Here is a 144179-nt window from a genome sequence, read left to right as displayed (position 1 = left end):
CTTAATTAATTAAATCATCAATTAAAATTAAAATAATTTTCTCTATTGTCTGTGTATTATGACGCTCTGAATTGAGTTATTTTCCTCAAATCTCGAAAATTTATTTTAAAATGGTCACAAATTTAAGCTGAATCTACGGACAGTTTATAAATAAAATACTAAAATAGACAATGCATCGAACTTAACGGCCTTTTTATTTAATTGCAAATATTTTTTTTTTAGATCAAAGAAATTTTTCATCGTCCAAAATTTTAATTTATCAGCCTCTCACTGTGTACATGTACAAAATACATCATTTCTAAAGACTGCTTTTCAAAACTTAGTCTCTTAGAGGAATTTATTTAAAGAAATAAAGAACCAAGTCCCTACTTTATTCTGATGTTTGAATATAGACATGGGACAATTGGGTCGTAAGTTAATTAGATTATAAACAGGGCCATTCTATGGGGTTAATGAATTACCTCTTTTAGATACTTTTCACTATGTAAACATGGCGCACAGGCTTGTTTATTTGAGATTCTTATACACAAGAAGATCATTCACGTTGGTGCAGTCGGTAGAGTGCTTGCTTCGTGATCGGATGGTCGTGAATTCGAATCTAGGCCGCGACCGACCTAAGTAGATAAAAAAAATGGGCAGCAACTGTTCCTCCGCTATGCGCTTGGCACTTGAAATGAAAGTTGCTGATCCTTTTGGTGAGACCTTGAAAACTGAGGTCCCGTGTCACGGCAGACGTTGACACGATAAAGATCCTTCACTGCTCAAAGGCTTTGAGTACCGAGTAAAGGTCCAAATTTGAAGCCCTTCACCGGCATACGGCGACGTGTCGATTTGAGTGAAAAGTTCTCGAGAGGGACAACATACAATCAACATACACTATACACAAGAATAATCTGATACTAGTGAAGAAAAAATTGTTAATTTAGTAGAGAGGCAAGCATGCACTTTCTGTTTTGTTAAAAACAAAATGTGCTATAAATTTGATGAAAATTTGCATATAAACATTGACCCCCCCTCTTACATATACCCCAATGACATATATTTCTAATTGTGTTTTCACCTTCTTAGGCAAGATAGAAAAATAAATTACAATGGGTGATATGATATATTGTATGATATAGTTTATGAACCTACATGTTCATAAGTGAAATTATGAATCATATATAGATATTGATATTTAACATGCTTGATTTCAGTTCTTTTTTATAAACTGACAACTTTTGTCTCCCAAATTACCCTATTCACCTGTCCCTTAACGTACATCTTAGGGAAAATTGTAGCTAATCAATAAAGAATACTTACATATAAGGAACCTCTAATCCATGAAAAAATAAAGCAGATAAAAAAATTGACCAAGTATTCACATATATAATGATACACTTGAATGACGCGCTTGATAGACGTCCATAGAAATTGATGGCATTCAAATATAAAGATGTGCATTGAAAAGGTAGTAGCTGTATTCTGTCCTTTTAAGGGGATACTTCTTGGTAAAGTGATGGCTGGTTGTTTTATTATAAAAGGGATGGAATTTTAAGTCATTATCTTCGCTTAAATGTTTCATTCCAATCATTTTTAAGCATCAAATTTTAGTAACTTAATATATAACTTCTATTGTTTGCATATATTTGAATGAGCTGGGGATAAATTTAGCAAATATGCACAATACTGTATGGACTGCTTATCAATAAAGAAACTTTAAAGAGCTAAATGTATTAAAGTAAGGTGACTTCAACACACATCTAAATATTTGTCTTATTACGTATACAAACTAGAATTGTTATTTCTTCTGGGGTTAGTAATTTTTAGCGGTAATATCACTTCCTGTGTACTGTAAAATCAAATATTTTCGTGGGGTCAAATTTTCGTGGTTTGAGGAAAAAATGTTGGTTCATGGGGATTTGATTTCGTGGATGAAGAACTTTTTAGTAGTTGTGCATATGAAAATTTACATTTTGTGGTGGACATAAATTCGTGGGTATCTTCATACCACGAAAACAACGAAAATTAACCCCCCAAGAAAATTAGTGATTTCACAGTATTTAATGGTCTCATTCCTGTTCCGATTTAACATTCGAAATGTAACCCTGACTTCGTGAAGTCCTGAAAATGTAATGCTTCATTATCATCCTGTCATCAATTTAATGATATGCTGATATAAAAACAGTTTAGAAAAAGAATACATATTTTTCTTGGTATTTTCAATAAGAGGTTTTTGTTTTACAAACAAGGAGTTTGTCAAAGTCGTTGACTTGTGCAATACAATTAATACTATGTAGTCGGTGTTTCATTTGTATTTCCTTACAGCCCGGTGAAACGTTTCCTTAGTCTATGGAAGCTTTTCAAGGGGTTAAACTATAAAATGTTCTAGAGAGAAAACCCTCACCTTTTTCTAGTTATTTTCAATCACTAATTGTTTGGATATTCATTATAAAATCAACTTAAAATTAATACAACTTACTGAATGATATTTAAATTGCGGAACGATTGTATTGTACCAGAAGACCGAATGACGGGATTCTTGGATGACAAATGTCTATATCAAAGGATGTTTTCTAAGTTCACTTAGATAGACCTAAAAACGTTGATCGCCTGGAAATACAGTTCAGGGAACTAATTTTATTACATAAATTTGTATCAGCAAAAGCAAAGTAAGCATCAGTATCCAGCTAGCATCAGGATCAGCGTCCAAAAACAACAGCATTACCAGGATCAGCATCCGCAAGAAAAAATATAAAAGTAGCATTGACCTATTTACATCAACATTTATCTACGAGCATCAGAGTATAAATGAAGTTTATTCAGTAAAAGAAAATAGAGAAAAGAATTATTTAAAGCATTCCGATTATAAATACATAGTCAGATATTATGATCCAAAAATTATGTAAGGCACTTTAAAGTCCTTTAATGGTAATGATGAAATTCAATTATCTACTTCAGGTATCATGATGCTATTTTTTGGTAGCATTGACCTAATTATAAAACAGCATCAGGATAAGGATTAATGGCATTAAATCAGCAAGCAAAGGAAGCATTCAAATCAGCATCGATGCTGTAACAAATTGTTTATGAAAACCATGTGGCTTTTGTAAATAATACATGCTTCGCCGTAGGTCTCTCTTTAATTTTCATTCGAAAGAATATTAATCAAGTTGAATTTTCTGGTTGTTGTTTTTTGGCTCATTTTTAAGTTACAAACAAAATAATTTATTTTCTCAACGACACAGTGATATGTAATCATTTCATATTTTATCTTCCAGAATGGAACTTGTTTCCTCAATTATGTTTATGCAGAAAGGTATAAATATATGTGACACATTGCAACTTGAGAATATGATTTAAACTTCAAATTTGCAAAGTAACTGAGGTTGAACAATAAGATAAGTAATAACAGCTTCACCTGACATCTTAAATTTACAAGAGTCAATGTATTCTACTGAAATAGGTCAATTTAAAGTTATCAGAAAGACACAGCACGAAAACGTCAGTCAACTAGAAAAGAATGTTTATTTTTACATTCTTTTTCTATTCTGTTAATATTATGTAAATGTAAAATGATTCACAATCTGTTAAAAGTTGTGCAGTATTTTTTTTGTTAAGGTTATTAGATTGATTGATTGTATGTGTTTTACGTTCAATTTGAGAATTTCTCACCTATATAAACACTTTACCATATACCAATGACGGCCTTCAAATTTTGACTTTTACTCGGCACGTGGGGCTATTGTAAAGTAAGGGTCTTTAATCATTATCGTATTTACTTGTTGTGAAATTTGGCTTCGGTTTTTAAGGTTTCATCCAAAGGACAAGCAACTTTCACTATCACACATGGCGAATAAACTACCCAATTTTTATCGACTTAGGTCAGTTGCAACCGAGACTTGAACTAAGGACCTCCCGATCACGTAGCGAGTACCCTACAGACTTAGCTACTATGAACGGTATAAAGTTACACAAAATAATCTTAACATTCAACTAGAACGTGTTTTAGATAAAGCTTTTAAAAAAAGTAGATATGCCCCTTGTAATTTCTTGTTTTGAACAAAAGAAAATGATGCATTTTTTTTTAAGTCTCCGAGGAGGCGAAATTTATAAATTTGTAACTTTCAACCATTTTTATGGAAGTTTAAGTGCTACATTTGATTCTTTGAAAACTTGATTTTTTTAGGTCACCTGAGTAAACTCAGGTGACCTATTGCTATCTGTTTTCGTCTGTCGTCGTGCGTCGTCCGTCGTCCGTCGTGTGTTAACATTTGAACATTTTCAGCTTCATCTCTGCAACCACTGAACCAATTTCAACCAATTTAGGCAAAAAGCCTGTACTGGTGAAGGGAAACACAATTTATGAATTTGATGGTCCCTGCCCCCCTGGGGCCGGAGGGATGGGGCCAAAACTGCTAAAATTAATCCAATCTTTAAAAATCTTCTTCTTTACTCCTGGACATCAAGCAGTCAAACTGTTTGCATGATTGTAATCAGCATTGAGTCCTCTACCAAAATTGTGAAATTCATGACCCTGGGGTCAGGGGTTCTAGTGCTAGGGCGGGGTTAAATAAGTATATAGTGAAAATGCATTATTTCTTTGAAAATCTTCTTCTCTGCTCCTGGGTATTAAATAAACCAACTAAGTGCATAGTTATGATGAGCAAGAGTGCCTCTATCAAAATTGTGAATTTTATGGCCCCAGGGTCAGGGGTTCTGGTGTTAGGGTGGGGCTCTATTGATTATATATAGTGAAAATACATCATTTCTTTGAAAATCTTCTCCTCTGGCCTTTGGTATTAAATAAACTAACTAAGTACATTGTTATGATGAGCAAGAGTGCTTTTACCAAAATTGTGAATTTTGTGGCCCCAGGGTCAAGGGTTCTGGTGTCAGGGGGGGGGGGGCTCTATTGATTATGTAGTGAAAATACATGAATTCTTTGATAATCTTATTCTCTGCTCCTAGGTATTAAATAAACAAACTAAGTGCATATTTATGATGAGCAAGGGCCCTAGTCATGCAGAATTGTGAATTCAAGGCCCCAGGGTCAGGGGTGGGGGGGGGGGCTCTACTTATATACTGAAAATGAATTAATTATTTGAAATCTGCTCTTTTGTATTTATAAAACATTTATTTATTTTTTGATAGGCAGTTTTAAGTGTGCCTTTTTAAAATTTGTGCAATGTGTGGACCTAGGGTCAGGGGTTTATGTCACAGTGTTAGGGGCACTACTGATTATTGTTGAATATTATAGATTAGTTGGAATGAAATTTTGTTCCCTACCCTGCGTATGGATATTTAGTACCCAAGCTAAGCAACTGCTAAGTGTATTGTTAAGATGATCAATGGTGCCTCTTTCAAAATTGTGAATGCCATAGCATCTGGCTTAAAACATGAATCAAATTCAGTAACTGGAAAGTTGTTGCATAATGCTCAGGTGACCTATAAGGCCCGTTGGCCTCTTGTTTAATTATTGCTTAAAACATTTTTTGAATAATTGTGGTAATTTTTATACAAATGTTAGTGCGGGAAAAGATACAGTGAAGTTGACTTCACCTGAAAATGGTTGCCTAACAAATGCTCTAAGGAATTATGAAATGATTACCCTTTGATGAGTTTTCCCCTAATGTATGGAGTATGCGCATTGCAAAATTAATATGATTAGAATTTAAATAAGATACTAAGACGTAAGGAAATTCATTGACATTGTTCATACAATAAGCTAATTATAAACGACGTTTCTCTGCACGATATAATTATTGGAGGAAGTTAATTAAAAAAAAACCATTGCCAGAATAAGGACCAGTGTTTGACAATAAAGGTTCTTGTCGAATACAGGCTCTTGTATAACGGAATATAATAATTCCTAATTAACACGTCTAATGCTCAAATCAACTGAGAAGGATATGGAAATAACGAACAGTATTCAATCTCCATCCATCTCAACATCCATTTAACAAATATACAAAACAAGAGCAGAGCAAACACGGACCTCCGAAGTATCAGAGGTGGGATCAGGTGCCATGGAGGAGTGAGCATCCCCTGCTGACCGGTCACACCCGCCGTGTGCTCGTTGTCATAATCAGGAAATAACAAAAAAAAATCCGTGGTCAATTCAGTGTATAAATAATGGACTAATAGTTGGTATGAAAAACGTCAGTCAGCATGTCATTCAATGATAAATTGTATTTGCTGACAAGGTCATTGTATCGACCATAGAATTTACGAAATGATGACTTTAAACGAGACTGTTGATATTCTTGTTTCATCAACTTGCTTGTCAATAATTTACCTCTTTTAAGAAATTGTTCATACGTAGAGCATGCTCTTGCGTATCGAATCAACTGAGATATAAATACTCCGTATGCAGGTGATGAAGGTATATTGCTGCATAAGTAAGGGAAGTTGACGATAGAAAAGTTAAAGTCATCACGTTTATCATATAGCTTGGTTGTTAGATTACCATTTGTGTCTTTTTCAAGTAAAATATCCAAGTATGAAGCAGAAGTGTCGGACTCTGTGGTATCTTTTATCTCAAGTTCACAAGGATATATCGTGTCGACGTAGGAATGGAAATTATCATTATTAATTGACAATACGTCGTCGATATATCTAAATGTCGAGTTGAAGGCGAAAGCAAGTGTTTTTTTTTCTTTTCACGCAAAAGATTTTGCATAAATTCTGCTTCATATTAATATAAAAATAAGTCTGCTAATAACGGAGCGCAATTTGTACCCATGGGAATTCCAATAGATTGTTGGAATACCTGGTCTCCAAAAACCACATAGATATTGTCAATCAGAAACTCAAGCATCTTCTTGATGTCAACTTCAGAGTACTTGTGTGTGCAATCAGAATCTGTTTTAACAAAATAATTTTTCAAATGACCAATGACGAGGTAAGTAAACTTACGAGTTCCATTTTTGTTGAAGAAGCAGCTGTCAATGATATCAAAAAGCCTGGATTTTAATTTGTCGTGCAGAATTGTTGTGTATAAAGTTGAAAAGTCGTAAGTTTTTATGCTGTTGATTTTTGTAAAGTCTTGTGATTTCAAATAGTCCAAAAGTTCTTTAGAATTTTTAAGTATCCACATCTGATTTACACCACTTCTTGAATATATAGTTGTACAGTACTCTTGAAGTTTTTCTTTCACTACTGTCAATATTTTAGTGAGAAGTAACGAAAGAGGCTTGGTGGAACATTTACTGGAACCTGCAATGTATCTTTGTTTGTAAGGATTCTTATGAAGTTTCGGAAATAAACCCCGTATGCAGGTGATGAAGGTATATCGTGCATAAGTTAGGGACGTTGACGATTGAAAAATTAAATTCATCACGTTCATAACAAACTTTGGTTATTTAATTACCATAAACGTTTTTTTTTAGGTAAATATCCAAATATGAAAGATATGTGTCGGACTCTGTGGTATTTTTTTATCTCAGCTCACGTTCTTTGGGATGTATTGTACCAAAATAAGAATAGAAATAATCAGTGTTAATCGACGATACAAGACGAAATTACGTTGTCGAGATATCTTAAGGTCGAGCTGAGGGATACAGAAGCTGTAAACAATCGCAATATTTCTTTCAATAAAAAAACTGCTTAAATAGGTCAAATGTAAATGTGAAAGACACAGTACTGAACATCTGTCATCATTTCTCCGCTAATTTCTGAGCTTGTGTCTGCTCTAGATTCGCGGTGTAAGGAGTTGATTCATATATCACAGGTTCAAATCCCACTGTGCGACGTGGAGACCGGTCCTTCCGATAAGTCAGACCGTATTAACCGAGGTCCATGTTGCATTAGGGTCTAGCATTAGGAAGATCCCTCACTGCTCAATTGCCATAAGCTCCGAATATACGATGAAAAATTCAGTTCACCACCAGCAAATGCACACCCCTGAAAAACCTTTATTTTCTTATCAATATAATTACTAGTTAATTCATTATTATTTAATTTCACTTGATTCAAGCAATTTGATTGGCTGAATCATTCAGAAGAACATATAATATTTTAGATAACATAACTTGCCTACGTCACAATGAGTTACGTTAAAAATATATTACTCCGCTTGACGTTACTTTTAAAAGAATGCTCAATTTGAAGTCTTTTTCCGGAGGAAATATTGTCTCATTGTCTACACTGGAATTAAATTATAAGGAATGAAGCTAATTTCAACTTATGTTATCCGATATAACAAAACTTGGGTCAGTTTACGCTTTTTTATAAACCGCTTTGCGGTTTATAAAGCGTAAACAGCCTCAAGTTATGTTATATCGGATAACATAAGTTGAAATTAGCTTCATTCTTTAAGTAAAAAAAATCTATTTGAATAGATATACATGCAAACCTAGTTATTAAAATGAGATATCTTTTAAAGCTTGATATGGGCAATCCATACATATATAAGTTGTTTCAATTTTATTGCTCAATAAACGATTTTTTTTTCATACTGCAGATTTACTTTATTCTTCGATTTTGTTGTGTATTAGTTTTAAGAATTCGTCTTTGTTCTTTTGTTAATTATCATTCTAAAGATTCTTCCTAAAGTTGAATGTTCTGGTATTTTTTTCTCGGTTAAGAATAAGGACACAGACGAAATATTTTTTTTATTACGATGCGGTGAAATGAAATCCTTACACAAAGGATCTCTATGTGTCATTAATAGAAATAGTACGAATGTCCTCGATAATATTTATGCAGAAACATCTAAAAAACTGTGTCACTCTGCAACTTGAGTGAAATTTAAACTTCAGATCATTCTTGCATAGTCATAGCATGGTTCAACAACATAGTAAACTATAAAAGCTAAACCAGGTGTCTAAAATTTGAAAGGTTTAGAAAAACTGCTGTAATAGGTCAAATGTAAATGTGAAAGACACAATACTAAATATCTGTCATCTAAAAAAGAATTTTTACTTTATTTTTTTGTCAAAATATATGTTCATTTATCATGAAATATAAAAATGTGGAATGATCAGCAATATGTCAATAAGATATATTATAGATGTATAGTTTAAGATTGCTTAGATAAAACATTCTTAAAGTTCAAGAAAAGCGTTCAACAAAAGTATATCTTAAAACAAAATTAATACATGCCCATTGTTGTTTCAAGTTTAAACAAAAGAAAATAATACTGCTTAGAGAAAACTGTGATAACTGGAGTATATGTCTCAAGAAAAAGAAAATAAATATATATTTGTAATTTTAATGATATCTTAAGAGTGTTAGGTGCTGTATATTATTTCTTGATAGCTTTTTTTTTCTTTCTATGGTTGTATTAAAATAATTGAAATCAATTTAAAATATTTTATGAAATTTTTGAGAATTGAATTTACGAAGAAGATAAATAAATTGTTTTCATCAGATTTTTTTAGAAATGCATAATGTTTTAAATGTGTAGCATAGAAGAAACAATTTAAGTTGAAAAAAATGATTCCTTTCACAGTATATAACTTCGTGAAAAGTGCTAGAAACCTATAAATTCCACTATTATTATCATTTTTCACACCTGAGTTACCTGTCCTCAATGCACAACATCGTTCAAGTTGACGTTTTAATGAGTTCAGTAAAGTTTTCATAAGTTATTATCTCTTTCTCTCTTTGAAATGTTTTACTATATGTGCAACTTGAAAAATCAGTTGAAAGGCTTACTGTTAACCACCGTTGAGTAAAGGTATTGACCAATTGAAGCCGTAGTTTTAAAACAAAACTTACAGAGTGCTCGTCGTGATCAACATCGACAGTAAAATCTCAAACTCCTATCCAAAGTTTTGAAGTTCTACCGGTATTCCAATGTGATTTAGCCTTGGTTTCTCATTGGATTTATATTTTAGCTGAACTTGAGAATTTTTATTCAACAAGGTTGACTGTCCAAAACAAAACTGTTAAGGAATTTCCGTTCAGACGATTCTCAGAAGTAAGGGTGATTTGACACTAATTATAATTACGTGTTTGCTGAATGAGCGGTTTCCCCTCGAGTTGTTTCTATTCTATCTTTAATATGATAGGTTATTAAAGGTATATTATGTTTCTGCACGTGTAGTATAAGTATATAATAGTTTGGTGTATATGGCAAATGGTTTATTCGATGGTGAATTGTTTTTTGAGTGTATATGAGATGGGAAATATTTTCGATCTTTCCAAATTAAATGATCTACTTCAGTGATACAGTATACTGTAAGATAAATTTTAGTAAAATATTGAGATCCTATTTGTTTAAATTATTCATTTTAATTCTACAAATATATTAACTTAAGTGTATTTCAGTGATTTCTGCTTTAATGATCATCCATCCTTATGATTTTTTTTTTCTAACACGGAATTATTTTTTTTGGTATTAATCAATTTAATGATTGCAAACTATAATCTACTTAAATTAAAATTCTCATTAAAAATGTAAATCTAAACACTAATTGTTAAAAAATAAATATTTCTATAACATTTTATTAAATGTGTATGAAAAAAAAACCACAATAGACGAAACCACAGAGGGCGAACAGCAAACAGGGCGAAAAGATTTAGAGTTCAGAGGATTGGTTTGTCGTCAAGAAAGCGTAGTCCAGAGTTTTAAATGAATTGATCTTTGTCATTGTACACAATTCTATATATACCTCATTTCTGTATACAACAGCTATAAATACTTTCCACAATGATCACGCCCACTACAGGAAAACCCTTGAGTTCGTGTTACAAACATCTAGAAGATCGATGGTATTCGCATATTGGAAACAGAATGAAAATTCAAAATTGTCAGCTGAGAATTTTTTAAAAACATTATTCCTGTTTTGCTTCTATGAATTTGTTTATTTATATCCATTTTTTCTGTTTATTTGTTTTTTTTTTTAAGTTTATTAATATATTTATTCTAATCTTTCTGTTCATTTATTCATTTGATTAATTCATTTTTGATTAAAATAACAGAAGTTCACTGGTTGTCCTACATACATTAATGTTCCAGAAGGCCGCAGGATCTTTAACTTAATATAGATATGAGATATTCTCCTTATACAAAAGATTTCTAATTATATAAACAAATGGTAATATTTACATTAACTACCATTTCCTGTGCAAGAGGCGAAAATCTTTACAGATTTAATTACATGTTATACATGTACATTCGTGGATGACTATTTGATGCTTGTTTTTTTAGTGTGGGGGTTTGGGGTGGGGGAGGATGCCATTTTTTAAAATACATAATGTTTTTGTTTTTAAAAATGTGTATACATTAATACGTTTTCCTTTTTGTATAGTAACGGATTTGGATTTAAAATTTAGTAACATTTTAATTAATCTAAAGTTTATTTCATATTCCTAACAAAAGGTTTAGATAGGTAGATAATGCACGTTGTATAACTGCATCATAAAGAATGACATGGATTTTGCGAGGGTAAATATACATCATTGAGTTTTCATTTGTGATGTCCATTTTACGCTTTAAGGAACAAGAAAATATATACATTCTTTTCATAGTATTATTCTACAGATTCCTTGTTTAGTGATCAGGTTTGATTGTTTTTCTGTGCAGGAGGGTCTAACTTTCCATTCATAAGCTTAATTGGTTATTTCATTTAGAACCGCTTCAAGTATGTTACTACTGGTATGTAGTGAAAAAAACTTATATTCAAATTAACACAAAATCCACTCAATCTATTTATACATGTATGTATCACTTGTCATATTACACCCTGAGCATTTCAAACTTTACTAAAATTCATTTTAAAAAAGTCGATGAGGTCGCTCGATATGATCTGAAACGGAATTAAAAGCCTGTAAAATTTAAAAAAAAGGATCGATGAATCATACAACATTCGGTCATTCTAAATTGAAAAGATGATTTTGGGCATTGTAACCTGATATATTTCAATTCAAGATTGAAAACTTTTATTAGCATATATGCGAAATCCAGCTGAAATTAAAATATTTACATTCGTTGTGTTTTTCTAGTAAGCTTACTGTGAAATTGATTTGAAAATCATTGTCGTGTATACTCACTCATAGAAATATACAAGGAAAAACGTGCGTTAACGTGACGTCACAATGAGGCTGCAGCGACGTTAGTAAAAGTGCAACGATATAGGGCAGCGAGAAAATCAAATATTTAGCATATTTTAGTTGCTTCCAAACATGTAAAATGTAAATATAAGGATTGTTTTTCAGTTAAGTGTGAATTATTGGTGTGTGAATCCCATAGACTAGCACGTAGGCGTATTTGTCATGAAGCGCTAGCCTACGTGACAAGTCTGTGTGATTCACACACCAATAACTCACACAAAACTGAAAAACATTCCTTAAATGTACGATTACGAAAATTTGCTTAAAACCAAAGAAGATAAATATAATTTTATGTTTATCAATATTTATAAAAAGGAGATAGCCATAACATATGGTTTTAATTGGATCTCTTTTTTGTTAAAGAGGCAGACATATAAAGTCTTTTTAGGCAAAAAAGACAAAAAATGTAATTTTTCAATTCTAAACATTTGCAAAAAAAAAGAAAAAGAAATCAACATTCAGAACACAATATAATTCAATTCCCTGTGTATATACATGAGCCTGAACTTTAAGTTTTTCTAATTTATGTATTTTTGACATTTTAGGAGATATCAGTGAAGTATCCTCTTCGTGACGGTGATGTCCAAGACATACCCATGTACTGCAGAAAATATTCAATTAAAGTCTGCCCCCTGCACGTCGTGTTGTAGTATACAATAAGTCAGATCAGTGAAATGTAGTATGTTATTTAGTAATTATTTGCCGATTATGAAAAGGAGCATGCGTTTGGTTGGGCTGGAATTCAGGGGATGCTCACGCTTCCACCATCCATGGTATCCCACCTCTCATGTTTTGCAGATCCGTGTTTGCTCTGCTCCTATTGTTTTATGGCATTTGAATACTGTTCGTTTTCTCTATATGCTAAACGTTATGATAACGTTATTATCATACATGTTAAAATACATGTACTTGTTCAAATAGTATACCAAACATGAAACAAATGAAGATAACAAAAAGTATTCAAGGTCAAAATAATGACTTTAAACGATGTTGCTGATTTTGTTTTTTCCCAAACCTTTTTTGTCAGTAATTTACCTCCTTTAAAAATATTTATATGTAACTCAACTGAAAGATATAAACTCGGTACGCAGATGATAAAGGTATACTGCTAAAGTAAGGACAGATTATGCAAATAAGTGATCTTATCGCACTGGTTCATTAGAGGGGTATGAAAAAAGTTACCTCCTTTAAAAATATTTATATGTAACTCAACTGAAAGAACTAAACTCGGTACGCAGATGATAAAGGTATACTGCTAAAGTAAGGACAGATTATGCAAATAAGTGATCTTATCGCACTGGTTCATTAGAGGGGTATGAAAAAAGTTCTACCAATATATTTCTGTGGATGTTTCTGTATCTATTCATCAACCATGTCTTTGATATTTACAAGTTTGACAAATATGCCCATATATTTATTTTTTTGTAAAATTTTGATTCCCTTTTGTGGCCCCACTGTTACCAAAATGCAATTTCAGGGAGATTATTTTAATTCAACTTTTAAAAGTGTCAAACTTTTTCTTGAAATGTTATTTCAATGACACTTTAGGTTACAATTCCTTGACTAAGGAAAAGGTTAATATGTTTACTCCTCTCGAGACACGGTGACTTGGTTGTGAAGTTCTCATCCGAAGGACCAAACCTTTCACATCAAAGTGCCGAGCGCTTTACAAAGGAACAGTTTCTACCAATTAATTTATCTACTTAAGTATAAGTCACATTATCCAACGATGGGGTATACGATGAGAAACCGATGCGTTTTTTTTAAGAAAATGGCGTTGTTGCCGGCCGGGCACCACTAGTGATCGGATGGTGACTGAGTCTTTTTTGCAAATCGGTGGGGTCATCGATAGGAAATAATTCGTTGTTAAAAATCAGCGATGTCACTAACGATGCCTCACATTGCTCCTCATCGGCAACCCATCATTAACACATCTTTCAAGGATCGGCCGATGTATGGCCGAGCATCATCCAATATCCATTGAATCTGAGGTCATCGGGGGGGGGGGTGAGTGTTGTTCAACAGATAACGACCGATCATCGGTCGATGTTCGACCAAACATTGGCCCGTAGTCGACCGATGTACGAACGATGTTCACTTATTTATAAGCGATGTAATATACATCGGCCAATTATCCTGGAACATCGTTTTATGCTTAGCTTACCTTTGTAAGTCCGGCCGGCAACCACGCCATTTTTCTCATAAAACGGATTGGTTGCCAATCGTATGAATATCGCTGGATAATGTGATTGATACTTTAAGGACTACTGGGCCGATGTGGACCGATGTTGGGGCATCGTTAACACTAGGGATTACTACCGATTACCACCGGTTAACGGCTAACGGCCGGGAAATGTGACCTAGGCAGTAGGTGGACCTTTTGATCATGAAACGAGCGGTCTACGGTTACCTCTCAAAGACATATTTTCATACCTATTGCAAATCCATTATTTATACAATGACTTGACGAGAGATTTTTCCGTTATTTCCCAATCATGACAAGGAGCATACGGCGAGTGTGACCGGTCGGCAGGGAATGCTCATTCTATAATGATTCCACATCTAACGATTTGGTGGTCCGTATTTGTTCTAATGATGTTTTATAGACTTGAGTATCTTGAAAACTGTTCATTATCTTCATATGTTACACAACAATAAAAATTAAAAATGAAGAAGTCAATTTATTATTACAAAGGAAAAAATGGAGTACATTAAGATATAAATACAACAAGCAAATTCAAAGAATTGTGGTCCCTTGCTTTCGGTATCTTTGTGGGCAAGATATCATTTTTAGGATCAAGGTCAATAGGTCAACGTTTTTGATATCCAATGAAAGGTCTCGCCATAAAGAATACATATATTTAAAATATGAAAGTCCTAGTTTCTACCGTTCAAAATTTGTGACCAAGGCTAAATTTTTAAAAGTAGTTTAAACTCCAAGGTCAAGGTCAAAAGGTCAAAGTTCTTGGCATGCAATGAAAGGTCTTCTCACAAGGATTACAAACGTGAAGTACGAAAGCCATCGCCCTTACCGTTTAAAAGTTATGGTCAAGGTTATAGTTTTTCAGAAGTACATAAATCTCCAAGGTCAAGGTCCTTAGGTCAAAGTTGTTGGTATCCAATAAAAGGTGGTTCCTCAAAAAATACATGTGTAAAACATAAAAGTCCTTGTATCTACCGTTCAAAAGTTGTGACCAAGGTTATAATTTTTAAAAAGTAGTTCAAACGCCAAGGTCAAGGTCAAAAGGTCAAAGTTCTTGGTATCCAATGAAAGGTCTTCTTACAAGAATAAAATATGTGAAGTATAAAAGCCGTAGCTCTTACATGTTCAAAAATAATGGTCTAGAATATAGTTTTTTCATAAGTACGTAAATTTCCAAGGTCAAGGTCAAAAGGTCAAAGTTGATGGTATTTAATGAAAGGTCTTGTCATAAAGAATAAATATATGAAATATGAAAGTCTTAGTATCTACCATTCAAAAGTTATGGCCAAAGTAAAAGTTTGGAATTTTTTAGTAAAAGTAGTTGAAACTCCAAGGTCAAGGTGAAAAGATCAAATTTGGTGGTAGCCAAAGAAAGGTCTTATCACAAGGAATGCACATATGAAATATGAATATTATAGCTCCATTAAATCGAAAGTTTTGGGCAAGGTTAAAGTTTTTGTGACGGACCGACGGACATACAGACGGACCAACGGAGAGACGAATGAGATTTAATGTCCCCTCGTTTTTGCGAAAGCGGGGGACAATAATTCCGTCACAAAAGTATGGATGTGCATAAATTCGGTGCATAAAGATATATACTTTTGTATGTATGGTACATAAAGATATATCTCATTAAATCAGTATACAAAACTATAAATATACACAACATTCATTAACAAGATAATCTTAAGGATATATTAAAATTAATATCTTCTTGCATTAAAAAAGAAGTCATATACTTATCACTTTTCAGGGAGAAAAAGTACTTTGGTTTTTTTATGCCTGTTTTTTTTTCCAATAAAACAGCATATAATAGATGTAGAAATTGGTATATTTTTTACAGTGAAAATGGAATTAAAGTTTATTTAACCAAAATGTACATTATATATGTGCAAATGTACGATATATGGTGACTTTATGATTCAATAAGGACTTTAATCTGATGAACTGTATTTATCTTGTTAGAACAAATTGAGGTTGCTGTTGTTACAATGACACACACTTATGATTATTTTTTTTTTGTGATGGACCAATCAACCCTATCGATACTAAGAACGGTCCTTGAAAAGATCTACTTTCCCATTTTTCTGTTCATTTAGCGTTCATTCACTGTTCTTTCAGCTTTAGTTCACCGTTTGCTCGCCATTCACAGTGTTGCGTTCACCGTTCACCGTGCGCTGGGGTTCACTGTTCACAAAACTTTAGCCGTTCTTCGTTCCGTTTACTTTACGTTCACCTTGCGTTTACCTTTCACTGAACATTCAGTCTTCATTGTCACTCGGAACTCCGAAGTAAAAGGACTTATCTTTTTGATGGTGAGGATTTACACGTTTTTAGATTGATTATATACTGTTTAACGTCCCTCTCCAGAATATTTCACTGATATGGAGACGTCAACATTGCCGGTGAAGGGCTGCAAATTTAGGCCAATGCTCGGCACTCAGGGCCTTTTAGCAGGGAGGGATCTTTATCGTGCCACACCTGCTGTGACACGGGGCCTCGGTTTTTACGGTCTCATCCGAGGGACCGCCCCATTTAGTCGCCGTTAACAACAAGCAAGGGATACTGAGGATTTATTCTGACCCGAATCCCCAAGGGGAACACGTTTTTTAATTAAATAACTTAGATATCGTGTTTGAAGAATAATTATGTCATTGCAGAAATAATTTATGAAATTTTTACATTTTTTTAATTTCTTTTATCATAACTCAGCTGTTACTTTAAGTTTGTTCATATCATGACCCCCTGGGGTAGGGTGGGGCCGAAATGGCCGATCAAAGTTTTAAATAGGAAATGTAGGAAACATCTTTTAAAATCTTCTTCTCAAGAACCACTTGGCGAGGAAAGATGAAACTCTTGTGGAATTATCCTCAGATATATAAAGTGTAGATTGAAGTTTGTTCAAATCATGACCCCCGGGGGTAGGATGGGGCCAAAATGGTCGATCAAAGTTTTACCAAGGAATAATTTAATTTCACTTGCTGAATCATTCAGAGGAACATATAATATTTTGTATAACATAACTTGCCTACGTCACAATGAATTACGTCAAAAATGCATTACTCCGCTTAACGTTATTTTTAAAATAATGCTCAATTTGAAGCCTTTTCCCGGAGGAAATATTGTCTCATTGTCTACACTGAAATTAAATTATTAGGAATGAAGCAAGTTTCAACTTATGTTATCCGATATTACAAAACTTTGGACAGTTTACGCTTCGCGGTTTATAAAGCGTAAACTGCCCCAAGTTATGTTATATCGGATAACATAAGTTGAAATAAGCTTCATTCCTTAAATATATAGAAAATTTTTTTTAAGATCTTCTTTTCAAGAACCACTGGGCCAGGAAAGATGATACTCATGTGGAATCATCCTCAGATAGTGTAGATTCAAGTTTGTTCTAATCATGACCCCCGGGGGGGGGCGAAATGGCCGATCAAAGTTTTACATAGGAAATGTAGGAAACATCTTTTAAAATCTTCTTCTCAAGAACCACTTGGCGAGGAAAGATGAAACTCTTGTGGAATTATCCTCAGATATATAAAGTGTAGATTGAAGTTTGTTCAAATCATGACCCCCGGGGGTAGGATGGGGCCAAAATGGTCGATCAAAGTTTTACCAAGGAATAATTTAATTTCACTTGCTGAATCATTCAGAGGAACATATAATATTTTGTATAACATAACTTGCCTACGTCACAATGAATTACGTCAAAAATGCATTACTCCGCTTAACGTTATTTTTAAAATAATGCTCAATTTGAAGCCTTTTCCCGGAGGAAATATTGTCTCATTGTCTACACTGAAATTAAATTATTAGGAATGAAGCAAGTTTCAACTTATGTTATCCGATATAACAAAACTTTGGACAGTTTACGCTTCGTGGTTTATAAAGCGTAAACTGCCCCAAGTTATGTTATATCGGATAACATAAGTTGAAATAAGCTTCATTCCTTAAATATATAGAAAATTTTTTTTAAGATCTTCTTTTCAAGAACCACTGGGCCAGGAAAGATGATACTCATGTGGAATCATCCTCAGATAGTGTAGATTCAAGTTTGTTCTAATCATGACCCCCGGGGGGGGGGGGGCGAAATGGCCGATCAAAGTTTTACATAGGAAATGTAGGAAACATCTTTTAAAATCTTCTTCTCAAGAACCACTTGGCCAGGAAAGATGAAACTCTTGTGAAATCATCCTCTGGTAGATTAAATTCAAGTTTATTCAAATCATGACCCCCGGGGGTAGGATGGGGCCAAAATGGTCGATCAAAGTTTTACCAAGGAATAATTTAATTTCACTTGCTGAATCATTCAGAGGAACATATAATATTTTGTATAACATAACTTGCCTACGTCACAATGAATTACGTCAAAAACGTATTACTCCGCTTAACGTTATTTTTAAAATAATGCTCAATTTGAAGCCTTTTCCCGGAGGAAATATTGTCTCATTGTCTACACTGAAATTAAATTATAAGGAATGAAGCAAGTTTCAACTTATGTTATCCGATATAACAAAACTTTGGATAGTTTACGCTTTCTTATAAACCGCTTCGCGGTTTATAAAGCGTAAACTGCCCCAAGTTATGTTATATCGGATAACATAAGTTGAAATAAGCTTCATTCCTTAAATATATAGAAATTTTTTTTTTAAATCTTCTTTTCAAGAACCACTGGGCCAGGAAAGATGATACTCATGTGGAATCATCCTCAGATAGTGTAGATTCAAGTTTATTCTAATCATGACCCCCGGGGGGAGGATGGGGCCAAAGTTTCCGATCAAAATTTTACCTAGGAGCTTTAAAAATTTTCTTCTCAAGAACCACAGGGTCAGGAAAGATGAAACTCATATGGGATCATCCTCAGGTAGTGTACATTCAAGTTTGTTCAAATCATGACCCTTGGGGGTAGGGTGGGGCCAAAATGGCTGATCAAAGTTTTACATAGAAATAAATAGGAAAACTCTTGAAAAAAATTCTTCTCAAGATCCACTGAGCCAGGAAAGATGAAACTCATATGGATTCATCTTCAGATAGTGTAGATTCAAGTTTGTTCAATCATGATCCCCTGGGATAGGGTGGGGCCAAAATGGCTGATCAAAGTTTTACCTAGGAGTATATTGGAAAAATCAGTGAAAAAAATTCTTCTTAAGAACCATTGAGACAGGAAAAATGAAACTCATGTGAAGTTATCCTCAGGTAGTATTGGTTCAAATCATGACCCCCGGGGGTAGGGTGGGGCCAAAATGGCCGACCAAATATTAATTCTCATAGGAATATAAAGGGAAACCTTTTAAAATCTTTTTTCAAGTACTTCAAAGCCATGATTAGTAATATTTATGTAGAATTATTCTCAGGTAGTGTAGATTCTAGTTCGTCAAAATCATGATATGTGCTTTTTCCAAGCTGATATGCTCAGGTGAGCGCTATGGCCCCTGGGCCTCTTGTTTGTAATTGTTTTTGTTTGTCAAACAGAAGATATGGATCTATTTTGAATGATATTTTTCATTTGTGCTTGCAGTCCAAGCAAGTTTATTAACAAGTATCCAATGTATGTATATTTGGTCGAATGAGAGAACAATCTGAATCTCCATAGTATCAACTGAAAAATGACATCCCGTTCTATAACGAAGCAGATGACGTTGCTTTGTTGGAAGTGAATTGGACTGAGCTACCAAAGCCATTTAAGTTGGACAAATCGGATGTACAACCAGAAAACGTTAACATTCACATTGGTCACCCAGGTTCCCTTGGAAATGTACAAATATTAGATAGCAAATGCGCTTTGATTTCTATGAATGACGCTAATAAAACCCATAACCCATTCTGAAGCAGTAAAAAGGTGGAAGGAAAATTGTCCTGAGTTAGGCGGTGAAAGAATTGAAAAGTCCTCTGATGATATGATCAATAAGAAAAAAAAATCTTTTCCACTGCCCACAATCTACAACTCATGGGGCTTCTGGTAGCCCAGGTATCATTGATTTGAACAAAGGGTCCCCAAAAGTTTAGTTAATGCTTCAAGAAGGCTTCCATGCATCCTGGTTTTGCTCATAGTGATATGAAGGAAAAACTGATTAGTACAACCATTTTGGTCCCACCCTATCACAGGGGGTCATGATTGAACAAATTTGAATATCCACTATCTGAAGATGAATCCATATGAGTTTCATCTTTCCTGGCTCAGTGGATCTAGAGAAGAAGTTTTTTTTAAAAGATTTTTCCTATTTATTCCTATGTAAATTATACCACTATATACCGTTATAGAACGGGATGCCAGTTTTCAGTAGATACTATGGAGATTCAGATTGTTCTTTCATTTGACCAAAATATACATACATTGGATGCATGTTGATAAACTTGCTTGGACTGCAAGTACAAATGAAAAATATCATTCAAAATAGATCTATATCTTGACCTGAGGATAATTCTACATAAATATTACTAATCATGGCTTTGAAGTACTTAAAAAAGATTTTAAAAGGTTTTCCTTTATATTCCTATGAGAATTAAATTTTGAAATTAAATTTGATCGACCATTTTGGCCCCATCCTACCCCCGAGGGTCAAGATTTGAACAAACTTCGATCTACACTATCTGAGGATAATTCCACAAGAGTTTCATATATCCTGGCCAAGTGGTTCTTGAGAAGAATATTTTTAAAGATTTTTCCATTTCCTTAGTAAAACTTTGATCGGCCATTTTTAACCCACCCTACCCCAGGGGTCATGATATGAACAAACTTGAATCTACAATATCTGAGGATAAATTCACATGGGTTTCATATTTCTCGGTTCAGTCGTTTTTGAGAAGAAGGTTTTTTTTTAAAAATGGCATTTCTCAAATTCATAATTATCTCCCTTGGAAAGGGCATGGCCCTTCATTTGAATAAATTTGAAACCTGCTGTACCCAAGGATACTTTGTAGCAAGTTTGGTTGAAATCGGTTCAGTGGTTCTTGAGAAGAAAATGAAAATGTGAAAAGTTTACGAGGACAACAACGACAACGCCGACAGACAACGGACAAATTTTGATCAGAAAAGCTCACGTGAGCCTTCGGCTCAGATGAGCTAAAATGACAGCATTCAAGGAGACTTTATCAATACACGCTAAAATACTGTAAATGTATTAATTTTGACGATGTGCAAATTTTGACTTTATTGATGATTTTTATTTTTTCGTCAAAATTTGCACTCTTCAAACTTCTTATGTATATACATAGCGTCACAACAGACATTGACCATAGTACAACTTTAGCGCTAAATTTTCAAGACTTTTTTTCCTTTTACAACTTGATCAAAGTCACTGTTAATTTTTTTTTAATTAGATATGAAAACACAGTGATATTTTATAATCACTTTTTTTAAAATCATTGAATCTAAATTAGTGTATCAAATACTGAATGCGTAATATAGCGTAATGTTCACGTCGTAATTATCCTAGTAAGTCACCTGATAGGCAATTGACCGCTTATAATGAAATCAAACTACAAGAGAGCAATTTATTTAATCAAATCTTACACACGTAGATAGTTTTTACAAAAGCTAAAATTTAGTAATTTCGACGCTGCTTTTTTATCACCGTGAATTCAAGGATTTAAATCAATTGATTAAATATTCGGCAAACTTAACACTCGTCAATTTTGATAAACACAAAATCGTCACTTTTTCAACTCGTCGATATAACCACGCTTACAGTATACAAATCAACTCAGTGCCTTCTTAAATAAGCTGAGGGTGATATATCACATTACTCACTTTAAAATACATGTATTTCATAGAGAAAAAAAATCCTCAACACGATTTTTAATATATTCAACGGGCCTCGGGGACAATAATATATTCAAGTATTTTTTTTTTGTTTCATGAGCTTAATAGCTATATGGTGTATTTTAAGCTCTTCTAATCTAAAGGATCAAAGAGCTAATGCTATGGCCATTTATGCGGTGTTTCTGTGTACATAAACTTTTAAGAATATGGGACATATCTCAAGAACCTCTTGGCAAATCAGTACCAAATCTGTCACAGGGTATCCCTGGTTCAGGGGCTACCATTTATCTTTAAAATAAGGGTTTGGACCCATGAAAAGGGGGAAATAATCAGGAAAACAAAACCAAAAGTACTGGATGCTAAAAAATCTTTTACTTCATAGCCACCCAGCAGATTTTCACCAAACTTACATATAAGGATCAGGATATGTCGAAGATTGAAATTGGGTCACTTCAAAGTTGACCTTAATTTACAATTAATAAAAACGAATATATTTTGCTTACTATAAGGACTAGGATCATCAAATCTTGTACGTTGATGCATCGTTTGACTTAACATCATATTAACTCAAAAGTAGGTCACGGTGACCAACTTTTGAAATTTTGAGGAGATTTGTTTTCAAATTGATAAAAAGACATATTTTGGAAACTTTAAGGCCTATGAACATCAAACTTTGTCAGTTGATGCATCTTGGGTCTTTGATCAATGCCAACTTAAAAGTAGGTCACCGTGACTTTTTTTTTTAACTTTATGACATATCCTTTTAAAAACACTAAATCCCATTATTTCAGTTACTAGGAGGTTTAGAATCTTGTACTTTGATGCATCTTAAAACATAATTATAAAAAAAGTAGGTTACACTGACCTACTTTTGAAATGTTGTAGACATTTGTTTTCAAATTTGTTTAAAACGCATAGTTTGATTACTTTCAGACCTACGATCATCAAAATTGATCAGTAGATGCATGTTGGGTCTTTAAAAAATGTCGACTTAAATGTAGGTCACGATAACCTACTTTCGACATTTTATGGCTATTAAAGTATCAAAGGTATTTATTGGCTTAGAATCATTTAACTTTGAGAGTCGATGCATATTTGGTTTTTGGAGAAAGACGAACAAAAAGTAGGTCACGGTGACCTACTTTTGACATTTTGTGGCCATAATTAAGTATATCTGGTACTTATTAATCTTAAATCACCTAACTTTGTCAATGCAGGCATCTTGGATTTTCGGAGATTGTCGATCAAAGAGAAGATCAAGGTCACAGTGACCTACTTTTGACATTTTATTGCTATATTTTAGTATCTCAGGCACTTAAAGACTAAGAATCACCAATGTTTGTCAGTTAAAGCATCCTGTGGTTTCGGAGAATGTCGACCAAAATGAAGTCAAGGTGACCTACTTTTGAATATTTCTGGTATGTATTAGCGTAGAATCATCAAACGTTGTCAGTTTAGGAACTTTGGGTTTTCGGAGAACGTCAAACAAAAAGTAGGTCATGGTATTTCGACACTAGATGGCTATATTTAATTATATCTGGTACTAATCGGCTTAGAATTGTCAAATTAAGTAATATGATGTATCTTTGGTTTTCCAAGAATGTTGACCATAAAGTAGGTGTTGGTGACCTTCTTTTGAATATCTCATGTATTTATTTAATTAAAATCATCAGTCTTTGTCAATTACCGTATCTTTAGTTCTCAGAAAATTTCAATAAAAAGGTAGGTCACTGTGACCTACAAATGGTATTTAATAATTATAATATATTCAGTCTTAAACGGCTAAATATTATCAAACTTTGTCAGTTAATGCAATTTTTGTCTCATGATACTCATCGAGTTGGAGGCTTCTAATAGAAGTGATAGATTGTACAATTTATCAGAAGAGCGATCCAAGGCCCTTGGGCCTCTTGCAAAGATACAATTTAGCAATGTTCAGGCGTTTTAAAGGATTTGTCTGCTTCAGTGCTTGCGAAAATTCTACTCTCAATTATAATTAAGAAATAAAGTCTGCAATTTCATGAATGTTCATTCATCGGTGTTTATACTGCCAAAGACTATACATTGATGATGTCTAAAAAGTATTTAATTCTACGACCATACAATTGAATTGTTAAGGTTTGATGCGTGTATCTCAATGAATTTCTTTTTTTATAATTTATGTAAAATTACAAATCCCGGACAAAATTCGCCAAAGTCCGACTCGTTCCGTGAAAGTCGTATTTAAAAGAACGATAACTCTAAAAATTGCAAAATCATAAATTTCAGGTTATTCCCCTTTGATGATGTAAAATATGACGGGGTATTTTTATCACAACATAATAACAATCGGTATAATTAAAAAAAAATCCAATTTTCGTCTTTAAGACAGAAACGAATAAATACACAGAACTCTTTAAGTTGAAAGAGGGTTTATTGCCTAAAGTTGTCCAAAGTAAGGTATGTGTCCGATGGATGGTGAACTCATCCTATTTATATATAAATTTTCATGTCACCCCTATCAGCTTTTACAAGGGAAGCAAATTTTAATGTCCAAATAATTGTCCCAAGTCCGTTTGACGCGCCTGACGTGACGTAACATATCTGTTCAGCACTGGTTTAGATTACAAATCCGTGTTTGCCCTGCTCTTATTTTGTATATTTGTTTAATGGACGTTGAAATTGAATACTGTTCGTTATTTCCATATCCTTCTAACACTTGTCCCCTACCTCATCTTATTTAATTCTAAAACTTTGTCATGAAACAGATTATATATATTTTTTCTAAGAAAAAGATAAGATAAGATAATATTTATTTAAAGTCGGGTACATTAACAAAGAACATTTAGTTAGCTATGAAGATCTATTTTCCGATTACATAATAATGTTAAATAAAGTACAACATAATCAATCATACATAATTACCGGTAACAAGAAACAGTTTTTTTTCTTCAAAATTACATCAAAATACTAAAATATCACTGTTTCTCAGCGGTGCTTTAGAATGACATAGTATTCACCACATTAAAGCTGACAACCGAATTATAACTGAAACCCTGTTTTTACTAGTTTCTAAAAATAATATTAGTGCCATGCACAGCAATTACAACAATTACTGTACCAGCTATTTTTGTTAAATTTAAACTGGTTAAAATTAGTAATATTTCTACAAGATGCTGGGCAGTACAGTTAAGGTGTGCAATGGAAATATCGACTAAATTTTGTATTTAAATATGTATTCGTAATCGGGATGGCGATTATTTTTAGAACATAATTTATATCGAATAATTGTAACTCTAATTAATAACTACATATCGAGGACGATTATATTTTATAGTTAGAGTAGTCACGTGATGCGGTAGTCACGCGATTTTAGCACATGGACTTGAAGTATTGATGTTACATATAAATACCACTAGTGCAAGGGCATAACCGAGTTAAATTTCCAAGTTTAGTATATAAATATTTTCAATACGCATTGTAGTTTCTAAAAAGTGCTGAGATCCTGTCTAAATTCTGCAATTTCATTGTTAAAATTATACTTGTATGACCGAATGCTATATTTTTTGCTGGTCAGCGGCATGAAATATTGATATAAATAAATTGTTTTAAGATTTCATCAGGATCGCAGCACTTTTCAGATACCTCAATAGTTCTATAGTTTAAATGTAAAAGCTTACTTTGATCCATAGAGTGTATGCCCTTGCACTAGATCGATTTATTAAGACCCCTCACCCCACACATTACCCTCCGATGTATTTGCATACAAATATACGGCAGTGTCAATTAAATATGTAATGTACAGAAAATATATTAATAAAATAGTGAAGAAGATATTAATTTTTAAATTCAAGTTATTGGCCTATAGAATATCTGTAAATAATATTTTATTTGCTTGTTTAAAATCTTAAAACATTCTATGGCCGTTGTTTTAATACGCCTGAGTTTGAGGCATGGTCATTTTGATTTGTCCAGAACATAACTATATGAATTTTTTAGTCATCATAAAAAAAATCGCAGTGCTCTTTCCTGTATTTTTTTTTACATTTTTTTTGTCTCTCGTTCACCACAAAAATGCAAAACTAATGAACAGTAGTTGAAGTTTGACATGATAAATGTATGATAAATGGTTAAGTTTTCCTAATTTGGTCAGGTGTACCCCTATTCTTTCAAGTACATTTGATTGTTGTGAAGCTTTTTTACAAATGTTTGAAAAAAATTGAAAATATTGCATACTTCATCTTGATCAGACACAAGAATTTCGTTTTCTGAGAGAATAATATTTTTTTCTGACATGTGTACCTTTGTTGGTTAAAAATGGTTTTATAGTTGGCCAAAAATCTTTACTTTTTTGTCCACCTGCACACCTTTCAATGAAGTATTGGTAGACAGACTGACGCTTTACTTTTATTACATAATTTCTTTGTTTTCTAAAATCATTTGAAATTGCAATCGTCCTCCAGGATAGTGAAATATAGGGACAATATACATGTTCATGTTTCGAAAATTGACATAGACGACGTAACATACAAGTAAATGTACCAAAGACGAGACATTACAGTTACATGTATCCTCATCCAATGTCAAACTCTGACATAGAACAGGCACTTATAAGAACTGAATGAAAAATACATATATTTTACATCTAAAGCAGACAATGACATTTTTAAAGCGTGGGTCTTTTAGAATTGAAATAGGCGTTGCTTTGTGATTACGTTAAGTTACATTGCAATCTTCCTGCATGTACAAAAGCCGTAATATATTCCATTCTTTACATGTAGTTATTAATAATTTAGGAGGTTAAAGTAGCAATAAGTACATATTGTAGTAAAAAGTAGGGATATCAATTTTACTCGGATACATGTAATCTTGTAGTATACCTTGCGATTCTGTATTAATGTAAATTAAAATAATTTTTTTAACTCCATAAATAATTTCTTCTACGGACGATTTTGTCGTGTTTGATAATTTAAAAAAATGTTGTAAAAAAGCTTGTCGCAAAGTATTATCTTTCAAAACAGTTTTGACTTATTCGGGAATGACTTATTTAAAAATATACTTATAATATTTTTCTAAATGGGCACTTTACTTTGCTTTCCAAGTCAAAAGGAAATGTAGTAATGAATATCTGCGTCTTTGATACAAAGAATAGAAACATTAGATATTGGTAATTTATGCAGATATATTAAGGATAATATAAATACAATAAAATATTATACAAATATGGACTCAATGTAGGTCAATATGCATTTACAATGACCCAGGATGACAGATATTGACCGGAGATACATGTAGTATATCGACCGAGGGCGCTAGCCCAAGGTCGATATACTTCATGTATCTTCGGTCAATATCTGTCATCCTGGGTCATTATAAATGCATATTGACCGTGCATTGAGTCCATATTTATTATATTATATAAGTAATAATTTCCCAAATTTATTAGTGCAATGTATATCATCCTATTATTTACAGAGATAGTATTAACCATAAATAAGTTGAATGTAAATGTTTCAGAATTCACTGAATATTACTCAGAGGAAATTGTTTCGGCATAAATTTCCCATATCATAATAATGACGCAAGATATCTATCTCCGAATAACACAGAGTACCCCCTCCCCCAGATTGAGAATCGGTCTCGTTTACACTTGCAGACGAAATGCACTGACAAAATATAAATACCTATGCCTTCGAAGAATAGATACAATCTTACATTGCATATCTTGTCTATATTTTCTTTAGTCTCCGTAACCGCGTAAACAGCGTCAAAACTCTGCTCGCTGAGTGGAAAGGTCGAACTCAACCATGAAATGGTTTGTGCTAATTATTCCCGAAAAATATTCACAAATATCCTAGTAATTGGTTTGTATTATCAGTCTCAGAGTTCTTCACTATATGTTTTAAATTTTCCTCACCTTCAACTTGCGAACTTCCATGTTTGTCTAAAGCGAAAGTGAAAACGAGGCAACTCGTGCGAGTCATTATTCGCTTTCAGCGGTCGTTATTAAAAAATAAGTACTTCGTATTGACCAATCAGATTACCGGATTTCACAAAGTTATATAATATAATAAAATAAAATACTTAATTCATTGACTCTTATTTCCACAGCGTTTCGGTCTAGCTCTATTTTTCCTTGGTAGAACTATGGAAAAAGTTCTTTCAATATTTATCAAAATAAATAAAATATTGCTTAAAAATAAAACTATTGCATAAATATACATCACAAGATTTTTAGAACATATAATTTGTTCATCACAAGATTAGAGAACATGCATCGTGAGATTTTGAACATATAAAACAAGATTATGAAACACATTTCAATATTTCTGCATATACATCACAAGATTTTGCATATACATCACATGATTATTGCAAATACATCACAAAATTTTGAATATACATCACACGATATTGAAAATACATCACAAGATATTGAACATACATGACAAGATTTTGAACACACATCACAAAATTTTGAAAATATACATCACAAAATATTTTTTTTAACAATTTTAATAATGTTGTGATATGTGTATTATTTCATTATGTATATAATTAGTAACATTCAGTTTCTTGAACATTCCAGAGTGGTCAACATGTTCGGTCATTTTATCTAGAACATTCTTAAATTTTGTGTATGTCCAGATTGTTCCAGTAATATCATGTTTTAATAATTTCTAGAATATTCTAGATTTATATTACTGTATAAATACCCTGTCAAATCGATGCATAGAAATACTTTGTCGTATAAGCACTATTGAGATATAACTGGGATATATATTTTCACTGGGACATTGTGTGCAGCAACGGACACTCTGATGTATGTATTTTTTAGATTCTTACTAAGTTTGTACTTTATGTTTGATATATTTATTATATATTACTGTAAATAAATTATTGTTAAGTTTAAATTGTGTTATTGATCTTTGCTGGCATTTCGGGTAATTCTGACCCATAACAGAATTGGGGGCTCGTCCGGGATAAAGAATTTCTTGCACTTTTGCAGTTTATTGTCAAAATTTTGTTAATTGAACCGTTTAATTTGATTATAAGCCAGCAGAAATCAACATGGTATTTTCGGTCACAGACTTTCTTAATTCGCCAAGTGTTCAGGTTTTTGATACATTAAAAAAGGATGACTTGATCGCGTTAGGTTTGCATCTTGGGTTAGAGGTTAAATCTTCACAAAGAAAGCAAGACATTAGAATAAAGGTTGCAAACAAACTAGTTGAAGAAAACATCTTTGGAAAATATGATCTTCCAGATTATACACTTAAATCAGAATCTTATGATATGTCAGAATTTCAGTATCAAGTAGAGTTGGAAAAAATGAGATTTGAAGAACGAGAGCGTGAACGGAAATTTGAATTAGACAAATTAGAAAGAGAAAGAGAAGAGCGAGAAAGAGAAAGAGAAGAGCGAGAAAGAGAAAGATAAGAGCGAGAAAGAGAGCGTGAAATGAACTTTGAATTAGAGAAATTAAAATTACAGAACCAATCAGGACCGTCAGTTGTCAAAACTGAATTTGACGCAGCAAAAAATATCAGATTAGTTCCAAAATTTCAAGAAAAATCTGTAGACAAATATTTTCCCCAATTCGAAAAAGTCGCAGAGAATCTTAAATGGCCACGAAATGTTTGGTCAACGATGTTACAAAGTGTACTGGTTGGAAAAGCGGCTGAGGTATACTCTGCACTAGGGGTAGTTGAGAGTTCAGACTATGAGAAGGTCAAAGCAGCAATATTAAAAGCCTATGAATTAGTACCTGAAGCGTATAGACAAAAGTTCAGAAAGTATAGAAAGTTTGATAATCAAACATTTGTTGAATTTTCACGAGAGAAGGAAGATTTATTCGATCACTGGTTTAGATCTAAGAAACTTGATAAAACTTTTGCTAATTTGCGACAAGTCATCCTGGTAGAAGAGTTTAAGGAATGTGTTCCTCAAGATCTGAAAACACATTTAGAAGATAAGATTGTGAAAAATCTTGAAGAGGCAGCAGTCATATCTGATACTTATGCTCTGTCTCATAAAAAGAATTTTGTTTCAAGATCTCAGACTAGCAGTAATTCTACCAATTCAGACACATATAAAAAGAGTGGTTCAGGGTCTCAGTCTTTCACAAGTTCCCAGTCTCCATCCCAAGGTGGTTTTAAGTCCGGTCCAGGACGTGTTGAAGGATCGTCTGGAATAGGGTTGCTTCCTACTTGTAGTTATTGTAAGAAAAAGGGTCATCTGATCAGTGAATGCTTTAAACTTAAGAGAAAAAATGATTTTGATAAAACTCAACCACATGCTTGTGCGGCAGTTAGAGGTGATAAAGAAGCCTTAGTTTCGATTTGTTCTGACACTCCTGATGTCCAGGGTTCACAGTCCAGTTCTATTGATTCTATGGAGGATTATAAGCCCTTTATGTCTCAGGGATTTGTTTCACTCGGTGACTCTAGCGAAATAAAACCTGTCCAGATTTTGAGAGATACTGGTGCTGCACAGACGTTATTGTTAGAGGGCGTGCTTCCTTTGTCTGAGCAGACTTCTACTGGTGGGTCAGTTTTATTACAGGGTGTGGAGCTAGGCGTCATTGATGTTCCCCTGCATAGAATTAGTTTGAAGTCAGATTTAGTTACTGGACCGTTACTTCCCGTTCCAGGCATTTCTTTGTTGTTAGGCAACGATCTAGCTGGTGGAAAAGTTGTACCAGATCCTATAGTTTGTGAGAAGATCACTCCAGATGTCATGTATAATGATGAAGATGATGACATTTATCCAGCCTGTGCTGTTACTAGAGCGATGGCCAGAAGACGAGAAATGGAGGCAGACCATACTCAAGCCTTTGACGAGACGAATTCCTCTGTTGATATTGATTTGAATGACACTTTCTTATCTGACCTTAATGGCACTCAAACAAACATGGAACCACACAATATCAAGAAGCAAGAGAAGAAAGAACTGTTATCAAAATTTGGTGGTGAGGATGATGAGTTACATCCACTAGTTAGCAAAGGCAAGGACATCCTCAGCCGAGAACGTTTACTCTCTGAACAACATAAAAACCCAGATATCATTCAACTTAGTAAGAGGGCACTTCCACCAGAAGAGGCTACTAAAGTTGGAGAATGCTTCTATATGAAAGATGGCATCCTTATGCGAAAATGGCGACCACCTGATGCTTCTCCAGATGAAGTGTGGCGTGTTGTTCACCAGATAGTGGTCCCAGCTGCTTATCGTCGAGATGTCATGAGTTTAGCTCACGATACACCTATGGCAGGTCATTTAGGTGTCAATAAGACTTATAATAGGATTTTGAGTCATTTTTATTGGCCTAAGCTTAGAAAGGATGTTTCGAAGTTTTGCAAGTCATGTCATGTTTGTCAGATGGTAGGTAAACCGAATCAGAAGATACCATCCGCCCCTCTCCAACCAATTCCAGCTTTTGAAGAACCGTTTAGTCGAGTGTTGGTGGATTGTGTAGGACCTTTGCCTAGGACCAGATCTGGAAACCAGTATTTACTTACCATTATGTGTACATCCACTCGATTTCCTGAAGCCATACCTCTAAGGAATATAAAGGCAAAGAGCATAGTTAAGGCCCTAACCAAGTTTTTCAGTTTTGTAGGAGCACCCAAGGCAATTCAGTCGGATCAAGGCTCAAATTTTATGTCGGGGTTGTTCCAGCAAGTCATGCATGAGTTGGGTATAAGGCAATATAGATCAACTGCTTATCATCCTGAGTCCCAGAGAGCGCTAGAACGTTTTCATCAAACCCTAAAAACAATGCTGAAGACCTATTGTTACCAATATGAAAAAGACTGGGACGAAGGGGTTCATCTTGTGCTATTTGCTGCACGAGAAGCAGTCCAAGAGTCTCTTGGGTTCAGTCCCTTTGAATTGGTGTTCGGACATACAGTTAGAGGTCCTTTGAAATTGTTGAAGGAAAAGTGGCTGACTGAGACTAGTGATCTTAATCTTTTAGATTATGTGTCTGATTTCAAAGAAAAACTTTACAATGCTTGTAAATTAGCACAAGAAAATTTCAAGAATTTTCAGATGAAAATGAAAATGTGGTATGACAAAGATGCCAGAAATAGGGTGTTTAAGCCAGGTGATAAGGTTCTTGTATTTTTACCTATTCCTGGTCATCCTTTACAGGCCAGATTTTATGGCCCTTATGAAATTGAAAGCAAGATCAGTGATGTAAACTATGTAGTTAAGACACCAGGTCGACGTAAAGAGAAACGGGTTTGTCACATTAACATGTTAAAAGAGTATTTTGAAAGGTGTGACCGAAATTCTGTAAAACCAGTTTCCACTTTAGCCAATGCTAAGACTGTTCAAAATTGTATTGAAAGTGATATGAGTGTAGAAATGAATGAGAAAGATTGTAATCAGAGTGTTCGCTTGAAAAACTCAGAAATTTTGGCTGATTTTGATGCCAAACTTGGACATTTGAACATTCACCAAAAAGAACAAGTTAAAAACTTGATGAATGAGTATCATCAAATCTTTTCGGATGTTCCAAAGAAAACTAATGCAGCTTGTCATGATGTTATAGTTGGCGACGCTCTGCCTATCAAACAACATCCGTACCGTCTGAATCCAATAAAATTGCAGTACCTAAGAAGGGAAGTGCAGTACATGTTGGACAATGACATTGTTGAACCTAGTAAAAGTGATTGGAGCTCACCGTGTATTCTTGTACCAAAACAGGACGGTTCTTACCGATTATGTACAGACTTTAGAAAGGTGAATTCTGTTACCAAAACTGATTCATATCCAATACCTAGAATCGATGACTGTATTGACAACATTGGAAATGCGAAATTTGTCAGTAAATTTGACCTGTTGAAAGGCTACTGGCAAGTACCGTTAACACAAAGAGCAAAAGAAATATCTCCATTTGCTACACCAGATGGACTTTACCAGTATAAAGTAATGCCTTTTGGCATGAAAAACGGACCGGCTACATTCCAAAGGATGATTCACTCCCTTCTCCATGATCTTGAGGGATGCGAGGCCTACATTGATGATGTCGTCATATACAGCAACACATGAGATGAACATCTCCGAATCATGCGTGCTTTATTTGACATTTTAGCTAAAGCAAATTTAACTGTGAACCTTGAAAAGAGTGAATTTTGTCATGCTTATGTAGAGTATTTAGGTCATAAAGTAGGTCAAGGTTATGTTACACCCATAATGGCTAAAGTGGAAGCTATTTCAAAGTTCCCGATTCCTACAAACAAGAAAGAATTAATGAGGTTTTTGGGCATGGCTGGGTTTTACAGAAAATTTTGTCCAAATTTTTCCTCAGTAGTTAATCCACTTACAAATTTTTTACAAAAGAGGGTTAACTTTGAATGGACAAAGGACTGTGAAAAATCCTTTCATAAAATCAAATCTATCCTGATGAGCAACCCAGTTCTGTCAACTCCAGATTTTTCTAAGCAATTTAAGCTTATGTTGACGCTAGTGATGTTGAAATCGGAGCAGCTTTGTTTCAAGAACATAGTGATAATGTAGATAGAGTTGTTTCTTATTTTTCAAAGAAACTTACAAATGTCAACGAAATTATTCTACTATTGAAAAAGAATGCCTTGCTTTGTTGTTAGCTTTACAGCATTTTGATGTTTATTTGAATGTTACTTTGCATCCAATTCTTGTGTATACTGATCACAACCCCCTGACATTTTTGCATAAATTGTCAAACAAGAATCAAAGACTGACTAGATGGAGTTTGTTGTTACAAGAATACAGCTTAACAATTAAGCATATCAAAGGCAAAGACAATGTTATTGCAGACGCCTTGTCAAGAATATCGTAAACATGCTAGATTTTGTATTAATGTACATGTTTTACAATATAAGTTTTCATTGACATTCAAACTTTTTAAGGGGGGAGGTGTTGTGATATGTGTATTATTTCATTATGTATATAATTAGTAACATTCAGTTTCTTGAACATTCCAGAGTGGTCAACATGTTCGGTCATTTTATCTAGAACATTCTTAAATTTTGTGTATGTCCAGATTGTTCCAGTAATATCATGTTTTAAAAATTTCTAGAATATTCTAGATTTATATTACTGTATAAATACCCTGTCAAATCGATGCATAGAAATACTTTGTCGAATACGCACTATTGAGATATAACTGGGATATATATTTTCACTGGGACATTGTGTGCAGCAACGGACACTCTGATGTATGTATTTTTTAGATTCTTACTAAGTTTGTACTTTATGTTTGATATATTTATTATATATTACTGTAAATAAATTATTGTTAAGTTTAAATTGTGTTATTGATCTTTGCTGGCATTTCGGGTAATTCTGACCCATAACAATAAAGACATACTATAAGTTCAGAAATCTTTTTTTACTAAAAAGTAGTAAAACGTTTCCTACATGTGTATGCAACAATTTCAAAGGTCCATTAATTCTTGGTGAAAAACCTTCATGTTCACATTTAACAATCTAAGAATAGGTTCGATTGGAGTAACAACAGTTGAATGAAAAGAAGTTCCACCAACTACCATTCCAATGCAATACAGATGATCGTCTTCCTCTTCACTGTTTGGAGGATCTATTTGAAAAACAAGAGCTCCCGAATCTCCGGCAGCGGCAAACTGCTGTAATGGCGTCCCCATAATTTCGAGTTGTGAGAGATAGTCACACGGTCTCCCTGTTGGTGGATTTGTTAGATGCAGATCTACACCTCGACATCTGGCAGCCATTCCACTCAACTTCAAGGTACCTTTTGTTAGTCCACTTCTTGCCCCAATTTTAATACAACTGTTTGTGCGTTTACTTTGCGGTTTGAGATAATCACGTGTTGCTCCTGTTGAGTATTCTGGAGTTCTTTCTTTTCTGAACCCTAATCAAAAATAATATCAAATTAATTGATATTTTAAGGGTGTAAGTTCATTGATAAAAAGTTTAAATGAAACTAAGAATAAATAAATGCCCCGCCGAGTGTATATTATCAATGCAACATGAAAATTTGTATAAGGATACGAAATTTGATCTGAATAGTACTGCATTTGAATTGCTTACATCAGCTTCAATCATCATATGAAGTTTGATACTAATTTCTTTGAAGTGAAGTCAAGGTAAAAAATGCCAAGGTCAAAAAATGTTGATGCAGTTGAAAAGCTCTTAATAGTTTGTAACAGCATATGAAGTTGAATTATTATAAATGGTTTCTTTCAGTTGAATTACACCAATTTGATAAAGTGATGTCAAGGTCAAATGAAAGGTCAAGGTCAAAAATTTAAAAACAGTTAAAACGCTTACAATAATATGTCAATATATGAAGTTTGACAATAATTTAATTATGTTAGGTTAGGGTCAAAGCAAAGATCAATGTCAAAAATGTCGATGCAGTTGCATATCTTTCATCAATATGTGTCAGCACATAAAGTTTGATAAAAAAAATCTTGAATGATTTTTTTAAAACGCACAATTTGAAGGTCAAGGTCAACAATGTTGATGTAGGTGAATTGCTTACATCAGTTTGTATCAGCATAAGAAGTTTAACACTAATTTAGGAAAGTTAGGTCAAAGTTAAAGGAAAGATCGAGGTCAAGCATGTTGATGCAGTTGAATACCTCTCATAAGTATTTATCAGCATATGAAGTTTGATGAAAATATCTGAGAAGGTTTCTCAAAAAATGAGATAAACACTTATTTAAGAAATGTTGATGCAGTATAATTGCTCCTTCCAGTATAGATCAGAATATGTAGTTTAAAATATGCTATCTTGAATGGCATCTTTAAAACTGAGCTAAATTCTAATTAAAGAAAATTGAGATCAAGGTCAAAGGAAATGTCAAGTTCAAAAATGGTGAAGCAGTTGAATAGTTCTCATCAGTATGTGTACACATGTGAAGTTTGATAGCACCATCTTGAATGGTATGGTTAAAACTGAGCTAAACACTAATTTAACTAGTGAGGTCATGGTCAAAGGAAATGTCAAGGTAAAAAAAATACTAATGTTGTTTCATAGCTCTCATCGATATCTATGAGTCTTTAAAGACTGATGAAAATATCTTTGATAGTTTCTATGAAATTGATCTTTGAATAAAGCTTAACGCAAAGAGTGACGGAAGGATAGAAGGACGGAAGGACGGAAGATGTATATGACAAACACTACATGCCCCGGCCATATTCATGGCTGGGCGTACAAATGAAAAAAATAATATCCTCATGATAATTTCAAACTTTAGATTGTAGCTAAACATGTAATCATTTCTGGGAAAAATTACCAGTTTCCAATAAGTCATTAACCGTCAATTCTGAAAAAAGTCCACGCTGGGGAACACGGTCCTTCAGTTTTACAAGGGATGCATCTACTGTAACTTCTTGATAATTTTGAAATATGGATTTTACATGTTCACCACAAACTTCATTTGTATTTCTGTAAGCGTAAGACGGTTGTACGACTTCAAAGGGTATTATCGGTGGCAGATTGCTTGTGGAAAAATCATGAAAAACATGGGCACAGGTAATAAATCCTATTTCCCCTGTTCCTGAAGTGACGAAACCACCAAGAGTTCCCATTTTGTTTTCATCTGAAACAAATATTCAAACATTATTTATTCATTTGAAGGAAGTCTGTTACTTTTAGCTTCCCAGAGATCAATCCTGCATATAGAAACTTGAAAATACACTGTTTTGATTCATGAAAAATTGAGATAAAAAACAGTATTCAGGTCAAAAGTTAATTTTAAACAATACGAATCAGAGCAGAGCAACGGACCTCTTACAAACCAAATGTGGGTCCAGGTGTCATGGAGGAGTAAACACCTGCCTTGATTATCAAGAAAAAGAAGAATAGAATGTCACAATCAAAGTTGATTTTGTTACATGTATATTTATTCTCTATTTTAGCATTGCCCTGTATTGACCTTTATTTGTATTTAGTGTTTATCCTGCAATGAGTTCTATTGCGACGCTCAGGTGATTTATATATTCAGCCAGTCGCTATATAAGGTGATGTCAGGTTTGTCTTGTGTAGCGCACGTTTTTCTTGACCAGTGAAAGTAGTTTCACATGTCCATGGAGCGTTAGATGTTTTTATTCGTGGTGACTGAATCTCCTATCAGGATAAGTGCAATTAACTAACATTTATTATATTGAAAATTAATGTAGTGTTATATAAATAAAGCTTATTTTATTTTTATCCACGAGAGAAAGTGTTTGAATTGTATTCGGGAAATATTACCACGTGCACATGCTGTGAGTTTTTAGCGTAAAGTAATAATATAGGTTATTACTCAGAGTATAACGTTATATTGTACATTATTTTGCTTCGCCGTACGAAACGGTGTGATACATATTAGTTAAAGCTGTATGTGTGAACAATTATATGTGTGAACATCTATGATTTCTTTTATGTTTGGGGTCAAGCTGTTATATATATCTACGCATATTTGTTGAAGGTTCCTATACATATTTATTCATGCGTGTAACCTAGGCGACAACACGAGTGTGTGGTACGCTAGGCCGGGGCTATGTGTTCAGAAACGTGGTTTTATGTGTTTAGTCAGCACTGTGGACGCTTAATACGCTTTGGATTGGCGTGGGACATCGAGGACGCCGTGACATTCAGTGCAAGGGCGTGGTACCCGTAACAAGGATTGAACGTGGACGGCTACAGGAGTGTGGTCCTAGACTAATAATAGACATTTTGAAATTCTTAAATTTTTCATTTTGTATATTTGTACATATTTGTTTTAATATAAAATTGTAAATAGAACAACAATCTTGTTATCACTTATCAAGCATAGGCTGTCGTGACATAGAATAATTATAAGTAAGGGAATCTGGCGATTGAAGAGTTAAAGTCATCGCGTTTATCATAGAGCTTGGTTGTTAGATTACCATTAACATCTTTTTAAGTAAAATACAGGTGTATCAGACTTAGTGATATCTTTTATTTTATGCCCCCTAGAATATATTTATTTGTATGTGATTCTTAATATTCTTAATATTCTTAATATTCTTAATATGTCAATTGTCGGGCTATCTTTAATATATTAGCTTCATCTTCAGTACAGATCCCTGTGTTGGAATATTTTTTATATTACATCTGTTTTTTTTTCTAGATAACACAAGAATGCATTTTTTTTTACTTTTGAAATTATATTTTGTTTACCTTTCCTCCCTATGCTTGCTCCCATCATTAATGGATTAAGCACCTCAGACGCTCTTTTAAAATATTCGTCGTTCGGAAATAAGTAAAAGAAGCCTTCTCTCACGTCTGTTTTTATTCCATCAATTTCTTTAGGAAATTCCTTTTCCTCATACGGTACAACTCCTTTACATGAGCAATACAGTACAATACTAGGTTCAAAAGAAATGTTTTCTCCATTCTTCTTTGAATTATTTGCCGAGCCACTTATTATTTCTAGGTTTGAGTGCTCCTCGAAAAGGGAACGCGAATTCGTTCTCAAACACTGTTCTATTTTTGATAAATCAGCATTGTTTATTTTATGTTGATGGTCATGTTCAAACTTGGAAACAGACATGCATTCAGGAGAGGTATTCTTCCATAGTTTGCAGTTAATGGCAAAACTTTCTCCAAAATATTCGAATTCTCTTTCATCAATAATGTTAACTTCATCAATGACCAAGACAAAAGCATCTTTCAAACCATCGTGTAACATCTGTTTTCCCATGTAGAGATGAACGATTTTCATGAGCGGGTACCTTACACGAAACCATCTTAAGAATTCTTTGAGTACTACATTTTTGTCCTGTGCGCATTCTGAAATAGATTATTAATTAGCATTAGTGAACTACTTGTATGTACAAAATAACACACGAGTTCTTGCATGTCTGAAACACACATTAAGCATATCAGGCATCTCAATACCAATAGTGCAAAACGCAAAACGAAATATTTTATCGCATTTACAGTAAAAATGCATTAGGATCACGTAAGCAATTATGAAAAAGTACACATAATGCTGCAAAGCTCAATTTCATCACATTTAGGACATATTTTCTCTCAGATGTTTTATTCAGTGAACTCTCAGCCTAACTTAAATACTTACACTAAATATGAGCTATTCTATGGGGAAACAGAAAATATTAACGTATTTTATATATTAATTACGTATGGTTAAATTGTATTCATGAGGAGAGAATCATAAATAATGTTAACATGATGTAATAATAAAAATATCTAATTATTGTGTTGTATAGTTATATCGACTTCGTGTCAGTAGCATTGTATTGTTAACATATTAAATCATTGGAAAATATAACATAAATTAAAATCTTAACCTCATCTCGTTCATTTTTGCACATTGAAAGATCAAAGCAAGGAAATAACAATTATATGAACACTCCTGTCATTATAATCAAGAGCTTTCAATGCTCCTAAGTTTGTGTGTTTTTTTCGACAGGTGGTATGGTATAAGAATTTTCTGTCTTTTTGTTTGCTAAAATAGCGCTTTTCTGATGTTCATATAGACATGTATATTAATAATAATGATAATAATAACTAGATGAGCAACGGGTAGGTCTTTCGTTGAAATTCTCGATAAGATGAGATGTGATTTTGACTGAGATATTCGTTAAAAGAGAATGACATAAAGTTTTTCTTCATTTCTTCATGTTTCTCATTTTTATCACGATATTCTGAACATCTTTTGTTCAATAAGGCTTTAAAAAATATTCACCCTTTTCGAGAAAAGATAAAAAATATAGCATTTTGGTCCCATGCGACCCCTAATTACGTAACATATGATCAAAATATTATCATATATTGTTGCAAATAGTTAAGATGAACACTTTTACGCAAGGAATGTATAACAATATATTGATCATTAGAGAGTTATAGATAAAAGAATTTTGGCCCCTCTGAGCCCCTTATTTGAGGGGTCAGTCCCTTTTTCTTGATATCATATGAAAGGTCTTGTGATTTTGAAGTTTTTTTGTTCAACACTTATTCAGAGATTTCTTTTGGTTGTGGAGATATGCCGAATGGAAATATTATGGGGCCGCCCCTACAAGTCTGTAATAGGGTCGTTTTACGAAAATTCAAAGTATACATATTGTTTAGAATATTATTCTGACCATCTTTTGTTCAATATTGCTTATCAAAATAATTCCTCTTTTCAAGATATGAAGCGTCAAAGATTTAGACCCCTTATTACGTAAGATATGCTTAGATATTATAAAAGTTTATAATATATAGTTGCAAATTGTCTAAAATTAAAAAAATATCGAAAAATCGAGCAGAAAAAGTAATAAATTTTTTGGACACACGGGGGATTGAACCAGGGTCGACCGCGTGACAATCCAACGCCCTAACCATTCGGCCATTGGAATCGCCGCTTCGAGTTTTCAAATGCAAATATCTCAAGATTGACTTTTTCAATTATCAAACTAATTACATATTTCGCTTCTGCAAAAGAGTCCCTACTCAATTCTAAAACAAAAATATTAAAAACGAAAACGAAAAGTTGAAAAATTGCGTTTTTTGAATTCGCTTCCGGTATCGACCGGAAGTATTGACGACGCACAAAAAGGCGAATTTGCAACGCTATTAATCATGAACTATCCTCTCCAATTAATCTTCAATACATATCCTAAGCAGTTTTCGCTACTAAATCAAGAAAAAATTGTATTTTAAAATCAGAAAATCAGAAAATTGTCCATATCTCACGAGTGGAAGTGACAGCGTCAACGAAAAAAAATTCCAGTAAGATTCAGTTCAGTACCTATCAGATGTGAAAGTTTCATGAGAATTGGCCCAGTAGTTTACGAGAAATTGCGTGCAAAAAATCGGTAAGAATAATAATAACAACTAGATGAGATCTCGTTGCGAGTATTTTTCGACAGCTGGTATGGTATAAGAATTTTCTGTCGTTTTGTTTGCTTAATTAGCGTTTTTCTGATGTTCATATAGACATGTATATTAATTATAATAATAATAATAATAATAATAATAATAACTAGATGAGCAACGAGTAGGTCTTCCGTTGATTTTCTCGATAAGATGAGATGTGATTTTGACTGAGATATTCGTTAAAAGAGAGTGGCATTAAAGTATCCTAAAAAATAGTCCTCCTTTTTGAGACATAAAGCATAAAATATATAGCATTTTACCCCCTTGTGACCCCTAATTCCGTAGCATTGGATCCAAATTTTATCAAATACTGTTGCAAATCGTTAAGATGAATACTTTTGCTTCAGTAATGTATTACAAAATATTGAACATTAGAGAGTTATAGATTAAAGACATTTGGCCCCTCTGAGCCCCTAATTTGAGGAGTCGGCCCCTTTCTCTTGATACTAAAGGAAAGGTCTTGTGATTTTAAAGATTTTTTGTTCAACTCTTATTCAGAGATTTCTTTTCGTTTTGGAGATATGCTTAATGAAAATATTTAAGGGCCACCACAACAAGTCCCTAATGGGCCGTTCGACAAAAATTCAACGTATGCATATTTTTAAAACATTATTTTGACTATCTTTTTTTCAATATTGCTTATCAAAATATCCCCCATTTCGAGATATAAAGCATAAAAGATTTGACATTCTGGCCCCTTGTGACCCCTTATTGCGTAAAAAAATATGAAAGACTTTTGACCCTTTTTCTTGATACCAAATGAAATATCATGTGATTTTAAAGAATTTATGTTCAACCCTTATTCAGAGATTTCTTTTCGTTTTGGAGATACGATGAATGGAAAAATTTAGGGGCCATCCCTACAAGTCCTTAATTGTGCCGTTTTACAAAAATTGATGGTTCTGACCATCTTTTGTTAAATATTGCTTATTAAAATATTTCCCCTTTTTGAAATATAAAGCGTCAAAGATTTGACATTTTGGCCCCTTGTGAACCCTAATTACGTAACATATGATCAAAATTTCATATAATGTTGGAAATTGTTAAGATGAATACTTTTTGCTTCAGTAATGTATAACAAATTATTGATCATCAAAGAGTTAAAGATGAAACAATTTTGGTCCCTCTGAGCCCCATATTTGAGGAGTCAGCCCTTTTTTTATATTAAATAAAAGGCCTTGTGATTTCAAAGACTATTTATTCAACACCTATTCAGAGATTTCTGAGTTTTTGAGATATGATGAATGGAAATATTTAGGGACCACCCCTACAAGTCCTTAATGGGGCCATTTCACAAAAATTCAAAGTATGCATAGTGTTAAAAGCATTATTCTGACCATCTTTTGTTCAATATTGCTTAACAAAATGTTCCCCCTTTTCGAGGTATGAAGCGTCAAAGATTTAGCATTATGGCCCCTTGTGACCTCTAATTACGTAGCATATGATCAACATTTTATAATATATTGTTGCAAAGCGTTTATATGAACATCTTTGCTTCTGTATTGTATCAAAAAATATTGATCATTAAAGAGTTTATGATGAAAGACTTCTGGCCCCTGTGAGCCCCTAATTTGAGGGGCCAGCCCTTTTTTCTTGATATCAAACGAAAGGACTTGTGATTTCAAAGACTTTTTATATTCAACACCTATTCAGAGATTTCTTTTTGTTGTTGAGATATGGTTAATATAAATATTTAGGGGCCACCCTTTCAAGTCCTTAATGGGGCCATTATACAAAAATTCAAAATAAGCATATTGTTTAGAACATTATTTTAGCCATCTTTTGTTCAATATTGATTTACAAAATATCCCCCATTTTCGAGATATGAAGCGTCAACGATTTGGCATTCTGGCCCCTTTTGTCCCCTAATTACGTAGCATACGATCAAAATCTTATAATATATTGTAGGAAAGTGTTCTCTTTCCTAGTGGGCTGTTGACAAGGCCAAGCTTACTTTGTATTTTTGTATGATGGAGATTATGTGTTTGTTACCTTGAAGGGTTTTTTGCATGTTTTTTGTTGTTTTTTTTAGTTATAGTTGATTATGTAATCGTATATCATAGTTTTGGATTTTACATGTATGTATTTACATGTTTTATAATTTTAAAAAATTTTATCTCAATTTGAGTAAAATTTTTCGCAATACAGCCTGGTGTTGTGTCTTTTCGCTACTTCAATACAGGGTAAATGAGCATTTACTGAGCAAAACATTTCAGTCATGATGAAAGACGAAGGCATATAATATATTGTTGCAAATCGTTAATATGAACATCTTTGCTTCTGTAATGAATCACAAAATATTGATCATTAAAGAGTTAAAGATGAAAGACTTCTGGCCCCTATAAGCCCCTAATTTGAGGGGTCAGCCCCGTTTTTCTTCATATCATGTGATACTTCTTTTCATTCTGCATAACTTTTGTTCAATATGTCTTTACAAATTAAGAAGAGATGAGAAGATATGAAACAAAAGTTGTAAAATTTTGTGAGATGTTTATGAGACATTTTTTCGAGCCTCGGTGCCTTTTGCACTAGAAAGATTCGGAAATCAGCCCGCAACTCTACAATTCTGCCCTTACTTTCACTGAAAATCTTAATTCAATATCTTAAGTCGTTTCGGAGGAGTTTCGGCCATTGTGGCCCCGCGCCCTACAAGCGGGGGTCTTGATTTGAACTTCAATATTTTTGGCGAAAAAGCGAGCTGGAATATCAGCCATGCATTTTCTAATTGCAAAATGATCTATAAATATATTTTAGCTTTAAAAAACGATAGGTATACAGGACCTGTATCGTTATTCTTTACACGATACACGATACGATAGGATACACGCTCGATACGATAGGATAAACGCAAAACACGATACACGCAAAACACGATAAATGCAAAACACAATAGACCTGATAAACGGTTTTCACGATAGGATAAACGCAAAACCTGATAGGATTGTTTCAAAATGCAGAATGTTTTCTGACAAGACGAAAAAATTATTTTGTTTGGTTGCTGCGATATTTTAATTAGATATTTGCAAAGCTTCAAATATAAATTATAAAGTACAATTAATTATTATAATAAAAAATGTTGTTTATTTAAATACATTTTTATACAATGATTAAATGGATTATTATGAAATGGAGACTGTAATTTTTAAAATTTCTACTCAAGGGTGTGAATTTAAGATTATGTAGTAAATGTTGAATTTCTCATCTTTAGGTTGAACTATGACTCGTTTAATAATGGCTATTTCAACATACATGTATTTGTTGCACAAAAATCCCTTACATAATTATGTGCCGTTTCTCATGGGTGCTATTATAAATTTATGAAACTCTTTAACTAGACTTATTATTTATGGAAAAAAAAACAAATGTATACATTTGTACCTAATATATTTATCCACAAGTACTAAGTTATTTCACGGAAGAAATTTGCGCAATAAATTAAATATTTGCATTTAATGTCTAAAGCTTACAATCTGAGGTGTATGCAAAATTCGCAATTAAATATTAAAATATTAGGGAAAAAATACATGTAGAAGACCGGCCGAAAGAAAGGTCTAAAGAAATCGTCTTCAAAGAAATATAAGATGGCCGTTCAAAAATTACGCAGACTTGTTGCACAGAGAAAATATTTGACGACATAATCAGGCAAAATGTCACACATATTATAAAAGAATCTTTAATTTTATGGTCTTCAAAATTTCATATCAAAATTTTGTAACTTGGTATGAATTTTGAGTGATTTTTCAGGACATATCATTAACTCACGGAGCAGGAAAATCTTAATTCGACGTCACAGGCATTATGAAAAATTGTGATTGAGCTTTCATTTTCTCAACATTTTCCCAAGAGTACCTGTACAATTTGAGTTACCTTATATACTCAACATCCAAACACCATTTCTTGTCAAGCTTAAAATCTACTAGACAAGTAAAGAATATTCTTTTTTTTAAATCAAAAACTGCAGGTATTTACGAGATATAGTGTAGATATAGTTGATGTACCCGACTTTAAATAAATATTATCTTATCTTATCTTATCTTATCTTATCTTATAGTGTGATATTGGTGACTCTTAATCACGTTCTTTACAGTCCGGATAAATCTTTCCTCCATAATCTTCTTCCCATCCTCGCGTATAGCCTTTATATAGGTCTAAGATTTCAATTTGCTATTTGTGGACGAATGTCACAAATACCCTAGTTTACTTCATGTTTTATTATGCATAATTTTGATCTATGTTGGCGATATCTCGAGCATTACACATAATTTAACAAAAGTGTGGTGCGCCGTTAATTCAGGAGACGTCATTTTCACAGTCGTTTTCATGGGAATCACATCAGAAAAAAATTACTATATTTCTGTTAGTACTTAAGATATCACGTCAGAAATCTAAATACATGATAATAGAACAATTTAAAGATACATTTTAGAAAATTGTCGAAAAATATCGCGAATTATAGAAAATGAATGAGTTAAATTTTGGGTTTCGCATGCTTTTGCTTCAAATTTTTAGTCGTACTCTATACCTCTCCATCAGCGATATCAACACAACGATAATTTTAGATGATTTTTTTTTTTAAATACAGAAATTTTGTCCAAAATTTATTGGACCCTTTAAGATACATATTTCTATGAGATATCATAACTATATGACGTCTATAAGAGTTAATAATAGCAGAGTTCGCGTAATTTTTGAACGGCCCTCGTATAGTTAAAAGCAAATTAATTTCCTGAGTAGAAATCTAAATAATTGTTAATATAATGACGCTCTGCATTAATACATGTAAACTGTGTCAACGGAATATGAATCTGCTACAACTGCACATGTACATGTACGTTTACGCTAAGCTCTCACTTATGTATATGTAAACATTTATATATCAGACACTTCAAAGCTCGTATTAATTAACGAACATTGAATGATAAAGTACTTTTTTTACTTCAAAATACAATACACAGAAATTTATAAACAAATATTAAAAGAGTGAAATGCGACTTTTCCGACCACATAATTATAAATCATTGCTATTAAACTTTGTGTGTACTGTTTCTAATGCATTTATTAATTATTAATCCCTGAAAATTATTTAAGACTTACCCGGTAATCTTATATAAGGCATATTCGAAGGGCGGGATGTTGAAAGTCCGTAACCAATTGAAAATTAGGTAAACATGATTTAACAAAATAGCCAAAAACAATATTGACTTCTTAAATAAAGTTATAAACGTATATGGAATGAAATCGATAAATACTATAAATTGATTCAGTGCAATACATTTATTCGTTTTGCATGGACAAGGCGCTATCAGACTTCTTTTCTTTATTTATAGTAAAATACTGTAAAAAAAAAATTAACGCGAGCAAATTTTCATAGTTAAGAATGTTAGAATTATTTCAATCTTTTCTACGGTCAAAGAGATTGTTTCCTAGAATTAATTCTGTCTGTAACCTGATGAAAACCCGGTGATCCGATAGAAAACCCGATGATGCGAAAGTTCATGTACCAAAAGTGCAGTACATTTTTTTTAAGTTTATTAAAAGACTTATTTACATAATCATTAGGGTAACGTCGTACAAAATAAAATAAATCAGAGGATTGAGTTACGAGATTTTGTTTCATTAAATTGATTTTTATTATTATTATTTTTTTTTAATTCAAGCAAGGAAATGCTTTTTTAAAAACCGTTAATTGTAAAATTATTAAATTGATTTAGAAACAATTTTTAATGAGTGTAGTTCACACAAGGTATGAACAGAATCCCGAAAATAGATACGGTTTGGCACAAGGTGAGAGAGCAGTTCAGGTATGTTGTTGGTGAACACACACGGGCCGAGGTGTCATTTAGGGGGAAAGACGAGAAGGGGGAGGGCGTGTTGATCGCACAGGAAGGCGGTGTGTTGATTAGAGAGGAGCAAATAAGTGTCAGTTTTCTGGTAGGGAAGGCTCTTCGATTTGACACTCAGGTACATTATATTTTCAGTTTATTTCCACGCCGAAAGGGTAAGCTATGAAAAGTCATCGTGTTTTTCCTGTTTATTATTTTTAAATTATCTAATGCCAGATAAAATTAGTGAGAAACTTCTATTTTATAGTAACTGCCACGGTGTGATAAATCCGGTAGAGCACTTTCATGCATTACATTTTATAATTTTGATTTTTTTAAATTTAGACATATTAAGGAATTTAACTAATTAGATAAAATAAATTTAAAAAATTGCGCCTATACGGACAAAACCAGTGTTAAAGTTATCTGGATCAATATCTTAATTAAATGCTTCGTTATTATTTTTCTTAAATCAAGATAATTGTGCATACATGCAGGTCAGAGGCGAAAACAAATTCCTACTATTACCAGATGATTGATCGGGAGAAAATAGATATTGCATTGAAAAAAGATACACATCATTACTTTCTATTTCCACTAAGGAAGAATTATACTTAATGTGCACTCTTGTGAAGAAGTCAGACAATGTACAAAGCTTGCAATATTTTGGGGACAGACGTAGACAGAACCCTTTTTATCGTTGATATCATGTTGTCCCTCCGACCCAGTTTAACGATAGAATTTGTTACCTAAATGTATTTAGCATTGTAGCAAAATGCACACGTACGATAGCTCGAATTCAGTGCATTTACGACGAACAATCTAGAAAGTTCCAAATTTGAACATGGCGTGAAGATATGAAGCAAGAAAATGTTGAAAGAATAGCTAAATTTTTGTCTATACATGGATTATACATGGATTTTTTTTAGGGGGGGGGGGTTATCACAGTCGTCAGTTGTAGTTTAAATATGTAAATTTTCATTTGGAAGCAGCATGTCCATTCCCTCCTTTTTTGTTTTTCGATCATACATGGGCAACTTCAAGCTTTTTAAATAAAAAAAACCCAGTTTTATAACATCACTAATTTCTTTCGACTTGCGTGTCATGTCGAAAAACATTGATGGATAAGAAAAAGCAGACGAAAACATTAATTCGCCCTCAAATTAGGTTTTAGGTCATTAAAGATGTTACAAATATATTAGATATATAACTATAAATAAATAACTCAACAATTGATGAATTTTAACATGAATGTCGTTTTTATTTGATACTTAAAAAAATCGCCATGTTGTTTTTTTGCGAATATTTTTTGAGGAATAATGTACCTTCGAACGGTGAAGAGGCTAGAGGCTAATGTAGAGGCACAAGGATAAGATGCGTTCGGAGAAAAAGATAGCGGACAAGTATACTCAACACAGTAAAGGCTCCAAAAAGGAGGCAGGTCTTAATTAAATCGTGAAAACTAATCTTTTTTTTAATCTAATCTAACAATCTCACAAAGCTACAAGTAGCATACCAACTTAAATGTAATGCAGATATTCATATCATTGGTTTAATTGGTGTAACCATATTTATGCAATTAACAATTAGAAAGGAAATCGGCACAACAGAAATACATGTTCGTATCTTACGTCGGTCTTTATCTGTAGAAAGCATGAATCCTTCTTTACCAACTGCATTCTCTGATGCCACTACAAGCTGATAAAAACCTTCATCATCTCCTGAGAAATTTTGTATCTGTATTGATAGCATATTCCTTGTTCTTTTTATCACTGTCTTGTTTGGAGTATCTTCCAAAATGATGAATTGTCCATTCGGCCCAATACCTTTTAGCCACATGACAAAAGAAATGTCAACATCCACACTGGCCTCTACTATCACTTTAGTACCGTATTCAACATCATTTACCTTGAGTGATATGAGAGGAATATCTATCAAAATAAATAGATAAAATAAATATAAATCATGTACATGTTTAGGAAGGGCAGATGATATAATGTTTTCTTTGGAGGTGGCTTAAAATTATGTCAGAGTTTAAAAAGGTGATAATTCTTTTCTATGATAGTGAAAAATATTTGAAAATAGTAGTAACTGTTAATATTACATGTAGTTTAGTTAATACTTCAATAGAATTACAAATGAGCCTCGTCGGATAGAAATCGACCTTATCGTATGCAACGTCATAATGAGAAATAAACGAATAAAGTTAAGAAAGATTTCCCGATATTTTTACTACACATGGTTTTCACATTAAGAAATGTTTTAGACATCGTTTACTGCAGTTCACAGATTTTGTCTTTACAAATCGGATCATTTTAGATATGTACTAATAAAATAAGCAAATTTTAAATGTATTTCCCTTCGTAGAGCCTTAACTTCTTTATCGTTACCATGGATCAATGTAAAGAAAAACACCGAGTCCGATCTACATATTTTTTTTTTCAAACAGCAGACGACGTGAGGTTTCAATACAGTCTGCGTAATCAATTGTTTTGTTGTGAGGTGTGTTGTATTTGTATTGTTTCATCATGTCTATTATTAGTAACATTAAGTTTCTTGAACATTCCAGAGTGGTCAACATGTTCGGTCATTGTTTCTAGAACATTCCTGAACTTTGTGTATGTCCAGAACTTTCCAGTAATATCATGTACTTACAACTTCTAGAATATTCTAGATTTATAATACTGTATAAATACCCTGTCAATTCGATGCATAGAGACTTTTGGTCGTATAAGCATCATTGAGGTATTACTGGGATATAATTTAACTGGGACATTGTGTGCAGCAACGGACACTCTGATGTATGTATTTTTAGATTTTTGCTAAGTTTGTACTTAATGATTTGTATATTACTGTAAATAAATTATTGTTAAGGTTAAACTGTGTGATTGATCTTTGCTGGCATTTAGGGTTATTCTGACCCATAACAGAATTGGGGGCTCGTCCGGGATAAAGAATTTCTTGCACTTTTGCAGTTTATTGTCAAAATTTTGTTTATTGAACTGTTAAATTTGACTATAAGCCAGCAAAAATCAACATGGTATTTTCGGTCACAGACTTTCTTAGTTCACCAAGTGTTCAGGTTTTTGATACGTTAAAAAAGGATGACTTGATCGCGTTAGGTTTGCATCTTGGGTTAGAGGTTAAATCTTCACAGAGAAAGCAAGACATTAGAATAAAGGTTGCAAACAAACTAGTTGAAGAAAACATCTTTGGAAAATATGATCTTCCAGATTATACACTTAAATCAGAATCTTATAATATGTCAGAATTTCAGTATCAAGTAGAGTTGGAAAAAATGAGATTTGAAGAACGAGAGCGTGAACGGAAATTTGAATTAGACAAATTAGATAGAGAAAGAGAAGAGCGAGAAAGAGAAAGACAAGAGCGAGAAAGAGAGCGTGAAATGAACTTTGAATTAGAGAAATTAAAATTACAAAACCAACCAGAACCGTCATTTGTCAAGAATGAATTTGACGCAGCAAAAAATATTAGATTAGTTCCAAAATTTCAAGAAAAATCTGTAGACAAATATTTTCCCCAATTCGAGAAAGTCGCAGAGAATCTTAAATGGCCACAACACGTTTGGTCAACAATGTTACAAAGTGTACTGGTTGGCAAAGCAGCGGAGGTATACTCTGCACTAGGGGTAGCTGAAAGTTTAGACTATGAGAAGGTCAAAGCAGCAATATTAAAAGCCTATGAATTAGTACCTGAAGCGTATAGACAAAAGTTCAGAAAGTATAGAAAGTTTGATAATCAAACATTTGTTGAATTTTCACGAGAGAAAGAAGATTTATTCGATCATTGGTTTAGATCTAAGAAACTTGATAAAACCTTTGCTAATTTGCGCCAAGTCATCCTGGTAGAAGAGTTTAAGGAATGTGTTCCTCAAGATTTGAAAACACATTTAGAAGATAAGAATGTGAAAACTCTTGAAGAGGCAGCAGTCATATCTGATACTTATGCTCTGTCTCATAAAAAGAATTTTGTATCAAGATCTCAGACTAGTAGTAATTCTACCAATTCAGACACATATAAAAAGAGTGGTTCAGGGTCTCGGTCTTCCACAAGTCTCCAGTCTCCATCACAAGGTGGTTCTAAGTCCGGTGCAGGACGTTTTGAAGGATCTTCTGGAATAGGGTCGCTTCCTACTTGTAGTTATTGTAAGAAAAAAGGTCATCTGATCAGTGAATGCTTTAAACTTAAGAGAAAAAATGACTTTGATAAAACTCAACCACATGCTTGTGCGGCAGTTAGAGGTGATAGAGAAGCCTTAGTTTCGATTTGTTCTGACACTCCTGATGTCCAGGATTCACAGTCCAGTTCTATTGATTCTATGGAGGATTATAAGCCCTTTATGTCTCAGGGATTTGTTTCACTCGGTGACTCTAGCGAAATTAAACCTGTCAAGATTTTGAGAGATACTGGTGCTGCACAGACGTTATTGTTAGAGGGCGTGCTTCCTTTGTCTGAGCAGACTTCTACTGGTGGGACAGTTTTATTACAGGGTGTGGAGCTAGGTGTCATTGATGTTCCCCTGCATAGAATTAGTTTGAAGTCAGATTTAGTTACTGGACCTGTTATCGTAGGTGTTCGACCTACTCTTCCCGTTCCAGGCATTTCTTTGTTGCTAGGCAACGATTTAGCTGGTGGAAAAGTTGTACCAGATCCTATAGTTTGTGAGAAAATCACTTCCAATGTCATGTGCGATGATGAAGATGATGACATTTATCCAGCCTGTGCTGTTACTAGAGCGATGGCCAGAAGACGAGAAATGGAGGCAGACCATACTCAAGCCTTTGACGAAACGAATTCCTCTGTTGATATTGATTTGAATGACACTTTCTTATCTGACCTTGATGGCACTCAAACAAGCATGGAACCACACAATATCAAGAAGCAAGAGAAGAAAGAACTTTTACCAAAATTTGGTGGTGAGGATGATGAGTTGCATCCACTAGTTAGCCAAGGCAAGGACATCCTCAGCCGAGAACGTTTACTCTCTGAACAACATAAAGACCCAGATATCATTCAACTTAGTAAGAGGGCACTGCCACCAGAAGAGGCTACTAAAGTTGGAGAATGCTTCTATATGAAAGTTGGCATCCTTATGCGAAAATGGCGACCACCTGACGCTTCCCCAGATGAAGTGTGGCGTGTTGTTCACCAGATAGTGGTCCCAGCTGCTTATCGTCGAGATGTCATGAGTTTAGCTCACGATACACCTATGGCTGGTCATTTAGGTATCAATAAGACTTATAACAGGATTTTGAGTCATTTTTATTGGCCTAAGCTAAGAAAGGATGTTTCGAAGTTTTGCAAGTCATGCCATGTCTGTCAGATGGTAGGTAAACCAAATCAGAAGATACCATCTGCTCCTCTCCAACCCATTCCAGCTTTTGAAGAACCGTTTAGTCGAGTGTTAGTGGATTGTGTAGGACCTTTGCCTAGGACTAGATCTGGAAACCAGTATTTACTTACCATTATGTGTACATCCACTCGGTTTCCTGAAGCCATACCTCTTAGGAATATAAAGGCAAAGAGCATAGTTAAGGCCCTAACCAAGTTTTTCAGTTTTGTAGGAGCACCCAAGGCAATTCAGTCGGACCAAGGCTCAAATTTTATGTCGGGGTTGTTCCAGCAAGTCATGCATGAGTTGGGTATTAGGCAGTATAGATCAACTGCTTATCATCCTGAGTCCCAGGGAGCGCTAGAACGTTTTCATCAAACCCTAAAAACAATGCTGAAGACCTATTGTTACCAGTATGAAAAAGAATGGGACGAAGGTGTTCATCTTGTGCTGTTTGCTGCACGAGAAGCAGTCCAGGAGTCTCTTGGGTTCAGTCCTTTTGAATTGGTGTTCGGTCATACAGTTAGAGGTCCTTTGAAATTGTTGAAGGAAAAGTGGCTGACTGAGACTAGTGATCTTAATCTTTTAGATTATGTGTCTGATTTCAAAGAAAAACTTTACAATGCTTGTAAATTAGCACAAGAAAATTTGAAGAGTTCTCAGATGAAAATGAAAATGTGGTATGACAAAGATGCCAGAAATAGGGTGTTTAAGCCAGGTGATAAGGTTCTTGTATTTTTACCTATTCCTGGTCATCCCTTACAGGCCAGATTTTATGGCCCTTATGAAATTGAAAGCAAGATCAGTGATGTAAACTATGTAGTTAAGACACCAGGTCGACGTAAAGAGAAACGGGTTTGTCACATTAACATGTTAAAAGAGTATTTTGAAAGGTGTGACCGAAATTCTGTAAAACCAGTTTCCACTTTAGCCAATGCTAAGACTGTTCAAAATTGTATTGAAAGTGATACGAGTGTAGAAATGAATGAGAAAGATTGTAATCAGAGTGTCCGCTTGAAAAACTCAGAAATTTTGGCTGATTTTGATGCCAAACTTGGACATTTGAACATTCACCAAAAAGAACAAGTTAAAAACTTGATGAATGAGTATCATCAAATCTTTTCGGATGTTCCAAAGAAAACTAATGCAGCTTGTCATGATGTCATAGTTGGCGACGCTCTGCCTATCAAACAACATCCGTACCGTCTCAATCCAATAAAATTGCAGTACCTAAGAAGGGAAGTGCAGTACATGTTGGACAATGACATTGTTGAAGCTAGTAAAAGTAATTGGAGCTCACCATGTATTCTTGTACCAAAACAGGACGGTACCTACCGATTATGTACAGACTTTAGAAAGGTGAATTCTGTTACCAAAACTGATTCATATCCAATACCTAGAATTGATGACTGTATTGACAGCATTGGAAACACCAAATTTGTCAGTAAATTTGACCTGTTGAAAGGCTACTGGCAAGTGCCGTTAACAGAAAGAGCAAAAGAAATATCTGCTTTTGCTACACCAGATGGACTTTATCAGTATAAAGTAATGCCTTTTGGCATGAAAAACGCACCGGCTACATTCCAAAGGATGATTCACTCCCTTCTTCAAGACCTTGAGGGATGCGAGGCCTACATTGATGATGTCATCATATACAGTGACACATGGGACGAACATCTTCGAATCATGCGTGCTTTATTTGACATTTTAGCTAAAGCAAATTTAACTGTGAATCTTGAGAAGAGCGAATTTTGTCATGCTTATGTAGAGTATTTAGGTCATAAAGTAGGTCAAGGTTATGTTACACCCATAATGGCTAAAGTGGAAGCTATTGCAAAGTTCCCGATTCCTACAAACAAGAAAGAATTAATGAGGTTTTTGGGCATGGCTGGGTTTTACAGAAAATTTTGTCCAAATTTTTCCTCAGTAGTTAGTCCACTTACAAATCTTTTACAAAAGAGGGTTAACTTTGAATGGACAAAGGACTGTGAAAAATCCTTTCATAAAATCAAATCTGTCCTTATGAGCAACCCAGTTCTGTCAACTCCAGATTTTTCTAAGCAATTTAAGCTTACTGTTGATGCTAGTGATGTTGGAATCGGGGCAGCTTTGTTTCAAGAACATAGTGATAAGGTAGATAGAGTTGTTTCTTATTTTTCAAAGAAACTTACAAAATGTCAACGAAATTATTCTACTATTGAAAAAGAATGCCTTGCTTTGTTGTTAGCTTTACAGCATTTTGATGTTTATTTGAATGTTACTTTGCATCCAATTCTTGTATATACTGATCACAACCCCCTGACATTTTTGCATAAATTGTCAAACAAGAATCAAAGACTGACTAGATGGAGTTTGCTGTTACAAGAATACAACATAACAATTAAGCATATCAAAGGCAAAGACAATGTTATTGCAGATGCCTTGTCCAGAGTATCATAAACAAATTAGATTTTTGTATTAATGTACATATGTTTTACAATTTAAGTTTTTCATTGACATTCAAACTTTTTAAGGGGGGAGGTGTTGTGAGGTGTGTTGTATTTGTATTGTTTCATCATGTCTATTATTAGTAACATTAAGTTTCTTGAACATTCCAGAGTGGTCAACATGTTCGGTCATTGTTTCTAGAACATTCCTGAACTTTGTGTATGTCCAGAACTTTCCAGTAATATCATGTACTTACAACTTCTAGAATATTCTAGATTTATAATACTGTATAAATACCCTGTCAATTCGATGCATAGAGACTTTTGGTCGTATAAGCATCATTGAGGTATTACTGGGATATAATTTAACTGGGACATTGTGTGCAGCAACGGACACTCTGATGTATGTATTTTTAGATTTTTGCTAAGTTTGTACTTAATGATTTGTATATTACTGTAAATAAATTATTGTTAAGGTTAAACTGTGTGATTGATCTTTGCTGGCATTTAGGGTTATTCTGACCCATAACAGTTTATTTTAAACATTCAGTTCGTTTGCAGTAATTGAGTTATAAAAGAAAGAAAATGTGCCACATGGTTTTATATCGTAATTCAATATAGCCTGTGTTTTCGTTTTTCTTTCCCTCAATATATTTCTAATACTCCAGTTAATAAAGAAATTATAATTTTTGCATTTCTGAAGTTCATATTAATCTCTTCATTTTTTTCTGTTGATCTAAGATATTTGGAAAATTTATGTTAATTCTCTTTTTTCAAATGCATTGTTATCACCCGGTGATGAGAAAAAATGAGATCACCCTTGGGTATCCGATGTGTTAAACTATATATACTGTAAAAAAAAAAAACATCCGACTTCCGCCTAAAACGTCAGAATGAAGCGATTATTTAAAGAATACGCACAAATCGTCCAAATATAATGCATGCATATTTATTAAATGAAGAATTTCGGCCAATATGTATACATGTTTATGTATACATGTTTCTCGTGACTTTTCGCTACATGTAAATATAAATGATAATCTTTTAAAATGGATTTTTAAGATTATTTTTGGTACATCATGAGATATTTTGTTGATGAACACAGTCAGAAAACTTTTTAAATGGTTTACATATTTTTTTTTTGATTTACCATCAGATGGAACGTTAAATAGTTCCCTATGTCAAGGTTTACAACTTTATGTCCATGTATTTTGCATGCAACAGATATAGATTACCCGCCGATAATGGCTGAAATCTTGCCGACCCAGCGTTAAGCAAAAATCAATCAATCAATCAATGATCTGTATACTGCTTAAAATGATATTCTATTAATTTTACATATTTATTTTTGTACATTATGGATAATAGAAATTTGGTAAAAAAAAAAAAAACCCGGGGTTTTATTGGGAAGTGTGGGGGGTTGATAATGAAGGCAGAGTAGAATGTGGCTGCAGTAGAAACAGTTTTATGAATAATTATTATTAAATACATTGTCATTAAATACAAATTGATGTGATTTTTTTTTCAATTTAATTCATGAATAATTATCATAGCATGATTTTAGTTGTGATTTTATTGGCTGCATGGTTCATGTATTTTCTGTAAGAAACGAGTTATTTCTGAGATCGACCCCCTGTAAATTTGGACTCGATCGCATTGGTTTCTCTTTCCTTTACATGGGGATTACATAAAATCAAACAAAGTGTGTTAACCAACTTGCATGCTTTGAGGATACAGGCTTTATCAAACGTAAAATCAGCATACATGTAGATCTATATTTTGTTAATTGAAAGTTTAGACAGTTGACGAATTTGTCGTTATGAAAAAATCTTCTTTTTTTAGGGGGGGGGACCAAGGGCGGATCCAGAGGGGGGGTCCAGGGGGTCCGGACCCCCCTTTTTCGCGGACCAAAAAAATGTATACACCCCCTCCCCCCCAAAAAAAAAAAATTAGAAATATAAATCAAGAAAAAAAGGAAAGAAAGAAAAAAAGAAAAGAAATAGAAAGTTGACGAGATTTTACCGGAAACATCAGCGCTGTACGTTTACAGTTTTGTTTAGAATAACTCTGAAGCTGCTTCCGGTAAGGCATGAAGATTAAACTGTCCATAATTCATAAATATTATGGTAAGCTTTTACTTTTTTTGTTAAGACTTGTTTATATTGAACTAGGCTACTAGCCAAATGTTTGATTCTTAGGCTGAGTCATACACGACGATTTTGAAAAAGGTCGTTTCACGTGTAACACAAATACATGTGGAAGTCTGGTTGTTACAATGTATCATGAATATTGGCTAACATATACAGTAATATATTGACGGTGTGACAGTTGTAGCGAGCGCAGCTATATAGTACAAACTTTATGCTCTGAGTTCAAACACAAAACGGGGGGGGGGCTTTTCTTTGTAATTCTCAAGCCATGAATAGATATATAACATACAGATTGAGTACAAAAATTTATAAGAAGTCCTCGATCTGAACAAACTTTGTTTATCAAATATTCAGTTCATGAAAGGGTTAAGCAGTAGAACAAGCACTGCAGCTATTTCAGTTTTTTGCATATTTTTTATGAAACACATAGGGGCCTATTCTATCACGATACTATATTTATCACATAAACGTCACGTTTCAAAACTACACGTGGGGGTGGTTATGTACGTGATTATCATTTTTCATTAATGTGATACAAATACCCGAAACTATGCTTATAAACTCTCAATTTTGTGAACGGCACGGTGTAGGGGAGGGGTCTACCGTTGTGTTTTATCTTCAGAGAGAGTCAGCTATTAATATTCCTTTTAAAAGGGGGAGTCCAATTTTACTTTTTTTCTTTCTTTTTTTTACAATTTGTAGGTAAAAAAATAAACAGGTTGGGGTGGTTCCCTATAACCTTCCCCATGTAATGTACATGTATATTTTTAAAGTAAAATAAGTTCTAGATAGGCTTTCATGTGCGGATACCCCTTCCCCCATTTTTTTGGTTATGTGTGCCTACGAAATAAAAACATGTATATCCTTGTAGCAAAGAGAGAATTATAACTGAAAATTAATGTTAGTAGTATGCCTCTGCTGGTGGACTTTTAGTCCCGAAGGTATTCATAAGCCCAGTTTCGTCTAGTACTCCAGTGCTAGCATGAAACGGATATAAAAATTTTAATGTGATAAATTTTAGAAATAAAGGACGTATCTCCCTCAGGCATAGCTCTGGTCCTTGTTCAGATTTTGGCTCATGTTCGGCACTTTCGATCCATGCTCGTAGCTCTTTATCTTTTTTAAGATTTCCAATAGTTTTGGTATGAGCATCACTAAAGAGACATTATTTGTCGAAATGCGCATCTGGTGCATCAAAGTTCATACCGTTCATTTCTTATGATAAATATAGAGTTTTACGATATTTCTGTTAGATCTGTCACTCCAGTATAATTGACCAGAATAGTAAATGTCTAAAGTTAATAGAGCAATTCGCTATAGATATTTGGGACTCTAGGTCTGATCAGAACAGTGTGATATTGGATTAATATCAAACACTTGTTTTGTATAATTAGTCTCCCTTTGTCGCTTTGCTGAGAAGAGGGAGGGGTGCTAGTTTACTCTCGGTCCATCTATCCACCTGTCTGTCCTTCCGATTGCGATTTTCTGGATTTTTCTTTGCACTGTGCCTTGAATACTCACAGAACAAGTATATTCATAACGCTTGACATACTTTTGACTGAATTATATTACCGTAAGTGGACTTTATTTTGCTAGTTTTGGGGGAAAAAGTTATTAATTTTATCATATAGACTCTTACTTACCATGATTGCCTGTTCTACTTTCCCGTCTACAATTTATTTGATGATATTTGAAAATGTAAATGTAGTATATCTCCGTTTACCGCTAAATATATCAAGTTTAAAAATTTTGTCCGCAGGATGGATCTAGGCAGTGGGGTGAAAATTGGGAGCGGTAGATGTTGCAAACAGTACCTAATACAGTGTACTACTAAACTACTAAACACTATATATGTACATAGTTACATGTTGAATTGGAAATTTATATCAACACTATTAAAGAAATCTGGACCGCTATGAAATACGTCTGGTTTATCGGGGTATACTCAGGTGAAGTGCGATTTACATAATTGAACGAATTAATTTTGCTAATTAATCACGACATTTAGTAAATCGTACATTGTTTCATTCTCTCAAAATGGCGTAACTATACTTGACAAAGAATAATCAGAAAAATATAATATACAAGGGATATTTTAACATATGAATTGTGATCTATTATAAATTTTGAAATGTTTAAGGACTAATTATTGGGAAAAAATAATTCAAAAAGGCGTAAGCAATACATAGTTATGTGGGTTGTTCGAGAGTTGGTAATGCAAACTAATTGTAGAGTTACTAACACTAAATTGAAAAGAACTTATATACAGTGTAATTTTTTTTTTAGAAAATGTCCAGTAAATATTTATTACGAACTTTAACTTTTAATGTGTAGCTACTATAAATGAAATCTAAATATATATATGTACAAAAGGTTACATGTAATTTATAGATGCGATATCATAATTCACGTGTTAAGGTCAAGATCTAGTAAATGGAAGGTGCCTACAGATTTTTCAAATTTAAGAAATTAATTCCTTTAATGATGCCTCATAAAATTAGCATGGTCAAAATAGGTTTTTCGGGGCAAAATTTATAGGAAAACAAGATGAAAAACCATATTTTAAACTGTCATTTTCAATGAAAAATTAAGAAAACCAGTCAGGAATATGGGAGTTTTTTTCATATCATACTAAGAAAATGTAGCCACATTGCCTACAGTCTTTCAGAAAACGGTAATTTGTATCTTCTGAAACTCTTCTTTAAGATAATGTCAAATCTAATATAGGTATCCGGACTACTTTTCATGTAATTTCAAATTGAATTCCATGAAAATACTTGTTTTCTACATAATTCTATTAGAGCCGTAAAGTACGGGAAAAAGAAAGTTGAAAGTGATTATGACGTCATAATGGATGTATTACCACAAAATTAGTCTGAAGTCATTTACTAGATCTTGACCTTAAGGTAATTACCCATACCACGTGAAATAACGCTATATGACGTTATTCTCGTCAGTGACGTTATTACGTCAAACGCGCCCGACGCTTATTCTATCAAAAATGCCTGACGTCGATTTCACTTACCGTAAAAAAAAGGTACATTAATTTCCAAATAAAAGGCATAATAATACGATGTTCAGTTATTTTCCGGGATGCATGATCGAAGGAGAGTTTAAATTTAGATGATTCGTCAAACCGAAGGTACAACAAAGATGGCATGGAAGATTGTCTCGAGTACAAGATAACTAAAAGACTTCGCCAATCGGGTCGTTTTTTGTCTCTGTAAGTTGAAGAAATACAGAGTAACAAATAAATGGTTCTCTTGTCGAAAGTCATTATCGTTTGCTTACATGTATATGTTTGTACATAGGCCTAGTACATAACCATTTTCGAACCACGTACGGCTCAAGTATTCAAGTACCTAACTACTTTGCTTCAATATTCCGATTTTAAAAGTCGTTTTTCTCTTCTTGATTGTTTGAATTAAAATATCGTCCTCTGGGGATTGACTCAGATTAAAAAAAAATTATGGAAAACTTTTTTTTACAATGTATATATCATACATAAAACAGTTACTGCACAAATATAAATGTTCTGTTATTTGGTATATCCTTGCACTGAAACATAAAATAATTATTGATATAAAAAAGCAAAAATATTTCATTTAAGTAGGACAGATGCTGAAAATTTAGAAAAAGTTGTTTTATAGCTAGTGCACAATAACCTTTAGCTACCATTTGTAGTGCTTTGGGTAGTGTATTGGTGCATCTGTCATTAGACTGACAGGTGTCCTGGGTTCGATTCTCTGTAAGTTGAAATTACAGAGTAACAAATAAATGGTTCTCTTGTCGAAAATCATTATCATTTGCTTATATGCTTGTACATAGTACATAACCATTTTCGAACCTTTTGGGCCTCTTGTTATAATATGTTTGCTAAAGCCAATTTCCAAATTGATGATAAAATCACAAATTTGTCATCTACAAATTTGTCATCTACGGTATATACAATATGTATAATAAATGAGAAAAACATACGTCGAACAGACCCAGGGGTCTATATCAGATGGGGAAGGGGATATTTCTGTCTTCAAGCACCCATGAATAGTATAGCAATAGACATCAGTAGCTAATAAGATAATGTGGATCCCCAGTGTACTTTTCTAGATCACAATTTTATGCATTACCATGATTACTGTAATGATGATTGGACTTAAGCCCACAAATAGCAACATGACAGTAACAAAGAAGCAATCTGATTAAAATCAGATCCTTTGATCCGCTCACATGGATCGCTACACAAGGATCATATCCTTGTGTAGCCATCTATGTGAGCGGATCAAAGGATCTGATTTTAATCAGATTGACAAAGAAGGGAATACAGGTATAAGATGATAAATAGGAATGCCTATGAGGGTGATATAAAAAGGAATAAGGAAAAGGATAAAATTTCAATCAGACAATTCACAAAATCAACTCTGTTTGTTAAGCCGAGTGCTTACAAAAATATAATTATATAATTAGGTTTTTTGTGCATGGTTTAATCATGCATTAATCATTAAAAACAAAGATACCCAGTTTCAATTTAGATTTTATGAATTTATGTCAAGATTGTGGCTTTTTATTTGAATGAAAAATTATTAATACTGTCTCATAAAAGTTATGACAATGTTTTGTTTTTCAAAAACAAATCAATTTTTCAACATACAGAATTTATAGCATAATTACCTTGACCCTTTGATCACAAAATCAGTAAGGGCTAAGGGTCTCCCTCGAGCCACAGATAGTTGCTGTGTAAAATTTCAATGCAAAAGCTCAAAGCCTTCTTGAAAGTGTTACAGACAGACAGAAAGACACACGGACAGATGCACAGACCTAAATTTAGTATCCCCACTTTCAGTGAAGAGGGGGGAGAATTATATCAGTTTTTTTGTTGATGTTAAACTTGGTTTATCAAGATACTTGAAAAAGAATATAGCATAACTTTCCCAGTGATTATTCAGTTCTTTCTTTTCCTACATAAATAGTTTTTGATATCATATTGAGCTAAATAAAATATACACCTACACATTTATCTATTTTAACATCAATATGCACTAAGCAACACAGTTCCAAAAAGCCAGATAATGTATTGGACCAGCATGCAAAACTCATATAAAACCATTTTCCCCCAAATAAATGAAGAGTCCTTCCCAAACTTATGAGTTAGGACTTTGTGCTGTGTCATGTAGCATGATAAAAAGCTAAAGAAAAAAAAATATTTCATTAGAATACAATTTTGAAGAAGTATAATTAAACTACCTAAACTCCAGTACAAGTCAAATTGAACCATCTTTGATGTCTTGATTAAATGTTCTTATTTTAGGCACAGAGCAACAGAAAGAGTTTTTTTTTAACTAGACCATGTTCATAATGCATGTATCATTTCTCAGGTACCGTATCTTTAATATACAAGTATACATACAAATGAAATATTCAGTACTTATAATGATGTTCATCAGCTCAGACAATTACAGGTTCGAGAGTCTGTGTCAAAACTCATGGAACAAATGCTCACTGGATCCATATCAAAATATCACTTTAACATAGAACATTCTATTTACTCAGGGAGTTGTTGACTTTTAAAGCATCATACCAATGACTTTTCATACCAATTTTGCATAGATCAGTTTTTCCAAGGAGGGGTCCTGCCATCCAAGGTCACTTTTAGTACAATTCATTGTTATCTTTGGACTTTCAGTAAGCGGGATATTCTTGATGTTATATAATTAGCCTCTAAAATTTACACAGCTTTTATTCATTGTTGAAATATATGTGACCGGGATAGAAATTCAGGACATATAATATTATTAGAATATCAAGCAGCAATTTATTTTTACTAGTAATGAACTTTATAATTTTGAGCTAAATCTGTTTAATTCGCCCTATAAAGTAATATTAGGTGGATCAGCAGATTAAAAAAATAATTAAACCATTGAACAAGCATATTTTCTCTATAATTCATATGTTAAAACAATTCTTTTGCTTTTAATTTTAGAAAGCTAGCATAGATATCTTAATTGCTGCATTTCCGTAATTTCACGAGACAATGTCTATTTTTAGTAACAATCCTTTCAAAAGGAGGCCCGGTTGACCGCAAAATTTACACTGATCTGGAAAAGACAAATACTCAGTTAAGATTCTGAAAAGTTTCAACAAAATCGGTAGTTCCGTTATTTCTATAGGATGGTATGGATCTTTACCTTAAGCAAACATTTACACTACAATTTAGCAAAACGTAAGGAATAACAAATGTATTTTTAAACTATATAAAGTATGAATTTAAAAGGTATTTAGTTTAGATTTCATTCTTCAGTTTCACTTGTACTCTGAAAATCAATTCAACACTCTTTTTTTTCCTCTTCTTTTTTTGTTTTCTCGTTATAACTTAGGAAAAATAAATGCCCTGTAACCCGCTGTTAAATTAGTTTGAATTTCTCGAGATCGAGAGATCAAGGAAATCAATTATTCATGTACATGTAAATCTACATGTACCTGTCTACGTCGAATGTACAGTTGAATTTTAGAAAATTTATCAATGTTCTCCATTATATCGCTGTTTACATGTACAGTGTACATGTCCGCATCGTCTCATAAATAACAATGATCGATTCGCAATACCATTACTGTGCTGGAATATACAAGGGGCGGGGCTAACTGGCGGTGACATTAAAGCGGGGTCCGCTTCACGCACCAGTGCGTAAAGCGGTCCCAGGAAGCGAACGCCGGGTTCGCTCTAGCGGACCCAGAGCTGACCCGGAGCGAACCCGGAGCGGACCCAAAGCGCACCCGGAGCGGTCCCAAAATTTCTGAAAGCGAACCCGAAGCGGACCCCTAGCGAACCCGGGAAGCGAACCCGGGGTCTGCTCCGGGTTCGCTCTGGTGTTAGGTTGTGTGCGGTAGGTACTGCAGTGCTAGTTGTTTTTGGTTTCTCCTTTTCTTTTGTTCTTACATGTATGACTTTTTAACTTTTTTTCTTTGTCCTGAGGAAGGGACAGAGCGTCTCGAAAACTGTTGGTCATTTTAGTGCTTTACATCTTCCTGTACATATATTTTTTGAAAAAAAAAATTGCTGCAGCAGGCTTATAGAAAACAATTTGAAAACAGTATTGGGAGGACGATTCATAGAAATTTAAGTGAAAGTCATCAGGTTTTATGATTAAAATCAAATCTAATGATGAGAGTTAACAGTTATGATCTCTCTCTCTCTTTCTCTCTCGTCTTGATGTTTCCTGTATCTATTTATATTTAAATATTGGGTACAATAATATTCCTGAACTGTATTTCTTTTCTCCTCTTTTTGTAAGTAAGAATTGTACTATCAATTGATTTCTAATTTAATGCATTGACTGATGTATTTACTCAATTTATTTACCAAATTGACTTTAAATACTGGTAAAAAAATAAATAAAATATAAGCGTAAATATTCATGTATAATTCTACTTGGAAAATCAAAACATATAATTAATTAATTGCTTTAATAAAAAAAAAGAAAATAAAGATATGAATATAAAATATAACCCTGAGAATTAAAATAAATAAATATTAAATAATATTTTAATTATCATAATAGATTTACACAGCACATTCACATGTCTTGCTTGTATGTTCAGTGTTTAGATTTATCAATTAAATCAACACGTTCGATCTTATATCCCAATCGACAGTTCAATATGCTATTTTGATTGGTTGATGCGCTGATTGGTTAATCGCTAATCCTGATTGACAACAGCTCTGTAAAGAAATACCGAACCCGCGTTTGCTCTCTAGGACCGCTACTGAATTTGGGGCTCGCTCTCTGGGTCCGCTTCGGGTTCGCTCGGGGTCCGCTACGGGTTCGCTTTGGGTCCGCTCGGGGTCAGCCCTAGCGGACCCCGAGCGAACCCGGAGCGGACCCAGAGAGCGAACCCGGGGTCCACTCCGGGTTCGCTTTCTGTTAGGTTGTGACCGGTCGGTACTGTAGGTCAAAATGTTGGACCCCCCTTTTACAACTTCCTGGATCCGCCTATGGGGGTATTCGGTTTTTAAAGGATCTTAAATACAGTTAACACAGTTTGTAGCTTGTAGATTATGATCTACTATTTTTTCTCATTAATTAAGTATTTTGTTTAATTTAGACAAGGTGACAACTTGGATTGTTAAGCGATGACAAGTGCCCCACCTGTACATCTGAAAATAAACCATGACGTCACAATTGAATCTTGAAAAATCTACGATATGCTCAGAGTTAATATTTCAGACATACCAATTTAAAAATGCAATAACTTTGTTATAAATGCAGATATTTTTATTCTGTTTTCAGTTTTTGTCGTGATTTTACATGGACCACTAAAATACACAACAATCTCAAATTCGATAAATTTTGCCATAAGGTCGCTTTCTATCCGACGAGGCTCAAATATGGACAAACACACTCACCATTGATTTACAGATGAAAACAATTTTCAGAATGTGTTTGTTTTTCTCTGAGAGTTTAATATAATCTTTAGAAAAATATACCAAACCAGGTAATTTTTATGAGGAAAAAAAAATCGTAAAAAATTGCATATGTGTTCTCCTATTTCTTTATTACCATTTTTTTCCTTTTCCTCATTAAATTCACATGGCATGGTATATTTTTCTTAGGGTTATAGTACACATTCGGCACCAAGCTTACATATTCTGAAATTTGTTTTCGCTTCTAAATCTTTACTGAGTGTAATTTGTTTTTATTTTTAATTTATTCAAGATTTAACTTATATTTTTCAAATCCCAGATCTTGGCTAAAACAGTCTCACCGAACACATTGTTGCCTACCCCCTGCATGGGGATTTGAACCCGAGAGAGAATGAAAGAGAAAGAGATGACTACCTTTCAGTTTTTCCAAGGTATTTTTATCTTCATCACCTGTCCAGAGAAAGAACATATCTCTTCTTATATTCTCATGTTCACCTCTAAGCGTCAAATATATCTGCAATGAAATTTTGAGATTGGAAATGTCTAGAATTCCAAAAATTAATTTCTTTACTGATTCAAGAAGGCATTAAAACAATTTTTAAACAAATTTCTATTATCCTTCATGTCCAAACTGAACCTCGGTTAAGAGAGGTGGTAATATTCTCAACAAACTTAAATCTGTACTATTATAGGCTGTTTGCATATTATTATTTTCACATTTTCAAACCTTTTCTTAAATTGGAAAAGTTTTTGGTCTATCATTTGAGTTAACTTTAGTTGTTTATGTATAGATATATAAGGGCCAAGTCTGATTGACAGTTACATATAGGGAAATGATAAGAAAAATCTTCAACAAGAGGCCAAGGGGCCACATCGCTCACCTGAGCAATTGGCTAGCAAAATGCACATATCAGATCAATACTGAAAGTTTACTGAAGGGGTTATGATTTGAACAAACTAGAATCTACACTACCTGAGGATGATTCCCTATAAATATCACTAAGCATTGCTTTGAAGTACTTGAAAAGAAGATTTTAAAAGGTTTCCCTATATATTCCTATGTAAAATTTTCATTGGCCATTTTGGCCCCACCCTATCCCCGGGGGTCATGATTTGAACAAACTTGAATCTACACTACCTGAGGATGATTCCACATGAGTTTCAACTTTCCTGTCTCAATTGTTCTTGAAAAAAAAGATTTTTTCCTATATATTACTTTGTAAAACTTCAATCGGCCATTTTGGTTCCACCCTACCCCTGGGGGTCTTTATGTGACCAAACTTGAATCTACACCACCTGAGGATGATTCCACATGAGTTTCATCTTTCCTAGCCCATTGGTTCTTGAGAAGGAGATTTTTAAAGATTTTTCATGCAGTATTCCTATGTTAAACTTTGATCGGTCATTTTGGCCCAACCCTACCCCTTGGGGTCATGGTTTAAATAAACTTGAATCTACACTACCTGAGGATGATTCCACACGAGTTTCATCTTTCCTGGCCCAGTGGTTCTTGAGAAGACGATTTTTAAGCATTTTTCCTATATATCCCTATGTAAAACTTTGATCGGCCATTTCGGCCTCACCTTTCCCCTGAGGTCATGATTTGAACAAACTTGAATCCACACTACCTAAGGATGATCCACACGAGTTTTATATTTCCTGGCCCTGTGGTTTTTGAGAAGATTTTTTAAAAATGCCATTAAGTTTTCTCTAATTAATAATTATCTCCCCTTGGAAAAGGGCGTGGCCCCTCATTTGAACAAACTTGATTTCTTCTACCCAAAGATACTTTGTGGCAAGTTTGGTTGAAATTGGCCAAGTGGTTCTTGAAAAGATTGATTGATTGATTGTATATTGTTTAACGTCCCTCTTGAGAATTTTTCACTCATATGGAGACGTCACCGATGCCGGTGAAGGGCTTCAAATTTAGACCTATACTCGGCACTCAGGGCCATTGAGCAGTGAGGGTTCTTTATCATGCCAACGCCTACCGTGACACGGGACCTACGTTTTTAAGGTCATATCCGAAAGACCCGTGACTTTCATCTCTAGTGCCGAGCGCTTGGCGAAGGAACAGTCACTACCTATGTTTACGTCTTAGGTATGACGCGGCGCCGCGATCGAGAATCGAACCCGGGCCTCCCGATCACGAAGCGAACGCTCTACCACTAGGCTACCGTAACCGGTGTTCTTGAAAAGAAGAAGAAAATGTAAAAAGTTGTAAAAACAAGAGGCCCACGGGCCTTATAGGTCACCTGAGAATTGTGTAACAACTTTCAAACAATTAAATTTGGTTTGTGTTTTAAACCAGAGGCCATGAAATTCACAATTCACAATTTTGAAAAAGGCAACATTTGCTCATCATAATTATTAACTTAGTATGCTTACTCTTTTTAGTTAATACCCAGAGGTAGAGCAGAGTAACAAAGAGAAAATGCACTTCCACTTTAAACCCAGTTGTGCACCTCACCCCAGAGGAACCACTGACCTCATATTTCAATTTTTTTTTCAAATTTTATCAATTTGATTAATACCAAAGGGCAGATTTCAAAGCATTAATTTATTTTCAGACCATATAACCCCCCCCCCTCTGATGTAGGGGGCATAAAAAACCACTTTGCTAAATAAATGGACCTTTCTTCAACATCAATATATATACTTGAATCATTGGCATAAAACCCAGAAGCAAAGGAAAATAATTTCAAAGAATTAATGTATTTTTACTATATAATCAATACAGCTCCGCCCTTACACAAGAACCCCTTACCCTGGGGCCATAAAATTCCCAACTTTAGAAGAGGCACTCTTGCTCATCATAACTATGTACTTAGTTAGTTCATTTAATACCAAGAAGCAGAGAAGACAGTTTTCAAAGAATAAATGTATTTTCACTATATAATCCATAGAGCCCCACCCTAACACCAGAACCCCTGACCCTGGGGCCATAAAATTCACAAATCTGGAAGAGGCACTCTTGTTCATCATAACTGTGTACTTAGTTAGGTTAAATAATACCCAGAAGCAGATGAGAAGATTTTCAAAGAATAAATGCAATTTCACTATATAATCAATAGAGCACAGCCCTAACACCAGAACCCCTGACCCTGGGGCCATGAAATTCACAATTTTGAAAAAGGCATTCTTGCCCATCATAACTATGTGCTTAGTTAGTTTATTTGATACTCAGAAGCAGAGAAGAAGATTTTCAAAGAATAAATGCATTTTCAATATATAATCAATACAGCCCCGCCCTAACACCCTGGAGCCATGAATTTCACAATTTTTGTAGAGGGCTCAATGCTGATTACAATCATACCAATAGTTTGACTCCTTGATGTTCGTGAGTAAAGAAGAATATTTTTAAAGATTCCACTAATTTTAGTGGTTTTTGCCACACCCCAATTACACAATGTTTAAATGTTAACGCACGACGCACGACGCATGACAGACGACGAACGACAGACGACGGACGACGATGGACAAAAACAGATAACAATAGGTCACCTGAGTTTACTTAGGTGACCTAAAAACATATATTTAAGATTTTTATTTTTTTCATATTTATTTATTTTCATTTCTTCATACAAACAAACAGTGAAATATATATAACAGACAAATAACATTACAAACAATATGACAATATTACCTTCAGACAATTTTATGCAAAATTTTTAAAACGTTTGTAGCCAAGTGATTTCAGATTTTTCAGAATGGAAGCATAGAAAAAAAAATTGAAGATTTAACGTGATTAAAGATGTTATAACTAGTTTCATCTAAGGAATTTATCTTATATCTTATATTACATTTGATATTTATAAATTCTATAGGCAACATAAGAGATGAGAACGTTGAGTGATACAATTTTTCTACTGCGCTCAGAGCTAAATCCAATTATTACATGTTTCCATTTGATATCTTTTTTCAGGTACAAACTACATCTGTTCCATTTTTCAATAACATTTCTACATTCAAAAAAGAGATGTTTTGAAGTTTCATTCACGTGGCATAATTTACAATGACTACTCGTTTTTTTTTTTTTCCATTTACTGAGATAGAAGTTATTACAAAGAATATTGTTTAAAAGTTTATAGTTGATTCTGTAAGTTGTTTATCGGGTATGTCATATAATTTAAATTGATATATATTTTTCCATTCTGAGGGTTCAACACTGAATTCTTTGCTTAAAACTATTTGAGAACATGCTTCACAAAATTTTCTGTGTACAGGATTGTCATAGAAAAAGTTACATCTTTGATCTATGATATTAACATATCCTGTGTAGAAAAGAAAATAATTTCTGTATCTTATGTTAACAAACTTACAATTTGAAAAATCATACTTTAGTAGCAAAGGTTTGAAAACAGAAGTAAGAATTTTAAATTCACACAACCAGTTTGACTTGTTTTTATACAATTAGAATAATCTAACAATGATTTAAAATTACCATCATCGTCAACTAAGTCGTTAACATGTAAAATCCCACTGGCTGTCCAGTTTTTAAAAAACAATGTATTTCCCCTATAAACGAAGTTACAATTGTTCCATATAGGCTGTCGAAGAGCATTATCGGAAGACAATTTGTTCAAAGAACAGGGCTTACATTCATAAAAGCAACAAAATATTTGTTGATAAAATTCAGGTAATTTCTTTATTTTTTCAATATTTTCTATTTTTCTATCAGAAAAACACATAAAGAACATCAAAATTTGATTTTTTACAATAGCCATCAACAATGTTGTACAAAATACCTATAAGCGTGTTTCTTTTAGTTCGTTCATTTTTATCCAAAAGAAGTTATAAATTAGACGTTGCAATTTTTTTGTGAAAGCAATATCAGGAAGACTAAGTATTGAGGCAACATATGTAAGTTTAGATATAGCAATATCGTGATATATTTTCATCCAGTTTTTAGTGTAACATTCTTCTTTATCATGCCCAATGAATATTCCCAAGCATCTTACTGCTTTATTCGTAATTTTTGTACCCTAGAGTTCATTATATAAATTTTTTAGTTCCCCTAGTAGAATGCATTCTGTCTTATGCGTGTTTACTTTTATTCCTGCATGTTCACAAAATTATTGTAATTTATCCAGAGTTCGCTTCATTGATATTTCGTCTTCTAAAGCTACAGTCAAATCGTTCGCATGTTGGATGTTTTTAATTTCATGATTATTAATTGTAATGTCTTTTATATCAGTATCACATTTTATTTTAATAGCTAAAATTTCTGCGATGAATAGGTACAAGAGAGCGGAAATAAGACAGCCTTGCTTAATTCCTCGTATCATTTCGCTGGTTTTAGAAGGCCAGCCGTTGTTTTTCATTTTAAACATTGAATTTGTATATAAAATTTTGCCCACTTTATAAAATTATTGCAAATATTAAATTTTTGTAACACTTGGAAATGAAAATTCCATTCAACCGAGTCAAAGGCTTTTTCAAAGTCTAAGAAAAGTAAAATACCATCTGCATTTTCTCTTTCACAGTATTCAAAACCGTCAAGTACTAATCTAGCATTTTCAGCAATATATCTCCCTTTTATGTATGCAGTTTGATTTTCGTTAATCAACTTATAAAGTATATTTTGTAATCTTTTTGCAAAGACAAAGGCAATGATTTTATAATCTGTGTTTGTTGAACTTATCGGTCTATAGTTTTTTAAATTATCTTTTTCACCCTTTTTGTGAATCAGTGATATAATAGAAAGTTTCTGTTTGTAAGACAATTCACCTTTATCAAAAATATCATTAAGTGCTTTATAAAAGAAGGGCCCAAATTTTTCCCCAAAACATTGATAAAATTCACTAGGAAGGCCATCTAGTCCAGGTGATTTTTCTTTTCTCATGCTATCAACAGCTTCCTTACACTCTTCATATGTTGGAAATTTTTCTATCAGTATCTTATCTTCTTCATTTAATTTAGGAATATCGTCTATCTTATATAAATATTTTTCTATTTTTACGTTTGAAATGTCTTTACTCGTATATAGATCGCTATAGAAAGAATGCATTTAAACTAAAATGGCATTAGTTTTACTGATTTTGTTTCCTTCTTGTTTTTATTTCTTTAATTACGTTTGATGATTGATTGCGCTTTTCTTAATAACAAAAATGAATTTTTCTCTTCTCCTTTATCCATTTAATTTTAGATCTTATCTGCGCACCTTTAGATTTTTTGTCGTAAATATAGTCAAGTTCCGCTTCTAAAGTTTTTAGTCTTTTGTACTAAAAATTTTCTACGTTTCCTTCCTCCATATCTTCTATTTCGCGTTCTATTGCTCTTATCTTTTGTTTAATTGATTTTTGTTTATTTTTTGCGAAATAAATAGAAAAATTTTTAACCTTTCTTTTAATTACTCCCATGTCATTATAGGACTTAAAGAGGAATCTATACTATGAATAATGAAAATACTTTTCTTTATATTTTTCATTATCGAGATAGGAAACGATAAGTTTCCAATATCCGTGACCTTTTTTCGTTTTATCGATATCAAAGCTAAATTTTAAGTATCTATGGTCAATCATTCGACTCCCGTTTGAATGGGTGCCTGGAATTTTTCTTACCTTGATATCTGCTATGCTATAATAAAAAGAATCATTTATAAAAACATAATCTATTCGACTTTTAGGATCATTTTTTGCATCACACCAAGTGAAACCTGACATACCTGGATTTTGTTTTTTTCCAAATATCATCCATGTTATAATGCCTTATCATATCTTTTAAATTTACACTTTTATCTACATTATTAACATTGTTTATCTGGCAAGTAAAGTCTCCACATAGTATAATATTTTCATTGACACAACTTTTTGAAATAAAGGTCTTAAGTTTCTTGAAAAATTCACACCTCTTCTTAATTTCATTAGGTGCATATATATTTACTACATGTATTGTAAAAATATTACCCCCCCCCCCCCACTTCAAGATTTATCAGAATTTTCCTACCATCAATAGACTTTTTGGCATTTATTATGTTTACATCTATTTTTTCGTTAAATAAAACAAACACGCCTCTACTGAATGCAGAGTCGCTATATGCATGAAATGTTTTTACCTCTCCAGTTTAAATTATATACAGATTCATTTTTTTCCAAAAAAATGTGTTTCTTGCAACAAAATGATATCTATGTTACATTCTTTCATCCATGTAAAAATATTTTGTCTTTTTTCGGGGGTATTTAAACCCCTTACATTAACTGAGATAAATTCTAACTTTTTCATACGAATTAATCTTAAAATGCATATATTTGATATAGAAAAAAATACCGTAACATTTCATTCCAGTCAGCTGATCGAGAATCAAAGTCCTGTGACGTTCGAGCATTACACAGTTTTGAGTTATTTGTCCTTCTTAGACGGGTCGTCTGAATCAGAGTCCGATGATTCATCAAAACCTGACATGGATTCGGAATCCTGTTGATTCCTTAAAGCATGTAACATCTGTGCAATGTCCATTTGTTTGGTGTTAACTTTTTGTTTTTGTTTGCTCCACTGATCACTTTTTTTTCGTTTCCGTATTTTTTTGCCGATTTTACTGATAATTTTCCGAAGTAGGTTTTTTCCAGACCATGAATCAATTTTGGTGTTCTCCGTACCCTTTTTATCCAAACTAGTGCCCCATATGTCGCTGTAGGTTGATTCGGCGAATATAATGTCCTTCTTTACCGATCTTAAATTTTCCCGAAACATTTGGACTTGCACGCATTTATTTTCGATTATTTCTGTCATAACCGCTTCCCTGGTCTCGAACCATTGATCGTTGGGTTTGACCTTGTCGCCAAACCTTTTGGCAGACAGGGCATCTCTGGCCTCCTGGACCAGTTTGGCTGACTCGAGATCGCCACATCTCACGGCCTTTGTGTACTGGAAGGCGTGTTCCGCTGATTTGTGGGATATCCCATAAATATTTATTTCACAGGGGAAAAAATTAGATAGCACGTCGTCTTCGCCGTTAAGGCAATTACGTTTTCTTGGACTTAATAACACGTACACTTTTCATCCCCTGACTGGTGCCCTTCCTGTTTACACACTTTACAACGTGGAGCGTTATTACAGTACCTCCTGGTATGATCTGTGGCCCAGCATTTATTACATGTGAGTTTCCTCTGTGATTTAGGCTGGTTGTAATGGAATATCTGACAGCGCAGGCCCGCACGGTAGTTGATCCTGGGAAGATACTTTTCTTCGGGTAAAGGCTCTATGTAAATAAACCGATTCCCGTTTAGTACACTTGTCATCCTATTTGTAACCGGGTGGCGAATTTTCTCATAGAGAATGTTACTTTTACGCTTGACTTCGAGTTTTTCTAGTAATTCGTGAACAGCAGAATCGTCTACAGAATCAGATAGGGGAAGGCCACACAATCTGATTTTCAAAGTTTTCTCTGTGGTACTATGGCTACCTGACGAGTAAGGATTTGTGTCAAAGAAAGAAATAGAAATGTTTTGAATGTGTATTCCCTCTGTTAAGAGCTTTTCTCTACTGGCACTATCACTGAGGTAAACTCTCCACAGATTCCGGTCAAGTTGTAGACAATGTAAGGAATTTCCAATCACTTTCCTAATACAGTCTATTGAATCGAAGTCCGTTATTTTCAGAGCATTGAATTTCTGGGTCTTTTAAATATAGCGGTTTGATCGTACGTTCCTCTGCCCGATCACCCATGACGGAGTTTAAACCTCACTGTGTAATACAAGCGATCAGGGGTGAAGAGTGTTCACCAAGATATCAGATAATTCACAAAAAAGATCACAAAAAACAAACATAATATCCAAATCCAAATGAAATGAAAATATATACACAGGCCAAAAACTTTCCTACGCCACTTCCAACAGTTTTTAAGTGTGTAGAAATAGATATTTTGGCAAAAATTGTCAGGAAAACACAAGAACAGAAAAAAGCGACCACACTGTTCCGTGTCACGTGACTGATTTTTATTTACATGATTCGGTCTTTCATATAGCTCTTCATTGTTTGAAATTAAACTTGTCCTGTATTAAACTGAAGTATTTTAATGCAGTTTTCATCCAATATATTTTGAATAATAGGACTCTTACTGTTTACGAATGAAATGTACTAAATCTTGCCTCTGACTTGATTCTGTGCGTATTTTTTCATTTTAATTCAACTTCGGCGCCCCAAAACTCACTACTGCTTTTGACTTTTGAATCCATAAATAAATATAAGTTACACAGACATGTAAAATGTTATTTATTTTCCATGCATTAAAATTTGCGAATATGTGGAGGTACGGTGGGGATATAACTGCGCTGCCGCCATTTTGATTTTACGAGAAAATGTCTGGCACACTAAACTTAACTTCGTTTGATTCTTAATCGATCCAACAAATATGGTTGAAAGACATGACGAATTTATGCCATCAAATTTTCATGCGATCGTCTATTTCTCTTTGATTGTCAACTTTGTTTTTTTTCCTCACAGTTAGGTATTTTTTACGCAATAGTTTCAGCGAGATTCGACAAAAACATGCTAAGTTTGACACTCGCTAAAACCATCTCTGAAATAAAACACCATATGATAGTTTATTGTCTATGTTATCATTCCACCAACTTGTATTTGCTTCCGTTAGCTTACGTCCGAGTAATGAGCAAAAGTTGTCTTGAAAATTTTAATTTAATCAAATTGTTCTTTTTGTTACGTCATTTTTACGGTCAGTATGCTAATCAGTCTACATGTATAATGTGACGTCATTTTCGGAGTTATTACGTCATAAAAATTATAAAGTGACGTCATAATCTTTGCGTATTTTTTTAATCTTTCCAGTGATATCAATCTCAATATTTTCCGTAAAACGGTTAATTTGTTATTAACCAGTTGTCAGAACTTTTGAAATGCCCATCGTATTTCCGTAAGTACATGTACCCAAACTCTTTCACCATACGCGGACAATGCTCCACGTTTCTCATCTATGTTAAGGACCGATATGGAAAATGTGCCCTTTGCACCGTTTTAATATGTATTACTGTAAAACGAGAAAATTTGGCGCATACATATTTTAGCGCAAACGCAAGTGGGAATGCATTAGCGCAAATAAATTTTAGCGCTTGCACTTGTCAGTAAAATATATAAAATTTTAATTTGATATTTTTTTTATCCACATCTGTATTTGACCTTTTGGTTAGTCAAGCACGGAAACACATTAGTACTCCCGTATATCAGTAAACCTTCGTTAACTTTACCCCGGCACCTGCTGCTATCGCATGGACGTGGCACAATGTTAAATATTAATTTTATTTCTATTTTCTATGAAAAGAAATTGAATACATGTATTTACTCATTTAAAATCATATTAAAACAATGCATGCATCGAGAGAAATTTATTTCGATAAAACGGTAATCCTAATCATTGTGCAAGCTCAATCGCCATGCTTGATTGCATTGTTTACCTCGAGGCGATAGATGATTGACACGCCGAGAAACCAAACTTTGAAAGTGCTAATGATAACTAGGGCTAATTGTAACGGGGACCGTTACAGATGTTCCCCAAACGCTCCCCATGTCCCTTATCGTGCCTTATTCCTCTAAGACCTTTTATAAATATGCTAAGTATCCCAAGATTTCATTTAAGAATATAAAAGTTACAATGATATCAACTATCAACGATATATTGTTTAACGTTTTGCATGCGCGCACACGTACATGTACATGCATATGCAAGATGATTATGGCATGATGATTAAGCGATTAACATATCTTTCTATCCCGCGAATCAAAGAAAAAAATACATATATAAATTTACCATTTTTCAAGCATATGTCATATTTTTAATATATCGATTCACATTTTATTTCTCTACTTATTTTAACCTCGGGCTCAAAGTTGGTTTTATTCCGACGACAAGGCAGGGTTAAAGTCGACTAAGGGTATCACGTCAATCCTAACCAATCAAAATGAACTTATTCAATAGTAGTTCCATACATGGAAAAGGGATTTTCCTTTTCTGTTCAGAATTTTTTAAATATTTCCTCTCAGGCCATTTTGACAACTCTGATACCTGTGCCTGGAAAATTTTATATACTTTGTAAATAAATATATAAAGGTTTTTTGACCGGAACTATTCATTTTTTCCATTTTTTCTATTTCTGGGGATTGCGTAATTCTAAAAAAAATTCAAATAAATTTCAAAGGTAAATTAAACAAAGGATGCTTGGTATTAAAATATTATTTCAAATCAGTAGAATCGAATGCTATTAACGACATCTGAATAAATAGGCTATAAAAGGCTTATATGCCAACTTTAGTCATCTGCACTTTAATTTTAAACACGACAGAATTTGTAATTTTTTCTGTATAAATTAATAATTTCTATATACTTTGGAAACTCAAATGAAATATTTTAATACACTTTCCTCGAGCTCTTTTCTGCAGTTTTCCTGAAATTTTATTTGGGTCCGAGGTGTTATTTGAGTTTAACAGTGATTCTCTACGTTGCCATTAATTTGATTTGTTTGTGTGTGTGTGTGTGGGGGGGGGGGTTATTCTTAACCTATTTAACGTTGGAGTTGAATCTTGTATCTTATTCCAAGAACTTAAGATTGATTGTGACATTTGGATGAAAGGTCAAGGTCATTAAAAACCACCACCTCTTTAACTTCTAACCTGTCAACCGAAATAAACTCTGAAAGGTGTTTCTAGATACATGTACATGTACTTCATCTTTCTTTTTACCCTTGGGTCAAGGACAAAGGTTAAGGTCGATTTCAAGTTCATAGGTCAAGGTGATTTTGGTTAATAGTTAATATCAACATTTTATTCAGGTTACCAGTGACCTTGACCTAAGTTTCAAGGTCAAGGGTAAAAAGATCTGCATGCTTCAGTATGTTACATGTCTTGACATTTAGAAGTTCTTAATTCTGCATGAACATCAAACACTCAAGTATACTGTCTTTTAATACATTGTGTGCGGTCGCATGTGCATGCACGTCCATGTATTTACTTTTGATAGTAGTATAATGTAGGCAATCATTATATCTATTCATATTTGAAATTTCACCCTGTATTATTGAGAACCAAGAAAGTTGTAGGCATTTAAAGTTTTAGCCAATCAGATTGCAGCACACGTGCATGTGCGTGAGTTCATGATTATTCTTATATATCATGCTGTAGATCTTCATAATGTAAGACTATGTTCAAAATTTCAAAGGATTTTGTCAGAAAACAAAATAGATATTTAGACTTTAAGTTTCAGCCAATCGCAGCGAAGGGCACCTGCATGCGCGTGAGATCTTGCTATTTTGACCATGTCATCATGTCTATACTACTATTATATCCTTATATTATGAGTTTCAAAGCATTTCATCCAATATTTAAAAAGTTACGGCTAAGTCTATTATATTGGTCATTTCACGTGTTACACGTGCGCGCACCTGCACGCACGTGCGCGCAAAATGACCTTCGTTCCGCACATCTACATAACATACCTAGTGACCCTAAAAAGGTTTCACCTAGATCGGATGAGTAGTTTACGAGAACACTCGCGGACAAAAAAGTACCGGAGAACAAAGAAAAGATTCAGAAAAAGTAAAAACAATATGTTCCCAAACTTCGTTTGGGGAACATAATAATCGTGTAACAACTACTGGGGTACAATAGTTTAATTAAATTATAATTTGGCAGGAATTTCTCGTTCGATCCTACCATGTACAATGCTAGTGTGTATATAAAATTCAACGGCCCTTCGACATTACGTAATCGCGTGTTCCGGTTTACATGTACTTATGTAAAAGCTTTGAACACACACAAAAATGATATTTAGAAATCCTTTAGCGCACAATAAATTTTAGCGCTCAGGGGCTCTTGCGCCAAAGGCGCTAAAATTAGTAGTGCGCCAAATATTCTCGTTTTACAGTATTTCTTTTTAAATATTGTAACAAAGCAACTGAATACTGGAAGAAAATGTAATATAGCCATCAATAATGGATAGGACTGGGCCGTAGTTATTACCAGTTATATCGTACGTATCCGCTGTGTGTCACGTGAATTATATAAAAATAGAATTGTTAAGCAGAATGTAGGAAATGTAGATAGTGCAAGGGCAAGCGCTTATTTTTCAAGAAAAGAAATTGATACACATTAAAAATGGTTTATTTGTTCGACCATAAAAGTGCTCGGAGCTAGTCAGTGCTTTTTGCGAATTGCTTAAAATTTTGCCGAAAATGCTTATAATAGCTAAAAAATTTCAACTTCGCTTGAATTCTGTTATAAATAAAAATAATATTATGCACACCAGGATCAGGTCCCAGCACTTTTCAAAATATACACAATATAACCATTAAATATTCTAAATTTCAGCTCAAACAAAATAGTCTATGCCCTTGCACTTTTGATGTTAATTACGAATACGCTCATCGTTTTAGCGATATTCTCTACATTCCTTATCCCTATGCAACTTCATTGTTACAAGATAAATTCATATTCTATACAAATTGTATTTAATAAATTATTTTCTTTTAGTTTTAATGATTAGGCTTGAAAATTAGCAATGGTATCATATTTATTTAAGCATTCCTGTAATTATAAACCGGTGATTCTAGTCCTCTGGATCAACTGTGTTGCGTCATGTCAATGCTGATGACGTCATATTTGACAAAAGGCTTTCTTCTATTACTCGATTTTATTGTTATTAAGTACTGCAATTTTAGAAGATTTTATAAATAATCGATATAATAAATGAATTTAACTTGTTATTTACGCGTGATCATGTTGTTAATTAATGTTTGTGGCTTGTTAAATTTCAATGACGTCACAATTCAACTTCCAATACGATGTAAAAGGAATGTGAACTCTGACCTTCCTTAACATAGTTCTCTTAAATCTTTCCTGTTTGCTACACAAAGCAATAAACATAAATATTGTTTTAGTTATATAAACAGAAAATACAGGTAATGGGTATATATAATGCTACTTAAAAGAATGTGTATCACGGCAGTGTATATTACGCCTTGTGAAAACCAGCTCCGTCATCTGGCCCCTCTACAATATCAACGTGGTAAATACAATCCCCCCAAGTAAACTGTTTTGTCCTTCTTCTTTCTTAAAGGACAATACTCAATTAGGTTTATCAAAGGCCTTTAAGTTAAATTTTATCATTCAATATAATCTTTATTATTTGTCATTATTTTAAATTGTCAGGTAATAGATATACACAGCATACGAAGCTGCATGTTGAAGTTTTGGTCCTTTGATTTTCATGAATATCAAAAGAAATCACTGACAGGTACGCAATTTAAAGCTTTCGTAAACACCTAGCACAGGTTTGTTCAGGATCGAGTTTGATATATATATATATATATATATATATATATATATATATATATATATATATATATATATATATATATATATATATATATATATATATATATATATATATAAAAAATAACAGAACGCCGATTAAAACTCTACCGGTTTCAATTGTATCATCAGGAGTTTTGACATATTGCTATAGATACAAACATTTCAAAGTATATTATGACGTCATGTAACGTCAAAAGTGTTGCGCTTTAGTACAGTTCATTGTGACGTCATTATGTTACGTTATAACGTTAACAATTAGACAAATAATGCGGGAAAATTGTAAATTGTCTATTATGATAGGGCATTTAGCTTTGGTTTAAACAATGAAATAAAATGTTTTCATTGTTTAAACCAAAGCTAAATGCCCTGTCATAATAGACAATTAATTTACAATTTTCCCGCATTATTTGTCCAATTTTTAACGTAATAACGTAATATAATGACATAATGAACTGTACTAAAGCTGAACACTTTTTACGTTACATGACGTCGCAATATAATTTGAAATGTTTGTATCTATAGCAATATGTCAAAACTCACGATGATACAATTGAAACCGTTTTAATCGGCGTCCTGTTATTTTTTACTATTTAAATACTTGTGTGGATTTTTTTTCAAACTTTTGGATTATATATATATATATATATATATATATATATATATATATATATATATATATATATATATATATATATATATATATATATATATATATATATATATATATATATATATATATATATATATATATATATATATATCCAAAAATGAAAAGAAATATCACTGTGTCCGGTAATTAATATAAGAAAAAATGACAAGGCAACAATGTTAGTAAAACGTAAGCGCTTTCTTCATTATTTCTTCAGACGTTTTACATTTCAAAAATGTGACGTAATAACGTTACCTGACAGGTAACGTTATTACGTCACATTTTTGAAATGTTTTGAAATGTAAAACGTCTGAAGAAATAATGAAGAAAGCGCTTACGTTTTACTAACATTGTTGCCTTGTCATTTTTTCTTATATATATATATATATATATATATATATATATATATATATATATATATATATATATATATATATATATATATATATATATATATATATATATATATAGTGTGTATCATAGATGTCTTAAGGTTGAGTAAAAATAAATTTCTTGAACAATCTCGTACTCTATGATTTCTATTTAAAACTATTGTGAATTTGAACCTCTTCGTCGTCTTCATTAACATGCGATTAACCTCTTTATGATATGTTTCGAATAATAACAAACCCGTTGATTTGTATCGTTACAGATAAACGGCTGCAGTACAAACGTGCTTCTTAGCTCCAAGTTTTTTTAACGATCAGAATGGACTAGTTTGATTTATCTTATTATACTGTTTCATTGACAGTTTTTTTTTGACAATAAAATATTGTATTTGTAGTTGATTGTGAATCTTGAACATAAAATATATAATTTGTCTTTGAAAGAAAAATAGCACAAATGAAGAATATTCGTTTTATAGTATCTAATCTAAAATATGATCAGTTTAGATTCCATTTTTTAGATACTTGCTGCTGATGATGCAAATTTTGGGCATTGAAATGTGTAATGCTGGTTCTAAAATATCGAAATACTTCTATGAATTCTATCAATAAATTTTGACAAATAAAGTCAATATATTCGATAAGTCCGGGAAAAAATTAAGGCAATTTTATAATAAACTTAAAAGTTTTTAAACAGTTTTTAAACTAAAAATATTCATCGTAGACCCTCACCTTTGATTTTCTTTTCTGAATATATCAGATATATTTGCTCAATCTGCATAAATTCAGCAAAAGTTTCAGACTTAAAACAAAAAAATTCGAATTTTTGCTTGTTTTATTTTAAAAGCCCGAAAAAATTACATTTTATGAGTGCACAAAGGTAAAATAATATGCAAATCAATTTGATTTTTTTGTTACAATTTTAACGTGTCTTTTTTAAGAGAAATGATATCATACTTTGTCGCTTGATTCATTTAGAGGGAAAATGTCAAATATGTTATTTTTGAAAAAAAGACTAGCTGCAGATCTGTAGCGTTATGTTTTTATATTATATTATATTTATTTGTCTTGGGCCAAACGCTACAGATCTCGTTAGGCAAAAAAGGTACAATTTACGGCGCAGTATTTTTTGCACCCTTTTAGGGAGAATTTCTCCACTTTCTTGCAGTGGTCAATTAACTACCTTTTACTCCCTAATTATAGACGCATTCTGTAGCAAATATATGTGTATCTTATTCACCTCCCAACCATTTATAGTTTCAGGCAATAAACTTGCTTGAAGTGAATATTCAGCAATCTAACATATAAATTTCATCAAGCGAATTAATCACTTGTAGAGACGACTACACGTATAAAGGGTAGGTACATGTACATGCTGTTGGATAAAATATACAGAGTAGTTGAATAATATGACAAGAATTAGGGAGTGAAAAGTAGTTATTTTACCGATGCTGGAAAGTTGATAAATTCTCCCTAAAAGTGCACAAAATAAATTGCTCCGTAAATTGCACGTTTTTTTGCATTACGGGATCTGTAGCATTATGGTCAAAAATACATAAAACCATAACGCTACAGATACTGAAGCTAGAAAAAGACATACATTTCAGTGCAAAAAACGTCATTTGAAATGTACTGAGGCGCCAAAAGAAGAATATTGACCCTTTTTTTGTTTATATTTAAATAAATCTACATAAAACAGGGTTAATTTTTTGTTTTATTTAGGCTACATATATATCAGCAATAGCTTACAGTTATTGGGGAAAATGGCAAATTTTTGGTTCCCTCCCTATTTCCTGAGTTCCCATTCAATAACTGTTTTATTATACTAAAAACAATCAAAGGCAATTTATTAAACCGTATATTCATTTTAAACATTTTTTAAAGATATTAAGGCATTCGAAATATTCACAAACGCATGTGGTTCCAAAGATGGTACATGTAAGATAACTTATGCATCGTTACCTATGACAAAATTATTTCTTAAATATAAATGATTTTACTGATATATTTTGTAGCATTTTGCTAGAAATCAAATATGATTTTTGACATTGCATGTCAAAATCCTTAGACTTCATAGTAACATTGATGCGTCACAGTAAGAGAGTTCTTGCCCACTTTTCATTTCCATTGCTTAAAAATGTAATTAAATATCCATGAGGGAAGAGTCCCAGATGAGGAAAATAGTCTCTTCACAGAGATGTAGGCAGTTTGAGGGTATCAAATTTATATAGAGAAATGACAGTAAAGGTATAAAGGAAGAATAACGTTAATATAACGGCTTTGGTATAATTGATTGATTGGTTGTATGTTGTACGTCCCTCTCGAGACTTTTTCACTCATATGGAGACGCCACCACTTGCCGGTTGAGGGCTACAAATTTTGTCCTATGCTCGGCACTCAGAGCCTTTCAGCAGGGAGGGATCTTTTTCGTGCCAACACCTACTGCGACACGGGGCATCGGTTTATACGGTCTTATGCGAAAGACAGGTCACCACGTCCCACAGTGGGATTCGAACCCGCGACGTAAGGATTGACTCCTTACTTCGCGACTCTAGAGCAGACGCTCTAACCACTGCGCCACGCGGGCGACCAGATTTGGTACGTTATATCATCGTTGTAGCCTCCAACGTGTTATGCATTAATACAAATGTAGACCGACAACATAAAATATTTTAGCCATATTTAAAATAGTATGTCATATTAAATCTTTAGCATACACCTTCATTACATGGTTGCCATTTGCAAATTAGTTTGTTGACGCACATGTTGGAGATACCCATGGATAAACGCAAGAACATTTTTATGCATTCTTGAAATTGACAAATATAATATCTCAGTATTTCATTTTGCATACTCAGTATGCAAAAAATGACGTAATAATCACATTTGTTAACACATAGAACGGAGTTTCCCGAGTGTGACGACGCTATGGTAATGATGGAGTTAGGGTGTTTGACGATATGCTATGAAATCGTTTGAAAACTGTACAAAAATAGTTTGGTGTTGATTTTATACAGACAATCGGGCAGGAAGAACAATAATGCTGAGCCTGATTTAATTTCAATTTATACTTGTTATGTTCCCCAAACGAAGTTGGGGAACATATTGTTTTTACTCTGTTTCTTATTATTATTATTTTTCTTCTTCCTGGGCACTTTTTTGTCCGCGAATGATCTCGTAAACTACACATCCGACTAAGGTGAAATGTTTTTAGGGTCAGTAGACATGTTATGTAGATTTGTGGAACGAAGGTCATTTTGCGCGCACGTGCTTGCAAGAGCGCGCACGTGCAACACCAGAAATGATCAATATAATGAATGTAAGCGTAACCTTTTACATTTTTGATGAAATGCTTTGAAACTCATAACATTAGGATATATTAGTAGCACAGACAATATGACATGGTCAAAATAGCAAGATCTCACGCGCATGCACGTGCGCTTGGCTCTGATTGGCTGAAACTAAAGTCTCAATATCTTTCTTGTTTTTTGACAAAATCCTTTGAAATTTTGAACTTTGCCATGCAATAAGATATTCTACAACATGATATATAGCAATTTTCATAAAAACACGTGCATGCACGTGCGCTGCAATCTGATTGGCTCAAACTTTAAATAGCTATAACTCACTTGGTTTTCGACCAAACAGGATGGGATTTGGAACATAGATAGATATAATGGACTTCTACAAGAAGGTATGGTCACCATGCACATGCATACACGTGCGTGTACTTGGGCTGCAATCTGATTGGCTGAAACTTAAAACAGCTATAACTTCCTTGGTTTTCAACCAAACGGGGTGGGATTTAGAACATAGATAGATGTAATGAACTTCTACAATAAGGTATGGTCACCATGCTCATGTATGCCCGTACATGCACGTGAAATGAGTACATTCAAAAATACACTTGAATGAGCGTATTTTTAATACTTTTTGATTAAATACTTTAATATTTAGTATATTGAAATATATAGATTGTGTAGACTAGATGATATGATCATTATGCACATGCATTCACATGCGCACGCGTGCAATGCTAAAATTTGATTGAACTTGGTACACTTCTGGGTAAAAGTTGTTAAAGTCTCAAATGCAGAGTTTGTCTTATTTAATGAAGCTTACAGGAAATATGGCACCAAAAGGGATTTGGGGAGCGTTTGGGGAACATCTGTAACGGTCCCCGTTACAATTAGCACTAGTTTTTAAATTGATATATTCGTACCTTTTTTAGATCCTCTGCTATATGCTCAATTTCTTTTTCATGTTGTATGTTTTGCGATTTTGAATGAACGACTTCTTGCATTTTCTTCAGTCTTTGTCCAACCTCAATTAATCTATCAAGTCTTTTCATGTCAGCTTCGATATTGTGTTCGGATACGTTTGGCAAGATTTCCCACTGTGATGAGCAATCATATGGCATCTGGTTTTTTAGCATATTTATGAAGAAATTTCCAAAACCTATAAGCAATACACATGCATAGACTCAATTTCATTTAACGAACAATTATTTTTTAATAAATTTGACAAAATTATAGGACCTGTTTTTGGAAAACTTTTTATTTTTCCCTTTTCCATGCATTCTAACCCCCCCCCCTTTTTTTGCCATAAACATGTAGCATTATAGCATTGGGAAAAGAACTGTAGGCTAAATGTTTTATATTTTTTCCCACACAAAAGTTATTTAGATAAATATTCAGTGCTTTGAAGTCCACAGATAACCCCCTGTTTTGAACATAATTATATTTTAATTATCTTCGTCAAAGTTTGATTTTGTCGGCAAATATTGGTCATTACCGAATAAAGTCTTTGGTAAATATAGGTCGTGATCTTGGTGCCGATGAGGAATTCAAGATTGGCAAATATATCCTAATGATAACCCCATCTGTGTCTTCAACGTTGTTTTTAAGACAAATAAATGTTTGAATAAATCTTAATGCTTATACATTGTACTTGTATATCTGCATGGCAAATATTCGTCACACTTGTGTATTTTTTCTATAATATACATAAGAATCCCGACAGAATCATTAGACCCATTTTATGGATTGGAAAATAAGACTTTAATCAGAAAATTAAAACTTTAGCAGTTGTGTGTTTGTGACAGAAATACCTTCGTTTGTGCTTTTCTCTGGTTTAAGATGATCGGAGAATTTATATAAAACTTCCATATACACACGACAACATCGAGTTATCAACTGTGTTTCTGATGATCTTGGGCTTTCCACTTCAGACTCCTGAAAGTTACATGAAACAATTACAACAGATGGCAATCGGCATTATAGGTAACCTAAGTGCCATGCAGTAACTTACCAACGTTTGATTCTGGTTCGTGTTTTAAACAAGAGACCATGATATTCACAATTTTGAATATGGACATAATTGCTCATCATAACTTAAAACTTAGCATGCTTACTTTGATTACATAATACCCTAAGGCAGATCAGAATAACAAAGAACAATGCATTTCAACTAGATAATCAAGTGTGTCCAACCCCATAACAACCTGCAACCGAGGGGCGATATGTTTCATAATTTGTTAAAAGGCAACTTTACCCATCATAAATGATTGATACTGAAATCATTGATTCATTTCCATTATATGATCTTTAGAGCCTATCTTATCGTTCTCCCTAAGTCAATGGACATGAAACTCATCATTTGAAAAAGAATCCTTTAATCATTACAACTTTGCACTTATCTCATCTACATGATTCACCAGACCAAAAAACAGGTTCCAAAGTAAAAATGCATTTTCACTACATAACTAGTATGAGGAGGGTATGGGGATAACGAACAGTATTCAATCTTAAAGTCCATAAAACAATACAAAATAGGAGCAGAGTAAACACGGACCTCAGAAACATCAGAGGTGGATCAGGTGCTATGGAGGAGTGAGCATCCACTTCTGACCGGTCACACCCGCCGTGTGTTCATTGTCATGATTAGGAAATAATTGGAAAATCTATGGTCAATTTAGTGTATAAATAATGGACTAACTATTAGTATGATAAACGTCAGTCAGCATTTTTCTCAATGGTAATTTGGATTTGCTGACAAAGTCATTGTATCGACCATAAAACTTACGAAATGAAGACTTTAAACAAGACTGCTGATACTCTTGTTTCATCATCATATAATAGATAATAAAACGGAACCGCTAAACCAGGGAACTCGATTTTGAGAGATGCACCCTTCCTCTACATAAATATCTACATGTTTTTTTTCTTTTAAATCAGGACCAGAGTAGTCATTTTTTTAAGAATTAATGCATTTTAATCATTTAATCAATAGTAAGACTAGTCCTCGCCAGACCAGACCAGACCAGCAAATGAGATAATGCATTTTCACAATACATTATAGCCATTCAAGTCCCACCCTAACACTATGACCCCTGACTCATGGGCCTTGATATTCACAATTTTAAAAGAGTTACTCTTCCTCTTGATATTTTTTTTTTGCTTAACACAATGGATGAGATTTTTTTTAAAATAATGCACTTTCTCTAAGCATTCATCGAAGGCCCGCCCTAGCATCAGAACTCCTGACCTTGAGATTATAAATTCTAGAATTTTGGAAGCTCAATACTCTTATTCCGATCATAGAAAATGTTCCTATCTTACATGTAAGGAACAATGTACGACCACAGACGGTCGATGACAAAGAAAAACGTATAGCAAATGACCCAAGTGACCTAAAAATGCAAAAATGCATGGTTACTTAAGAAAAAAAAATTCCGTGTTTTCCTGGATGTTGCAGGATATCCCCCGAGGTCGAGAAACGTTGTTTGAAAGATAAAATCCGTGTTGATATAGCCTAGGCTTTTATATTTCAAACAATAGTTCTCGACCTCCTCATCATCCTACATCATCCACGACAACACGGTCTTAAACTCTACTCTACTAAGAGCCCTTAAATAAGCCTGATCCTCTCCACTATAGACAAACAAATTAAGCCACCCTGATCTGAATACACTGTTTCAATCAACATTAGCGGGTATATTGTCCCCCGCTTGAAAAGTGGGGGATATTAACTTGGGTCTGTCCGTCCGTCCGTCCGTCCGTCCATCCGTCTTTCTGTCTGTCTGTAACGCTTTCGTTTCCACACGATATCTCGAGAACCCTTTGAGCTTTTACAATGAACATTTGCATAGCAACTCCCTATGGACTAAAGAAGACCCTTATTGATTTTGATGTCAAAAGGTCAAAGGTCAAGGACATAAATTCGCAAATTCTGTCTGTTTAAACACTTTCGTTTCCGCACGATATCTCGAGAACCCTTTGAGATTTTACAATGAAATTTTACATAACAACTTCCACTTCAGCCACCTGTGGCTTAAGGAAGACCCCTATTGATTTTGAGGTCAAAAGGTCAAACTTCAAGGTCATAAATGTATACATTCTGTTTGAGTGTAACAATATCGTTTTCGGGCAATACGAGGACTATTCATTAAATAATGACACTACATGTTCTCCTTTTAAATTTTACACCTGATTGAATGAAAACACATGATAAAATGTTTATTGTCTTCCATACTATTGATTTGACACCTAGTCACAAACTTTCTACAAAGCGATTTTCAATGAGAGTATCTTTTTCGGACCCACCCTGCGGACACTGTTAACATGAAAACAGATCGAAAGTCCCGAAAGGTCATTTTGAACATCAGGTCGTATACCAAATATTGTTTTCTAATAAATATAACGTAATAATAAATTTTCAAACAACTCTTGTCACTATATGAAAATTCTAGTATCTATGAAAACCGTTTATCAGATGATAAAGCATTTCAAACTTGGTAGGGATGCAGATGAAAATATTAAACATTCAGGAAGGATCAAATCAGTTATCAATGAAAAATCAGTCACAGTAGTAAATGTGTTATCGACAGAGAGGGCAGAGTAACCGCAAATCATATCGCCAAGAAGCTGAACATTTCATCGGGTAACTTTTGTACGATTTTAAAAGATAGTTTAGGAGTCAGGAAAGTATCTTCGAGGTGGATCCCACATATTTTAAATTACAGGCTAAAAGGATGCTATTGCACAATTCTCAAAAACTTTTAAAATTTATCGGAAAATGGGATAAAATACGTCGACCTGAAATTGTTACAGGAGATAAAACTTGGCTACATTTCTATGAACCTGAAAGGAAAACTGAAAACAAAAATATGGCTGACAAACAATGAAAACGACCTACCATTGCAAAACGCGGCAAAACAGCTAAGAAGGTTTTGTATGCAATCCTTTTCTATTCTAACGAGGTATTCGCTCAGATTCAATTAAAAATAGGCAAAATTGTTACTAAAAAAAATGTTTACGCGAAAAATAAAATACCTGAGGTACAAAATCATTACAAAAACAGAAGACCCAAAGCTTGAATGAGGGGGGGAATCAATCTCTTGCATTATAATGTTCCAGCACACACTACAAAGTACACACAAGATTTCTCTTGTAGAAATATAATACAGCAGCTAAATCGCCCGCTTTGTTTTTAGATTTATCCCCATGCGACTTTTCTTAGTCCCTTAATTAAAAAAATGCTATGTGGACGTAGTTTCCATTTTCGTTCTCCATAAAGTTCAGCTGCGTGTCAGTGTCTAAAAAGTATACCGCTTTCGAAGTACAGAGCCGTGTACCAAAGCTTGATAAAACGACTTCAAAGATGTTATTAAGTAAAGGGGAATTATTTTGAAGGAATGTTACTAAAATAGAAAAGAATAAAAGGCTATATCTGATTTTACTGAAAAAGTCTCACTATTTAATGAATAGCCCTTGTATTTCAAGAGGATGTTGAGCTTTTGCAATGTAATTTATACAAAAGTCCCTAGGACCTCTTTTACCCCTCTCAAAGTGCCCCGCCCCATTTGTTTTATAAGTATTGATTGTATTACATGTCACTATTTTTAGCACAGGGACATGAAGAGTTCTTACGTATAAAACAGAATAAAACTTTATATTCTTATTACATCCCTTAGTGTAGAAATGTTTAACAAGAGGCCCACGGGCTTATAGGTCACCTGAGTATCATGTAACAACTTTCCACCAATTGTATTTGGTTCGTGTTTTAATCTAAAAGCCATGAAATTCACAAATTTTGAAGGAGGCACCATTGCTTAGCAAAGGGTAGATTTCAAAGCATTAATTTATTTTTAGTCAAAGCACCCTCCTGGTACCCCTGACCCAGCGGCCCTGAAATTATCTATTTTGAAAGAGGCCCCTTTCTTCATTATAAGGCCAGCATTTTTTTTATGTTTAGGTTTAGGAAAATAATTTACAGACAGGATACTTTTGAAACGAATACATAATTATCTCACCAGCATGTCATTGTGCAACAAAGTCGTCAGCATTTTATTTGTCCTTTGAACAGGTGAAACGTTTTGAATGGCACTCGTATCAATAAATTTTACACTTGTTAAACCAAGCTATCTAGCTTTATTTACCTGCCGTTTCATCGTAAAACCGGAAGTGTGAGTTCGTAAATTTGAAATCTTGATCCCGACTCAAATTTGACATCGGAAAGAAAAAAATGTTTTTATTTTTTTCTGAAAATTCAAAACCTTGAGCGGAGGGTTTGTAAAACTGAAAATAAAATAAATCCTGGCCTTAAATATGTAATTAGATCATTAGTATATTAACCAGGAGCACAGGATAAGATGTTCAAAGAATTCATGCATTTCACTATATAATCATTAGAGCCCCACCCTAAAACAAGAACCCCTGACCCTGGGGCCACAAAATTCACAATTTTGGTAGAGGCACTCTTGCTCATCATAATTATGTACTTAGTTAGTTTATTTAATACCCAGGAGCAGAGAAGAAGATTTTCAAAGAATTCCTGTATTTTCACTATATAATCAATAGAGCCCCGCCCTAACACCAGAACCCCTGACCCTGGGGCCATACAATTCACAATTTTGGTAGAGGTACTCTTGCTTATCATAACTATGTACTTAGTTGGTTTATTTAATAACCAGGAGCAGAGAAGAAGATTTTCAAAGAAATAATGCATTTTCACTACCTACTTATTTAGCCCCGCCCTAGCACTAGTACCCCTGACCCCAGGGCCATGAATTTCACAATTTTGGTAGAGGACTCATCGCTGATTACAATCATGCAAACAGTTTGACTGCTTGATGTTCAGGAGTAAAGAAGAAGATTTTTAAAGATTGCATTAATTTTAGTGGTTTTGGTCCCACTCCTCAGGCCCCAGGGCAGCAGGGATCATGAAATTCACAATTTTTGTTCCCCTTTACCTATAGATGCTTTGTGCCAAATTTGGTTGAAATTGGTTCAGTGGTTGCAGAGAAGAAGCTGAAAACGTTCAAATGTTAACACTCGATGGACGACGGACGACGCACGACGCACGACGACGGACGAAAATGGATAGCAATAGGTCACCCGAGTTTACTCAGGTGACCTAATAAAAGCTAAATTATACGCTATTCATTGTGTAAACTGTTGACAGTAGTAAACTTAGTACCATCAAATAAAGGTAAGGTATGTTGGAGTATGTGCATATAATTTCCTTCGCAACTGATGCAGCGCTTCAGAGGTGAAGAGGTATGTCGTTCGCTTCAAATGCATGAGGTACCGAGTTCGAGTACCGGATGTTCCGTGCTGTTTTTTTTTTTTTTTCAAATGCTTTTTCTCATATCTAGGCCTATATACTAGGCATTTATACACATGTATTCTACATTAAAAATTCCTTTATACACATTGTAAAGAATAGACAATCGAATCTTTATATCAATACATGTATAAGCATTTTTATTTGCTACAATATGCATGTATATATTCATTTCTACAAATTCATTGGGGGAGGTGTTCTGACACTACACCCCCAAACTGCACATACTCCTCTTTTTTCCATAAGTGGGGGACATAAATTCTCTGAATTAGCTTGTTTGTGTTTACTTGCGAACGGAAGTCAGACGGTTTGAGCTGTTGCTGCTTTAAAAAACATTTATTTATCATAAAATTTGTTTGTGTCATAAATTGTTAAGTTTTTTAAACACAATGAAAAAATCAGTTTTTAATTTGCTTTATCACTATAATAATTGAGTTAAAATATGATGTAGTGAGGTTCGCGGAACTGCCCCGCTTATAGCTATAACCAGACGTCTCTGTCGAGGCTGTAGCTCTACTGGTTTATACTTAAAACAAAGGAAGATAAAAGTAACGGTTGCGACTTGAAACTTTAAAACAGTAATAAATAGAAAAATGGTCATTACCAAAGCAAAAACCGATGCAGAGAATTATGTATCTTAGTGTAGTCTACTTGTGTGCCAAGTTATATTGAAATTAGACCAAAACTATAGGAGTAGTAGCATTTTCATAGAATTTAAAAAAAATTCTATTTTAAGTAACCATGGCAACACCGTTCATTGAAATCAAAAATTTATGTTTCTTAGTGTAGTCTACTTGTGTGCCAAGTTATATTGAAATCGAACCAAAACTTTGGGAGGAGTAGCATTTTGAAAGAATTTCAAAGAAATTTCTATTTTTAGTAACCATGGCATCAGCGCTCATCGAAATCAAAAACCGATCCACAGAATTATGTATCCTAGTATAGTCTACTTGTGTGCCAAGTTATATTGAAATCGAACCAAATCTGTAGGAGGAGTAGCATTTTTAAAGAATTTCACAGAAATTTCTATTTTTTTAGTAACCATGGCAACGCCGTTCATCGAAATCAAAAACCGATGCACAGAATTATGTATCTTAGTGTAGTCTACTTGTGTGTCAAGTTATATTGAAATCAAACCAAATCTGTAGGAGGAGTAGCATTTTGAAAAATTGTTTACAGACAGACAGACAGCTAGACAGACGGACGGACGACGGACGCATTACTATCACATAAGCTCTTCTGGTATCTGACCAGTAGAGCTAAACACCTACATTCATCAGCTAATTTTTGCAATATAAAGTGTTCAGGCGATCCATCGATGTGGTCTAAATAAGTATTTCATTTTGGAGTCAAATATTCATTTTAGTTGCACAAATATGATACGTGTTTCTGTTAATTTTTTGATGACGTTCGTGATATATTGGAGATTGATTGATTGATTGTATATTGTTTAACGTCCCTCTCGAGAATTCTTCACTCATATGGAGACGCCACCACTTGCCGGTGGAGGGCTAAAAATTTTGTCCTATACTCGGCACTCAGGGCCATTGAGCAGTGAGGGATCTTTTTCGTGCCAACATCTACAGAGACACGGGGCCTCGGTTTATACGGTCTCATCCGAAGGACCGGTCTCCACGTCCCGCAGTGGGATTCGAACCCGCGACGTAAGGATTAACTCCTTACTTCGCGACTCCAGAGCAGACGCTCTAACCACTGCGCCACGCGGGCGACGATATATTGGAGAAAAATGTCCACAGCATTTCCTTGATCTCAGCAATAATCGTTGTAGAATTAATTTTAACTATAGAACTTTATCTAAAAATTCTTTTTTTCATTTTATCAGTCTTTAATATAAGTCCCTACATGTAACTATGATAACTTTAAATGCTCAGATATGAAACATTGAAAACATAATACTCCTAAGTGTAAATGTTCATCCTATCCTCTATAACTATGGTCTGATTGGACACTTCATCATTTCACTACTGGACGAAAAAAGTGCTGAGAATCCCAAATTTTACTAATAAAGTTTGATAATTACTGATAATGTGCTGTTGTTGCTGATAAATACTGATATTTACTGTTATTATTACTGTTGTTGCTGATATTTTTTGTTGTTTCTGATAAATACTGATAATTACTGTTGCCTTTTACTGTTGAGTCTGATAAATACTGATAAATACTGTTGAGGTACTGTCGTTGCTGAGAATTGCTGATAATTACTGTTGAGGTACTGTCGATGCTGAGATTTACTGATAATTACTGTGGTCATTGTTTTTAACCTGGTAGTTGGTTTAAAATAAAACAGAGGGCTATAAAAACCTTCAATTATTACTTTCTTTTACTTGAATTATCATGGCAAAATTTTCATATTTTTTTTAAATGTTCTGCTTATGGCAAAATTACATGACTGTATGTATGTATGCTGATCTCAATTTCTACATTACGTTAACTTTGTGAAAATTTTGACAATAATCAAATGAATTATTAATAGAATGAATATATAGAAATAGAATTAATAAACAAAATTAACGGCAGAAAAAAAATGGAATTTTACTTTCGCATAAGATCTTATTGAAAAATAAACTGTAAATAAAAGAAAATTATGCTATCTTAAAAAAGATCCATCGCCGCCTTTCCCGACTCCAAAAAATTATGTAGGGAGATCGGTGATCTTTTTTTTCAGTAATAAGAAAAAAGTTCGTAATGGATGGGGAAAAAATCGGGATTAAAAAAGTTTCCTGCAGGCTAGAAAAGTTGGATTTGTTCCGTTTTCACTAGGTCAACTGGTCGAGTTTGGACAACATTTTGTTTTTGAAGGCCTTTTTTTCTCGAAAACAATTATATTCATTTTGTTAAATGTTCGGTTTTCTGGTCTCTTTTTGTCGAAATATTTGAAAAATTTGCTAGGAAATTAGAAATTTTATCCCTTTTCAAAAGTAACTAAGAGGTGAAAACAGGTTTGAATATGTTCAATCTGTGGGCACTGATTTTAATAAATTTATTTATTTATTCATTTATTTTAATGTTATGTAGACGTTTGTAGATCGTCCAAAAATTAAACTCCTCCACATGTACATATGTACAAGTACACACTGTATGCATGTGCAACCGGCAAATGGGGCGAGGTGATTAAAAATTAGATGTTAAGAATCCCTGGTAGAAAGGTACATGTATTTAGTTTGTCTTAAAATTTAAATACAAAATCATTTTTTATTTAATCAGTTTTGAAATCTCATTGATTTTTTTTATTTGATTTTATGGAATGGGAAATAAATGAAATGAAACTTAATGTAATATGTTACTATTAGTATATGATCAAATTAATCGATTTTAATTTTGCATGGTAAAAAGTTGAAAGGAAAACACCTTTTAATTGATTTCAATTGATCAGAAATCGGTGATCGACCTGTGATTTTGCTGTATTGTTTACAAGTCTTCAGCCCCGGGGTAGAACGGGGTACAACTTGTATATTCCATGCAAATTGTAGTGGTCAGCGTAACAATGGGCACTAATTACCTATTGTTCTTCGTCTGCGGCTACCGGTGTTATCAATGAACAAACTACCTGTAGACACTGTACATGTACTCGCTACTTTGGAACAATCTTAAAGATTATGGTCGCACGAAAAAAAAAACCGTAATATTGAATTTGATGACGAATATAAAATTGATAGAAAAAATATTTAGAATAGAACACTTTGGTACTATAATGAAAAAAAAGATATATGCATGTACGAGGGCCGTTCAAAAATTACGCGGACTTGTTGCACAGAAGAAATATTTGACATATAATCGGGCAAAATTTCACAAATAATATAAAAGAATCTTTACTTATATGGTCTTCAAAATTTCATATAAAAATGTTGTAAATTGGTATTGATTTTGAGTGATTTTTCAGGACATACCATTAAGTCACGGCGCAGCAAAATCTTCGACGTCACAAGCATTATAAAAAATATGGAATTGAGCTTTCATTTTCTTAACATTTTCCCTTGAGTACCTGTATAGTTTGAGTTACCTTATCTACTCAACATCCAAACACCATTTCTTGTCAAGCTTAAAATCTATAAAACAAGTAAAGAATATTCTTTTTTGTTTTAAAACCAAAAACTACTTATGAGATATAGTGTGATATTGGTGACTCTCAATCACGTTCTTTACAGTCCGGATAAAGTTAACTTTTCGTCTATAATCTTCTTCCCGTCCTCCCGTATAGCCTTTTTACAGAGGTCTAACTGTCTAAAATTTCAATTTGCTATTTGTGGGCAAATGTCATGAGTAGCCTAGTTTACTACATGTTTTATTATGCATATTTTGGATCTATGCTGCCGATATCTCGAGCATTACACATATTTTAACAAAAGTTTGGTGCGCCGTCAATTCAGGAAACGTCATTTTCACAGTCGTTTTTACGGGAATCGCATCAGAGAAAAATCACTATATTTCTGTTAGTACTTCAAATATTACGTCCAAAATCTTAATACATAATAATAGAACAATTTAAAGGTACATTTGAGAAAATTGTTGAAAAATATCGCGAATTTTAGAAAATCATTGAGTTAAATTTTTGAATCCGCATGCTTTTGCTTCAATTTTTTTGTCGTGCGCCTTACCTCTCCATCAACGACATCAACATACCGATAATTTTAGTAGAATTTTTTTAAAATACAGAAATTTTGCCCGAAATTTATTGGAATCATTAAGATACATATTACTGTGAAATTTTATAGCTATATGACGTCTGTAAGCGTAAATAATAGCACAGTCCGCGTAATTTTTGAACGGCCCTCGTACATCATGTACGTTGTACAGACTTATTTTCATTATTATTTCAATTCTCAAAGATCTATCTTCTTCAGTATTTAATTTCATTTTTTAGTTTTACGCATATTTCTTCAATCAATCAATCATTTAAATATGAATCTTTTTACCATTTTACTTTAGTATACATAGACCACAAAAACATATAAAATGTATGTGATTTTATACATAACAGTAGGTCTAAAAGGCATGCGTGAATAAGAAACTAAATAAAAAAAAATTTCGTAGGTTGCTATAAATGCGAAGTAAGGGAATTTAGGCCGGGGAGTATATTTTGTTTATCAGATAAAAGAATATTCCGGGGGAGGTGGTCACATGTATTTTCAATTCTGAATCGCTGCTAATGATTGTTTGGGACCGATAAATACGTAGACGAGAAATTAACTTCACTTTTAATAAAAAAAAAAGTGTGCAAAATATACAATCATATAGATATAAAGAGAAAGATTGTTTAGTGAAGCACTTTTTTGAATTAATATTAGCATGAATTGTTCCCAATGCAGGGAAACTCCACTTCGCTTAATCCGAGAAAAAAAACTCTTAAATGTATGGATTTTGAATGTCAGAAACATGCATGACGTTGTGTATCGCACTCATGAATAAATGTTATAATTACTTCAGTTCTGAAATGTGTATGGTTCATTGCAATTGATTCTCTAAAAAAAATTTATTCATGCATATAAAAAAAACCGATAAGTATATTATCATAACTTGCATGACTTTTAAAACACACAACAAAAGAACAGACCTTGCCCTATCGGCTATCACTTAATTGTAAACAGTATTTCACCCCCTCCTTTTTGTGCTACAATCAAGTAAAATCATATAAATAAGCACCAAGTCTGTACTTTTCGTTTATACAAAGGTCTCGGAGAAAAATGGAATTAAAAAATAATTATAATCACTGCACAAAATTCTAATTTTACAAAAACGCAAGCCGTAACGATATCCCTATGTCAGAATGTACTAATAATTGACCCGATTCTAAAACGAAAGTAGAACTTTTACACGTGGTTGACATGTATGTTCAATAACAACAAGCACAAAGTTTGCATTAATGGAAAAAGTTTATTCAAGTAAATGATTTATTTTATTTAGTTTTTTAATTGACTGACCGCATATAACATGTTTAAGGAGTGGCGCATAATATTAGAAGCCATATGCCCATGCATAGACTTAAAAGTGTATACAATAAAAAAAGAATTAGCCTAAAGAAAGACGTATATTTCATTGACTGAAAATCACTCTGCATAAGATTTATGTCATGTAGTGTATAATCCTTAAGCCTTAACAAATAAATTAAAAGAGATTGAGAGAGAGAGAAAGCTAGAAAGCGACACGATATAAAATTCGCAGGGAGGACATCGGAGAACTAGAGCGCGCTGTCTACATAATCTATAAAAAAAATAAATAAAGATGCTTCAATTTAATTATTTAACCCTGTCACATTCTTCTATAAAATAACAAAGTTTACGCTTCAAGACTGGATTTTATGAAAAATATTTAATACTGTCTTGTTAAAAATGAGAGCTTAATTTAAAAGTAATTGGAAAAGGGGGGGGGGGTTCAACTTAATATGCTCATGCATTTTCAGTTCTCCACACGGTAAAATAAATTAAAATTTGAAACCATTGACTGTATTGAAGTATTTAAGAAATCCACAAAAAGCTTTTGATGACAGTACACATACATGTGAGAAAAAATATGAGATGAGATTTTTTTGAACAAAAATTAAACTTTTTAAAAAAGTACTTGGGAAGAAAAACCACTGCAAATACAACAGAATAATTTTCCTCAGATAATGTCATCTACGTGTAAGGAGAAATTTAAAGAAAAAACATAAACATTTATGAAAGCTTATGTTAACATTATGGTCAAAAATTATTATAATGAAATTAATATATGAAAACTGAAAGCAAATTAATAAAATGTTACTTTTTTATTTAGAATAATTTATTTTGTAATTGACTCTAATGAATTTGTTAAAATGCTTAAAAAAAAAAAACAAATAATCATTTCTTAGGCTATTTTAATCCATTCCCAGGTTAAAAACAATGACCACAGTAATTATCAGTAAATCTCAGCATCGACAGTACCTCAACAGTAATTATCAGCAATTCTCAGCAGCGACAGTACCTCAACAGTATTTATCAGAATCCACAGTAAAAGACGACAGTAATTATCAGTATTTATCAGCAACAACTAAAATTATCAGCAACAACAGTAATAATAACAGTAAATATCAGTAATTATCAGCAAGAACAGCACCGTATCAGTAATTATCAGACATTATCAGTAAAATTTGGGATTCTCAGCACTTTTTTCGTCCAGTAGTGTTTGTGACGTTAATTTAGTAGAACTGAGGACCTTAAATAACTCATTGTCAAGGATCAATGTTTAGGGAACCCCGATCTTTCATATGGAGAATGAATTTCATAAATACTACAAATCCTTTCAAAGATGAAACTAGACGGGGGACTAAGGATTTCAAAGAAGACCTTGACACTTAGAGTGAGTGACTGATTAGTCATATATTGTTTTGGTATTATTGGTAGTCCTATTTGGTAACCAGGGCCATTGATTAGTGAGGGGATCTCATAAAAGTGTCGGTGCCTCCCGAAACGAAGCTCCAAATGTTTAGGTTCCCCCTCTAAAAATGGACAGCTTTCGTCATACATTTCTTTTTATATTAGTATTCCCAACAAAAAGATTAATTCTAATTATAATTTCATTCATTTACGAATGTCAACGCTGTATTTTGATTTAAAGTCAGCCATTCGGATATGTAAGGTCTGTTCAATGATGACTTAATATTTAATGCAATTTATCGTACAATGTACGTTAAATGCCTGGGTTGTTTGACAGTGGATGGTTATTCATCTATGACGTCTGGTCCCATTGACACAACTTACACTTTTTTTTTATAAATACACAGTATCTGCCAATTCATGATGCAAAGAAGATTTTTGTATCTTAAACAATGATCTGATTTGACCTTGCTTTATAAGAAAAATGAACATATGTACTGCCAGAACTGTAGAGTGACTTAAATACACCTTAACCACCTTACTTCATTCCCCATGTGCTTAAAAAGGACACGAGAGTTCAAAATAAAAGAATGACCTAGCTTAGAAATGCTTAATATTTATAGTGCAAATTACATGTAGTGAAAACAAAATAATCACTAAATTTAATTGCAAAGTACGACTTGTAAAATGTAAATAAATTGTATTTTAAAAATCCCTACCTTTTCACTATCTTGTCCCCAAAACTCTTTAGCTTTCTCTATCTCTGTTTCGAAAACACTCTCACATGACTTGCAATATGCATTGTTTTTTTCTGTTATAATGCAATGTTCATGGGAATTCTTTTCATAGCCATTTTTATTATTGCACAAATATCCGATTTTATGTTTTGTTAAAGATTTATAAAAAGTTTTTAAAAATTGCTCAAAAATCAAATCTAATTCTGTAATGATTGCGCGTCCATATTTTGTCGAATCTTCTTTCCGTCCGATGATTTGAACAGTGATAACCTTTTCCGATGTAAAGAGGTACACCTGCACTCCTTTTTCCTGTGCTCCATAACGCATATATGCACCGGTTTTGTACAGATGTCCTCCATATGGTGTCCAATGTTTAGTACTCAAACACTTCACAATCAATCTACCAAATAGATCATACGGCAGATACTGTTCAAATAGAAAACATAGAATTGGGGACGCCTCGCTGTCAGTCTTCAGCTTTTCTTTTGGACTGAACTTTACAGTATTCACACATGGCACATACCAACCACTTAAGTTTTCGTTATCTATTACAAAATTGTCTATGTGAAACATCATTCCTAACTTATTCTGATATTCACCTAATATTCGTTGATGTTCCATATTTAGACTTGGGTTTTTTTCCCGTATCAAAGTTTGATAGAGTTCATCCTCCAGGAAACCTTTTTCTAAATACCATTTCCATTTTCGTTCAACCGTTGATTTGACTTCCCTATGATCTTCTTGCAAATGTTCGGGGTGGGAAACAATATGCTTAAAGCATTTTACAAACCACGGAACATTCAAAATTACAATTTCTCTTAATTTTTCTACACTGAAATAAAGGATTTTCCCACGGCGATGAAAAAATTCAAGCATATCGCCGATTTCAATATCTCCGATTTCAAAGTTAAGACGGTCTATGATTTTTAAAATTTCAGTCGTACTGAGTACTGGTGTATCATCTTTTAAAGCCTCCAAGATGTATCCATATCTTATCCACTTTGCTGGTATCTTTAAAGGTGTTTCACTCTTTGCTGTTGTAACAGTTTTGCTAATATACGTTTTGATTTGCTCGAGGCGATCTATGTCCACTTTGTCCATATCTCTCAGCTCTATTTTTGTCTGAAGCCAAGTTTTGTCGTTTGCACATTCATGGTATAGTTCTGAGAAATTAGTCGTTAAACTACAATTAAAATTGAAATACTTAGAGTTAAGAATTGCACTACATGTGTACCTGAAATTTTAACACTGTCTTTGGAATTTTCTTTTTAATCCGCTAATATTTTATTTTTTATCTTTTTATTACTACTTTCTTTTCAAAATTACTTATAATACAATTAAAGTGAAGGAAAAGGTATGTAATCGGCTATTCCTACCCTTTATTTGATGTAGAAATCAGAAAACAGCTAAAGAATGAATGCACTGAAGTACGTTTTATGGAACCTTTTTGGCTACCCATTTTAAGAATAGCATTACAATATATCGCTAATTTAATCTATGATTAATGTGCAAGCATTTGCTTTTGATATTTATGTCTAGATTTTTTTGTCATACATATTTCTATAATTACAGACAATGTGATTGAAAGGGCATGTAAAAGCCTTACATTCCGGAAATTTGAACGGGACCACTTTCGAATCTAGGGTATCCGCAAATAGGCGAAGAGATTTAAATCTCATGGTTGTGGAATGCAAACATTAACATATACATATATGATGTTTTTGCACTACAAATCTAAATGGAGAAGAAAGAGAGTGATCATGTTGATTTTATGGTGCACAATTAATAAATGATTCTAATGTTTAGGATGGGAACGATGTCTCGCTCTGCAGACCATAATGCAGAGGTGACATAAGCCTATACATGTACTTACTAATGACACCGTCAATACCAGAATTCTTTCAAAACAGCCCTAATGAAAAGCATGAAGTCTAAAAAAGGGACATTTTATCTTCAAACTTTATTAAAATTTGTACAAAAATTTGGTATTCAATGTATAACGACCATATAGTGTACCTAATAAAAGGATGACCAAGTATCGTTGATCATGGTAGTATTTTAAAGATGTTATCAAATAAAAATGCTACACCAAAGGAATTTACTAAATCTTTATTATTGTCTAATTAATTTCACATTGAATTTTACATTGAAGTTTATGGGCAGCATACGTTTTTTTAAAGATATTGTAAAGAGTACATCTGTGATTTGAATTACAAATAAATCTCTTGGTGAAAATATGCATACTCTCTCACTTTTTATTAAATTTGAAATTAAATGAATTATTTACCGCAGAAATTTTGTAAAATCAAAAATGTTCTTCTTTATTTCAAAGGCATATAACTCTTCAAAATCTTTTAATGAGCAAAATGACGGTCTCCGTACATGTTATCAGTTTTGTGAATTTGATTAATGTCTTTTTTATATAGTTATCTAATTATCCTACTTCACCAGTTTAAAATTATTTATAATAGATCGCGGATTGCTGACGTCACAATAGGATTTGACGTAAAAAGCTTACCGCGTTCAGATTAGCAAGCGGAAAATATCTCCAGAAGTACTATATGCAGTAAAAGGTGAAATATCTATTAAAGGTTGTTTGGTGTATTTAATTTTTTTGTATATGTACATGTAATTGAGAATAAATGATGGTTTCATTAAGTTTGTCTTTTACATTTTAAGTAGTTTTAGGCGCTGATATCTACATTTTGTGTGTACGTACCTCTAGAAAAGGTCATGCTATTGCTTAATTGTTAATACAATACAAAAACAGATCATCTATAGATACCACCGGTGGGTATGACGCTTGCCCTGCAGTTTTTTTTTCTGTTGCAAGGTGAATTTACCCAAGGCTCATACAGCTATACTAGCTGTACCTGTTGATATAACTTTGACCATTTACTCACTTGCTAGTTGCTTCACTTTGTGTTGAGATGATAATGGACTTATTCAAGCATTTTAAACCAATATCTCAATGAAATGAATATAAATGAGACTAGATTGATTTAAATGTACGTGAATTAATCCTTAAAGTTTATTCTTTAGATCAATTATTGACTCAACCAAATGGCCAAATTTTTCTGTCCGAGTTCTTGCATCTCTGTTGCAAGAATGCATAAAAGAATGTATTATTTTACTACGATTACAAAGCGCAGTTGAGATCTCTAGGATTTACAGTCAACTCGTACATAAACCAAGTCGAACTTAAGGTATAGTTTTCTTCACTGTAAAATAATTGAGGGGTCAACTTCTACACAAAGGTTTTTCTTTATGCCTCTATACCATTATGCGCAGATTGTCTTTGCTTTTCCCGGTGTAATTAAATCTGAGGCATCAACTCCTAAATATTTTAATATTGTAAAGTTAATATATTTTATATTTTAGACAACTATCAATTTGATTTCTAATTGTTAAACATCACTGCAACAAGATTTGTATGTAAATTTTACATTTTAACATAGTCTTCTTTTTGTAAATTAATGCAAGTAATATATGTGGATATAAATGTAACTTGATATAATGCAGATAAGAAAGTTATCTTATAAAATATTTCAACAACAACAACAACAAAAAAATTATTCCAAATTGGCTAAATATCATTGACAATAAAGAAGAAAAAGAAATGGTCATTAAAAGGCAGAGAATTTCTACCTGGTGGTATTTTTATTCCAGTTGAGGGAGGGGCTAATTTTGTACAGGTGTGATTGCCTTGGTGCTAGCAGTCTACCTAAATGGATACACAGAGAAATACCCTATGTGTCAATCTTTATACCTGTGGTAGGGAATTTGAGACAATTTTGAATAATTAGTAGAAAAGTTTCTCAAGTATTAAAATATTGAATTATTTTTTAATGTTTAAAAACACCCCTATCCATTAAAAAAGTTATTATATAATATAAACTGACTTTATGGGAACTCACCAGTACGACTGTTTGAGCATGACATGATGATGGATTCTCCCTATGAAATTTTCGGTCCTTTAATATTTACAAATTATAGTTTCAGATTTAGAAAGTTCATGCTTTTAAAAGAAAACAAAAATCCTTACTAATGCCAAATTTCATTGAAAAATGAAAAAGTTTTGACCATTTAAGAGAACTGAAAACACCGGTACGACTGACTGAATATAACATGGTGATGGAATCTCCCTATGTAAATTTCAGATCTCTAACAATTTATCATGTAAGATTTACAAAGTTTATTCCATTGCAAAGAAAAGAAACACATGCTTGCCAAATTTCATTGAAAGAGAAAAAACCATTTAAGAGAACTGAACACACCGGTACGACTAACTGAATATAACCCTGTGACGGAATCTCTTTATGTATATTTCAGATCTCATACAATTTATGTTGTACGATTTACAAAGTTTATGCCATTGCAAGAAAAATAAAACCATACTTACCAACTTTCATTGAAAAAGGAAAAAGTTATGACCATTTTAGAGAACTGAACACACAAGTACGACTGACTGAATATATAACCTGGTGATGGATTCTCCCTATGTAAATTTCAGTTCTGTTACAATTCATTATACTTATGTGAGATTTACAAAGTTTATGCCATTGTAAGAAAAATAAAACCATACTTGCCAAATATCATTGAAAGAGAAAAAAGTTATGACCATTCAAGAGAACACACGAGTACGACTGACTGAATATAACCTGGTGATGGATTCTCCCTATGTAAATTTCAGATCTCATACAATTTATGATGTAAGATTTACAAAGTTAATGCCATTGCAAGAAAAATAAAACCATACTTGCCAAATTTCATTGAAAAAGAAAAAAAGTTATGACCATTTAAGAGAACTGAACACACCGGTACGACTGACTGAATATATAACCTGGTGATGGATTCTGTTATATGATATGAAAAAAACTGAAAAATATTTTATTCATGTAGGAATTCTAATCATGGTTATTGAAATAAGTTGCAACAGATTTTTGAATGAGTCTTACATCAAAGACATAAATAACAGATATTATGTTTCTGCTCACATCAAAATATGTTGAATTTTTTTTCATTCAATAGATATCAATGACTGTTTTCATTGGTAATAACACAATAATTATCAATTAATAAAATTTCAACAAATAGTATCTATTAATAAGAATAATCAATATGTTTTGTATGATCATAAATCAACACTTTGAAATGTGATTTTTATTAGGAAAACTTTTAAAAATAATTTTTAGAGTAGTTATTCTGAAACAAGCTATGTAATATACACAATTGGATAATAAGCAGGAAATGGCATGTGTAATGATCAGTCAGTGTGGGGATGAATTCTGGAATATATGTGTATATAATCGTATAGACTTAAATTCTGAAAGGTGTGAGATTACCTTCCTTCGGGCAAAATTTCAATATATATTCAAAGGTGTGAAATTTAAGGTGTGCAATTCACTGATTTCAGTTTGATTGCTCTTTTACAAAGTTAAAAAGATTTTTAGAATTAATTAATTGAAAATCCATCTGCAAATCATCTCTTTCATGACAACACTAATAAAAGGGATTTTAATTAAGACTGTTTTTCAAGATTCAACACTCCTGCAATTAAATCATAATAATCAAACAATCGGGTACTGCTTTGCATATAAGCATTCAGTGGTCAGGTCATCAATGGCTTCCTCTTTCTCTCTCTCTCTCTCTCTCTCTCTCTCTCTCTCTCTCTTGACTCAGTGTAAAATTATTGCATCAGTGGTAAGAAAGAGAGAAACAACTTCAATTAACAAATATCACACACGGCCGAGAATTTAAAAACAGTTTTGATTCGGGTCATTTTGATAAAATTTTGTCAGTCGGTCTGGAGAAAGCTACCAAACACTTTATTTAACAAGATGACATCATTGTTATTTTTTTAATCGTTCTAGAAAGACCACATGTATATATATTTTTTAAAAAGATATTCTGCTAGTTTTATATCAACATGCACTTGAGGAAAAGTGTCGATAGAATAGATCAAGTAAAAACCATACAGAAATAATCAGGCCTTTGAAAGCCTTTTCTGTTTTCTTTTTGAATGGGATGGGGTTTTGAATAAATTCTATAATTTTGATCCATAATATTCGCAGCGTAATTGAAACGTCGGGGGGGGGGTGTTTCTTTTGTTGTTGTTGTTTACCGAATTACGATAAAATGTATAAGGAATATTACTTTAGCTCTCCATTATTACTTTATTGATGTTAATGTACAAGTCATAGTTACGGTTGTACAATTCTTGAATGTTAACCAACGTTTTCTATGCCCAACTATTACAGTTTTGCAACTAATCGCGGTGTGATGGTGTAGTTTTTTCTTCTTTAATTTGAATATGAATTTATCCGACTATTACTGTTGACTGAAATTTTTAGTTATTGTGTATTCTGAAACTTCCATTGCATCCTACATCATTTAATTTGAAGATTTAGCTTTGCGTGTACATTAGAACGAATTTAAGCAAGAGTTTAACCTGAAAACAAGAGCAGAAACATACATACACTCGAGAAATATTACATTCCCTATAAACCAACAGTTCCCCGGGGACAGCTTTACTGAATTAAGATAATTTAAATCAATAATCTATAAATCGTCATTTTTCTATTTTAAACTTTCAAAGAAAAAGTAATCGTCTAACGTATTGTAAAATAAAAAATACATTAGCTATCATTGTTTAGTTTAAAAAAAAATAATTCTAAGTAATGAAATGACCATACGTATTAATTTTCAAATCTTTGTCTTCGATCCTAGAAAGGGACATAACTCTGCAAAGCGGATCTTGTAGTAAGAAGACTAGATCGGATATGAGACATTTTGAAAGCAAGAATTAAATCTTTTATTTTGTGTTTCATTTATTTTCCCACAAACTTTTAGACAACCTTTAATGGTTTTTTTTGTAAAGGCAAAAGTCCTTACTTCGAGATATTGACCATGTTGTTAAGTTTGGACGGGTCCATCTTTTGGGGCGAGGAGGTCTTAACTTAAACTGAACGTGAATTTATTTGTGTTTTTTTTCATCCGAGTTGGAATTCACGGAAATTTTATCAAAGTTATTGGTTTTATTTATTTTCATAATCTCATATTATGTTTGAATAATATTACAGCTACTATAGAGTTTGGAGTTAAAACTTCCAATCCCTCTTTTGCTAACTCCCGAGAAACGATATCTACACGCCCCAGATCTAGATTTTCCACCCCCATCACTTATTCCTTTTTACTTCTGAACAAATTGACATTTTTAAAATAATGCTGAACAAACTGAAATTTAAAATGAAATATGTCCAGAGTTTAAAAACCTATTAGAAAAAAAAAGATGTCATATATATCATTATATTCCTTGAAAAGCAGATCCTAATAAGAACATTATAAAACTTTAAATGAAAAAAAAATAACAAATTTAAATTGTTAATATATTTAGATTTAAAAAAAATTAAACACACTTGCAATCTTTTATATTCTTCCTCAGATGAGGTAGAAATGATGAACAATATATCATTTTAAAATCTGAAATTAACATTTTGAAACTTGTACATGTAGACAGTGCTCGAAGACGGGACTTGACGACTATTATTATGCAATAAATAAGAAATGGCAGGTGTCCGTATGTAGGTGTGGATCCGAATCCTGTAATATACACATGTGCGTGTATGTATACCCCTTGGAATACAGTTTGAGGGTGAATCTTACAATAGATTTTCAATCCTCTGTGTATAGAGTGGTTCGACCATGCTCTGTGCGCTGAAGTTTATAAACAATGATTAAATAATGTGCCCCCTCTATCATACCTATGAAATACGCGATTTCCATGCATTTGCAATGTGGAATAAAAAATATATTTAAATTATAAAATAAAATGTATAAAATTTATTTTATTGAATAGCAGTGTAGCATGTTGTTATACCATCTGGCACAACACAAAACATTTATTAATTGATAGTTAATTCTTTCAATTAAAAAAAATCTGGCATGGAAATGAAAAAAATAAATCAACTGTTGATTCAGGCAAGAAGCATCGTTTTTGAAAGGGGGAGCCAGACAATTGTTTGTATTTTTTAATTACAGTGTATTTGGCCTGGAAAAGTTGACAAGCAAAAAAAAAAAATTGCTGAAATTCGGAAATCAAATTTCGAGGTGGGGGGGGACTTTTTCTTATGCCAACTTCTTACTGTACCATTTTTGATCATAGTATACTGCATTTTCTTTATATAACTTTACCATAGTATTAACTTGGGGGGGGGGGGCTAGCTGTACTTCAATGAATATTTTCAATAGAAAAAATAATGTTGGTATCTTACATATTCTTACATTTGTAACCGTAAATTAATTATGAAAAAAAAAATATTAATTAGAACAAGACCAGAGTGAGCAGTTAATATACAGTTGATATAAATAGATTTGAAAATTCCAATTAAAAAAAATTAATCTACTGAAGTTGGGTTATCATTTATTCGGCCTTTTAGTGAACACTAGGTCAAAGTCAATTCGGCCTTTTAGTCCACACTTGGTCAAAGTCAAATGAGCGTTTTATAAGAAGACCACCTGTCTAGTCTCGTTTACCCCAGACTCTCGCTCTCGAGACTTTGCCCGAGCGAGAGTCTGGTCTGATTCCTATTTAATTTTTGTAACCAGTAGAGGTCGCTAAACCGGCTAACAAGATGGCAACTCCCATGAAAATACCGGTGAGAATTTACTTTTTAAACAAAGATATGTGCGTTTTTTGTTCCTTGTAAAGCACATAAAGGTTTTTTCCATAAAACTAGGTAAAAGTAAAGGCGCAGCCTCTGACTTTTTAAAGAATACAGATCTTAGCATCGAAGAGAATGTATCATCCAATGAAAATTCATACCGATTTCTCGATAAGCCTCGACTTGAAATTACAAAAATAAAATAGGAATCAGACCAGACGCTCGCTCGGGCAAAGTCTCGAGAGCGAGAGTCTGGGGTAAACAAGACTACCACCTGTCTGGATGATTGTCATGATGATGGAAGTAAGAAGTAAACTAAACTTTATTTTAACAACTGTTCATTCACGCAAGTTTTTAAATCAATTTGAATGATTTAGCGTGTGTGAATTACTCCATTAACATCATCCCCAAAATGTTCATTGGAATTCTGCTGTCAGTCAGTGTCTGAAGAAATTAATTGATGTACGAGACTGGAGTGATGAAGTATATTACTAGCCCATTACAATATGCATGTTATAAATTTAATTGGGGGTTATTTCTGGCAAAATGGAATCAGGGATCTCTATGTGGTAGATATTACCCCATAGAGACTAAAGATTTTTTGGGGTGTAAACATAGTAAAAAATTTTTTTATCACGTTTATTAGTTTTTTGTCTTACCCAAGGGAGGAGGAATATGTTTTGGCATGGATAGCTTTTTTCTCACGAGTTGCAACTCTGTCAGCTAGGATGTCACATATCACTTAGATTATAATGTCACATTGTGCCTGTCTAAGGTTAATGGAGTTCAAGTTCAGTGTATTTTTATAGATTTAACAAAAGTTCATTGGGAATAAATTTAAAAAAAAATAAGCCCCAAAGGGGGCAGGGAGATGTACGTACTTTGATAGGGTACTCACAAGGGTGGATCTGATCAACTGCTGCAGTGGTATGGATGTGAAATCTCTATTTTTCTTTAAAAAAAAAAACTGTGTGAACCAAAAATTATCACTTCAAAAACAAAGAACCAATCATATAATATGTATGGAAATACCTTAGAATCTTAATTTTTTTTTTTGTATCATATGAATTATTCATATTTGGTGAGATGTTGTTATAATAGTATATACGACATATTATGTCAAATATGAAAACCCTATTATTTGTCATTGAAGAGTTTATTCAATGTAGCACCATTTTTTGAATTAGGTCAAGCATGAAGGTAAATGTCAAGGGGTCAGGAATCATAGCATGCCCAGAAATATCATGCCACAGATAATGCACATGTAAAATATGAAAACCCTACCTCTCCTAAATCAAAAGTCATAAGGATTTTTGAAAAGTAGGTCATACTTCAAAGTCAAGGTAACATGGTCAAAAATCATTTATTCAATACATATATGTACTAGTTCATTACGAAAGGAATTGCCACATGGATTTATGCATGTATAATCTGAACATGTCGAGAGCCCTATCTCATCTCATTCAAAAGTCATGACCAAGGTTTTAAGTTTTTGTGACAGATGAATAGACCAACAGATGTTAGATGATAAGATTCAATTAATGAAATCTTGCATTCGCTAAAGTGGAGGACAAAAATCAAGAGAATTATAATACACTAAAAGGGATTGACTGACCTTGACATGATGATGCATATACCCGGTAGATGCTTTCTTTAAAAATTAGGTCTTCTCTTTCATAATGAACAATAATTCATATTTAGGAAGTTTAAGTATTTGACATAAGATAAAAGATATAAAGTTTGACATACATTTTATAGATGTATTTCAATGAAAAAAGCGATATTGATCAATATCGCCTGACTGCACCATGCAGGATGGAAATTCAGTTTTCTTAAGGTCATACGCAACATAGTTTGAACTTTATTAGGTTCTTCCCTGGAGTTTAAGAGTTTCACTATAAATGAAGGACCTGTGTACAATACTTTTAATGTCTATATATGGATTTGTACACCTCTTCTAAAACAATGTTTGATGAAAAAAAATATCTGGAAATTATGTTTTGTATATTTCTTTGTAATGCATTTTTCAAAATTTGATTTTTCAAAACCCCTGGTAACACTAAATTAGAAACCTAAAGAATTTTTGTTCACTTCCAATATATACGAGGGTTGTCCGTAAAGTTCGTGGACAAGCCAAAAATTTAATAAAAAATGAGTCATTGATATTTTTTATTGGCATATTCAAAACTTAATGTGAATTGAATTATGTAAAAATTTATTCAATTTTAAATGTTTAATTACAATTATGTCTTCATAATTAACTTGGAATGAATTTTTAATTAAAAAAATATTTATCACTTTTTAATATATTTTTAAAAATTGTTGGAAAATCTGATAGAATTTTACATTATGAATTGAAGAAGTTATCAGGTCAAACCTGCAAAATTTGAACGTTCAAAGTCTCAAAATGGCTGAGCAATCAGCGTTAGAACTTATTAAGACAGGATCGGAAACGTTTAAAAAAGAGACGTTTTCGGAATAGGTGGAGCAGTGAACAGTGATAAAAATCTGCGTTGACACCGGAAAAACACCTTTGTTAAAACATCGTTCACTAGTATTTAAGTGGCATATAATATTTTCGGAATTTACAGGATGAGCGTGAAGGAAAACCATTATTCTTGCAGTGCTGTAAAATATGTTATCATGGACAGTGATTGGATGATTGCAGGATATGATACAGGAAATGTTAAATTATTATTTAAGAATGAAACAAATTTCGTGCAAATGACTTCAAAACTTGTATTGAGTTAAACGTACCTATGTTGAGAAAAGTTACATGTGCTCGTATTTAGGAATCAAGCTTTTGACGTCGGTTACGTCAAGAATTTTTGTTTTAGTGCTCCGGGTATGAGTGTGTCTTTTTTTTTTATCTGATAAGAATATTACTATTTGTGTTTTGTTTTTGTTGAAAACTTGCATGTGTTTAAAATAAAATATGAATTTAATGAAAATAATAGTTTCATACATTTTGTCAATGTTTGTCAGTTATTATCAACGTTGTCCACGAATTTTACGGACAACCCTCGTAAATTGTAATATTAATTATAATGAACATAATGTATGTAAAAACTTAATTGATTTGTTATCCAATGTAGTTTTAATAGTCCAGCTGGTGGATGTTATCATGGTAATTAAATTTCAAAAAAAACTTACTAGTAGTAAATAAAGTACCGTAGTATAGCTATGAATGCATTTATAAAGATGTTGTCTAATTTCATCATGTTATTTACAGATTTCAGGTTTATTAAGAGAAACATACGGGATGCAATTAAAATTGATCTCATTGTTCAATAATTTGGTATAGATGTTGTTATAATAGCATTGTTATATATTCATTCATAAACACGATGAAGATACCCAACCTAATGATAAGAAGATAAAGAGAATAAATTAGTTCGATGATCAATATCCAAAGACAGGATGGTGGATCTAAAGGGAATGGGTTCCAATATTTTCCTTTGTTTATTGCATGGTTTTTCACATTTACCTCAGACAAATCAAAATGAGTTATTTGTAGGTGGATCTAATTAAAAGGCTATATCTTTTTGATTATGGCTAATTGATTTCGAACAGTTAGCTTTTCAGTCATGTGTTATCATGGTCTAAAGTTTTGAGTGGCGGATCCAAGGGGAGTTGATATTGAATTTTTAATTCCTTATCATGCTTATTGTGAATCATCATAGGATACTAATAATTATTGCAAATTTATTGCAAAAATTTAGGTAATCTTTCTTTGTGTGATAAGTAATGGATCAAAGGCATGTATATTTTACCAGTAATTGTTTTGATAGTTGTGGTGGATCCAAGGGGGTGGATAGATATATTTTTAAATATTTGTAATGTCTCAAAGGAATCAATAATGATCGTGTGATGTTTATGGTTAATTATTTTTAACATGCATTTAACTTATTTATCATGTTTGATCAAAATCTTCACTTATAAGTGGTGGATCCAAAGGGGTGGATATTAATCCTTTTTTAAATATTTTTGGTAGGATCAAGGAATATTAATGATCAATGATTATGGTTAATTTATTTTAGACAATTAACTTGTATGTCATGTTTGATCATTATCTTAATTTTTAAAGTGGTGGGTCTAAGGGGAGTGGATATTAATGTTATATAGTAGTTATGGTTGATCCAAGGGGTAAGATATTGATTTTAAATATTTGTGGTGGGTAAAAGGATATTAATGATTATAGCTAATTGATTTCAAACATTAAGCTTATATGTCATGTGTGATCGAAATCTAAACTCATAAGTGGTGGATCAATTGGGAGTGGATATTAATTTTATTTTGATTAAATATTTGTTTTGGATCAACGGATATAAATGATTATGGCCAATTGATTTCAACATTAAGCTTATATATCCATGTGTGATCAAGATTTAAACTTATTAGTGGTGGATCCATGGGGAGTGGATATTAATTTTATTTTATTAAAATATTTGTTGTGGATCAAAGGTTATTAAGAGTCATTCTCTGTAAGAATCAAAGAATTTAGAAAAAAGTTGGAAATAGTACATCACAGATTCTGCTGATTTTTTGCATGCAATGTGGAAACACCATGCATAGATCATTTTTGGGGATATTTTTTTTATTTTGAGTCCCGGTTGCCATGGTAACAAAAACCACCATTTTGAGGCCAAAAATACACAGCAACCTACTGAAAGTATACCATCTTCATCATAAATTTCTATTTTCTGTGTATTATTTACAGATTCAATTGTTGCCTACTCTGATAGACTATTTGTTGGAGTAACTACCACAACTGATGAAATTATTCAGTAGTTGGTCATAAAAGAGTTGTCTTTCAGTGAAAAGTGTTAATCTTCAAATTTTAACAATTTTAAAAAATGCCAATTTTTGTCATTTTCTAAGCATAGTAGCAAGAAAACGTGGGCAATCCAAAACAAACAACTACTATCACTGAAAAGGTCATTCCTTACTTAACAAAATATAAAATTTCTAGAGAGGTATTATTTCTTAAAATAATATAAAATAAAACGAACACGAAAATGGTTGCTATCGAGATTTTGGATTAATTTGTAGATTCAACATTTGGCTCCTTTTTGTACATTATAACTTTAAAAAAAAATCAAAAGTAAAACAAATCACACTGCTAAACCTCATAATTTTAAAATATTACGATATGAATGTAAGTTCATAAATTAAACAAAAATAATATGTTACTATAGCAGCCAAAAAGTCAAGAAAAATCACTATAGCCTTTTTAGCTATTGACGTTATCATTATCCAGAATCTGTGGCCTCACTGCATGAATTAATTTCTTCAATTAACTAAATAACACTTATTATATTTGTTATTTCACTTACCTTCATTAAAAAAGAATAAATAAAATAAAAATCCAAGCGTCTAAAATCACGTTGCTATGGTAACCATAAATTGAAGTTAATTGTATTTCGCTAAATATCAAAATATTAATTCATAATTTATTTTAAAAAATGATTGCTATTGCAGCCAATAGTTCAGGAAAATCATTTTCATTGATATGTTTAATATAGAAAATCTGCTTTATTGCACGATTATATCTTTTTCAATTCTATAAAAACCTTGTCATTTCAATTACATGAAAATAGAAATTTAAAATGTTAAAAGAAAACAGTTGCTATGGTAACCAATTGCTAATAATTTTAGGAATTATCCAAATAACTAGGGCACCGCTTGGCGGGCGCCCTATAGTAATCAGTGTGTCCTTCCGTCCGAGATCTCCTGTCCGGAGCATATCTTCTATCTCCTTGGCCCAATCTGGCTAATACTTTACCTACTGAGTGCCTTTGGAAACTGGTGTGCAGTGACCTTGAACCATGTTTCTAGGTCAGAGGTCAAGGTCATAGCAGAATTTAGTGAAAAATCCTTGTCCGGAGCATATCTTCTCTCTCCTTGGCCAAATCTGGCTTTTACTTCACTCACTGAGTTCCACTGATTAATGGATGTGCAGTGACCTTGGTCGAAGTTTCTAGGTCATGGTCAGAATAAGCCTCTTTATTTAAATCTTTGTTCGGTGTATAATTTTTCCCCTTTATTTCCAGTAAATTCATATAACCGAGGATACAAGATAAGTTCGATATATATCTGTAAATTCGCAATATCCGTGAAGTCGCACTAAATGGCTTTTACTGTATTACACAAATGTTCCTCTTCAAAATAAACCATTTTAAATTACCTTACATTTTCATGTTCATTGTTGAAAGCGGTGCCTTTGAAATGGCCACTATCTCAATGATATCTAACTATTGATGTACCAGTATACAAATCTCATAGCACTGCCACCAATGTTTGATTATACTTCTAATTAATTTATTTACCGGGACAAAAACAGATGGACTCAAACTTAAACTGATCACATATATCTGAATTACTGCAGCAGGATTTGTTTCCATGGAAACAATAAATACCTACAATCATGACCGATCTTTTGGAAGCAACTTGCTTTATTAATTGAAACATAGATACACATGTTTTAACATGTACATGCACTTCTTACTTTAAGTAGGACAAGCACATAGTCAAGAGTCCCCCCACCCTCCATTGTCCTCGATTCAACTTGTTTTTGCCGTTGTTGAAATGATCTTTTGCTGTTCCTTTCGTAAGGAATCATTATACCACCACTGCGAAGGAGAGGGGGTATACTAATTTACTTTTGTATGTCAGTTTGTCCATCTGGCTGACTGCCTGTGTGTCTATACGTAGCAAATGTTTAGTTGCAGTTTTCTCAGCAACTATTCATTGAAGATGCTTGAAATTTAGCACAGTGTTTGCTAAGGCATGCCATATGTATGGTGGGTAACATTTGAGTTTAAATCTGATACAAACTTCCTGTTTATCCGTGAGTCTGTCCGTTCCATACATAAAAAATTTGGCTGAAGTGTTCCCAGCAGAGATAAGTGTCTTTTTATATACATTAAGAATGACAATCAAAATTCAGTATGTAATTTAAAGATTTTGTGATTTCGTTCTTTCTCATTAAGGCGCCGGGGTTAAAATAAATATTAGGGAAAGTACAAGTAGGTAGAAAGCATATAATAATACAAAAATAGGTCCAAAACACTGTCCGTAGGGGCTATGCCCCTGGGAGTGAACTCCCTATAAGCTTTTAAAATTAAATCAACAGAGAACCTCACTTTGATTCAAAGTGAGTGTAATATTATCTAAAGGACCCTCTCTTAACCAGTACAAAATGTTTTTTGGACATTGAGAAAAATATATTCTATAAAGGTGTTAATATTGAGCTTATTTATATGATTTTTACTATATGGGGCGTGACAATTTATCTTGGCTCATTAAAATGTTGAGAATACCTGAACTCTTTACAAATTGTGTAATATATGTGAATTTCTAATTTTAAGAAGTAAGATCTAAGGGCAGATCACTCTTACTGCAAAAAATACCATAGAATCAGAATTCTTTAGTGTGCAGTATAGAGACTGTTAAATTCTTAAGTATACATCGATATATGAAAGGAAAAATATAATTATCTGAAATAGTTTTCTGAGGGGTTAAAGTGAAGGTGGAGGCAATAAAATGTTACCACCCCTTCTCCAATATGTTAAAAAAGTGGGGAATGATTTATTGGTACATGTATTAATATTTTTTTGATAACTTATTTTTATCTAAAACTATTTGGAAACCTCCTTAAAAATATTTTCCAGAACATAAAGTATGTCATAAATGGAATACTGAGATGTCCTCATAAAATATGACTAAATCAAATAAAATATTTTTTATCTCAGAGAGAAAAAGATTTGGGCACATATATGTATGATTTCAACAACGACCATTTCAATATCCCCAATATCTGTATGTACATAAAAGGAACTCCTCTCCACTGAAAATTGCATATTTCCCAATAAACCTTAATGTATTCCATCATTGCATATTGTTTCAGTAAAGTAGGTATGACAGCGTTTGCTATGACAAAAAATCTTAATAATTAAATAATTTATTTTTTCTTTGTTGCAATAAAATAATCTGACATAAAAGAGATAAATTTCTAAGTTCTTTCAATTTTTTGCAATAACTTCAAGTTCCCAAATGAAAGGGCACATTCACCCACGATCATCGATCCCCATTCAAAAAAAATTTGCATCAACAAATTTCAGCCCTGCAGAAATTGAAAAATTGCACGTGTTTAATGATAAATGAATGAAATAAATTCTTTCAAAAAACGATGAAATACCTTTTAGGGCAACAACTTTTTACCACCCCCCTCCCCCTCTTCTTTTTTTTTCAAGCACACAATTAAAAAGCTGTTGTGAAGTATTTAGCTTTTGTCATATACAAAATTGCTTTAGTTTAATTTGGTTAACATATACCGTATAATTCCTATTAACTGCCCCTGTCCCTATAACCGCCCCAGGTCTTTTTTCAATTATCAGAAAATAAGAGCCCCCTGTACAGTGATTAAAATCATCTAGAATCGTATCAAAAGTATACCAAAATTTGAAGAATGTAAAAATGTAACTTGTCTATTATCCAATATCTCGGTGGTAATGAATCATATAGCATACTTTGGGTAGATTATCTTCACTTAAAGTACAGTTAGACATTTTAGTGGTTCTTTAAATTTTTTAAAGTTAAAAATTGACAATTTTGACATTAAATATTATAAAGAGAATATCAACATATCCGCCCCCTCTCTTCGCAATTTTCTGAGTGCCCGGGGCAGTTATCACGGTAATAGGGATTATAAGGTATAATTTTTATCAACTGATGGTTTAGATAATTTTCATCAACATTTGATTTTAATAACATTGATAATTTGCCCAAACTATAAATTATTGATATAATTAGGTTCATGTCATTATTTATGCTTTGGGTAATTAAATGTTATTTTTATAAATAACAAAAAAGGAAAAGGGTGCACAAGTTCGGAAAAATGTCCATTCCAAAGTTGTCCGTCCAACTGTTTTAATTTCGACTACATGTTTATCTGCTTTATTTTTATTTGTTTATCATCTCTAACTCATTATACAAGGTATCCATTTTCTTCCTAGATTGTCGGATTGGTAGTATTCGTATGCGTAACTATATTGTATGAGCCATATGATTTTTAAAACGAGAAAGAATTAAGAAATGGACAGTATATGGTACGTCATTAATTAACTACCAAGTGTACACGAGTTTCTCTTACTGATGATTTTTTTTTTGGGGGGGGGGTTGAATTAAATAATCATAAGTAGGAGAGAATTTAATGATTTTGGTAACATCACCAAAAAAATATCGCCAAATAAAAAAACGTACGTCCTATAAATCGTCACGTAGAAGTCAGTCCCCTTTTATTATCGTAAACCAATAGCGATTCGGCTAACATCTGTAATTATTGTTTTGTGTGGGAGGGTTTTTTTTCCGGGGGGGGGGAGTCAAGGCAAGAGTTGCAGGTCCGTAGGAAGCAATTTCAGACACTCGTAAATACTTTCAGTTCGGGGTACTATCAGGCGTTTTAATTGAGGGGACAAGAGCATATAGTAGTAATGTTAAATAGATGATAAGAAATGGCCTTTACAATGTACGACATTTTGAAGAGAAAACTGAAATCCGTTAATCCAGGGATAGTCAAAATTTATTCATTTTATGAAGTATAATTGTGTACAATGTATGTCATAGAGCTACTTTAATTCAACTGCAATATTTACAATTTAAAATCGGCTAAACTCTATCAATATATAAAAATGCAAAAAAATACATATGTTTAAAAAATGTTCTCAAATCCGTACACGTTTACTGCGAAAAAAAAATCTAGAAATCACATGACATTGAAATAGTGCCACGCTGTAAGTAAACTATGGCAATGATTATATCGGAAAATTGAAATCACGGCTGATTGCATGCTTTAGTTTTTGAGTGAATTGTTGATTAATACTATGCGAGTCATGCAGGCATACGAAAATAATGACGTCGCACCAACGTAATGTAACGTCGTTCTGAAAATACTTCTGATTAAAAATTGTAAACCTTTAAAGTTTTTTGCAAGAAATTGAGCGAGAACACATATCATTTTTTTTTATAATTCGATGCTAAAATTACTTCATATTTATTGTATCGATTAATATAAAATTCGTATGCTTCGCTTTAATGTTATGATTATGGTTTTGAAATGCGTATACCGACAGAAAACGGACATTTTACTATATATCTCATTGAAAAGGCGTCACTTGTTTTCATCAACATTAGTGTGTTTGAATTACGATAACAATCTGACCACGCAGACGAATCTCAAAATACTTTCAGAAAGAACAATTTAAAACGAGAGGAGTTAATTAGCTGACAAATTATTAGCGAATGTTTTCAGGCAGGCAGTTAACCCGCAATCTACTTTAAATATATAATATTTATAATATCAATCGCTGATGCTCGGAGACCAGTTAATTAAGTAGCTATCTTGATCCTAGTTTGGGGATTTTTTAAAGAATTTTTAAGATATGAGCCGCAACTTGGTCAACATTATCCTTTGGATATGTACAAGTTTAAATGAAAATACATATTCCGTGCGAATGAGACCAATGGCCAAGTTGCGGCTCGATGTAAACAATGTCGTTGAAAACTAGTGTGCATATGGAAAACAATAGAAATGTGACAAAACTACTAGACCCCCGTCTCAAAAGCCAGTGTCGCTCAGCATTATTTAAAAATTTCATGTATATATTATACCAAAATTTACCCTTTAGACATACATTGAAGTTCAATACCTATAAAACATAAATTTAATGAATTTTGGAATTTTATTTTGCGCAAAACATCGGAATCCAACTCTCATAGCTTGAGTGCAGTCATTCCTTTTGAAATTTTGTAGTTAAGAACTAAAAACGGTGCTTGATTTAAAACTGTTTGATTAACTGCGTATGTTTTAATCAGTAATTTTACCTGTCAGTTCTTCTATGTGTACCAACGAAAATAATCTTTTCACATCCACCTCCATGGATTTTGATTGTATTCAACCAGTACTTAACGTAATCTGAAAAAAATAACGGATAATGCACTACGAAAATTAAATTTCATGTTATAAAGACACATATCATTAAGAAATGGAGATAACTGATATAGGCAGTTATAATTGATCAGATATTGCTTTGTTAATGAAAAAAATTGACGCATGGATGAGCATATATTATTGGACCGGATTTGAATAGAAATAGCATGAATAATAAATTCCTCAAGTATTACAAATAGTATTCTTTATTGAAATAATTTTGTTTGAATTGCAGTTTTTTTTTTTTGCTAATTGTTTTTTATTCATCTGGTTAAGTATGTTTTGCTGTTAAAATTATTCTTAAAGTTTGTTTTTTCTAATTTCTAGACAAATTATTCTGAAAGATTCAAGTTCAATACCTTTTTGGCACCAATTTGAAAAAGATGTATTACATAAGTCAAGGGGTTCATTTTTTGCAGCTCCTCTTTCTTTATTTTCCCCAAATCTTTCTACTATACTTCTAGATGCATCAACAACTATTATGTATATGGCATCTTCTCGAATAAAAGTTTGATGTGACGCATAATAGGACCCCTGTCCAGCAAAATCCAGAACATCTAATACAATATTATTTTTGTTCCCTAATTGTGCCAATATACTTTCCTCCTCTTTTAACTTCCTGTGTATGAAGGGTAGAATATCCTTTTCAACTTTATCTACAGAAAAAATATATCAATCAGTTTTCAAATATTCTCACATATGTTTCTCATATATTAAATAACATTAAAATAATCTTTGGAGGGGTAGTTGCAAAAGTTGATTAGGAGTTTACGTATCTCAGTTGAATAGGCCCTAGATACAAAAAAAACTGCTCTACGTATGAATAAATTCTAAAACAAGGTAAATTATTGACAAACAAGTTGATGAAACAAAACAATCAACAGTCTTGTTTAAAATCATCATTTCGTAAGTTCTATGGTCGATCAAATGACCTTATCAGAAAATACAAGTTATCATTGAGTCAAATGCTGACTGATATTATATTAATTGTTAGTCCTTAATTGATACACAGAATTGATGACGGATATTCCCGTATTTTCCCAATCCTGACAAGGAGCACATGGCTGGTGTGACCGGTCAGCAGGGGGTGTTTACTATTCCATGGTATCTGATCCTTTCTCTGATGTTTAGGAGGTCCATGTTTGCTCTGCTCTTATTTTGTATTGTTTTATGGTCTTTTGATCTTGAATAATGTTTGTCATGTGTTAAGTGGTATTTGTTCAAATTCTAAAGACGAGTCAAAGTGGGAAACGTGAGTTTAATCTATCACTCTCTCACACACACTCAGATACCTTCCGAAACATTGGCAAGGTTTCTCATTTTTGCTGTATATTTTTCTTCAGTGACTGGAGTAGCTTCTTCGGTTACTTTAGTATTCTTTTCTACAAGAAAGTTTTAAGTTTTAATTATTACTAGGTTTACCCGTTTCTACGGAAGAGAGCAATAATACATTTTTAAAACAATTAATATTCCATGGAATGTCCAAAATGAATAAGATACTAATGCCTTCAAAATGTTTTACTTGAAAATGAAATTAATTGTAATACGTATATTATATCTTGCATAATTTGACATGTTTTTGCAGTAACATTCTTAATACGATTGAAGGAAAACAAAAAAAATCCAAGAAAGTATCACAAAGCATATAACTGTTTCAAAATGCTTGAATTCTTATAAAATTGATGAAGAATAGTGAAAGGAAGACATTCATCTAAAAAATATTAGATCTTTGCTATCTGCGTCTTTTAAAACATGTGAGAAAATCAGAAAAACAGATAAATAGTGTTACATGTAAAATATGATAACAGGTGGTATGATATATAAAAATACTTTTATTTATTAGTTACCTTTCATTTTTTCATCTGGTTCAGTCAATTCAATACTTTCATCTGTGGGAGAAAAAAAAGTAGGTGGAATTACAGTGCAGCACATAAGATCTCCTGTTTTTAATGTTGACTTTATACGTATATCCAACTAAAACACTTAAGGATATACGATCCTCAGCCAGGAAGGATAACTCTTTAATTTATAATTTAATTCAAAAAGTCTTAAAATAAAGCTTGAAATTGAAATTTTTTCATGCAACAATTTTCATTTTATGCATCTACGTATGATTCAATGTTCTTTAAAGTTTTAACAAACGGTATTTAAAAAGTTGACATTTGTACCTCATAAAATGAAGTAAAACTTGCATATTTTAAAAAAATCAAAGTTCTTTTAATTAAGCCTTAGTTACCAATGTTTATATGAATGATTTGAAATTAGAAGTGATTTACAGTGTTTTCTTAGAAAGGAAACACTTCATACACTATGCATTATGAAACAATGGAAGTAAGTAGGAGAAAGTAAAGTCCAAATAAGTGTAAAATTCATGCAATTTTCTTTAAAAGCCTGGATACCTATGATTTTTATTCCTAATATGTATTTCTTGATCAATTATCAATTAAAAAATATACAGTAGGTAGTTCAAATTGCATTTCCTGAAAAATTATTCGAGATTTACTAATTTTCCCTATATAATATGATTAAATTTAAAGATGAATTTTAAAGAAACACCGTGGGTAAATTCATTTTAATTTGAGGATTTAGAGACATCTTTGTGAGCATTTTCAATTACTCAATGCCTGATTTTCAGAACCTGAGGATCGGATAACCTTAAATCTAATTCTAACCGCTTTAAATAAACGTTTGTTTACAATAAAATTCAATAAAGACCACAGCATATGTTTGTTTTAGATCGTCATCGATTTTAAATGAGAAACTGCAACTGAACTAGAATATCCTAAGCAAACTTCGAGGCTTGTTGAGCGAATATACACCATTTCAACGAGTTGAATAAAAGTCAATATCAAATCACACAATTATGGTTGTTCTTTTTATCTCATGCGATTTTTGCTTTTTTTTTACTTTGAAGTAACTCCTTTAAAACTATTATGAACGATTTTTATTTGTATTCAAAATGATGAAGCATAATATATGATGTTGCACTGTTGATGTGGAATGGTGAAAAGAAGACTATCATGAGGTGAAAAATATTAGATCTTTGCTGTCTGCGTCTTTTAAGGGGACGAAGGATGTTTGGTCATGTAACTCAGTTGAATTACGTTATAATCTCTGATCAAATATGTACAAAACGAGATTAAAACCATAGTACTTGTATAATTTTTTGACTGTTTGCTGGCATTCACCATCTAGTATAAAAATATCTAGAAACATTAAAAATTCCTTGCAAATATTATCAAATTACGGAATAGATTAATCCACTCTGCCGTTTAACTACACTGTGCGTCCAGCGCGCCGTTGACGTCATAATAGATCTCTTAGTACAGTAACATCAAACATGGTAAAAACGAGTAGTATAAAATCATAAAAACTGGCATAATACTGTGGTTTCATCAATATTCGTTGAGCACCAATTTTCGTGGATTTCGTTGTTGAGCAGATCCACGAATTGAAATGTTCATTGAAATACGAAATATGACATTCATTTGTATAAGCAATGCTTTTGTCCACGAAATTACGTATCCTCGAAAACGTCTGTTTTATAAAATCCACGAAAATTGATGCCAACGAAAATTGATGAAACCTCAGTATGTACATGTTGGGGTATTTTGTGAATTTCAGAACGCAAAAAATATTTTTACATAGTTGTTGACGGAAATATTCTGTGGGTATGTCTTATTTCGCTTATTTCAGAAATGTGTGACAATCTTTAAAATATATCTGATTATGTTCTAGGCACCCCGATCAACCATAGGAAACTTGAATTGAAGGTCACAAACTTGCGAGATGGCAGACCTGCATTGCCTCGTCGATGTCATGTCGTGTGCAGTAAGCATATAAGTGATAGTAATATATGTCTGAAGATTTTAACATTTTAAATTAAGTTACAGTATAAATTTATTATAAATCTGTTATCAACTGATCAATGTACTATGCTTGTTTCCGCTACTGTTCAACAGAAGATATAAATTTATCATTTCCTTGTGCTTGTCAGTTTAATAAATAATAATATGTCACAACAATAACATTTGATGTATATTATTACAACAAGTTTTATTACTTACTAGCCTTATTTGTTAAAAACATAACAATTATTAAAGTTATTAGAAAATTAAGGTGTTCCGCTGGGGGTACAAATCAAAAGGTAAAAAAGATAGGATACTGTATATGGAATATCTCATCAATAATGTTGAAACAATTGTCTGATAAGAAGGGGAAAATGAAAAAATGAATGTTATTGTCCAGAAAATATTTATATTATCGTTTTTTTCTGTATTTTAGGGTAAAAAAAATGTTTATTTATTTACTTTATGTATAATACAACTTTTATAACAGGACATGTTACACTGCTATACATGTCGTAGCTAAAATCCATTTATTTTGGGAGGAAAACTCTTTCATTAATTTATACATGTAAATCAATACTTCAAATACAGATGAGATTGGTTGTTTAATCTTATATCCAATGTCCATTTTAAAAGATAGTGTAAGGGATGTTCATGTTTAATTCTTAGGAGGAAACAACCTTCCTTTACCCAGGAGTAGACTAGAAAAAAGACTTAAGATCAGAATGCAGGATGATTGTGCAAGAGGTGCTGGCACATGGACGATTGAGGCACATGTATAATAAATATGGACAGGACAGTTTTTCAGGGCTACAGTTGAAATTGACACCCTTATGAACACCATTTTCTCAAGGAGTGTCAATTTCAGCTGTTACCTTAAATAAATGCACTGTTTATATTATCATACGTGTACTTAGTGTCTTATAGTTGAATACACAGGGTTGAAAATTTATATCCCTTGGCCACCCTTTTTATGGAAAAATCTTTGAATCCTTACAGTACCTTTATGGTTTTCTGGTTTGTAAGTTTGTCGTCTGACTTGAAAAATTGTGTACATCCTATAAACATAATGCATGCCCCCAAAATGTGGCTACCCATATATTAGGAAATATTGAAAGAAAAAAAATAAACTCATTGGTTTTATCGGAGCAGCCCCCAATTAGTCGACCGAATTAAGTAGCGAAATGTCATTTCTTTACCATTTGACCTTTTGGTTGACCCTGCAAAGGGATATAACTATTACAAAGTGTGGATTGAAATTTGTTTTCAGATGTCATAATTTAAATTCAGAGGTCGTCATAAAGAGCCAAAGTCAAAAAGAACACAAATTGGCCTGATTTCAAAATAGGACAATTTTGCCTCTGGATATATCTACAGACTATATATTTTTTCAAAACAACTTTCTGTTTTCAATATCTCTTTCATATATTCCGTAAGAGGTCTTTAAAATAGCATATGTATATGACTGTATATGGCCAAATTTCATACATTTTACGGAACGTGATAATGACGTTGTGAATTTTAACATTCTGAATTATAAATAAAGTGGTAAATTATTTATTATAGGATTAAACGTTCTTTTTGACAAATGTATCGATGTGTAAACTCTTGACATTTTACTCATAAACAAAATAAAAGTGCGAAGATATCTGGTGTTTTTTTAAATCATACATATAAAGAAAACGGCCGGGACCGGCGACCGACTTCGACATAAGCGGGGTATTCGAGATATCCCATGTTCGAGATACTGATATTTACCTGTATCTATATATATATATATATATATATATATATATATATATATATATATATATATATATATATATATATATATATATATATATATAGAAAGCACGGAGAAATTCACTTTTACAAGGATACTCACTTCCGCCAAAGCCCGGGGTTGAACTCTCGAACTACGGAATCTGTCTCCTAGCAGTGCAGGAAGAGCGCGTTAGACCGCTCGGCTATCATAGGCAAGTAAAAAACTTGCTTTCGATGCCGATGGAATTCTCACAACGCTGCCCTACACTACACGGTCAAATATATATATATATATATATATATATATATATATATATATATATATATAATCTTGAGAAGTTCGTTATAAAAGAAGTTAAACTATATTTATCCTTAACGGGACTCAAAATCAGTTCTTATATCCATAAGTTCATTATATCCGAGTTCGCTATAACCATAAAATTTTATGAAGATTTGTTAAGAATTTTGCTGGGGACCTAGAAGGACTTTGCTATATCCGTGAATTCGCTATATCCATGTTCGTACTAAACGAGTTTTACTGTATTTACTTTGAATTTAAATTAATGATTGGGTTATGCCTTTCTGCTTCATAAGCAATATTGATTAACGCAAGGATGAAACAGAAAGAGAAAAACGATTTTAGTATTTCAACTTCCATCACTTTACAGAAATTATTTCATGTTTTCTTCGGAAATACATTTAGTAATTTCAGCAGCGAAAACATAGACTTTGTCATTATTCAAACTAAGGGATACATATGTTGTTTACGCATTTATTCATTTACATGTACATACTGCCAAAAATTCAACTCTGTTACTTTAATCCTTTATGAGCGGGGGTATCATAATTTGTCAGCTCAGTGCTTACAGTGCTTAAAGTTTTATTTTGAAAAGACGTAACAGAAAGGAATATACATGACTGAATAAATCAAACGGAACTGTAACAGCAATCTACTAAAGCTTTTCCTCGGAGCACTGTTGGTTTGTTCTGGCATAGGAAAGCTTTTTCGATATTTTTTTCCTTTTGAGAGAGAATTGTCAGATTTGCTTCAAGAACTCATTGTCTGATATTAATTTTTATAAATTGCAATGTAAGAAATAGTACATTGTACCATATACGCTACATGTATCTTTAATCAACCGCAGAAACAACAAGAGTCTAAAATTAATCTTAGGACTTCTGATGAAATGACAACTTTAAGACTACTGAGTATTTAGGCAATCAGCCTTTTTTCAATATTCAAAGATACAAAGTTTTCAGTCAGCAGATGAAAAAAGCCACGCACAACATTTAATGTGATTTTTGCCACGTGATCAACATTTTGCACTGTTCTACCCACCTGAATATCCTTTTAAGGAAAGGCTATCATAACTTTTACAGTGCAGCTCTTTAACAAAACTTCTACTTCATATTTTTCAAATGAAACATATTCTTGAAAAGTTAACAATAAAAATATACATGTATTTGAAAACCAATGAGTAGAAATTACAGCTCTAGCAAATGTATTAGGACATTAATTTAACTCTTCATCCCTTTTCAAAGAATTGCAACTTTAACACCAATCGTGTTTAAAATCTTTCAATGTAACCTGCTTAATGAGAAAACGCTTATTAAAAACTTCACCAACTTTAACGTACATTTTTCAAATCATAGACAACATTCATCGATAAAAAAAATGGTCTATTTAGACATAGAAATGAATAATATCAAGACTTTAAATATTCTTTTGTCTGTTCTTTGGATGAGACCGGAATACCAAAATTCAATGTGAGAGCAAGGGTGACCTCTTGAAGAATTTTTTAACTAATAAAGCTTTTTTAAAAAGCGCCGAACAATTTTTAAAAAAAAAAAAATTGAATCAGATGTAAAGGGCTTAAGAAAAAAAACATTACATTAAAAAATCCGAAATTTATTGTCATATTCCTTTATTAGGGGTTTGGGGTGGGTGGGTAGGGGTCATGGGTGTTATTGTTCTTGTTTTTACTTTTTTTTAATTTGTGTACTATATATTACGTGACTGTGCGTGAAGAATAACGTACATTAGCATTAAACCTTTTTAAAATTAAATAAAATACAATTAGACAAACCTTTCATTTTACAGACATACAAACGGCCATCCTCATACAATTTTTCGTTTCTTTTCCATGAAACCAATATATTCACCGAATAAATAAAATTCGTATACAAATATACATTGTTTTCAAGTATTTCTTGACCTTTTCTTTATATGTACAATATTAAGGTCAGATTTTATTCGTTGATCTTTGATCTTCTTTTATTTAAAATTTTGACCATAGAATTTCTGCGACCAGGCAATAATAAATGCTTGATAATATATTTAACCAAAAAAGTTCTAATCAGCCATAGAGTAGGGTGGAACATTAAATTCAAATTTTTGATGGTCTTACAACGTACTTTGAAAAATTACGCACTTTGAATTTTTTTCTCAAAGTTTGTTAAATTTGGGACTACGCTAACGCACTTTGAATTTTTTTTTTTCAAAGTGCGTTAATATCGACCATATTAACCCACTTTAAAAAAAATGTAAAGCTTGATCAATATTCTTACAAATAATCTGTATGATAAATAACAGACTCTGGTTGGATACCTTTTTTTTGATAAGGTCACATCAGGACCTGAAATATTAACGTTTTAAATATTTAAGGTTTGGATAAAATGAAAGGGAAAAGTCTTGAAAAAGGAATGACGACTGTTTAAGATCATTAATTCGTTTCTTTTTTTTAAATTCTAGTCTTAAATAAATAGATGTAAAGGTGTAAAGGAGGCACTAACAGTGAAAAGCTTTAAGCAACTTGGCATTTATCATAATAAAAAGAGGGCAATTTGATTGTTCAAAACTTTGAAAATTCTTTCTCTCTCATACAATTAAATATACTTTAAATTTCCATATGTTTTAATTAACTCATTTAATATTTAAAGTTTTCAACGTCATACAGGTTATGTAAATACATAATTATATGAATGTTTTAGGTATAGACATCGAGACCTGGTGAAGTGCCAGGGAATAGGGGAATAGGGGAAAGATATATACACCGTATTAGCATTGAAAATGCAGCTTACTCTTTTTGGGGTTTATTGCTCCCCTGTCCCGTAAGTTACCGACACCCATGTAATGGAAAGTTAAAGATTTGGACTGAGGGATCTTATACCCGTCTTCTCCTCTTTTCGACGGGGGTAAATCAATTTAAAGGTGTTTTGAAAGATAAATAACAAATAAAATCTTTACTTTACTGATCTTTACATATGATTTAATTTTTTTAAAGTGCTTGAAGTGTCTCCATGGTAAAACATATTGATGTAGACTCTTAACGCACTTTGAAAATTTTTTTCAAAGTGCACTGATTTGGTTCCACATTTAAAGCACTTTGAAAAAAAAATTTCAAAGTGCTTAATTTTTTCAAAGTGCATTTCCACAGTGCACATTTACTTAAGAAATAAGGTATCATTTTTTTTTAGTTTTATTGAGATGTCAAACGGGTTGGTCACGTGATCAAATCCCAGACTTGATCATGTGCCAACCCGTTTTACATCTCAATAAAACTCAAAAAATGATACCTTATTACTTATATTTGCATTTGTGACTTATTCGTACTGTATATTTGCCTGATTATTACTTTTACGTGTGAAATGCGTTATTTTTCAAACCCAACGGCGTGTATGTAATCCACTAAACGCGCGTCGACAATTTATGACGTCACAGAGAATTTACGTCGAACGTTTATCCATACGCACATCTATGACCTCTTGACCCCGTACCTGTATTTATACAGTTGTCAAAACGCTTGCTTTCAGTAGTGTTATATAAAGGAAAACATTTGCAAATGTAAATATATAGAAGTAAGCCAAAGAATATATTCAAAATGAGAAAGATGATATAAGCAGGCTTTAATTTAAAATAAAATGAACTCAGATTACTAAATTCAGAGTATCTAATTTAATGCGTCTGCATTACGAAAAAAAGAAATTATTAGTTACCTTTCATTGCTTCATCTGGTTCAGTCAACTCAATACTTTCATCTGTGGGAGAAAAGAGATTAGGTAGAAGTACAGTGCAGAGATCTCGCACTTTGTTTTCAGCAGATGAATCACCTGTTTTCAATGCTGACTTTATGATAGATACGTATATCCAACTAAAACACATAAATCTAATATTAACCGCTTACAATTAAAGTTTATTTACAATAAAATTCAATATAGACCAAAGCATATCTTTGTTTTAGATCGTCATCGACGTTAATTCAGAAACTGTACATGAACTAGAATATCCTAGGCAAACATGGACTATGATAAATAGAGGATTTCTGTATTGTGTGATTTGATATTGGCTTTGTAGGAAAGATATGAAGATAACGAACAGAATTCAATCTCAAAGTCCATAAAACAATACAAAATGGGAGCAGAGCAACCACGGACCCCCAAAACATCAGAGGTGGGATCAGGTGCCATGGAGGAGTGAGCATCCCCTGCCGACTGGTCACACCCGCCGTGTGCTCCTTGTCATGATCAGGAAATAACGGAAAAATCCAACGTCAATTCAGTGTATCAATAATGGACTTAGAATTGGTATGAGAAACGTCAGTCAGCATTTGACTTAATGATAAATTTTATTTGCTGACAAGGTCATTGTATCGACAATAGAATTTACGAAATGATGACTTTGAACGAGACCGCATATATTCTTGTTTCATCAACTTTCTTGTCAATAATTAACCTCATTTTAGAAATTCGTCATACGTATAGCTTGCTCTTGCATATCATATCAACTGAGATATATATACTCCGTATGCAGGCTATGAAGGTATATTGCTGCATAAGTAAGGGAAGTTGACGATAGAAAAGATAAAGTCATCACGTTTATCATAAAGCTTAGTTGTTAGATTACCATTAGCGTCTTTTTAAGTAAAATATCCAAGTTCGAAACAGAAGTGTCAGACTGTTTATCTCAAGCTCACCAGGATGTATCGTATCGACGTACGAATGGAAATTATCATTGTTGATTGACAATAGGTCGTCGATATATCTAAATGTCGAGTCGAAGGCTACAGCAAGTGATTTCTTCTTCTTTTTTTGCATAAGATTTTGCATAAGTTCTGCTGTATATGAGAATAAAAATAATGACGGAATGCAATTTTTATCAATGGAAATTCCAATAGATTGTTGGAATACTTGGTCTCCAAAAATCACATAGATATTGTCAATCAGAAACTCAAGCATCCTCTTGATGTCAACTTCAGAGTACTTATGTGCGCAATCAGAATCAATTTTAACAAAATATTTTTGCAAATGTCCAATGACGAGGTAAGTAAATTTATGAATTCCATTTTTATTGAAAAATCAGCTGTCAATAATATAAAAAAGTCTGGATTTTAATTTGTCGTTTGGAATAATTGTGTACAAAGTTGAAAAGTCGTAAGTTTTTAAGCTGTTGATTTTTGTAAAAATCTTGTGATTTCAAATTTTCCAAGAGTTTTTTAGATTTGTTCAGTATCCACATCTCATTCACACCACTTCTTGAATATATAGTTGCACAGTACTCTAAAGTTTTTCCTTCACCATCGTCAATATCTTAGTGAGGAGTAAAGAGGGTTGGCTGAACATTTACTAGCCATGGAACCCGCAATGTACCTTTGTAAGGATTCTTATGAAGTTTCGAAATCCAATATATATAAGGTATTTCAATTTCATTTTCTCTGTGGAATATTAAAAGTATTCAAAACGGACACGTAATTTTGAAGAATTTCTTCCTTAGAAAGAGAAGTATAAGTATAAGTAGGATTACCACTTGTAGAATCAAATCCAAGTTCTTCTAGAATGCAATTTATATAAAAAGTCATACAAACGAAGACAATCTTGTTACCTGCTTTGTCGTCAGGAACCAGTACGTCTAACAAACTGGAATGGAGTATATTCTCGATCGAGGCTTGCTGAGTGAATACACACCATTTCAACGAGTTGAATAAAGTCAGTATCAAATCACACAATAATACATGTTCTTTATATTTCATACATTTTTTTTTTTACTTTGAAGTAATGATTTTCATTTGTATTCAACATGATGACGCATAATATATAACGTCGCACTGTTGATGTGGAATGGTGAAAAGAAGACTATCATGTGAAAAATATTAGATCTTTGCTATCTGCGTCTTTTAAAACATATGTGACAATCAGTTAGAGGCTTTTTTCAAACTAACATTTGACTTAAAGTTGTATAGACTTAGGGATATTTTTTTTTAATTGTAGGCCCCTATTCAATGTCATTCTTTGAAAGGTGAAAGTGAAAACGGTGAAAGGGTTAAGAACACTGAAGATTCGGATACATTGTAAGTTACAAATACAGCTCAATAAACTTTTTAAGCTCACATGGTTTTTCGCACAAATTAAGGTCACATTGTTGTTATAGAAATTACCATTTTGGAACTTCAGTACAATAGCATAAACGTTCGTTATATAACATATATAATGTCGAGCATAAATGTCTTTTTAAATTTTAAAGAAAATTTATAAATAAATGGTAGGATGTTTCGACAATACGATTCTACCATAGATTTTTACAAATTGTATAAAACGAGCTTTCCTTGATCCCATGTAGTTGATTTTTTTACATTTTCTTCTTAAAGGTGAGAATTTTTATAAAATATTTGCTCATTTAACATATAATTCCTCTTGGGTTTGTCGGAATGTAGCGCCAAAAAGGGATAATATTGCAAAAGGAAACCACGCTAGAGGGTAGGATACTGAAGTATTTTTTTTTTTAAATAGTAAATTCCTTCTATGAAAAGGATTATTCTTCTGCATTTACGGTTTGAAACATTAAAATATTGCAGTGGGATGGATCTTTCATGATTTAAGATTTAAAAGTTGACTCTTAAAAATCCTACCTTATCAACATAGATTGCCGTCAATCAGATGAAAAATACTATTACCACCCCGAATTAAAGAGAAAATACAAGTTACAGTAGCTGTACTGTACCCATGTCTACGTTTCTGCCAAGAGCTTTTGCTTTCAAAAGAACGGATTAAAAAACAGTTACAATTGGCAAGAAACTACAAAAATTCAAATGAGAATAGTTGTTCGCAGCTAGGTTTTGCCGCCCATAGGAAATATGCCTGAAAATATTCCGAAAAAATCAATATAATGTTGATATTTTTTTTATTAGCATGAGTTTTATATCAATGACAATTATACTAATGCATATGTATGTATGGGGTCTCAACCGAGTTTGGCCAAAGCGGCTTCACGTACATCAGCTGTTTGTCACGTGACATGATTAAAATTAGAAAAAAAAATATGTAGGGATACTGTACAAAGATCGTAAAAGTTCAAGGATATACGGATAATTTTTTACTATGAAATTCATTACGTTTTCTTTAAGACAAATTTCTTAACCCTAAAAGTGCTGGGAGCAACTTCTACATGCCCAGGAATTATATAAAATTTAGTCGACTTTTAATAAACTATGTGCATTTACACTATATCCATTGAAGAAATGTAAAATTATGGAAAAAATCAACAGCGCACAACTTGCTCCCAGCAAATAATAGGGACAATAGCTACATGTGTATAAAATTTCATAATTTATAATCAAGCAGATATCGTTGAATTTTTGAGATTTATGAGGGTAGTACCTGTGATTGTAGTACGTTTCTGTATAAAAGTGCATGACTGTGGCTTTATACGAGACCTAATAGTTATCAATTAAATAAGACTGAACTATTGATTAATGCATTCAAAAATATAAATCAATTTTAATCAGATCACGCTTATTTAGTTTTAATTTTCCTATTTTCAGTTCCACTAAATAACTTTATCTGCGTCTCAAGCACAGAGAAACTGCGTGTCAAACTAGCCTATGATGTCATATCTGTTAGTACAGCGAGATCAAGTTGGCTTTGATTTTACATTCAAATAGTGTTATAATGACTAGATAAGTTACACATTGATTTATATTTACAATAATTATGAATAATCAAAGTATGTAAGAAAAAGGAAATTATTATTTATTCGCCGAGATTCATTTGTACAATTTCACTGTGACGTCATAATCAAATTCCTGAGGCTCTGCATACACTGAACTACATTTGGGTAGCCATTAACCTAGTTGCGTTATTTTTCAGCCATGAATATATCAAAGTTCTACCAATTTATTTGTGTGAATAATGTTTCAGTAAATGCAATTAAACTTAAATTATGTAAACAAATACTTTTAAAATGTATTTTGTTGTCTCGATACACAATATTATATCACAACAATGTGACCTAAATTTGTGCGAAAACCCATGTGAGCTTAAAAACTTTGTTGAGCTGCACAATACCTTAAGGCATAAATAATATTATGTAAGAAAGCATTTTTGATTGATTGATTGATTATATACTGTTTAACGTCCCTCTCCAGAATATTTCACTGATATGGAGACGTCACCATTGCCGGTGAAGGGCTGCAAATTTGGGCCTATGCTCGGCACTCAGGGCCTTTGAGCAGGGAGGGATCTTTATCGTGCCACACCTGCTGTGACAAGTGTATACGGTCTCATCCGAAGGACCGCCCCATTTAGTCACCTTTTACGACAAGCAAGGGGTACTGAGGACCTATTCTATTCCGGATCCCCACGGGACAGAAAGCATTTTTGAAAGTGCAAAATTGAATTTTGCACAAACACACTTAACTGCCAGGTCCTACATTTCTCTAAAAAATAATCGGCAGGGGACCGGGGTTAAACATCCGTCTAAACAGTTACCGATATTTTGTTAAAACTTGACACTTTTTTAAGTATAAAAGTATTTTTCTTGCTTTTAACAAAATGCTTGATCATTATCATTATTATTTAAAGTTTTGATAAAGAACTACGAACTCTAACTCTTGATTCCTGCCCATATTTTGCACCTATTAAATTCTATATCAATGGCAATTTGGCCATTAAATCTTTGTTTAATACAAAGAACAGTTCTATGGTATTTTTTAATTATTTTAATTCAAGCACCAGAAAGTAAATTATCCTTAATTTCAGCTCTTGAAAAAAAGGGGGGTGGAGGATATTTTCAAGTGAAATAGAAATTTCAAGAATTACCAGTCTTAAATATGATAAAATGTATCTTATCTCTTTCTTATGTTTTACGCAAATATATAAAACAAAACAAATTTTGTTCCTTCCGTCTGAAAATTTTATTTTCAGCTAAATACTTATGAACGACTTCCTTTACTATATTTTCCCGACTGTTTACAGCATTTATTGGTCTTTGTTAGTGTTTTTCCGATGTCAACGCAGAATTTTATCACTGCTCCGCCTATTCCGAAAACGTCCCTTTTTCGAACAAAGCCGATCCTGTCTTAGTAGATTCTAACCTAGATTTCTCAGGCACTTCTGAACTCTGAACGTTCAATTTTTGCAGGTTTGTAGTTTAAACTTTTGTCAACCTCGTAATGTAAAAGCAATCCGAATTTCTGCAGCATTTTAAAAAATACAAATGAAATTTATAAAGTGATATGTACCTTTTTTTATTAAAATTTTGCGGTGGTCCGGGTCACCATCATAAGTCTAATAATGAAGCCATAATTATTATTACTTATTTGAAATTAAATATTATTTTACATTTTGTAATTGATATTTAGTAAAGGATTATAAATATGTTAATTATAAATATCAATGACACCATCTTTCTTTAAATTTTAGCTTGTCCACGAACTTTACGGACAACCCTCGTATGGATTCCCAAAACGAAATTTTATTACAGAAAATGAAAGCACCAAGTTTTTACTTTATTTTGATATAATGAATGGGAAAGATGGTGATATTTGATTAATTGATATAAGTACAGGGCCATTTTGTGCATAAGATGGCTCTTGCTCTTTCCAAATTGACAGTCCATATTACCTGTAAAAAGGATTTTTTGTCACACGGGGAGGGGGGGGGAGAAGATGTCTTAAAAATAATTTTCCGTTTTCCGTTGATTTCTATAGGGAAAAACACAAGTTTTACCAAAATTATAGAGTTATCTCTCTTTGGTTACCCAAATAAGTAACGTTTTATGAAAATTCATGTAAATATCTATAAAAATGTTGAAAATCATTCTAGTATCTTAACTTTGAGAATTGACTTAAAGGTAGGCGAGAGAACAAAACTATCGTTCGTAGTTCTTTGAATCTTGAAGCGACGCGGAGGGATCGTGTCAAAACCAGAAAGTACCTACCCAAGGATAAAACATACGTTTATATCACGAGTAGTTTCATGTACACGTATGAGACAAAACCGCACATTCTTGAAATTAAGAATCGAGAGAACAGCTTTTAATGTATGTGACGTTGTAGTCTTCTGAGTGATAAGACTTTTACATGAAAATACACTGTTTTCAAATTAACTTTTGTCCTGAAGATGTTAAAATTGAAAAAATTACCTTTTTTCTCACCACCTGGTACTGTCTCTTTCACACTTTTATCTGTTGGTGATTCTAAATAATAAGTAAAGGTAATATGTTATAGATTACGCTATGTACATGGTCAAAAATATTCCGCGGAAATTCTTCCAAGTATACTTAATAAATGAAAGGCATATAGTGACAATCTAGAAAATTGGCGTCATTTTCTACCCGCGGATTAAACAGAAATTGAGATTCCGCGGAATTATGACACCGTGAAAAAAATACGTCTCCACTATACATGATTATCATTTTAAAAAAATTGAAATAAATTACAATTTGTTTATACATGTACATGAAATGTAATTTATGTATAAAGATCATTTATATACATAGACTGTCTACAAGACCAAAGAGCTAGAGTGATCGAAATACATTTTTTGATGTAGAAGAGAATCACATGGTTATAAAGGGGTTTCTTTCACTAATCAAAAATACTCGTTTCAAACAAGAATATAGAATTAATACTAGATAGGCATATAAAAAATCGCCTGGTGATGGGCATCCAGTTCATGTTTTCATGAAAATTTACATATATTAAGAACTTTATCGACAGGCAACTTGGCATCTAAATTGTATGACAAACGAGATGACCAGCTTTTCCAACTTCTTATACTTATTTTATTTTATTGTCTGCTTATGGTGTTTGTCTTCCAATTCTTTGAAATTATTCGTAATTCAAAAGCTTGCTTTGAGTGTGATCAACTTTTAAATGTAAATCGAGGCACACTACCCTCTGATAACTTGATGTAACAGAAATTTTACCAAACGCTTTTAAAGTCGGCATTTCGTAAATTTTATGGTCATTATAATACCATTGTTAGGAAATATAACTAATCATTAAGTTGTATTTTGGCTTGTTTTATACCAGTTGTTAGCCCTTTGTTTTGATACTGAATTGTCAAAAAAATCCATCAACCTGATAAGTAAATATGATGTGATCGATTAACAAGGGACACTTAATCCTCCAAGGCACCTGATGCGACCTTTGAAAATTCCAAGGGATCTAGGTTTCCTTTTTATATATTTGTACTGGTTAGAGATTTGATAAATTCATTCACTGTTCATTATTTCTATCTTTTACATTATTGCATCCGCAATTTTCTTTAAAGTCTTTGGGTTTCTACCGCCTTTTCTCAAGCCTTAATGATTCATAATGTATTCTATTTTTTATAACTGTTGACGATGATTATATACGAGTACATGTATGTATCCTAAAGAATATAATTATACTGCTTTGCTAAACATTAATCTTACATACCTTGCTTCTTTTCTTCGGATTGTTCATTTTTAGCCTGTTTTGCATGTGATACTATAAATAGAAAAAATTAAAGCATTGTTCACAACAACAGACAGTCAGTTTGCTTAGCTTTATAGATATGTCATCTATAAAAATGTGAAGGTGTACTGTCTGACACATCTCTTAGAATTTTTTTAGCATTCTTGAAGTGAATCCGTTTTCCTTTAAGGGGACGAAGGATGTATGGTCATGTGACTCAGTTGAATTACGTCATAATCTCTGTGAAAATATGTACAAAACGAGACTGAAACCACAGTACTTGTATAATTTTTTGACTGTTTGTTTGCGTTCACCATTTAGAGTAAAAATATCTGACAAAAATTAAAATTTCTTGCAAATATCAAATTACGGAATAGATTAATCCACTTTTTCGTTTCCCTACACTGCGCGTCCAGCGCGTCGTTGACGTCATAGTGGATCTCTCCGTTCAGTAAGATCATTCATGGTTTAGAGAGGTAGTATAAAATCATAAAAATAGGCCATGATCTTTACATGGTGGGGTATGTTGTGAATTTTAGAACGCAATAAACATTTTTACATGGTTGTTAACGGTAATGTTCTGTGGGTATGTATTATTTAGCTTATTTCAGAAATGTGTGACGTAATAGTTGGGTTTTCCCGTAAGTACTCGAGAAATGTAAACATGACACGTTTTTCTCATGATCATGTCTCGTTTAACTTTGCCCCGTGCAATATTGAGCTCAGCTTCACCAATCGATATTTTTACAGTTAATCAATACAATGACGAACTTCAACTTCGCCATAAATTTTCAAATATTGAATGATAGGATTTTTTGCAAATTATTTTTTTATTGCTTAAGTTGTCTTAAAAGGTTCGTAAATTTCCGTCTCCAGATGTGGTGTTACAAAATAATCTTGCTTTTTTGGAATGTTTAACCCTATTCATACTCTAAAATATTTTAAAAGATACATTTCCGCTGGCATGTTTTTTATCTATGCTGAAAAAATTCAATTATCAACCGAGTAATGGACCCAGAAACACGGAGCGTTAAATCAAAACTCCACTCAGACACTGTGGGGTGTGGTATTTGTCACTCAATATCTCAGGAAATAAGTCTACACACCTATTGATATGTCTGCTTTATAGTATGTGGGACATACTAAATACGATATATACAAAATATAAAAAAAATTAAATGACAGGTATTTTTTCAGCTAAATGTCCTTCATCCCCTTAAGATTTTTCTCTTTTTTACGATCACTTTGATTTGGATAGTTTTTATTGAAACTTGAGTACGCGGCACAGTTAAGATTACAAAAAAGGAACGGAGCCTAGTTTGTACGGGTAACTATGACATCATATAAAACAATTCTTGCAAATACCTCAAAATGACATATTAGCTTTATATTGGAAATACTCAACTGTTTTTTTTTCCGCATTATTACTACTAATTCTCACAATATTGGTTTTATATTTAATCATTTTAATCACTTGTAAAATAAAAGAATTACCAAACAAAGAGCTAAATCCAAATTCCCTCATCCCAAACAATATTTAATTAATCTTCATTTTTACCTTGTTTGCTTTCTGGCCCCTCCGACAGAAGTTCTGGAAATGAATTTTTAAACAATTAATCTACGTAAGCATTCTATCCTTTGAAGATACAACTAAAAATATTTTCATATGTACAAAACAATAACAAAAATGTAAAAAAAAATTATATCCAAAGTGCAGATATAATCGTTTATAATAAATAAATAGCTTAAATAGGCTTGTTTACTTGCATATTTCAAAAGGTGCAATGTTTATCTCGAACCAAATTTGCATATCTAGTTTCTTGCAATCTTTAAAAATTATTTAATTATTTTTATGCTTTGTTTTTTGACCTCATATGTACCGTTAATTAACGTGTCTGGATCTAATGTCAAGTCTCTTATTCCCTCTTGATTTATCTCTGAAATAAAATAAAACTGAGTGACATATGATAAGCATAAGTTGACATTTCTTTGAAACGCTAATTTGCAGAAAACGTACCAAGATTTCCAGCGTTTACGATGAAGCTATCCTTCCTGACATGGAATTCTACACCCCGAGTTGATGTTATATTTTCTATTTCTTCCTCCGTTCTTCCTTGTAGTCGATACAGTAAAGTCGTCTTCCCGACCCCATTTTCTCCGACTATAATAATTTGCGATATAGGACATACTTCCTCATATCCATCATTAATATGTCTCTGAAATCTTCTTTGAAACTCGTCTTCCTTAACTGAATATGCGAATCAATTTAAAAGTAATATGAAGTGATATAGCAAATACAATTCTTCAAAAGTTTTTAATATTTTATTTTTGCGAATTCAAAACATACAACTGCTTTGGATGGTTTTGGTATGCTTTTATTATCAAAGACAACAAATGCAGTATTTTGGAACGAAAATAATTTCAACTGTTTGTTTCTTTTTTTATAATCACTTGGTACATCTGATTATAAACACATTTTTTTAGAAAACAAACTACAAATAACGAGCACAACAATTAAATTTAATGCTTTTTGTTATATTATTAAAACTGACGGTGTCTAAATAAAGTGTTTAGGTTCCCTCGTATAATTTTCATGTTATGACAATTTGAATGAAAATGATTCATTCAATATTCGTATTAAAATATATAGATAACAAAGTCCTCATACAACGTAGCATTCTTTAAAATAAACTTCCAAACAATATTCAAACGTTTACCTTTTCATTAAGACATAATTTTTATAAAAACACGAACATATCTTCTAGAAAGTTAGTTTATTTCTGTATTAAATAGTTTTCCCTGTACACAATTGTCAAACGTGTAGTGTGTGTAGTAAGCGTCTGGCTTCAACTTCATCAAGCAATGTATGTGGGATCCAGCTTCCGAAGCAAGTCTATCAGCGTACATCCTTAAATGTATTATGCATGCACTTTTGGTCATAAAGTTTCTCATAGTTACATAGAAATGAGAACTGCATCAAAATTATTAACGAGTTTACTCATCTGGGAAATGAAGGACACATCCAACATCCGAAGCAAGCTTACGTCTGGTAGTGTGCATCCTTAGATGCATAATTCATGCAAGTTTGGTCATTAAATGGTTCATAGTTACTTGGAAATGAGAACTGAACAAACAGTTATTAGTTACCCGGAAAATATAGGTCATATCCAGCATCGAAGCTAGTCTAGTAGTATGCTTCCTTAGATGTATCATCCTACAAGTTTGGTCATCATAGAACTCATAAAAAATGAGAATTGCACCAAAAACATTTATCTGTTCACTCGTCCTGAAAATATTAGTCTGATCCAGCATCCGAAGCAAGACTGGTTGTATGCATCCTAAAATGTATCGTCCATACAATTTTGGTCATCATAAGGATTAAAGTTACTTCAGTTGGAAATAAGACCTACACCAAAAACCGTCTCCCTCTATTTTTTATTTAATAAAAATAAAGAAAAAATTCCGTTAAAAAAATGTTTTCAACTGTTTTTCTTTTTCTTATGCTTAGTTGCCATAGATTTAATACAATTAAATAAAAAATATCAGATATGAAGATGTTGAATAATCGGTATATATATGGGTATATTTAGACATAGTTCCCATTAATTACTATTAAAATGTAATAGTGGGGTGTGTCCTTATTTTTGACCTTGAATTTTTTCATCAAAAATACATTTAAAAGAAATATCTGTAAAAAAACATTTTCAATTGTTATTTTATTTATAATGTTTCGATGTGTCTTTCAGCCACATTATTTATATTCATATTACTTGAGTTATTTATTAGCAAAAAACGACTTTCCTCATAAACGTCAATGAAATCATTGTTAATTAACTACTACTTAGTTATTGAACTTTTTAAAACTTTCTCGCAAAAAAAAAAATTTGTAAAAAACATTTGAACAACCATTTTCATTTTATGAATAAAGGAAGAAAAACAAGTTATTATTAAGAGAAACCTTTTCTATTTTACCCCCCCCCCCCCCCCAAAAAAAATATATATATATATATATATATATATATATATATATATATATATATATAGATTACCTGTAGTCTCTCTAAACATTGTAATATACGTGTTTTTGTCTTCGTTTAAAATAAATCAAATTTTAATTAGTCATCAAGATTACCTTTAACATCAATTGAAATTAAATTCCATGAAAACACTTTCATTTGTACATAATTCAATCGTATATATAGAGTACGAGAAAAGTGACATAAATAATGACATTACGATCGATTGAATACCAAAGACAGCATGAATTCATTTACTAGAACTTTACGAAGGTAATTTTAGAGTTATCAAAATTCCACGTTTGTTCATTGCTGCTGATCAGCTGTGTTTCTTCCTCTATTTAAAAAAAAAATCATCAGTGAAAATTAAAAGAAGTGGTTTATATATTTTAACATTTAGAAAACTACACAAAGAGTCCGGTTCACTTCATTCATAAAATGGTTCTGTAGATAGGATGATTTAACCCTATCTTTGGACTTTCAGTAGGGCGTGACTTTTTCGGCGCTACGTAATGGAGAATACTAGAAGATTCTCATTGGTTACGAAATTAATAACATAGGAACTTAAAATGTTGTTGATAACGATCAGACAACTTATGCCCCACCTCTGTGCCGTGAGAGAACTTTTAATTGGCAATTCACTACACCAGTTGACATTCGGCCGCATTTCTATCATATGTATATTTCATCAGTGAAGGGAACCTTTGTAAATTTCAGAAGCTAATTAGGCAATGTCGAGAATGCCACGCCTTACTGAAAGTCTAAACTAAGCGGGTAATTCTTCTATACCAATTCAGTGTTTAATATTTCATGTTCCACTTGAAACATAAAAATAACAGAGACTTACTGGTTTCATTTCCTTTTAAAATATTTCTTCTAAAAGTCCAAGTCTTGGAAAACAGGCTTTATGATATTGCAATGTTCTTGAATCTTAGGATCAACAGTATATTTGAGTATTTTCAGTGAGGAAAATTAATATGAGCGCACTCTCTGATCCAAAAAATCTAAACATGTACTTTTATCCCCCCAAAAAGTTCTGTCATTTATTAGTTGCATATTTTAGATCAGAATATTATGAAAGTGAAGCATTTTGTGACGTTATAATGCATTAACCAGCCAAAAAATTACGTCTTTTTTGATTGATACGCAATCACCAAAGACCTCAGTGATTTTCAATGAATTGTTATCTAAACCTAAGCAGTTCCAGTTTTTCAGAAATCCACAGGGCCAAAAAAGACAAAAGGGAAACTTATTCTTTAAAAAGTTGGAAATAACTATTAAGAAATAAACTTTTCCTTGGATGTCGATATAAATTTACAGGGTTTTCTTTTATCAGAAAATACTTCAGCAGTGTATAATGTTTTTCCTGCCTCAAAATTTTACATTTAATCGTTAAAAATATGAGTCAAAGCTCGGTTGTTCGAAGATACTCTGTTTAACATCGGCAGCGTACAAATTGTAGAAAGCAGAGTGCTGTAATACATCTTCATATCTCAATTTCTTATTCGATTGCTTTGTATTTTCATTATAATTTAGTGTACCAATTATGCATAACCTTTCATGCGTCTTTTGCCAATGATTTCCTTATTCCTTTAAAACACTTGGTAACTACAGCTTGGTAATTTAAGGTGTATCCATCATAACAACATTTTGTTTTAGGCAAAAGCAACAAAAACAAATTTTGGATAGTCTTTTCATTGTAAAAGCAGGTAAATGGTGCATTCCGTTGTCGAATTTAATATTTAAAAATGCCAAAAATGACCACTAAAGGTAATAATTGTTGACGGGGCATTGATACAACCATTGCATTTACGAAATGCTTTAACTGAAACCCCTTTAACATCAGTTTAATATACTATCAAGTCTATTTACACGGTCGAGAAATAGGATAGTAATTAGTTTTTTAATCTATTTCAGTTTTGATGCATTTGTCAAAAAAATATCAAAATATTTCAATACTTTTTATATCGATGTAAATTAATTGATTGATTGATTAATTGTATATTGTTTAACGTCCCTCTCGAGAATTTTTCACTCATATGGAGACGTTACCGTATGCCGGTAAAGGGCTTCAAATTTTGACCTTTACTCGGCACTCAGAGCCATTGAGCAGTGAGGAATCTTTATCATGCCAACGCCTGCCGCTGACACGGGGCCTCGGTTTTTAAGGTCTCATCCGAAGGAACAGTTGCTACCCATTTTAACGACTACGTCAGTCGCGGCTGAGATACGAACTCACGACCTCCCGATCACGGAGCGATCGCTCTACCGACTGAGGTACCGTGAACAGTCGATGTAAGTTAATGTTTTTAATTTATCATTAAAGAAAGACCATTTTATCGAACTTCTGAGTGAATATTATCTAAAGTATCTAAGATTAATTTTCCTAAATTTAAATTAATAAAAGGTAGATTAAAAACAATTCTGGAAAGTTATTTCATTTGAATTCAAATTCCATTCAAGTGAACATTCAGGCACAAAGGATAGGAGAAGGGAAAGAAATTGCCCTATCCCCATTTTTTTCTGAATGTTAATTTCTAGATATAACAAACTTACTGGGACCTGTAAAAGTACTTCGCTATATCCTTAATTCGTTTATATATCCATATTTGAAATTCGTAAAATTTATATAGTTGGGGATACAAGAAGACTTCACTATATCTGTGATTTCACAATAAACGTGTTTGTATTAAACAGGTTTTACTGCAGTTACATGTATGTGGAAGCCAAATACCGAATAGGAGTAAAAGATGTATTATTGTAACACAGTGTCATCTTCATTATTTTGTACAATCCATACAAATGTTTCTCTGAATATTGGAAACAGAAATCAGCAGAAAGTTAGAAATTAAAATTTATAAAATGCAGCATATCTAAATAGAATTTTTGTTGTTGTAAAAACCCTTTTTCAGATGAATAAGGCTGTAATAGTCATGCTAATATTCAAAATCAAACAACACCTAACTACCTGATGCAAGGATGAGTTGAGGGTCAAAGAAGGGGTTACGTCACTTGTAAATTTAGAGAGGAATTGTAGAGCTGAGGTTTGTCTCAAGAACCACAGGGCCAATTTTTACCAAACTTGGGAGGGCTAAGACCCCTTACAAGGGGGTGATAATCAAGAAAAGAGAAAAATTAGGAGCCACTGGGTCAGAAAAGCTGAAACTTATGTTATGGACCATTGCCTTCTTATTCATGATCATGATCATAGAGAAAACGAACCTTAGCTACTCTCTTCCTTTAACACCAACAAGAAAAAAACTGCTTTATGGAATGCCTATTTTCATTAACAAAGTTCAAATTTTGAATTACATTTTTTCCAGGTTGATGAATCAACCACATGCATTATGTCAGAGGAATTTAGATGGAGCATCTATTTAGTAGCCAGGACACATACATGTACATGTACAGTTTATACAGATAATCTCAACGGCACATTTCTAAACGATGGCCAAAAAAAAACTTAAGAAGACACTGTCAGTTTAAAACTTTTTGAAAGAAATCCAGACCAGAAACAAAGGATATCGATTTTGATGCTCCTCCAAACGTAAAAGGGGTTTTATTGAAACCAAGACCAGGATACACCCAGGATATTGAATATTATACCCCTTTAACATAAAATTTTGAATTTCAGTTTGCCTATCTAGTCAAGAACATGGATTACTTTGGCATTTGATACACTTTATAATGTTAAATTGACATTTTTTAAGGGTTTCTTTACTGTAAACCAACTTTAATTCGCAAACGATAAATATTTGCGAGTTTCGCGACTTATGCCTAGGTCACATTTAAGCCGATCATCTGGCAACTAAATTTTCCCGGTCTTGTGGGCTGACAGAACATGATCGATGGACACGATTATCCGGCGACATGGAGCAGTAACATTATTTTCACCCTCAAATTCATAGATGTAATTATTTTTTATCTATTGATTTCAGCAAAAAGTACATTTACAGATGATTTTTCAAAAACAATTGAAATATTTAGATTATGTCTCATGAATGGTTAATTACAGTTACCATAGAAACCATATATTTGTTTAAAAAAAGTTAGGTACAAAAAAAAAATGTTGTGTCTTTCAATATTTTAGCTAAGGGCCTCTC

The 144179-nt window shown here is 32.8% G+C and overlaps 3 protein-coding genes across 6 annotated transcripts in view; all 3 read right to left on the bottom strand.

Moving 5' to 3' along the window:
• LOC134243086 (ankyrin-3-like) overlaps nucleotides 1-1405 on the bottom strand; it is a 9400-nt gene extending 7995 nt beyond the window's left edge. For all 4 annotated transcript variants that reach the window (XR_009986966.1, XR_009986967.1, XR_009986968.1 and 1 more), the window contains exon 1: nucleotides 1303-1405. The gene's annotated coding sequence lies outside the window, so the exon portion shown is untranslated. The remainder of the gene's footprint in view (nucleotides 1-1302) is intronic.
• A 32967-nt stretch (nucleotides 1406-34372) lies between these two features.
• LOC134243087 (uncharacterized) lies at nucleotides 34373-38750 on the bottom strand. Its single transcript, XM_062725307.1, has 3 exons — nucleotides 38143-38750; nucleotides 36251-36556; nucleotides 34373-34860 (listed from the first exon to the last, which is right to left on the bottom strand). Exons 1-3 carry the CDS (start codon nucleotides 38684-38686, stop codon nucleotides 34409-34411), a joined length of 1302 nt encoding a protein of 433 aa, XP_062581291.1. The 5' UTR covers nucleotides 38687-38750; the 3' UTR covers nucleotides 34373-34408.
• Nucleotides 38751-47296: 8546 nt separating this feature from the next.
• On the bottom strand, nucleotides 47297-136521 carry LOC134243099 (uncharacterized). The gene is made up of 12 exons (XM_062725314.1): nucleotides 136464-136521; nucleotides 136043-136093; nucleotides 134761-134814; nucleotides 120582-120623; nucleotides 120027-120116; nucleotides 119094-119390; nucleotides 118629-118719; nucleotides 99064-100264; nucleotides 85477-85600; nucleotides 84589-84824; nucleotides 65427-65526; nucleotides 47297-48598 (listed from the first exon to the last, which is right to left on the bottom strand). Exons 1-12 carry the CDS (start codon nucleotides 136519-136521, stop codon nucleotides 48207-48209), a joined length of 2736 nt encoding a protein of 911 aa, XP_062581298.1. The 3' UTR covers nucleotides 47297-48206.
• Between the last annotated feature and the right edge of the window lie 7658 nt (nucleotides 136522-144179).

This window comes from Saccostrea cucullata, unplaced genomic scaffold (genome assembly GCF_032062105.1).
Source record: "Saccostrea cucullata isolate Sc308-1 unplaced genomic scaffold, CSIRO_AGI_Scuc_v1 ctg973, whole genome shotgun sequence".
Lineage (NCBI taxonomy): Eukaryota > Metazoa > Mollusca > Bivalvia > Ostreida > Ostreidae > Saccostrea > Saccostrea cuccullata.
This window is presented reverse-complemented; position numbering and strand designations above follow the sequence as displayed.

What these genes read in the sequence shown, in the direction of transcription:
- LOC134243087 (XM_062725307.1), bottom strand. Translation starts at nt 38,686, where the DNA reads ATGAAAATCGTTCATCTCTACATGGGAAAACAGATGTTACACGATGGT. An exon ending in AGCAAGCATAGGGAGGAAAG is followed by an intron (nt 36,557 to 38,142) that starts GTAAACAAAATA and finishes TATTTGTTTCAG; the next exon opens with ATGAAAACAAAATGGGAACT. An exon ending in TAATGACTTATTGGAAACTG is followed by an intron (nt 34,861 to 36,250) that starts GTAATTTTTCCC and finishes ATTTTTGATTAG; the next exon opens with GGTTCAGAAAAGAAAGAACT.
- LOC134243099 (XM_062725314.1), bottom strand. Translation starts at nt 136,521, where the DNA reads ATGATCTTACTGAACGGAGAGATCCACTATGACGTCAACGACGCGCTG. An exon ending in TTCAAATTGGTGCCAAAAAG is followed by an intron (nt 118,720 to 119,093) that starts GTATTGAACTTG and finishes TATTTTTTTCAG; the next exon opens with ATTACGTTAAGTACTGGTTG. An exon ending in ACACATAGAAGAACTGACAG is followed by an intron (nt 100,265 to 118,628) that starts GTAAAATTACTG and finishes TTTTAATTGTAG; the next exon opens with TTTAACGACTAATTTCTCAG.